The 144179-nt window shown below is 39.4% G+C and overlaps 2 protein-coding genes and 1 long non-coding RNA gene across 5 annotated transcripts; 2 read left to right on the top strand and 1 right to left on the bottom strand.

Moving 5' to 3' along the window:
- Positions 1-468: 468 nt before the first annotated feature.
- Positions 469-17689, top strand: CENPJ (centromere protein J). Of its 3 annotated transcripts, XM_068181350.1 has the most exons (17): positions 469-570; positions 2007-2517; positions 3554-3677; positions 4477-4710; positions 5379-5523; positions 6651-6756; positions 7054-8677; positions 10922-11054; positions 11885-12050; positions 13116-13355; positions 13965-14064; positions 15238-15332; positions 16016-16114; positions 16224-16364; positions 16472-16556; positions 16646-16766; positions 17354-17689. In XM_068181350.1, exons 2-17 carry the CDS (start codon positions 2140-2142, stop codon positions 17544-17546), a joined length of 3984 nt encoding a protein of 1327 aa, XP_068037451.1. In that variant the 5' UTR covers positions 469-570; positions 2007-2139; the 3' UTR covers positions 17547-17689. The 3 variants fall into 3 exon arrangements, with proteins under 3 accessions (XP_068037451.1, XP_068037449.1, XP_068037450.1); XM_068181348.1 differs by lacking the exons at positions 16224-16364; positions 16472-16556; positions 16646-16766; positions 17354-17689 and having other exon boundaries at positions 15235-16046; XM_068181349.1 differs by lacking the exons at positions 469-570; positions 16224-16364; positions 16472-16556; positions 16646-16766; positions 17354-17689 and adding an exon at positions 598-700 and having other exon boundaries at positions 15235-16046.
- Positions 17690-19991: 2302 nt separating this feature from the next.
- RNF17 (ring finger protein 17) lies at positions 19992-58953 on the bottom strand. Its single transcript, XM_068181351.1, has 35 exons — positions 58864-58953; positions 58151-58242; positions 57461-57519; positions 56434-56489; positions 55067-55166; positions 53895-53975; positions 52380-52477; positions 51411-51582; positions 50012-50088; positions 47575-47649; positions 46318-46409; positions 44643-44804; positions 43856-44045; positions 43255-43420; positions 41762-41952; positions 41108-41246; positions 40487-40640; positions 39667-39782; positions 38614-38734; positions 37759-37876; positions 35942-36163; positions 34819-34969; positions 33632-33750; positions 32938-33028; positions 31962-32077; positions 31330-31637; positions 30162-30325; positions 29254-29373; positions 26797-26877; positions 26017-26142; positions 23734-23838; positions 23007-23157; positions 21969-22104; positions 20450-20639; positions 19992-20113 (listed from the first exon to the last, which is right to left on the bottom strand). Exons 1-35 carry the CDS (start codon positions 58950-58952, stop codon positions 20015-20017), a joined length of 4527 nt encoding a protein of 1508 aa, XP_068037452.1. The 5' UTR covers position 58953; the 3' UTR covers positions 19992-20014.
- Positions 58954-71914: 12961 nt separating this feature from the next.
- LOC137466563 (uncharacterized) lies at positions 71915-73421 on the top strand. Its single transcript, XR_010995218.1, has 2 exons — positions 71915-72449; positions 72919-73421. It is a non-coding gene; the product is annotated as an uncharacterized lncRNA (long non-coding RNA).
- Positions 73422-144179: the final 70758 nt, after the last annotated feature.

Genomic DNA, 144179 nt, shown 5'->3' on the forward strand with positions numbered 1-144179 from the left:
GCTCCCCAAGACCGGAGCGTGCTGCTCTATCGCTTTCTGGAGCCTAGAGGAAAACACTAATTTCGCTCCGTTAGACAGAGCGTGCCTAAAGCACAAAATGTCAGAAAGCCTGGAGGTGCATTTCGCCCATTTATCTTTGCGTTCCTTCGTCCCGCTGCTGTTTAAAGTTTAAAAGGCTGTGTGTAGCTACAGCCTCGCCCCAGCTGCAGAGCGACGCTGCCCCAAGAGACCTCTGCAAAGGGCCACCACAGGGAGCACCCGGGAGGCACCTCGAGCTGCGGGGCACCTTCAGGAGCCGGGACAACCCCAGCCCGGGGCCGGGCCCCGGCCTCGAACCCGGAGCGAGTCCCGCCGCCGCTTCCCGCCCGGACAGCCCCGGCACGAACCGGGGCACGGCCGCCGCTGTGGGTGCCCATCAACCGCTTTCCCGCCGCGGAGGCTCTTGGGAGCTGTAGTCCCAATCCGGCCAGCTGCGAGGCGGCCCTGCGGCGCTCGAACTACAGCTCCCAGCATGCAGGGCGGCGGGGCGGTGCCCGCCTGTGGCGCCGGGAGGCTGTGCGATGGCGGCAGGTTTGTAATAGAAGGAGAAGGCTGTGGCAGTCGGAGCTGGGCGCGGTTGAGGTGGCGGCCTGAGGAGCGGGGCCGGGGCAGCTGCCTCGCTATATGCGAGGGACCGCGGGTCGGAGCTGTCGTGAAGCGGGTGCTTCGGGGCTGGGGGTGCGCTTGGGGTGTGCTCTGTGGGGGCGGCGTCAGTGAGAGAAGGAGGGCGCTGGGCCCGACGCTTCGGCTCGGCTGAGGAGTGGGGCTGCGCTCATCTCCCCACTGTCGACCTATATGGGGATCCCTTTGTCCCTCCTCCCCTTCGCGGGACGAATCAGCCTGATCCCTGCCGGCTGTTCCGATTGGCACGAAGGTGCTGCTGCTGTAAATTTCATGGGGAGGTTTAGACTGGCAGGCGGCGTCCAGAGGGTCTCCCAAAGGGGACGGGGAAAACAGACCGTGGACCTTGCAGACTTCAATTTGCCACTGCGGGAATCTGCACCTCGCTGGGAAACAGAAAGCAATCGTTTCTATACAAAACATTTCTATAATGGTTCCCCCAGTCGCGGTTTCAAACTCTTGTTGGAAGGATAAGTATTTCGACTGCGGGAAAGCCAAGTGAGAGCTGGCATGGGCTGATCTCTTGGGAATGAGGAAGCTTTAAGAAGTTATTTCCTCATTAGCAGGACTCTTGAACGTGGGCTGCTGTGGTTGTTTGTCCTTGGTGCCCTGGCCCCTTTTCTCCTCTGTATTCCCCGGACACACCACAGAGGCAGAGAATTATTTGCCCTGGGATTACTTTGAGGAAGCACGTCTGAGCAGCCCGGCTCCTGTTGCCGCACTGTCACCAGCAGCAGTTTTGTCTTTTTCTTCCTAAGTGAGGAAATCACTTCCTTCCTACATTAATTTATTCATGTTTTATGGCACTTGTAGGATTTGTTGCTGTATTTAAACTTTCCTTTGGATGGATTTTAAAGAAGCTTTTTGGGTGAAGGAAGATAACAGGCAGCGTAGTTGCAGCGTTTCCTTGAGAAACTAAGGAAGATATGAAAATGATAAGTATTGCATTGAAATATGTGCAGTAAAGTGTTTGTATTTAGATGGACATATCTGAAACTGTATTAATATGGAGGTCACGTGGTGGACATCTCTCAGCTCATCAAATCACTTCTTTTGTTGCAAGTGTTTAAAAAAAATTCTGAATCCCTCCCAGTACTACTGAAGAAAATATTACATATGGTTTTATGGTATTTGAGATTATATTGGCTGCCTCAAATAATACAATTAAGAGTTGGATTATGTTGATTTTCTGCACCAAAAGTGCTTGTTACTTATTATCCAAATTGTTTCTATTGACTATGACTTATTTTTATAAATACACTAGGTTGGTTGTAAGAGAGTAACTTTCTTTTTCTGGGAATCTGTTATTGTAAATATCTGATTTTGTTTATCTGCCTAATTTCTAGGTGCTAGAAGTAGATAGATAACTGTCCATACCAACTACCTGGAACTTTGAAAGTTATATTGTTTTAAACCTACAGAACATAATATTATTGTGTTAATGCTGATCAGCAAAGAAATTGGAATATAATTTGCAAGATGCCAACTGTTGAAAATCTGAGTGGTGAGCAAAACTTCAGTGCACACTGGATGCTTAATAGTGCCCGTGCTGGAGTCTTACTAGGTCCTAGTTTTGCTGGTTTGAACTTTAAGAAAGAAAATTTGTTACCTGGACCTGAAGACATCACAGCTTTACCTGAAGAAGTGCTGCATCTTTCAGACAGCTGTTCTGTAAGTGATGACTCTCTGTGTGAAGAGTCTGCCAGCTCCCTGGCACTTCAGCAATGTACCACTGGAACACCTTTTCCAGCAGCAGCTGGAAACATAGAAAGCTCTAAACCAGACTTAGTCCATGGTAAAGTGGATGGTCAGAAGAAATCCAGTCACAGTGATCCACTCTTACAAAAGCTTGAACAGGTAATAAATATACCTAGAATTCCTTGACATACTTACAGTAAGATTTGTTTTGTTCCTGCATGTGATGCCTGCAAGTAAGCAAACCCCTTGCAACGAATGTATAGGCCACAGCAAGCTTAAAGAGTAAATGCTAAGTTCCAGTTATGCTCACATGAAAGTTGGTGTCCTCCTCATGACGTGCATTTACTGAGAGTGTAACTACAGTTGTTTCCAGATGGCACAAGTTCCAGTTTAAAATGAAATCGTTCTTAAAATCTTTTTTCCTGGAAAGGTGCACACAGTTCTACAGTGTTTCTTCACTTGAGGCTGTGGAAATGGGGTGCTGGTCATTACCGTAGTAGTGCTTGACTACAGGTATTCACAACACAGTGGAGTTGAGTGTTCTTGTATCTATAACAACATCTTTTGTTAGTTCTCAAAGCAGATGTGACATACCTGGTTCTATTTAGATGAGGAGATATGTTAGTGTTGAATGTGATAAAGTATCCAAGACATCAGGATAAAAAAGGCCTGGAACTGTAATGCTGTTATGTTACTTATGTTTTTTTTTTTTTTTTTTTCCTAATGCAAATGTGTCAGTCAATCCAGTGTAAGTGGCTGTTCACTTAAAGCTCTTCCCAAATACTGGATACAAATTGTGTTGACTGGAAGTTTTCAGCAGCACTTTAGTACGCCTTGCAGTTAAGGACTAAGAAGTCTTTGTCCACTCTGCCAGCAGCTACATCAGTATAAATCCCTATGTCTGTTCACTGGAGTGGAGAGAGGGAGAGTGTGTCTCCAGAGTAGAATTCCACGAATTACCAGGTGTTTTAAAAGTTTTCTCCTGTATTTTACATGACAGGAGAATGCTTCCCACTTTTTAAATATTGTCAGTAGTAACAATCAGTGGCTAAATAAATATTAGCTGATTTATTGGTATCTTAAGAGGAATTATTAAGTGTCCTTAGAAAGTAATTGATAATCTATAACAAAATAATTCTATGGCACATTCTAAATAAATCTAGCCTCTAATAAATTTGTTTATTTATTTGAAAAGCTGAAGGAATTGCAACAGCAGAAACAGGAGCAGTTAAAGAAACAACAGATGGAACAACTTCAAAGGTTAATGGAAGAGCAGCAGAAGCTACTTAGCATGGTATCTGGCCAGCCAGCAGCTCTTGGTAAGTGGAGAAAGAAAGCACATGATGTACTTTGTACAAACTGAAAAATTTAATCTCATTTTCCAGTTAAAATCTGAAAGTGTCTTCTGGGTTCTTCACCTTCAGATTACTTGATTAGTCAAAGATAAATGCTGCATTGCTTCAGTGCCTGAAAGTTGAGTGCTACTGAAGAAGGAGTACTGTCCTATTTTTATAAAATGCCAGCTGTAATTGTGGCTTGATCAATATGTGCTATGATGGTGGCCCTTGCTTCAAAGTACATGTATTGAAGTGTAAAACAATTATTTTCCTTTCTGATTAGCTGCTTCTCACAGTACCTTTGATTGCTTTAAGTTTTCAGTGTAGCCAAATGAAGTGGTCCTTCCTTGTTTCTGCTAACACATATCACATTCAGGCGATGAACTGAACCAGAATAGAGAGCTGATCTGTATTTAAAAACAGAGACTTGTAACCTGTATCAGTTTTCCAGTCTTGTTTGCTGGGTGCAAGGAGAGGGGTACAGCTCTAGCCTGGGAAAAGCTTTAAGAGCTGAGGAGGGGTACTTTATGCTCTTGGCAGTGCCAGTCCAACCTGACTTAAATGATTGTCTTTCACTCTGCCTACCTGAGAAGATTAAATTAGGGCTTATTGTAGGAGAAGAAAATCAAGATTGCCTAATCACTTATTCTTGGTCAGTGACATAAGGATGGAGGCTGGGTGATCAATCCTGCCCTTCAGTGCCATTTCTTTTCTCCTGTGGAGCAGTAGTTTTGTGATATAAATGGAATGACACAGCCATTTTGTTCCTTCTTCTTTCAAGGTTATACTGTAATGGCTGAAAGTCAAAAGCAGAGACCTAGGCATTCCACAGGCTTAGCACCTTCACCTCAGTTGCCATTGTCTGAGTATCAGAATATCTTTGAAGACAGAGCTCGTGCTCTCGTTGTTTCTTCCCATACACAAGACAACAGTTCTTTACAAAAGCTGAATAACAGAGAATGCACCTCATCTTTGAAGACCAATCTTTCAGAAGTGTCTGCCGGTGAAAAGCAAGGTCTGTGTGTGCCTCTGAAAAGGCCAAATTGTTTAAAAAACAAAGAGGACAAATACATTACTGCTTAGTCATTTACAGAAAGATAACGTGATGTGTGGTGCTTTTTTCTCCTTGTCACTGGGAGTAATTTTCTGCTACTTATTTTGAAGGTTTTATGATTTTAGTTTACTTGGTATGTTGGTTTGTTTACTGACAACTTACAGACCTCAGAATGTTCCTGTTGTTGTCCATTCGAGTTTGGCTAAAAGCAGCATAAGCCAAAAATCAAATTCTTCTCAATTTATGCATATATATGTGGGAAACAAGAAGCTTGATAAGAGAGCTCACCAGTACAGCAGACATCAACATTTGTTTAGTTATGTTTTGAAGCCATGTATTAACAATAGCAAAGCAGATGAACAATCAGAATGGATTATTTAAGGTCTGTGGAAATTTTTAATGCATAATTGCTTATTCCATTAAAAAGAAAGTGCAAATTCAAATAAGAATTAATTTGGGGAAATCTTAGAACTGTTTTATGTAGGAATTCAGATCACATGGCCATGAAGCTCACTTCTGGTTTTCATCTGACCTGAATGCTTTTTAAAGTATTTGCTGAAAACTGATTTGTTGTTGGGATGAAAAAAAAAAAAAAAAAAACCAAAAAAACAACTCTGTTGCTTTCACAGGAAAAAACATGTGGTGTCCAGAAAAAAAGATGGGATTATTAATGGAGAGTGAAGATAATCACATCGATCCTTTAGGTGTGGGAAGTGCAGCTGTCTCTGAAAATTCCCGTGGAGGTGATCAATTGTTGACTAATACAGAGGAAAGGTAATTCAGACTATGATTATGCATTTTTTATCAAATTGCACAAGTTTGGTTGAATTCTGAGTCCTGAATGAAAGAGTGATACTCTGAATTTGTGCAATTTCTTAACAAAGGATTTGATTTTTCTAGGTACTGTGGAGATGTGTGGTAAGAGAGGCTCTTGCTTGGAATTGCTTGTGCTGTAAAAGATTAAATGTTGGATGAAGAGCTGTGTGTGCAGCCTGGGGTAATGACAGCTTAGAAACACCTTTCAGTACAGCTGGGTATATAAGCAGTTATGATTGCTGTTCCCAGTTTGATTTATTACAACCTCCTATCCACTGTTATGTTCTGAAAGTAGTAATGTGAAGGGGGAGGGTGAGGCTGTGACTTTTTGGTTGATTATGGGGAGTTATGATTGTTTGAAATGTCCAAGGCCAGGCTGGACAGGGCTCTGAGCAACCTGGTCGAGTGGAAGGTGTTGCTGCCCACTTTTGGAGGCTGGAACAAGATGATCTTTAAAGTCCTTTCCAACCCAAACCATTCAGTGATTATATGATTCTATGAAATGTGGCTATGTCTCCCCTGGGGTAGATCTTGCCCACCCCCAGTCTGCTTCCTGGGGTGGGCAGCAGCATGAAAAAGCAGAGAAAGCCCTGATGCTGTACAAGCAGGGTTCAGTAATAGCTAAAATATTATGTTATCAGTACTGTTAGCTATAAAAAAAGCTCACTCCATGCCAGTCAGACACAGCACTCCTGTGAAGGAGGAGGAATATCAAAGAGGGAGACGGGGAACGTTATCTCAGTAGCATTCCTGAGTGGAAAGGTGATACTGTAGGAATTGGCACTGTGACTAAATTATGAGTGGAAGTTTGGTGATTTGTCTGAAGGAAAGGGTAATTAAGAAAAGCAGTGAAAGAAAAAGCAACAAAACCTGCATACAGTGTCTTTTAGATATGTATATTAACTATTGCAGGGATTGGATAAACATGTAGTGTTGAAATGCATTTCTCAGATTAACTTAATGCCTAAAGCGCCTCAGAATTTGTCAGCTTTTATGCAATTACACCATTGGTCTTTGACTACTAGTGATGTTAAACATAGTAATTTTATACAGAATTATAAGAGTTGTTTTTGTAATTACTCTAGACCTATTAAAGCTGCAATACATGAGAAGAAACAAACTTTTGAAGAATTCTTGGAAGAACAGATACAACTAGAAGAACAGCGTCTGAAGCAAAACCAGAAGTTACAGGTTATTTATAATTACTTTAAAAACCTTCATTCTTTTTTATATATTGTGTCGAGATGTGATAGGTGCTTTAAAAGTGTACAAGGAAGATGCTGGCAAGGAAAGCTAATACTGAATGCAACATTCACAGTCTGAAAAATAATAAACCCCAAATATTTCACTTGCTTAAGTCTTCAGAAATCCAGCAGAAATGTACCATGTAAATTTCTACTGATATCTGGGATTTATTTGAAGAAATCTTCAAACTGTGTAAGGAGCTTTTTAACATTTTATTGTTTGCTTTTCTTTACTCATTTTCAGGAGACAAATGGATCAGCTGTCCAAAAACCAGCGATCAAGAGACCCTTCCTGAAAAGAGGGGAAGGTTTAACAAGATTCACTAATGCCAAGTCTAAAATGACAAAACTTGTAGAAAACACCTCAAAACTTCAACAAAGGGCTTTAGATGATAGAAATGTTATTAAAGTGGACAAATTACAAATACAGAAGAAAACTGTGCTTCCTGGCAAAGAACTGGTTTCTGAAAATCCTTTTGCACCATGTAAAAAAATCAATCACCCCAATAAAGTAAAACGTTGTCCTATTGAGAAGACAGTGGTACTCAGGAATCACAATGGAGAAAATATCTTGCCATTAGAAACAAGAATGCCATCAGGAAAAAATCATGATGGACAGATGAGAGATTCTTACCCATCAGAAATTAATAAGAGAATAGAAAATACAGAGAACAGAGTAGAATTTGCTAAGTCTAACACTGGCAAAACCAAAAACAAATTACCAGGTGCTGAAAAGTCTCAGTTGTCTCAGGAATTGACCAGTGCCTTTTCTAATTCTAAATGTCCCATAGGTCACCCTGTAAAAGATTCAGAACTGTCTTTTGAACTTTCATTTCAGAATAAACTGGAGAACTGGGAAAAGGAAAAAGAAAAAGAGAATCTAGAATTAGATGAATTTTTGTTTCTAGAACAAGCTGCAGATGAAATATCTTTCTCAAGTAATTCCTCATTTGTGCAAAGGATCTTGGAACGAGACCAGCAAACTTCAAAAGGCCGTAGGATGTCTTCTACTCCTATCAAGGCAAAGCAGCAGCAAGTCAAGGTGCTGGCTGTCGAACTTACAAATGAGAGAAATAAAAAGGCAGACTGCATGGCACAGGAAAATATAAATGATAGCCCAGTTATGCATACAGCTTTAAATTCAGGAACAGATTTTAGAATGAAGGATCCACTGAGTAAAACAGATGGTGTAATAGTCTCAGCTTCTTCCATGAAAGCAGCTCCTGCTTTAAAAAGTAATCGCTGGATTGTAAATGAAGATAAAAGTGTGTGCAACAGTGATACTGCTACAGATTCCGAGAGTGAATTTGGGGCCACATTGAAGCGTGACAGCAAAGACGCTAAGACAGCCCTTGTGAACCAGAGAGAAAGTGATCCAGAATTTTTTGATTGTGGAAGTTCTGTTACAGACATTAGCAAAGAGAGCAAAAGTGGAGATGCTGACCTTGGGTTGTCAGACAAAGATTGTGGTGCACTGTCCAAGCAAAAGGTTAGAAAAGCTACAGAGGAACACAGAAGCATGTCTTGTATAAGTAGGAATAAGTTTGAGTTTGATGATGAAAGAACATGGAGTGATCTTGATGAAAATTATGTTAGCATTGATTTACCTGAAAAATATACTAAAACGCTTTTGCAGATGGACTTTTCTTTTAAGAATGATACAGCTGTCCCAGACAAAGCAATAAAGAGAAAAGTTGCCTCAAAGAAAGGAGATGAAATGTCCAAAGAGTCTGCAGTGGACAATGATACAAATGGACCTCCTGTATCAAACCTGATGATGAAACTGTTTCCTTCACTGAAGCCAAAGCAGAAGGCAGGCTGCCATCCAGAGCATGAAACCAAATCAAATGTGGAACCAGAGCTGGGAGGTGAGAGAACAGCAACTGGTAGGAAGTGGCGAGGAAGGCGTATTGTACAAGTCTTCCCTACTAGTGCTTAAACTCCAAACTGAAATTACACCAGAGGGTTTAAGTACAGACTTCTACTGCGAGAAATGGCCCTGTTCTCCCCCTACATTTCTGGTTGCATGTCTGATGCCAGATCTAACAATTATACAGCTTGCAGTATGACTCTGATTGGTGAAAACTTATTTTTAAAATTTTATTTATTTAATTGGTGGGTTGTTCTTTTTTTTTTTTTTTCCTCTGGAGGCTTCAGGTCATTGAAACAACTTGATCTGAAGCTGCTTGATCACTGTTTCTGAATGGAGGAAAATATCAAGAGCAAGCTGAAAATGAAGTGGTACCTTCCTTTCCACCACAGTGGATTTACACCACAGTAGGGTAACGCTATTCACTGCTAGGGTAACTTTTTACTCTCATGGAATATAGGGGAGTGGCAGATTTTCTGGGTTTTCTGAGAGTAGTATAGTATCTACAGAGTTCATGTGGAATATGGGAAATGTGGATTAATTTTTTGGCTTTGCCCAAATTCCATTTTGTCTATATGGTTACAGTCTGTGCAGAACTGCCTCTAAAATCCCCTGTTGCAGCTGTTGCATTTCTGCTATCATTAAAAATAGAGTTGTTCAGTGAAAGCATGATGGCACAGCCTCATATTTAAATCTTTTGTCACTGAAGTTGTGATTTTGGTTTCAGACTCTGCTCCAGTGAATGTTTAGGATTTTGTTTAGGTTTTTATGGTAAGCGAGTTGATGTAATCTTTTTGGATTTCAGTAAAGCCTTTGATTTCATATCTGTCAGTGCCCTTCTGAACCAAATGTCCAGCATTCAGCTGGATAAACACATTGTGTGATGGGTGAGCAACTGGCTCACAGGTCAGGCACAAAGGGTTACAGGGAATGGGGTGACATCGACTGGTGACTTGTCACTACTGGGGTTCCACAGGGCTCCATCCTCTGTCCTGTGCTCTTCAACATCTTCATAAATGACTTGGACACAGAACTGGAAGGAATACTAAGTTTGCCAACCATACTAAATGGGGAGGAGAGGCTGTGCAGAGAGACCTGGACAAATCAGAGGGCTAGGCAATCACCAACCAGATGAAATTCAACATGGGAAAGTTCTGGATTCTACACCTGGGATGGGGCAACCCTGGATGTACAGACAGACTGGGAAATGAGATGCTGGAGAGCAGTGCCACACAAAGGGACCTGGGGGTCCTGGTCTGTGGGTACTGGAACAGGCTCCCCAGGGAAGTGGTCACAACACCAGAGTTCAAAAAGTGTTTGGACAATGCGCTCATGTACATGGTGTGACTCTTGGGGATGTACTGTGCAAGGCCAGGAGGTGGGCGTGATGATCCTTTTGGGTCCCTTCCAACTCAGGATATTCTGTGATTCATATGAAAGCTGCTACTTCTGCTTATTGTTTTCTGGAGAATTGATTGTATAGGCTTGTCTAAAGATGGTTGCTAAAAGTTTGCAGGAAGAGGGGTTCAGGTTTCTTTACAGCATTTTAGAGTATTTAAGGGTGAGCAAGGAAACCACCTACACAGCAACATCACTATTTTGTCTATTCTGTTGCATACTCAGACTCTGAAACCTCAGGGATTCTGAAGTAGTGACAGAACAGCAAACTGGGATGGGAAAAAAGCCCACAAAAACCCCTCCCTTTTATCAGCCTCTGCAACATATTCCCCATCCGGGATGGGTGTGAACAGACTTTGTAGTGACTAAAACTTGAAAAAAATTACAACTATAGACTTTCCTGTTTGTTGTACTTTATACCATCATACTGTATACATGCACCTGGCACATATATGTGGTATGTACCTACACATAGGCCGTATACACTCCTTACACCTTCATTTTATTTATCTGGTTTGATGTGAAGCTCTTCAAATTCCAATTCCAAATACAGCTTTAGTTCTACCAAGATGAAAGATACATTCCATACTTAAAAGTGCTACAAAAGTGATGGACCTACTCCATATTTGAGGTACTTGAGTAAATAGTGCAGAGTATTGTAAAACAAAACTTATGTGTTATTTGGATAGTAGAAGCTTTTTTGCAAAATTACTGCTGTCTCTAAAATAGTATTTACTTGGTTTTTCTTTTTTTTTTAATAATTTTTAAGCTGGTGTATGATAATTGTTCACTTCAGTCTTATGAATGCCATTTGGATAATGTGCATGTGGCTGTCTTTTGACAGGAAACACTGTTCCATCCCAGCTACTGAGAGAGAGACTTGCTGAGTTGGAAAATGAAATTGAGAGATTCCGAGCTGAAAACACAACTCTGAGTAAACTCCGTGAAGAAAGAGAGCACGCCCTGGCAAGTATCAGGTAAGTTTTACTCGAAACTTTTTGGTGAGTTCAATTGCATAGCGTGTTGCAGACTCCTCTAATGCCCAGTTACCCACAGCACAGGTAAACAATTCACATGCTTCAGATACAGTGGAGATAGGGCTAGACACAAGTTGTTGCTCTATGGGTATGTTAAACTGTAATTATTATACACAATTTAATAGTGTTAAGAACCCCTGCTCAATTAATATGATGTCCCTAAAGGGTGTATTTTGGAGAATGTATACTTTTGTTCTGAAGGATAATACAATCCTGAATTAGCCTTGCAGTACTGGTCTTAATGCTTTTGCTTTGGATTTGATATTTGTGTGTAAACACTGAGAACCTTTTAGTTTGAACAGGGACATTTATAAGTGGCATATAGAAGAGAATAATTACCTCTGATGACATAAATGGGGCACATCTGTTCCTACCACAGCCACTTTTGTTTTGTTTGGGAACAGCATTGTGTCTTTGGCTAACGTTTAATTTTTGACCACCTATAAGCAGATTCTTTTCTCTGGTGCTTTTGGGGGACGGTGTTCTAATGTTTTGAAGAATGTAGCAAGATTTTAGCCGAAACTTTTCTAAATTCAGGATAATGTTTGTGACTAGAAGATATAAAAATATATATTGTTGGACTTCAAACACCCACTGTGTGACAATTCTTACTCCTTAAATAAGTAATACCATTTATAAGTAAGTCTTCCTGGGGGTAATGGATGCTGAATTTCAATCTGTGACCACAAGACACTGAGTCTTCACTTTCTCTAAAATCCTGATATAAAGGAAATTTGGGCTAAAACAACAACTTTGTTTCATAATTATAGGAAAGAAATTGCAGACTTTGAACAGAAGAAAGCCCAAGAACTGGCTGAAATAGAAGAATATAAAAAAAAGGAAATAAAAAAATTGCAAAAGGAGCGTAAAGTTTTTGAAAAATACACCACAGAAGCTAGAGCAATTCCAGATAAAAAAGAACGGGATGAAATTCAGGTATAAAAATATATTATTATTCTAGTCCATGCAGGAACATGTAAGTTCACTCAAAGGCAGTCAAGAACTAAATTCTAACTTAGTTCAAAGATTACAAGTGATTGCAAGATGGGAACTGCTAGCAGATGTGGGTTAGTGGTGAACTTGGCAGTGCTGGATTAACAGTTAGACTCCATGATCTTAAAGGTTTTTTTTCCAATCTAAATTATTCTGATTGAGGAAGGGAACTACAGTCTTTACAATGCTGTTTGCTGGTTTTAAGGCAAAAACTCCTCATGAGCAAATTTTTTTTGTCACATTTACATACTAAGAACTGCTGGTGACTGATAGAATGATCTTCAGCTTTGAAACAAAATTACCAAAGTTGAAATACTAAGTTGGAAGTTTTTATTTGTGCTAGTAGATCAAAGTGCAAACTAGAACTCCACAAGGGTTTTATTCTGTCTACAGCTCTTTTACAGTCTATGTAATAACCTTCTACAATTTTCAAAGTTACATTTTATTATCACTTATAGATCTTTAGGTTATCAATGATATAAGAACAAGATCTGTTTCTTCCTTCATTGTCAGGATGTATGGTATATGAGATGCATAAGCAAGCCATATTAAACATCACACAGGGATTTCCCTCTTCCTTCCTTCCTTCCAAATTTCCCTTCAGAAAACTGAATTGACATTTGCTAAACTAGGCAGATTTGCATGTGTGTTTGTGTCCTCCCTCTGTTTTCCTGTGCCAAGATTTTTGAAGGGCTCTCCAAGGGTAGCATTAAGGATTTTGTGTTTCTGTCTCAAGTGTATTTGTACTGGCCAATCTAGGAAGTGTAAAGGATGCCAAGAAAGCAATAAAAACAATTCCTGTGATTGGAGTAGAGCTTATAAAGTTGGTAGTTTGAAGTCAATAATCACTCTTTCAAGGAAAGAAAACTCTTCCTTACCTTTCACCCCAGCACTATTAAGCTGATTTGACTTTTTTGCCACTTATGCCTTTTTGCTTATGTTTGTATTTCTATTAGAAACTAAAATATATTTTATTATATTAAAAACAAAAACATGCATTTTTCTAAGGCTTTAAAACAGCAGATTGCAGAGTTACAGGAAGATCTAAAACGAAAAGAGGCAAAATGGTCGACCACCCATCGACGCCTGAAAGATCAAATAGAAGCTTTAGTAAATGAGAATTTTGAGCTAAAAGAGGAAATCAAAATTATGGAGAAGTTTCGTCTAGAAGCCTGGAAGAAAGTAGAAGCTGCTGGAAGCAAGAAAAAAATAGAAAATCCTGGGATGAGTCTAAATAGAGCAGAATCTGTAAGTTACTAATCTTGGTGATGTAAATACCTTTGTGTGAATACTGGTGAGATTTCTGTTATGAACTTGGACTCTTAATAGCTACAACTTAGCTGTTTACTTTTAATTTACTGATGTGGGGACTACACTAGTGGTGACAGACACAGAATTTTGTTAATGTCATATTCTCTGCAAATGTCAATGCTCACAATGTGCAGCATCCCTTTTGTTGAGGAACTCATCTTGGAAATTAAAAATTATGCAAGTATGAAAGAAAAATAATTGATGGAGTCTAAGTTGTGAACCTCTGCCCCTTTGGGATCAACCAGGCAAACCAAGGAGTTCACAATTGTCTAAAGCATTTATATTAAGTTTTGAAACTATAACTATTATTCTGGATTGCTTGCATCAAATTAACATTCTGGAGTTGTTGATAGTGAGGGAGCTGATGGAGGAAGAGCTCCAAAGCACACCTTGGGCTATATTACACAAGCCCTTCTTCTGATCAATTCTCAAAACTTTTAAAGCTTGCAGTAAATTTCATGTCATATGGTCTATAAATTTTATTGACTCTGTATGAACAGTTATGATTACATGTAACATAAACCACAAATACTTCCTTTCTTTTAGTGTCTACCAAACAGAGGCCTAAAAAGTCGAACTGCATCTCCGCTTCTTCCAGCACAGAAGTGCAGCAAGATAAATGGCAAAACTTATTCACAAACAAAAGGTAAAAATATTTGTCTATGCAGAAAATTCTCTGAAGTCTTTAAAATAAAATGAATCTGAAGTTTTGCTTTGTGGAGTGTATTACCACCTCAAAAGAAGACAGAGTGGGAGCTGTCATGGCCTTGAGCATATGGATACATACCTCATATGGTGGGATTCTGGAGAAAGCTGTGATTTCACTCCAGTTTTGGAGTGAAAAATGCTTCTGGTCTTACTTGATGGTCTGGAGCACTGCAGAAGCTGCTTTCTGTAATCAAAAATGACATTCATCACTGGTGTTCTCCAAGATGCAGATGTTGGTTAGATCAGAGTCACCAAATGGTTTGGGTTGGAAGGGACCTCAAAGATCATCCAGTTCCAACCCCTTGCCATGTGCAGGGACACCTCCCACTAGACCAGGGTGCTCAGGGCCCCATCCAACCTGGCCTTGGACCATTCCAGGAGAGGAGCAAACTCAGCTTCTCTGGGCAACCTGTTCAGTGCCTCACTGCCCTGACAGTGAAGAATTTCTTCCTAATGTCTAGTTGAGTGTGCTGATAGCATCAGAACTGCTGCGTCTCTTCAGAAACTTCTGTTAGCAGGATCTGTAATCATATGGGCAATGCTGTGGCAGGTGTTCCTTCTTCACAGTTAGTTAGTGTTTGCCTTCCTAAGGGATAATCATATATGGAAAGTAACTGCAGGGTACTTCTTTGACACCTCTGACAGCTCATCCAACCATCATGTTATCTGTTACAGGAGTATGTTCCAGAATTGAAGGTAGTTTTATTTTGGTAATTTGATGGGAGAGACATGGAAAAAATATGCTGATCAGTTCATGTTAAAAGTTGATATTAATCTTCCTTTGTTCATTATAAGGCATCACTAATAATATTGTCTAAATTTCTAGGAGGGGCAAATCCTTTGTAAATCTAGAGAGATGAAATAGGAGAGAAAGTGCATTAAATGTCCATTGTAATGATTCTTCAGTTCTAGCATCTTCCTGACAAACAATGTCAGGGATTGATTCTTTTCTGGGCATGTGCCTATCCATTTAATACATACCCTGCTTTCAGTTTCTACTGCAGTTAAGAAATGTGGGTGTCCTGAACAGCTTGACCTCCTATATAATTGTAACTCATAAACCACACTTAAATTTCTGCGTCAAATTTAACTATTACATGTATCCCAGTAGGAAAACTTTCTAGAACACCTACATCAGGACCTGCTAATGAAAGAAACAACTCTGAGGCAATGACAGCACTAGAAGATTCTTCTCAGACTTTAATGGTAATAAGTCCTGTGTCTTGATTTGATTTTCAAAGCAGAGAAGAAAAAGCCTAAAATAGAAAAGTTAAGGAGTATCTGGAGGGTGACTGATGAGGCTGTTGACTCATCTTTTTGTGATCTTCAGCTTTTATTGTCATAACAGAAATGGCTATGTACCAGTCAATGAGGAGTGTTTTACCTTTGTCTAGTAGTTGCATTATTCATTGGCTCAGGAAAAATACAAAGTCATAATCTCCTGCTCTTTTGAATTTTTTACCTTTTGGGAGGGCTAAAGAAGGATGGATGTTCGTATGCTCCGTGTAGGGCAAGTGTGCAAAATTCTTTGAAATAGTTTAATTCATTCTTAAATTAATTGCTGTAGGTTACACTTAGGCTTTAGAGAACTTGACTGTTTCATACCATGATGTGGATTTCTTAAGAAAATTGAGCACCATGTTACAGCACATCACTGAATTCCACTTTAGTCCAGACTACAACTGACCACAGATATCTTATGATTGCTCAGTCTCCATCTCTTGTACCATTTGAATTATATTTGGAGTTGCTTAAACCCCATATTGTGTTTATGCCTCCCCATATTCATCTTCCTTCTGTGATGCTCCTTGTTTCCTAAAATACCTGTCAGCCTAGGAAAAAAATATATAAAGACAAAGCTTGATTTGAGTTTTTGCTTGTCATCTCAGGACACTTCTCCTAATGAAGCATATGTGTCACCACCATCTGCTCCTGCATTTACAGGCAGTGAAGAGATACAGACAGAAACTGCTTATCGTGATGGAAAGGTAAAACGAGAGCTTGGCACTTGGAGATTCTGGAAGACAGCCATTGGGAAAGATAAGTGAGAATCTGAGTGTGAGGGCTTAATACTGACCTCACTCATGTTTTCATTAGGTTGAGAAGGTTTTGAAAAATGGCTGTCACCTTATATTTTTCCCAAATGGAACATGGAAAAAAGTGAGCTCTGATGGGAAGACCATAACTATAACCTTCTTCAATGGGGATGTCAAACAGATTATGCCTGATCAAACAGTGGTAGGTATCCTGTATCTGCATTTTTAAATAAATGCTTATTTATCTGCATGTGTACACTCATTTAAAACTTCTCGTTAGTTACACTAAATCTGAACTGTTGTCTGCAGATTTATTACTATGCTGATGCTAAGACTACTCACACTACATACTCTGATGGCTTAGAGGTCTTGCAGTTTTCAAATGGACAAATAGGTAAAGAAATCATCCAACCTGTCAGAGTTATTGCCCAGATATAGATATGTATTTATGTAATGAGCATATTGTCTCAAAATACGTTTCAGAGAAGCATTATCCTGATGGCAAGAAGGAAATAACCTTCCCTGATCAGACAATTAAGAGTCTATTTACAGATGGCCAAGAAGAAAGTATCTTTCCTGATGGTACCATTGTTCGTGTGCAGCGGTGAGCTTTTCCTTCTGGGGTCCCCTGGGCTGGGAGCACTTGGGGCTCAATGACAGGGGCCCTATATGGTGACAGGTGTGTTTCTAGATCTGAAGGTTTACATTTCAATGGACTATACTGTGAACACATAGTTACTGCTTGAGTTTTGGGTTTGGGTTTTTTTTCCTTTTTTTTTGGTAGCATGGAAGAGGCATAAAGACAGTGTATTGTCTCATACTCTAACCTAAGAGACTTCTCTATTAGTACATAATTCTAGAAAAAAAATATCTAGGAAGCTGGCTGGTGTGGGAAGCAGGTGTGAGACAGCAGATAACTGATAGTGCTCAAAATACCAAGTTTTAAACTTCCCTTGGACTTTAGCAATGATGAATTTGATGCAGATAAAGTGCAGTGGAGGCTCTCAAGTATCAAAAAGTCATACCAGTTTTGCAGAAACAGGTTTTTGAGTGTGAGCCAGCTGAGATATTTAACAAGATTTCACCACAAATACTGTCTTCCTTCATTTAGGCTTACATATCCAATGCTGGTTCTGAGACTGATCTTACACCAATGCATAATCCTTGGGATTTTTTTCCCCTTTAATGCAGAGATGGAACCAAAACTATAGAGTTCAATAATGGCCAGCGAGAACTGCACACACCACAGTTTAAGAGACGGGAATATCCAGATGGGACTGTCAAGACTGTCTACATGAATGGACAGCAGGAAACCAAGTATGTCTCTGGGAGAGTCAGAATAAAGGACAAGGATGGTAATATTATCATGGACACTAAGTTGTAGACCATGTCAAAACTGCTGAAGTGTTAGCACATCAACAAAAATAATGTAGATTTCTGTAAAAAAGTGAAGAAGCTTAAAGCTTGTTGTGTATATATTATTTACAATCTTTTCTAAATAAACTTATTTTTCAGTGGGTGCTACTACATCAGAGCTTTTGCTAATTCTTTATTCCCCATTTCTATATTTAAGAAACCGTTTACTGATTTGGTATTCAGCCATGTGGCATTGAAAGTGTGTTTTTTAAATCAGCTATCAGTGAACACTCAAAACAACTGCAGACCACACCTTATTTTGGACATCTGTTTACTTACTGCTTGACTTGAAAGACCAAAGGAATGGCAGTCTTGGGCTATTCTTTTTCCTTCATCTTGCTTTTTTACCTTGGAGTAGACTGCAGTGTCTGTTCTATAAACTGCTCTTCTATACTCACAGGGCTAACACAGGTGAAACTGTGGGACAGGTTCTTTCTCCAAGCTACTCAGGAACACCAGAAAATTAACAAAAGTCATCTCATCCAGTTTTCCCACCTAACAGATATTTTTAAGCTGACTTGTCTTTCAAAGTTCTGCAGTACCTACTATCAAAAGGTTGCTGCTGGGCTGGCTGCTTTAAGTCTCCATTCTTGTGCATGCTGAAAAATTTGTTTCCTTCTCTCACATGGCAGAAGATACTTTCTTCTCCTTGTCTCCTCTGCCCCCTCCCCTTTTTTCTCCTCAGTGAAGGCAAGCTCTGTCCTTACCCTGTCTATGCCCTTTATTTCTCAGAGGGTGGCAATGAGAACTGTGCTCGCTCACACCCAGAAGTTCCCTGGCTGGGTGGAGAAACAGGTCCTGGCCTTTTGGGTCAAACTGCTCTAACAGTGGCTGTTACATAATTCAGGGCTGAGTTGCTTTCAAGACGGATGATAAACAGTGGGGTTTTGGTCTTCTTTAAATGAAAACATTTTGAAAATGAGCATGAGATCTCTGGGGTATTTGCAACAGCACCTAGGACATGTCTGGTTAGTACCAGAATATGTACTGGAAGTATGACAGGATCTTTCCACTGCTTGTCCCATTGTGCCTGGGCATGGAGGTCAGCTTTGGACTCTTGCTTTCATGGGAGCTTGAAGAAGAGATGTGTGCAAAGCTCTGTGTGTATGAGCACAGACTGAAGCACAGCAGGTTCCCCCTGAACAGCAGGAGGCTGCTTTACTGGGCAGGTGACTGAGCCCTGGAACTGGCTGCCTGGAGAGGTTGTGCAGTCATCACACAAGTGTTTTCCTTGATAATCTAGACAAAGCTCTCCCTGGAGAGACTGAGAGGGGCTGAGCTTTACAGGTAAAGGATTTAGTACAATAAAGAGACATCTGAAGAAACCTGACATACTACATCAGTAAAGGAAAACAAGCTTTCAGGTGCATGCTGACCAAACTGTTTATTCCCAAACTCTGAAGTGAAAGAGGTGTAACACCACCTGAAAGTGGAAACAGAAACCAGCAACAAATCAAACATGTTCCAGAACAAAGACAGTAATGCAGCCCCAGCTGTTTGCTCCCTATCTGGTGCTGGATGGAGATGTCTGTCACCAAATAAACCTGAAACACAAGAAAGAGCTATGTCACGATAATAAAACTATCCTCTTCCCTTCCAAGTCTTTTAACAAGATACTAGAACAAGCGTCCCCGCATCAGCTCTTGATATAATTCTTCACCACTGCATTAGTTCCATCTACTCCTATGTGAAGGGTATCACAGAACAATACTTAAGGCTCCAAGGCCAGAAAAGACTGAGATGTGGATACATAGTTTCACTATTCCAATATTAGAAAGTGTTAGGAACATCATCTGTTCGCATCTGCTAGAAGAGTGTTTATTAAATGGGAAGGAAATGGGAATAAATAAATGGGAAGGGAAAATGACATAACAAGGTTGGCCAAGAAATCTGAAAATCTAAGTCTCAGGTATTCCCCATGGATAACACATATCCCCATGGATAACACATAACCCAAATGAAGAGCTTTATACACATAGTATAAAGCCCTTCATTAAAACTATTCCATGTTTGTCTAGACATGTGGACACCAGAATGTTATCACAGATGTTTGCCTGAGCAACCATTGAGAACCACCAGCACCTGACACAGATTAAAAGCAAAAAAAAAAAAATTACTTATGATGGTTTGGGCAGAGAACACTCTGCCACATCTGCAAATTGCCGTTTTCAGTTACTGGCAGCAGAAGCTCTTTATGTTATACCACCAAGTGTTCTTTGTTTCAGTGCCTGTAAATTCTTAAAACTGGGGGTTTCAGTAATGGTATATAATAAAGTTAACTTTTAACAACTTTTTGTTTTATGTTTAATACTTTACTAATAGAATGGATGTGTGGACAGAAGGGATTTTTTCTGAAATAAACTTAAGTTGTCCACATTACTGGCAGTTTATACTTCACCTAGAACTTCTGAAATCATGGTCACTGTACTTACATGTTCACTGATCCAACTCTGCAAGACCCATTTCTATGAGCTTCAGATGAACCAGATTTTTGTCATCTCCATACAAAGCAATGGTAACCTCTGGTGAAACAGTCTGAAAGTTTACAGTGTTGAGAGTTACAGATTTATATCTCAAGCAGATACTGAAATATTTTACTGGCTGTACTCACTGTCTAAATGGAACTGTGAATATAAAAAGAATACCTCTGTTTTTAAGTAAACTGGTTTTAAAATAACAGGAACGCTCAGAAACTTTGTGATTGCAGAATTTGAGAACACCATACCATTTTCTCTTAGCTTTCCTTCATGGTAAATGGTTTTCAATTTTAAACTATGAGGATTCACAGTAAAAGACAGACTTAGAAATTAGAGTGCTAGTAAGAATTTTAGGCTCAGCAAGAACCAGGGAAAACAAAAAAGCATTTCTTACAAGTATGGAAGCAGAGAGACGCTTTCCTTCAACACAGTCCACCATGGTCCACAACGCTTTCAGGCTCCATTCTGGGGAATAAGGAATTCTTTCCACGTTTTTGTCATCTGAAGCAGGTCTAAATCCAGCCAACAGAACTCGTACTGCTTGAACTGGATACTTCAGCAGATGACAAGGTATGTGGCGCAATCTGAAAGCAAAATGAGAAGCGCTCACCCACAGCAATCCACCGGTCAGTAAGGACATCAGGATGGCTGAGTGGCTGATGCAGTACTTTTATGGTGAGGGAACCAGGACTGCAGTCCCTGCTCTACAGAAACATGCCAACATCAGACCAAACAATTCTCAGGCAGGGCTAGGCCCTCTGAAGGACTTAGCACAGGAGCTGTCAAAAAGCAGCCCAGCATCACAGACCCCTCCCCAGTACCCTGCTCAGGGAAGAGTCTCAAGAGCCAAAGACTGCAGCACAGGAATCTAAGTGTGAATCACACCAATGCAGCTCCACAAAACTTTGTGGTCCAAATGCTCCACACCTGAATGTGCTCTAGACACATTACTGGAAATAGGTACCTGGAGTTTACATTATCATCTCTCCATTCTTTATCTTTCTATCCCAAAAGCAAGGGAAATGGGAAGCAGAGAAATGCAACTCAAACAGAAGAGACAGTCTCCCAAGACCCTAACAGACTGTAAAGCACAGAATCTGTTCAAATCCCTGCTTCTGCATCATCTTCAGCAAGAAAGTGTACATTCCACAATAAGCTTGAGAGCAAGTCACTGTCATTAAGCAGTACGTGTGTGTGTATGTATATATGTACTATATATACAGGTTCTATATATGCACTGTAGTACTATGTATTATCCACATATATATAAACGTATATGTATGAGAAATTCAGACAGGCTTATGGAACCCTAAAAGCCTGGGATGTTTGAGACGCTCAGCTGACATCTGTGTCAGCACAGAAGCAGTCCAGAGCATCTCAGAACTGCACAGAACAGGGATTTGAACTTCCATTTTCCACACAGGCAGAGCAGGGTGTGTCCCACTCAGATACTCCCTTATCCCTAAGTTTATTCACCACCTATCTTCTGTGTAAACAACAGTCACACAGGATTGGGATTTGTTTGTACATCTGGAGGGCTCAGCCCTTGTTTTTAGTAAGGTCCTCAGGTGCAGAAGCAGATTAACCTGAGCCCACTCACAGGTTAAGTAAGTGGAGATAATGGAGAAATCTGATATTATAATAATGTGCTTCTCAGAACAACCTGAAACAGAGAAGCAGGTGCACAAAAACCCCACACCCTGCAGACACAAATTATTTAACCAGCCAAAGCGCTTTCTGTCTAACTGAAATCCAATAGTAAATGATGGGAAAAATGTTTATGTAGTTCTAGAAAAATTATAAATAAATATGTATGTTACATTTATTATTAAGTACTTATTTGTAAGATTTAAGTGTATACATACATACATACACACAGACATTTTGCATGCAGTTGTTTCTTACTTATTTACCTGCTTGTTGGGGCAACTAAGTAAGTACCATAGTCAACAAACTGAACCAGAATCTGAACAGGGACAAGCTGTGTAATAGAGAGGAGCTTTGCTCTATACCATAAACCATCCACGTACTCTGCAAGGCAAGGCAGTTCTGTAAAAGAAAGAAAAAACCACAACCATCACATAAGACCCCACAGTACTCAGTGCAGTACAAAATGACCATGAAAATCCACTTTACTTTGTGACCAAAATTAAGTCTCCTCTTCCTTATCAAAGCTGTACTACGATTCTGTTCCATGCATCCTCTAATTCTCTTTGAACTCCAATCAGTACTACGCAATATAAGTCAAGTTTCTCTACCTCACATGGCAATGGTGAGAGATAACAGCAAATTGCTTGGTTAAAAGATAGTGATCCAAACAGTTTAATGCTCCAGCTTTTCAACTTGGACTCATCTGCACAATCCAGCGAGTAAACAGATTGATCTCCAAGTGAAAATAGACAGGTCTGGAAGACAGGAGGCAGATAATGCCTAAAACCTCGCCTAGAGTTTTATGAGTTGACAGAATCAAGTACGAGTGAGAACTGCTTTCTTTACCAGGTTTTAGACAGCCATACTTGTTGTAGTTTAGACCCAACAGCTGTGGACATTAAAGTGATGCTCCTTAGGTGTGGTGCTCCTCTAAACATTTATAACATGATTTTCTGTACATAACTTTTGTCTTTGAATATTTAACAAAATTGTCACAGTTCAGTGACAGGGGCCTTTAGGGTAAAGTTTTATTACTGCCAAATGGGATCTAAAGTCAGTTCATAACTCTTAAAAGGCATCAGGAATCTGACTTTTGTCCATCATTTTCCAGTGGAAGAGAAAGACACAAAAGCCTCAATTTAATGAAAAATAAAAACGTACATAATAGTGTATTATGTAATTATAGTGTGATCTTACTTCTTACTCTACAAAACTTTTATTTAAAGATACATAGAAACACAACAGGAAACTCAGGCTTTCTGAATATCCACATGAAACAACAGCAAAAAACCACAACGTACCTTTTTTGAAGTTTGTTAGATGAGGAAGTGTCTTTACAATTTTATTGCACCACTTCAGGGCTTTACTAAGGCTCTCTGAGTCACAGCTGGCAGATCTCTCTGTGGCAGAGCACTTTTTAAGGTTCTCAGAAGAATCAAGACAAATATAAACCTAGTTAAAGAAAAGGTTCTGATGTTACTATTTTTTTGAAGTTAATTTAGTAATGAGGAATTCCAACCATCATGAAAAGATTACTTTTAATCCAGATTCCATCTTTGAAAGGTTCAGCATCTCCTTGCTCTCCTTTCTTCTCTATTTCACCATTCAACATTCAAAGTCCACATAGGAATAATTTATTCCATCAATGCACATGACATTCTGCCTTTTGCCTGGGAGACTGAGCAGAACACTCCAGGAAGTTGTGTGGGCTTACACAAAATTTGCTGTTGTTCTGACACAATAAATTCCAACTACCTATTTTCTTCTTAAAAAAGCTAAGTACCAGACTGCAGTAGTGTAATTCTTTCAATTTGTTTTTCTAGAGAAATGATTAGTGTTTCACTGGCCCCACGTGTGAGATTATTTCAACTAAGTCTTTATCCAGAGAGCTGCCCCACACAACCCCCTGCACCAATAGCTCAGGACCATTTTGCAGCCTCTAAAATGCTCTAAGACTGCCAGCTGTGATCTCCTTTCCACCAGCTCGATGGGAGTACAGCATGTGAGATGCTGACCAAACACACTCACCTCCTTGGGGGACACCAAGTGGGTAACTGTGACAGGAAAGGTTTCTCCTGGAACAGGCAGTGGTTGCAGCAGGTACGAAGGCGAAAGGTCTCCTTCAAATTCCCCCTAGACCAAGACAGACTTTAGCTGAGCATCATATTGAATAAAAAAAATAGAAACTAACTTGGGTATGACTTCTGCTTCAAAGGATATACCTAGGAAGGCGTGTAATAACAATAAGCAGTGTGTCCTTGATGAAAAAAACCAACATTGCAATGTACAGATACAGATTTTTCTTTGCAGCATGGCATTATCCAGTGTGTCCTTTAGAACCATGTATTTGAATTCTACATGTCATTTCTGCATCTGGTTCACCACAAAATAAACCCTGGTGCATTAAATTATATTTTTAGAAGGATACATGGCACACAGCTCAGCTAGATTATAGGTTGTGAAAAGAGCTCATATTATCTCTTGTAATTAAAACATGATGTGTAACAAAATGTACAATTTCTCCAAAATACATTTTTACACATTGACTCGATGAACACTTTTCATTATGCACAGAGAAAAAGAGAAAAGTAGAAGCAACATATGTAACTGGAAAATGAGACAAATTATGACCCTTTTTTCCCCTGCAGTATCTGACAGAGGATGCAGTACAAAAAAATCATTATGTTCCTCAAACTTAACTAGGAAAAAAAGAATTTTTTCCATTCAAAGTACATACTCCTAGAAGTAAAGAAAGGATGTCTAACTAAATCATAGATACACAAACTGAATGCTGCCCTACCAGGAATCTTTCAGGCTGATGCCTAAGCTAGGATGGTCATAAGGTCACAAAGAACAGCTCCTAAGCTCATCAGTGCAGCACAACACAAGCGCATCTCAAAGACACACACTGCAGCAATGGGTGCAGTGAGCTCTGCATAAGCCACCATGTTAGCAGCTGCAAGGCTCAAAAAATAGAATGAAGTCCTCATCAGCTTAACTTACCCCAAATCACAGATGTGAAGCTGTGAAATAGAGTTACAAAACTATAGAATAATAGGCAATGGTTAAACCTTACATAAAAATAATGCACTTCAGCTGTCTTGTGAGCACGGCTGCTGAGTCTCTGCAACTAAAACCAGAGCTGATTATATTTGAACGTGTTCAGAGCTGCTTGCTTCCCACTTCTGCTGTTCCTGAGATTCAGCTGAAGTTCTGGATGCCTTGCTTCATTTCTGGTCTACAGCTGAACACTTCTGATGTCTGTTTTCTTACAAATTGTTCTGAGTCACTTATTCCTGGAATGGATATGCTTAATGCTATTATTCCTTGAGGAAAGTATTTCAGGTTTTTTCAAATGCTTCTTGCTTGCCACCTTCTTACATGGCTTTATTTTTGTTTTCCAAATTTGATTTTTGTGTTAAAGGTACAAATCTCATTTCCAGATCCATATTTAGTTTGCTAAAAGCTGTGTGTTGTACTGACTTTATGAAAATGCAACAAGAGATTGATTTACAATTAGGTTTTCCATGGTTACTCAGTTCTAATATACACTGGGGGATTTTTCTAACTGCATCATGAGCCCAGTGGCAGAAAACTCAAGCTTTGCACCAGCAGTGACAGCAGCAGACTCTACTGGAAAATTACTTTATGAAGCAAAGATGTTTGTTGGAAAGAAAAGTATGTTGGCAGACAAACAGAATTAAGAGAAAAATGCAATAACAAAGTCTTAGCAATTTAAATAAACCTGATCCTAAAATTTCAAGGAACAAAAAATGAAAACAAATACAGAGAAATTACATATGTATGGGTTTTTTGTGTAAAGACAATGAAGTTAGGTGAAAACTTCAATCCTTCCTTTAAGATCATCAGGTTAAGTGTCCCACACTCTTGGAATAAAGAACCTAGGTAACTCCCCTACAAATCACTGAGTTTATGATGAAATACTCGATTTAATTTACTCCATCCTTGGATATATTTCTAGGAATAACTAATCCCTTCAAGTGATATTCCTAGTGTTCTAGAGGAACACAAAAACTAGCTGGACTTCAAACAGAAGTGCAAAAATCTCTTTTCATTACAGAATCCACAAACAAACTCGTGGCAATTCACTGTTCCACAGAGTCTTATCAGCACATTGTAGCTCCTCACGCTGTGCTGCAGATCTGTGTGCTCAGTCCTACTGCTGCTTACAGCACAAAACCACAGAAATATTAAAAAAAGTAACAAATCCTCCTAGGTCACAACAAGCAACTGAAAGTCTTTCCAATGTTAGAACAGCAACAGCAAAAGGGACACACACACTGGTCTCACCAGCTTTTGTATGTCCTGGCAATCTTCAGCAACACAGTACCTCTGGTATGCCATGAAGGACGAAAGCGACATTCCCCCAAAATAGAGGCTGATGGACAACTTGCCCCATGGGTTATCTGGTAATTCCTATTTACACAGGACAAAACAGGATTGTAATAGTAAAACTGGGACTGAAGTTTTAGAAACAGTGACCAAGAAATTCAAACCTCTCTTGTTAATGTGTATAACAGTCGAAGACAAGACCAAGATACCTATTAACACCAGCTGTAACACAAATGGGAATATCTTTCTTTCTGATATGGAAGCACCAATTGCTCACCCTAACACTGAAATATTATCCCATGTTTGCTCACTTAAACCCTTCCCCTTCACAATTTATCATTAAGCTGTCTGAAATGGCTTGTTTTCAGATAATACAGAGAATGTACTTCCCTATAATTTTAATAAATCAATTTAAGCATATCCATACTGAACTATGTCAGAATTTTATCACTTAAAATAGAATTTAGAACAATTTATGCTGCCGATAGGTAGGTGACTTGTCAGAAAGATAACGCAACAGGGTGAAAAAAGAGCACTAACTCCAATGAACATATTTATGGCCTGAAAACTATAGTAAGGGTAAAGTCACAGGAGAAGTAAGTTTAGTTGTGGTTTTTCTTTTGTCTAAGAAATACATTTACTGCTATACTCCCTCATGTACCAGTCTTTATGCCAGTTAAAAAGACAAAGACAACAAAAACTTCACTTCATTTCACATCTATGAATAAATTAGGCTACCTTAACATGAATTTCAACCTCTTCATTTTTGAGAAGTTCTTGAAGGTATTCTACTGCCTCCTGCTGCCAAAAACTTCCAATCTATTTGGAGAAAAGCAAGAAACCAACACATTAAGATGCTAACAAGTAATATTCTTAGGGTAGATGGAAATACACAACTACCATTAAAATAGAAAACACACATCATTAGTTTATCTACAATAATTTAAATATCTGCTATTTGGTGCATTAAAATTTATGTGACAATGCAACCCACAATTTTGAGATCCTGAAATGGCTTAGAAAGAGATGCTGCTTGCCACATCTAACCAATACTATGTACACAATAATGTATGTGTACAAAATTGTCCAAAGCATAATCCAACTCGTTACAGAAACTAAGATAACACTCAACAAAACACAGAATACCTTAAATACTTCTATTCTCTGCTGTATCTGTTTGCTTTCCAACCTGGATGCTTACAAGCCTGTCTTTCATAGAATCATGGACTGGTTTGGGTTGGAAAGGAATTTAAAGATCGAGTTTCAACCTCTTGCTATGGGGACAGAGGCACCTTCCACTCGATCAAGTTGCTCCAAGCCCCCTCCAACCTGGCCTTGAACACTTTAGGAATGGGGCATCATCCCTGGGCAGCCTGTTCCCATGTCTTGCTGTCCTTGTAGTGAAGATTTTCTTCCTAGTACCACATCTAAACCTGCCCTCTGTTATTCTGAACAGAGAATAACAGAGGGCAGGTTGTCCTATCACTCCATGACCTTGTAAGGAGTCCCTCCCCAGCTCTCTTGTAGCCCCCTTTAGGTACTGGAAGATCCTGGAAGGTACTGAAGCTATCCCTGGAGCCTTCTTCTTTCCAGGACAAAGAGCCTGAACTCTCTCAGCCTATCATCATAGGAGAGGTGCTTCAGCCCTATGATCTTCATCATCCTTCCCTGGACTTGCTCCCACAGGTGCTGCTCTTCAGGTGCTCTCCTGACCTGCCATCCCTCTCCAGGCTTGGCACGCCTATGGAACAAAGATGCTCTTCCTCTTCCCTGACAGACAGCCCCCACAGGACCCCACCAGACCAGGCTCCTCCAAGTGAGTGCCATCATCCAAGCAGCCCCACCACTGGCTGTGGCAAGAGTCCTGTAATGATTTCTTAACTCACCAGCCTGGAGCGAACCTTTCAAACCCCTTCCCCCTGCCAGACAGGAGTCATGAAAAAGCTACTGGCAGGCCACTGATCCTTATGAACACTCTTGGGATCTGCAACCCCTGCAAATACAGCCAGAAGCAGTCTGAGGGGTATCACCAGGAGTAGATAACTGACTCATGGCAATGGGTAACAGTGAGAGGAATGTTTGAGGCCTGGCAGCCTCTCAGTGATGCTCCCGATACAAACAGGCAGGAGCACCATCCCTCTCTAGAGTGTTGGGTCAGCACGTGGGTTCCTCTGAGCTCTCTGAAGGGAGCACCCACTCCTATCTCCTGTCACTCACTGCCTTTTGTCAGCTGCACTGGGGGTAGCACTCCTCCGCCCTGGCCTCTCTCCTGATGTGACAGCTCTGCCCTCATCAGCCCGCAGAGTGACGAAGCAGTGCTGCAAGAGCACCCCACACTCTGGGGAAAATCTCCTCTTCTTGCAGGTCCTTGACATTGCAAGCTCCCATTCTGCATTACTGCCCCTTCTCTCTCCTACTTCTCTGCTGCTGGAAGGGTTTCTGGCTGTTTGGCTGCGGGTCCATGCAGACTGCACCTGGAATCAGCTATCCAACCCCTCCTCAGCCTCCCTGATGCTACACAGCCCCCTCACCACCTGCTGCAGGAGGTTTCCTACCTAGGCATGCTACCTTTTGCTGGCAGGTCTGCTGCCTATCCCTCCCCCACCACCCCTGCAGCCTTCCTTACTCTATCAGTTCAACTATTTCCAGCAATAAAAGTAAGCTGGTAATTTCAGTATTTCACTTATACTAAATGCACCATTCAGAGTAAGCAAAGTGTGACAGTGTGTGAAGATGTTATTTACATACCAATTACTTACTGACAAAAAACCCTAAAACAATTCACCTGTATTAGTTTACATTGTTTCCTACACAGCCAAGTTCATAATGTTATAAACACAGTTTTGTGGGACTTGACAATTTCAGATTGTCTGGCCATTCTGCATTAAGAAATCCAGGACTTACTTTTTGTTGCTGCTATTGCAAAATGAATTATCATTTCAGAGTATCCCCCTGCCAACCCCACAGTGTCCCATCTCACAAAGGTTTAACTCCACTGACAGCTACCTTTCAAGCATGGTCCCCTCATAGAGCAAACCAGTTGGGTCCTGATAACAACCTGCTGAAACAATCCTCATCACCTCTTCTCTGAATCCTTGCAGGCAACAGAAGATACCAGCAACTACTCTCAGCCTGACTAAGCAGGGTACAGACTGGAGTAACCACCTAGCAACACACAGATGTGCCATTACTCACCGGCAGAGTCTTGTACAGCTGGCAGGGGATGCAAAATGGAGGAATGCCAGTGTAAAATGTAGTTGGATACAGGTGACACTGAGGAATGCTCTCTATGTAACCACGATCTATGTACTGTACCTACAGGAAATGCAAAGATTTCCTGAAATAATTCCTGAAATACTTAAGTTTAGTAAGGGAATGCGTTCGTTTACAGCATTACTTTTACAGAGGAAAAAAAAATTATTTGATGGTTAAGTAGGTGATGTGACAAAGTGGAAAAGCAAGAAAGGATTAAAAAAAGTGGTATGGCAGATTAGAAATTCAGTTTATAAACTTCTCTTGCAAGAATTCCTACCTTTTGTGAAATAACCAACATCAGTTTAAAACTGAAAGGAAAAAAATTGTGAACTAGGATAGATTTTTGCAAATCTGCATTCAAAAAACATGAGCAGACTCAAGAGCTTACGTAAGACGAACTGCTAATGAGAAGAAGGCTCTATACCTGTGTAGCAGAAAGAATGCAAAATAGACAGCCCATACTTTTTGGATGGGGATTAGGGCAGGTGTGGGATTCTAAACCTAATTGCTTTCAAAGCATTCTACATATGGTAAGAACAATAATAAACCTAAAAGGGATTACTTACAGGAGATCAAGAGCAGCTTTTTACTTAAGAAAATTAATAATTACAGGGGAAACTACAGGAGAAATTATGACAACTGAAATAGGTAGACAGATTTGATCTTTAAAATAAACGTAAAAATGAGGGCAGTAATCCACACTTTTAAGCAGAATGAACAACTGCACAGGCCAGCTGAATGAAAAAATGTTAAATCCATTATTTATTTTAGAGGATTGGATTATATGCCTTTTTTAAACCCACATATACAGATATACATACACCCTCCCCCCTTACAATCAAACTTACCTGGAGAGTACTGCCACTGACTTCTACAATTTTAGCTCGATACCACACAGTATCTGATCCTCTTACAACACAGGCTTCTCCCTTCTTCCAGCAGTAGGGTATCAGGAGACCAAGGCCTTTGAAGGTATTTTGTATTTCAGCCATCAATTTGTTTAGTGCAGTTTCTTGGGAGAGGGGATGAAATAAAAAAAATAGTCTCTAACATTCATGCAAAATATCTCCATCACTAAACATGTATAAACAAACACATGTGCAGCTCTGAAATATATTTTCCAACACTGATATAATATGTATGTTCAATATCTAGTATATGCAGAAGAGTTACTAACAGTAAACTGCATTTCCAGTTTTGAAGCCATTAGAAATTCTGAATTCTAATCTCAGAAGAACTTGTAGAAGAGTCTATAAATTTTTTAAGTGACATCAAGGCAGCACTATATCAGAGCAAAACAAAGCATGAACAAGACAATAACTCCTAAACCACTGTTTCACTGGTAGGACACCATAAAACAACACAGAAGAGGTGTCCAGAAGAACCCCTCCTGCTATGGGTACAGCAAGAACTACAGGAAGAAAACACAGTCTTGTGCAAGTGGGGTTACTGTTTCAAAGTTTTAGGAATAAAAATTTTTATATAATCTAGCAATTAAATGCACTTGCGGAGCAAAAGAGGTAGAATTAATGTTCTCATATGTAAGTATTTCTCTAAAGCCCAATATACTAACATGGAACTGATGAGTGACACTGCATCAGTCAGAAGAAAAATGGACCTCTTTCAAACAATACAAACGGGAAACATTGTGAGATAGGCTAACTTCCAAGAATCTTTATGACTGTATCTTCATCACTTTGAAGAAAGTTACATTTACTTTATCAGTAAGCACTACAAAATAAAGCAATTGCTGCTTTACCCATTACAGTCTAGAGAAGAAAGGCAAGTAACCTGCCCATCCAAGTGTTTTGGTTTTTTGGATTTCTTGAGAGGGTGGGAGGACAGAAAAGCTGATTTAAGGACAGAGAGAATCCTTGTCCCTCACACCAAAGGACATCACCTCCCAAGAGGAATCTTTCAGAACAGTGAACATGTACCAGATAGGTGTTCTAGTATACATTCTGATACCCAAGGGCACTCAGATTCATAAATGTATTTTCTTCTACGTAAACTCACCAAATGATTTCGGTATTATATAAATAGTTCCATCACCTCCAATACAACTCACTATAGCCTGGAAAATTTTTGCTTCAGGAAGAATGGGAGATTTATATACTTCATTCATTTCTGAACGAGGCAATGGCTCATGTATTTTGAGTGTTTTTTCTTTACTCTCTGAAATAGTGGCATTTTCCTCTGCAACAGTCCTGTTTCTTGCAGATGAAATTTTGGAATTACAACGATCCAGCTGTGTGTTCTCCTGGTCGAAACGTACTTCAAGATGTTCCTTGGAGACTAAATAAGCCCCATCAGCTTTACCAGTTCTAGAAGATTCAATCAAATATCAATAACTGACAAAGAACTTCTAAAGTGCAAAACTACAACATAATACAAGTAACACACAGAAGTGGCAAAGGTATCTCAAAATACTGTCAAGCATCTGATCTACAAACTTAAGAGAACTGACATGTGCCATGGCTACCATAAATAACATTATACTCATTATGTAACTTTATAAGGAAGTTCACTGAAGATGGCGATCTGTTGCTAGAAATGTAGAACACAATCCAAATTTTCTGATTTACTTAATAGTTTGGTCAAAATATGAACATCAGAGTCTGAGAGAATATAAAGAAAAATACCCAAACCTTCTGTTTCTAAGAGCCAAACCCTGTTCAATAAGGTATTCAGAAGTATCAGTCATTTTTCCTGTTTCATCTTTACAAAGAATTTTCACAGGCAATGCACAACCCACATCATTTTCCTGGAAAAAAATGGGAGAGCTGGACAACATACTACAAATACTCATTTCCTCTAAGCTACAGGCATATTTCTCATGTTATTGGTACTGACTGTCAATCAGACATCCTTGAACAATTGGTGCCCACATGAGAAGACACAAATTTATTTAATCCATATGACAGTTCCAATCATTTTACCAACTGTTCTATGCTACACATGACATTAAAAAAAATTGTAAAAACTTGCTTTTTCCCTCAGCTCTTTTAATGGAATCAAGTGCCAAACACTTGTTTTCCAGCAGGACATTTAAACCTAACATAATAACAAAAATAGGACATAAATAACTTCACTCATCACTGCTTTTATTTCCACACAAACTGTAAAATACCACTGGCAGCTGCCAACAGATACTGAACAAATCAAACCCTTCTAATAATACTTTTTTTTTTTTTTAAACATGGAAGAGATCAATTACTAATGATATTCATACAGCACTGGATTAATTCTTTCAGCCTCTGAGGCTTGAAAACTAATATAGTAGCTGCTGAAATAATTCTCATCAAGAACTTGAGCAGCTTGCTTGTCTGTCCATAAAGGCTGTCAGCAACCAGTGATCCCAAAGATACACCTACTATTCTTCAGTAACCAAATATATCAAAGATGAAGTTCTCTCCACACTGGGTAGTCAACTGCTCCAATGCTCCAGTGAATAACAAAAGTAAAGCAGAAAGAAGAAAAGGCACCTTTTTCTCTAGAGCAAACAGCTATACAATCAAGTTCTATTAAAGACTTTTTGAAAGGTAAACTATTCAGAAAAAAAAGCCCAAATTAGCAGACAGCCTGACAGAAATTTTATAAATACCACTGTTTTTTATTACAAACCTGTATGACTATTTTCACTTGTGCTCCAGTTAGGTAATAGGACAAGCATTCACACACTGTTGCTGTCCACTGTGTGCTTCCACCTGTGGGTCTAACATAGAACAAATAATAATCTCTAGGTACAAAAGAAGCTGACATCTTCTGAGTATAACCACCAACTCTTCCCTGTATTAACAACTTGGCTTTTTTTCTACACTGCCTAAACTGTTACAGAAAAAAAAAGAATCTCTACTACAGACATGAGTAACATGAAATCATTATAAATTTCTGCATCTCTACAACTGGAAAAATTAGAAAATACAAGCCCAGAATTTCAAAATGAGGAGGATCATGAGTTCTAGAAGTTATGACACATGTCATGACAGTCTAGAAGAGACCTTCTGTACAGTTTCATGAGATCCAATTAATCTCAAATTCTAAGCCAAGGGAAAAAAGTATTCAATGACATAAATCTGTTCATTATTTTGTAACTTGACCTATAAATATTATTTATTTCTACAGCATAGTTTCTGCTTTACTACTATACAGTGTAACCCTTAGAAAAAACTCCAAACATTTATTAAATAAATCACAGCCACCACCCCATTTCTTTATTCAAAAAGCACATCACATCCAAATCTTACATAATCAGGGCTAACAAAGGTATGTCATTATTAGTTTCTAATGCTGCCACTCAGTATAACGGAAAGGCTACCTTATTTCTGTCAGTGAACATTCTACTGCTAATGTCCTGATGGTCTTCATGTTTTCCTCAAGTTTTCTTAGACAGCTGACCTCCACTGTTTTTTCAGCTCCAGAATCATAAAGTAGTACCTGTTACAGGCAAGAAACCACAAAACAGAAAAAAAACCCCTCTCTTGCTGTTATCTGTAAGAAATGATAATTCAAAGTATCCCTGAGGAGGTTAAAAAATTTTCAAACATTACTGGGATTTAACAAATGCCTTTTGCACTGAAATAATTCATCACAACTCAAGCAACTATCACAGCATAGCATAAGGACAAACCATACAAATGTGCTCAAGGAGGGTTAAACAACTTTATTGACTTTTTGGTAAACCAAGAAACACTGAAATAGCTCTCCTCCACCCCTTGCTTTTTATTCTGATGGGTTAAATAGCTGTTTGAAGGCTCTTGGGCTCAGAAAGCAGATGATGCAAACCTGAAGCACACAAAGTCCCATTTCTGCTTCCTACTAAAGAGATCCCTGGGCACAACCTCATGATGGTGGGGAAAAAAAAAAAAAATCAACAGCAGTCCAGTCCTGAATTGCCTGTATGATCAAAAAGCCATTCTTACTTTGGAGACACATAAGTTCCTAGTCACAAAATGCCTTTTCTGATGCTCATTATTTTCAAATTGGTACAACAAACACATGTTTCAAGCAGTGCTGTGTGAAGTTACTGTGGAAAATGTTATAGCTACATGGCACAGGGCATCACCATCAGTTTAGGTTTCATGCAACTGCCTGACTACATGTGCTCCTGTGGTGTTGGTTCAACTGACTCCATCTTTTAACAAGGATCATTAAGTTTGAATTACTGTGACCCTCAGTTTCACACACCTTCTGGAATCTAAAATGAATTGTTAGACTATAGCTTGGGAATCTCTGCCATGTTCCAAAGGGCAGTGTAAATAAAGAAAAAGTCAACCTCATGAGTCTTCCTCAACTACCAGATTCCCTGCTAAAGGCACCTGAGCTTTGACAAGACAGTCAACTGATTTGCAGCAATGTACAGCATTACTTGAACTCTCAACAAAAGAAAAATGCTGGGAGAAAATATTAACACAGAAGAAAGAAACAAAGATTTAATCTTATTTTAATCAGTGAATGCTTTCAAGTTTAGAAATAAAATTATGAACCCTGTTATAAGAGCTATACCTCTGCACTTGTTTCAGAGACAATCCTGCGGATCTGACCTCTCTGCCACTGTCCCACATCGCATATGTAAACAGCACAGTGCATTTCGCTCTCCCACTTCACAGACTGTGGCTGGGATTCTTTGTAGATGGAAGCCATCTCCTCCTGTAAACTGACATTAAAAAAACTGCTTTTCTAGTGATAAAATGTAATGCAGTAAATAAAAGGCTTATTCAGTCATTGTTTAACTACCATACAATGAAGCTGTACTGTTTTAACAGATGTACAGTGCTGCAGTTTTTCTTCATGACATGTTAGAAATACATTAAATGGGAGTTACAAACCATGCATTCTCATTAAAAGTCTGTACACCTATCATGTTAACTTAAGACACTGGAATTAATCTGAGCAAACCTGAGTGCTTTGTATGGCACTATTTGAAAATGACACCATTTTCTCTTGACAGTTTGAGAGTGTGGTCCCCAACGTCATGACTACATAAATGGAACTCTAGGCAGTTACAGCCAAGAAGATTAAAAGATAAATAAATACATAAGCAACTTGCACTAAACCATGACATACTCTTTTAACTATTCCCAAAGAGTAGGCATGACTACATAAATGTTACCTAAATATCTACCGAAGGCAGGCATCACCCTGTATCTAGAAACTGTGTTCAAACTTCCTAACAGGGTACTGGAAACCCTTTGGGGAAAAAAAAAAAAAACAAAAAAAACAAAACCCTGCTACTACCACTAATAATAAGTTCTAAGACTTGGGATACAGACTTTATTTAACCAGATTTCTAATGAGGGAATGGGAAGGAGAGAAGAAAGAGCAGGAAGATTTAATCTTTTTGGACAGTGTTGTATTCATCAGGCTCCAATACTTACTCCATAAAACTGATTTGAAATAAGAGTGAGATCATATATTTAATTTGGAATCAGAACTATTTAATAAGCCACAATATAGTGCCAACCTCTCTTCTGCTCCTATACTTTCCTCAAGAAAGGCAAGTAAGTCAGCAGCCTTCAAGAAGTACACAGTATCAAATGCAACTCTCATTGGAGTTTGTTCTAACTATACTTCACCACTTTGTAATAAGAACACTTTAACTAAAGGAAAGTTCTTTGAATTTCAGTACCTTTTCAGTATACTTTCTGATGCCAGCAACTGTACAAAAATTTTACTGGGAGACACAACATGACTAATTCTCCCATGTAACTCCTTGTTACAAAGTGATCTGAAATCTCCTTCATCCACAGATTCCATGTCTATAGGAATAAAAGCTTCTGAGGTTTTAGAAATTTCTTCTAGAGGATCATCCCATATTTCATTAGGCTTTACTTCAGTTCTTTCAGTGTACCTATAAAGAACACAAAATACTTAGAATGGAAAGTTTAAACAGATTTTAAATGGAGTGAAAAAGGCTCAATAACAAAATAACAGGAATTATTCAACATGAAAAAAGTGAGCCGTAGCTTACACAAAAACATTCATAAGAGCTACTTCTGAAACACTAATGATAGTAACATTTTTGTCCTCCTTCAGAAGGTATCCTTGCACATTCAGGTAACAGAAGAGATAGCACAGGGAACACCAAGATCATAACAACAGAAGATCTGGAGTGGGCCTCTTGCCCCACAAAATAAGGGACAAAGGCCTGTGGGGGGTCCATTCAAAAGCACAGGAAGAAAAGAAGGAAGGAGCAGCATGGATAAACTGCTGTGTCCTGACCCCAACTCCCTGCACTGTTCACTGCCTCCCTGAATGGACTGAGTGTAACTCAAGTGCAGGAGAGTAATGAGAGTTGCTTGGAATAAACTTGACCCTGGGAAAGGGTGAGAGTAGGTGCTATAAATCTTTTTCTTCTGTGTAACAATGCCAGAATTCGTAATTGTTTATGCTAATTAGTAATAACTAAGTAAAATCAAGTCTAGTTTGCCTGCAACAATATTTGGTAAGTGATTTCTCTGTTTTGACCCACGAGTTTTCTTGCTCAAATTTCTTTGATTTTCTCCCCAGTCCAGCTAAAGAAGGGCTGTGAGCAAGGGATCATAAAATCCACCTTATTCAAGGGATCAGTGTTACACAACAACTTAGGGTAAAGGACTATACCCTCTTGACTGAATGCTGGAAGCAGGCATCCAAATACAGATGGGACACAATAAAATACCTTTGTGACAGGGAAAAAACTCAGCTGTTCAGGCTGTATAGCTTATAAAAATCTTACTAAAAATTCTGACTATGACAGTATTACAGTGTTACTAAGATTTAGTTACATTTGTGAGCTAGGAGAGAAAATCCACTTACATGCATCCTCCTAAAAAAGCAAATTCAGGAATTTCCTTTTGGAATGAAAACTTCCTATGTAATGATATATTTCCATCAGTATTCAAAAAATTATTAATGAAAGAGTAACTACAGATTTTCATTAATACAGCCCATGGATTATCTTGGTAAAAAGCCAGCAAATTAAATGCAGCAGTGTTATATCCTCATCAGCCTCATCCCTCCCACCACATTTCCCAACTCTGCTGTCTTCCCAATCCTTCTGTTGCTGTCATAGCTGGTTACCCAAATGTTTTCTAGTAACTGACCTCCCAAAGAGATGACTCACCTTAGGTACAGGTTTAAGACAGAAATTCTTTTTCTTACTACATGGGAATGGGAACCTTAACAGTAAACACTTTGGGAAGATTTGGCACTTAGGCACACTACAAGTACAGTGCAAACATTTGATTTCAATTTTTTTCACAGGTACAACTTCAATATATTAGTCAAGATTTAGTTTGAGAATTTAACTATCAAACTGCAATTACTCTAAATTACACCAGCTGATGGATGTTACATTAAAATTAATCGATCATAGATGTGGTAAATTCCAGCCACTGGAGGTGACACGCCAACACCAAATTCTGTATTTCCAAATACTTTAAAAGTAATGCACAGTGTATTTACCCAGGTATGTAGGATGCTAAGTCTTCCTCAACTAGCTGGCAGTTAATACTAAATTTTCTCCCATTATCAGCAGAGGCATTGAAGAGCTCAATAGATAAGATGTTATTATCTAAAATTTCTGTGAATGCATAATATCAACACAATTAGTGGCAATCAATGACAGTATGAAGACTATGGTTTTAGAGAAGTGACAAATAGTGCTAAATGACAGAATTCTCCAAAATTACATTTGATGTACAAAATAATTGATTCTGAACATCAACAATATGCAGATGCTTAGCTTTGCACATATCCATAACATTAACTTAAAATACACCAATAATCACAAAATGCTTTTGTACAAAAACTCCAACTGCTACGCATAATTCCACTTATTAAATGGGTTCCAAATCATCATTCCACAAGGGCTGAAAAGTAAGTAGCTACACATGAACAATGTACAGTATTGAGAAAAATTCTACTAAGGTATGTATGTGTTATCTGAAATTATTTTTCTTTTTTGGCAATATTTTAGAGCAGCAGCAATCACACTCCCAGCTACCAATAAAGTCAGGAAACATCAAGGACAGTACTTTTGGAAACAAGCCCACCTGAATAATCAGAATGCTTATATCATGTAACACTGGTATGGTCTGAGAGACAACACATGAACAGAACTTTTGTTGCAAGTTTTATCTGTTATGCCTCCTCCTATCAGAGGAGAGAATTTAGATACTCTCACTCCAGGCTATCTCTAGCAGGTATGAACACAAGCATTTCAAATAAATACTATTTTAAATATCAGAGAGATTGTTTCTACATTTGAGTCGACTTAATAATATGTAAATAGAAATTAATATACTCCTGATAACTTACCAATAACTGAGCACAACATAAGTTTATCTTCAGTCATTTCTTCAAATCTTTCTTTGGCTTCTCTGTTCCACTCATGTGCCCCTTTGAATGGCTCAATGCAAGCCAGCCTACACCTGATTGCCTGAAGAGTAACTCAAGATTATGCAACTAACATCACATACAGATCAAGATCATCTCATTATGACTGAATCACAGGCTTTGCTTTGCACTCATGCAAGACACCAAGACCTTGGCTTCTGGTTCCATATTACCACAATCTGATTTAGTTCAAAATGATCCCTCCCTTCCCATGGCTGAGCATGAACCTCACATTCAGAGACCTTCCTGCCAAAATACAAAGAGCCTAAAACTCTTTTTTCTCCCTTTATGGTAAGGCATAGAACTGGTGCAGAGATAAGTAAAGATTATTGCACAGAAGTGACAAAAAAGCCTACTGGTGGCCTTCAAGACTTAAAAAAAACCCCTATCAAACTCTGAAGTTTCAAAGTTCAGCATAATTGCGATCGGTAACCAAAATTATCAAATGAATAGCAAAGAAAAAATAATTTCCATTTACTGGCTTTTTTTTATTTGACAGAAATACTTTGCCATTTTCTTTCCCAGTCAGTTTTCCTCCTTGTCAAAAGGGGGATACTGCAACCATTCCTCAAGTTAGAAAACCACCAAATTTAAAATGTAAACAAAAATATATTAAAAAAAATCCCCTCTTATTATGAGATTATCACTTAAAAAGGAAAGAATGCAAAAATTAATTTAGCTTATTATGGAAATAAACTTAAGTGAATTAAATACACACATATATACAAATTGTATATATATTTCTTCTGCAGTATGTATACTGCAGGGCAACATTAGATTTAATTTACACCTGAAAGATACAAAATAATTTAAGAGCTTTCATTATGCACCCAAAACATTAAGTGAAGCACTTCATAATGGTGGGCAAAAACAAAGTTCCTTTGTTTAATGTATTTCAGAAAGTGAACAATTATCTCTTTCCACTCTCATTCACCGAAACGTTGTTAATTTTGAGTGTTTAATCCAGGCATTTACCTTTTCTGGAAAGCTCAGAAACTCCTGTTTCACTCTGCGTATGTCTTTAGGAGTTAAGTTAGCAATGTTGCCGTAGTCAACATATTTTACCAGAACTTCCTGACAACTTGGCAGTCCTCCAAGGAAAACAACCCAAGATATTTTAACAAAAAATTAGTATCTGATACAGATTAAAGCACCAGAATGTCAGAGCAGACCCCACATTCATGCCGTATTATCACCTAGTATCAATTTTTTTTTTTTTTTAAATTTTTATACCCCAATCAATAAGAGCATTCTTTAGGAGTCAGCTCTTTCAGGTCCCTGAAATGACAGCTCTGGCATTTTGGGCTCCTTTGTGAGACACTGGCACACTGAACACATGCCAAGTAAACATGTAAGCAGATGTGCTACATTGCCCACATACAGGCAACACAGACTCAGAACAAGCACAACCCCCACTCCCTTTGGAATTACTACGGAGAATTATGAACCAACACCAGATACACTCACAGGCTGGCTGGAATAGCCAAAGCTGTGGTTCACACCGTAATAGCAAGAGAAATACTACTTAAAATAATTACATAACAGAATTTCAATAATCTCTAGAGAATGGAATATGTTGCATCTCTGTTCAGAAAGAACAGGTGTATAAACCAGTCTATTAATAGCAAAAGAAAATGTATTAGTACTACTGATTTTATGAAGCTACCTGGTAGCACCATAAATCCCAGTAAAAATACTGGCTGGATGCTACTGCTCATATCCAGCGTGTGACTCTGACCTACCAACACATCTGATTTTGCAACCTAGCATTAGAGCAAAAGAATCAATACTTCACCTATAATCTGTGCTCTATACCAATTCCCATCCTCCTGCTTTGCAACGCATGCTTGGCCTTCAACTGGGCAGAAAATTTCCAAGTTTTTGCCATTCTCTTGTTTATATATCTCCTGAATTTTCTCTGGAAGAGCTAAAGATTCCACACTCTCTCTCTGAAATAAAAAACAACAAACCACACACACAGAGCAGATGTTCTTCTTTAATGGCATTTTTTCTCTTTTAAGGGATAATTTTTTTCCTAGTACTGTACTTTCCAGTCTTCCCTCCAAAATTAAAGTGGTCATGAATACATAAAGTGAATTAGAGAGCCTAACAGTTATTGAATAGTGCCCTGTTCAATCAATTCTAACCAGTAAAATATTGCACACCCACAAAGGAATTAATCATATTACATAACTGATAAAAACTTTCTGGGATTTTAAGAATTCCTGAATTTTAACTAGGCTGAATCAATGACTGTTAGAATTAATCTCACCTACTAATTCTAGGAATCCTACCACTGATAACAAGTGACAGAACTTAGTAGACGTTGTAACTTATTTAGTGTGGACTACAAATAGCTCAACATTAAAATGTTTATTCACAGTTTCACCTAAAGAGGCCTTATTTTTAAACTTACCAAGCGAAGATAGAAATCACTTGGACTATTAATGTGACAAACCACAACAAAGACCTCTTCTCCTTCCTGTGGAATATTTGGTGGACTGTACTGCGAGACCGTGCAATTTTCCAACTGACTAGGAAGTTGTAATTTAAACCTAAGGTAAACAAAATGAAATTTTCAATAAAGTCAGTCAAAATGAACTGCAAACGAGCCCTTTTATATTCAAACATCAAATTTCCCATTAAAAAAACCACAAAATGATCTTACAAAAATTACAGGTGGTGCAGCCAATTATCTGTAATGCTTCTCCCACTGCCTACCAGCCAAATCAAGCAGGCTCATTTCTGTGTGGTTTTCTGTCTGTGATAGACACCAAGGCTTCTCATTTAGAGAGCCTCCCCTGTTATTTAAAATTTGTACAAAAATATGTATTTTGCCATTTTCCAAAATTAAGTTCCCTATCTAAATGAAGCCTGACTAGTGCAAATGAGTATAGCATGGTACTCATTGGTGAAGGTGAAAAAAGGAAATGAGCAGACTGCTGAAGGTTAATACATCACACATTAATATATGGAACATTGCAAAAGCAACCAGCTTAGTAAACTTCACTTGGTAACCATTATTATCAGTTATGGCATAGAGGAGCAGGAACCAAAGGAAGACACATACCTTGCCAAATCTAAGAAAACCAATGCATCCTTGAGAGACAGTGGTGTATTACTGCTTACTTCATTAAATGGAGGTTTTCTCAGATCCACAATGAGAACACCATCCTCTTCTCTAAACACCATCATTGAAACAACTTTATTGTTTACCATTTCTAAAAATTTTGTCTTTGCCTCCTTTCCCCAACCTTCATCCTGTATTAGAAAGAAAAAGTTACTGAGGATGTCAGAGAATGTTAAAATAAAAAATACAAACTGTAATTAAAAGTAAGATAAAGTAAATGCAAGGAAGAAAGCACAGATACATCTGAACAGATTAAATACTGAACATGGTCCAACTTGTCTAGCCCATAGCGAGGACAGCACTGAATGGAATTGTTTTATTATGGATTAGTATGTGTCTTAAACTGTATAAAACTGAGTCAGGTCAAAGGATTGCAGTTTCTATTATGTTTCTTTTGAAGATCCCCTCAGATAGTTTTGATACATTAACCAGAATTATCTTACTTGTTTCATTTCATGGTTTTCCCATGAATTGAGAGAGCAGAAATTAAAGTTTGTCTTCTTGTCTTTCACAAATGTACAATATGATTTGATAAATTTACACACTGCCACTCTCCACAGCATCCTGTGTAACATTTTATCTACCTTGAAAAAGCCTGTCTGAATTTATTTCTCTGGGATCAAGTTAATGCATTTCTCATTTGATACTGCCAATCTGTGTCTTTTAGGCACAGAAAAAACTGAAAGCACATATAAGGAAGGCGTTTTATCTACACTTGTGAAAATTGTTCCAGAACTTTCCTATTTAAAGTTATTTCAGTCAACATCAGACTGGTAAAAACCCCTCAAAATGGACCAACAGCTAATACTGTCAGAAATGCACAGCTGCATTGGACTTAGTTCATTTCCATGTGAACGTGGCAAGAATAAAGAAAGCCTAATTAAAAATGAATACTGAAGAAAATAATACTGCAATAGATATGCCTTTTTTGTAATGGAATAAAGGTTGACAGCACTTTATTTGTGGTTATACTGAAAGAGAATAAACAACACTTTACAATAGTGGAAAAATTTTTTAAGTAACAAGTACAATCCCTGAAGAGATTCTCTTAAAATTTTTAAGAAGCCATTTATTTTTTGTTTGGATGAAAGTTACTACTTGCATAGTTATCAGACAGACACAAAATAAGAGGATCAATTTTGTAATTACTTTCTAAACTTCATAAAAGAACATGTCTAAAGTATGAGCAGTGAGATTTAAGCCTGAAATATGCATTTGTAGTCTCACAGGCTTTTTAAGACAGACTGTTTCTTTTCCAATGAAAGCAATGCAACACATCTTTTTACAAGACAATTTAACTTAAAATACACTCTGTACTCTTGAGTTTCCTTCTGTTTATACTGGAATAAGATAAAGTAAAATTCCATATTTAAATTCTTGAATAGAAATCTTATGAAGAAGTTCCTGAAATACTTCAAGTAGCTTGTACTTACTTCATTTTTGGGAACAACATCCTTCAGTGAACACCGTACTGCTAAAGGAGGAATGGCTGCAAGCTCTGCCTCAATGTGCTCATCAGGCTTCCTCACAAACAGACAAATGTCATGGGTTTCAATAGTTTGCAGAGTAGCAGGATCAGGCCTTTCAGTGGGATCACATCTAATGCCAATGGGAATAAATGCAGTGTAAAAGCAGAAAACCCCAAACCCTATGCCTAAAACCCCTCAAACCAAATCCCAGACTTTTATTGTAAGTTATTATTGCAGTAATTGGCATAATGTCATGTCAATAGACCAGAATTTTAAATTCTCAGTGAAATGCATTTGTTTAAAGCATTTAGTACTTATATGCTGCCTTTTGCATTTCATGTCTCAGCTAAATATTTTAATGTATGCAGGCTTGTCCACTTGTGCACTTAAATATAGTGCCACCTTTTCTGAGGGGAATATGTATGAAGAGAATACCAGAGCCATTTGGGTATCTGGTTATCCGCCTGCGTGAAGGTGGGGAAGGACTTGTTTCTCAGAAAAGACCTTGAATAACAACAGTAAAGACAACAACTACAGACAAAAACCCCTCTCTCCATGAACATACCCTGAGAAAATCAGAACTACAGAGCTTCCAAAATCAATCAGGAATACTTTCAGTAATGCAACATCACACACTTTGTATCTTATTGGATCACAAGGCTTCCTCCGACTTTTACTTTCTACAGGAATTAGTTCAGTGATAGTTCCACGGCACCACATTCCAGTTTCCTCACTCTTAATGAAAGTTCTAGCACCTACATGGAAGCAAATACAGGACAGCAAAAAAAGGACTAAATTCAGTATTTTAAAGTCTTTCACACTGAAACTATTATTACAGTTCTGCATAATGCTCCCCTCTTCCCATCCTCCACACAGGTAATAAAAGTGCTACTACTACAATAAAGACACAAAGACAGTAAATCTTGTCTCCATAGCCACCAGAAGTTCCCCCCACATTCATTTATACAATGTCTTTAAGGCTGGAAGGTGTTTGGCTTGTATCAAGAAGTCATTTCTGGTAAACTTTCTATAGTTCGAGTAGAATGGCAAAACCCCCACAGACATATCAAGTTATTATATACTTTTCATCAGTTTTCTGAACACATTATGGAAGTGGGTAACATTATCAACATGTGGGTTAGGAAATAATGTTAATGATTTAAGAATGTACTACTGTCTTTAATTTTCATTTCTAAAATGGTTTCTATTCAGTCAGTGAACTTTGTAAGGACTGCTTTACTACATAAAGGAGTTGGGGGGAAGAGAGAAAAAAGAAAGAGTATGATACTAAGAAAGGTATATTGCAAAGTAGTATTTTAAGCTGTGTAGATCTTTAGGAATTAACCATTTACCTAGTTCCAAAATGTCTGAAGGCAAGAGATAGGAACTCTTACTACAGCAGAAATTTTCCAATTTCGTCTGCAAAGCAAATGCTTCCTTCTTCTGTGAGTATCTCCGAATATAGAAATGGCATGGATTTATAACATGGCTTACCAAAACCAATTCTGTCAAACCTGAGTAAGACATAACAAATTATCAAACACCCTCCAAGTGACTCCAACAGATTGAGGCATATGATTGAGTTTATGTCGTATTAATCATGATATTACCACAAACAGATTTTAATCTGACAATTCTGTTCATACTTGTTTCAAACTATTACCATGTTTGCTTCCTGATGAAGTTGTTCTTTTGAACTACCTCCCTTATGCTACCCTCCAAACCAAACGGCTGTCTCACAAATTGCTAGCTTGAATTTAAGTGGGTAATTCAGAGTTTTCATTCCCTCTAACAAAGACATAGAAAGCAAATCAGATATTAAGACTCCTACCTTTAAGAACAGGTATGCCAAGCACTTTACTACAGTTACTCAGTGTTAGTGCATGAAGATCAAGGAACTAGCCAAGAGATGATCCTATGTAAGACAGGACTTGTGACTAAGCATCCAAAGCCTTTGTACTGCAGGTACCTCCCTCCATTAGGGATATAAAAGACAAGGCTGTTCATGGGTCAGAGGGTTTTAGAAACCCCACAAACCAATTGTTACAAGAGTATTTTATACCACAAAGGTTCTTCCAAAGAGTGGACAACATCATCTAGGCTGAATGTCACCTGCATGACTGATCAGGGCACACCAACCAGACAGACTTGCAACATCCTGGAGCACTGCCACCTCTGGACTGCAACACATAATGGGTGAAAGACTACACAGACTCTGGCATCTGAAACAATCTGCGCAGGTATTCAGGACTGTGCTTCCAAGTTTAGGAAATGCTGCACCCAGAATGGATGCAAGATTTCTCTTGGCCATTCCCAGTGCAAAAGATAGCATCTGAACAAAAAGTCTGAATGACTTGAAAGATTTCCCCTATAGGAACACAGCCTCTTTTGGATCATCCCTGGTCACCATCTCCAAAGACTGATGAGTCAGCTATCTTATCTTACATACAAAATCATGGAATTATTAAGGCCAGAAAAGATCTCTAAGACCCTGAGCACCTCCTGCACACCAGCCTGGCAGGTCCTGCTGGGCTCCCTCCTGTGTGACAGTGACTTTCAGTATCTCAGGGTCCAATGCTGGACACAGTACTCCAGATTCAGTCTTCTAACAGAGGGGAAGGATCCCTTCATGGACTTGTCAGCTACACTCTTACTAGTGCAATCCAGGGAAAACCTGACAAGCTGAGGAACCTAATTGTTCCTGCCAAATATCATAGGACAATGGCCTGGGAGAAGATTCAAGAAGCTGAGGTAACTGTCCAGGAGTTAATGACAGAAACTCCTAGGAGACTGCAATAACCACAAGTCAAAGCAAACCATCATATAGCAGATAGTGCTTCTGACCCTCTTTGAGATAGCTTGTGATAAAGTTTTCAATAAACTAAACAGGAGAACAAAAAAAAAAAAAAATTGAAACAGACACCATTAAAGAACTTGCATGAGCCAAATACATAGCATAATACAAGACTCAAAAATAGGATCACACTCAACAATGGAACACTGAAAGCAAGAGGTATTACGACTTGCCTTCCAAGTCATCTTCAAGTATTTCTTCTATTATGACATCAGGCGTTTCTTCCTGGCCATCAAGGATAAGAGTGTCTTGTCCATTATCTTCACTGTATTTGGGAAAAATTTTACTTGGAAACAACATAATTCAGTCTGTTTCCAGAAAAGCATGACTCAAAGCAGAGCTTTTATCAAGAATGCATCACTATATTAAAAAAACACCTCATAAGACCTGCTAGAAATAAACTAAATTACATTTTTTAATACCAAGACAATAAAAAAACATTACTATAACTCTGAATCCTAGAAAGAATTGTCACAGACACTGTACATATGCCTGGGCACAGCTTACTGCAAGAGCTACCCCACATCTAGATGATCAGAGATCACAAGTACAAACTATTGGAAAAAAATGTTCATAATGTGATGAGATAGCTCATGTCAAAACAAAAAGGCATATCAGATGCTTTTGTACTAACAGATACTACTCAGTCTCATATGTAGGATTTTCAAATATTACAGTATGTAATAAGCCTTTTTTAGCATATTCAGTGTTAATTACAACAGCCCTAAGAGCAACTCCATTCCGTTTTTTCAAGTATTAGTAAAAGACCACAGAAATAAACCAATACCAAAAAAACAACAAACAAAAAACCTCTAATAAAATAAAAGCAATTATAATTTTAAAAATAAAAGGTTTTTCTTTGTTGATCTTAGGAAATTTCTTTTGGCATTTGACACAATTAGTATTTAGACTGTGAACTGGAAATACTACCAATTTCAGTACTTGCTGTTCATTAGAGATCCATTTACACTTACATGCACTTTCATGTGCTGAAATGATTAACATCTCTATTACAGGTACTACAAACATAGCACACACAGAACCCAGAGACATGGTTTAGTGGTTGCCTTGGTAGTGTTAGGTGTACAGTTGGACTTCAATGACCTTTTCCAGCTTAACCGGTTCCATGGTCAAATCATTAAGTGCCAATTGAAGGTGAAAAGTACACAGCGTAAATAAAATCTGGATAACTGAAGTGATTCACCAAAATATACTAGAGCAAAACACAAGTAAAACCAAAATGTCAGAACTGAAAAACAAACTGGACTGACCGGAAAGCTGATTGAAATACCAGTATATAAAAATTTGCTTTGCTTCAATAAACTCTTAGAATTCCATAAGCACCTACAGTTTTTTTTATTTGATCTCAAATAAAACCACTAGAGCAGGTCAATTACTGTACCTATTCTCTTTCACTAAAAAATACTTACTTCATTGTCATTTCCCATTTAATCTCGTCCAAATTTTCTAATGAAGAGGTAATCTCAGAAGTGTTCAGGAACAATCTCAAGAGAAGAGAACAAATATTATAGAAGGTGACAAAAACACCTAAAATCACTTTTGACAGTTTGAGCTCTAGAGTGTTTTTCAGCACAATATTCATGGAGGGGCAAAGCAGGTGATTCATTACCTACTCCAGTTTATTTCTTCCTACAAAAACCAGATTTGGCTGCTCATTTATCTTCACATTCATACTTAAAAATTCTTGTCCTATGCTTTCTCCCTCATGCACAGAGTACTGCAACATTCACTCAGTTTTCACATCTATGCTCAGTTTAGTTCAATATATTATTCTGCACAAAGAATTTTCTTTTCTTTGTAAAGAACAAAACCGTAACTCCAGTCCAAAATATATGCTTCTGTTTATTGTTACACTATTAACTATTTCTTTGCCAATGAAAACCAGCAAAATCTTTTAAGCACTTTTACATTTAGACTAAGGGAACTGTGAATATAACTTAACTAAATGCCTTAGCTTTTCTATCCAGTTCTAATTAATGAAAAAATGAAATGTAAATAGTACTGAACAGCTGTCTGGGGTTCTCTCCCACTGCCCAGGAACATATCCACTCTTTCTTCTACAACATTTTATGCCTACAGCATGTGCCTCAACTTCTATGCACCTCCTACTTGTGTTTTTTTTTCACTTTGGGTGTAATTTTGGAGTGGCACAAGGTATGTATGCCTTTATATTTATCCTTCATCAGGTCTCCTTCGCCCTCTGTTCAGCTGAAGTTCTTGAAAAGTTTTCCAGTGCAAAAACAAAAACAAAACAAAAAAACCAAAAAAAAACCCCCCAAAAAAAAAACCAACAAAAAAACCCAACCAAAACAGGATTTTGTTATGTTTCAGCTTTGTTTTAAGCTGGGAGAGTTTACCATTGTGCATTTAAACAAGCTTCTCTGAAACTGCCATTCATTACTGACAATATCTTCAAAACAGTGACTTGACAGGTAGGGCCTAAGTTTTCTAAAAGAGGATTTTATAGATTGCTTTATTCCTATTTTAACTCCAAAACTCAACTAACATGACAGGAGGGGTCCTAACTTTTGTCTAGTGTTGGAACAACCCACCCAGGGATTGGCTGAGCCACCATCCCGGGAGGCATGGCTAACAGAGCTGGGGCTGTTCTGCCTGGAGAAGGCAAGGCACTAGGGAGACCTTACAGTGTATTCCAGAAAGACAGGCACAAATTTTCTGCTAGAGCCTCCTGCAAACAGTTTAAAACCATTACCCCTTGACCTAAGGGAAAGGTGATTAAGAGTAGATAAAAGGAATTTCTTACAGTAGGAGTGGTGAAACAGAAGAACAAGTGGCCTGGAGAGGCGTAAAGTGCCCCATCCCTGAAAAGATTTAAGACCAGACTGGATGGGGCTCTGAGCAACCTGATCTAGCTGAGGATCCCTTTGCTCACTGGAAGACACTTAGACTACACAGCCTTTGAAGGTCTCTCTCAAACAAAACCATTCTATGACTTTGTGATTTAAGACATGCAGACACTACACTTAACACATGGTAAAGGTGGAGTTGGTAGTGTTAATAGCTGGACTCAGCGATCCTAATAGTCTTTTCCAACCTAAATGATTCTGTGATCATACAAAAATTGTTTGCATTTAGCATGTAAATAATCAACTTGCTAAGCTTATTTTCTCTGTGCCAGTCAGAATCACATCCCTCCACTCTATTCCCAGAGTGGTTCCACATCCTGAAATATAACGGGGGTCCCAAGATGCTCCAAAGTAGCACCATCACCTTTGTTCTGTCCCTCCATTGTTTTTGAGTGTGGCCTTTATACACTAGAAACTACAGCACTCTTGACCAGCCTTATGACCAAGCTGCACAGGGTCAGGTGTACCTCAGCTGTGACCTACTTTCTTGCTCACTTCTGCTATAGAATCATCAGCTGCTTCCAGTGAGGCCAGCATGGCAACTGGGATTTTCCACAACTTTCTTTAGACATCAGCACCCCAAAAAACATTTAATGTTTCCTGAAGGTCAGAAACTGATTCACAAAAAAAGTAATTAAGCCCCTATTCTCCCAATTTATTTCTATTTGTAAGGAAAGGAGGATTTCAGAAGTTGCAGAAGTCTGTCAAGGATTTTTAAAATGCCTATGTATTTGCCTGCATTTCAGCAAATTTTATGTGCTTTCTCCGCCATGCCTCACATGAAGGCTATTGCCTACTTGTGAATAGTTTATACTTAAGTGAATAGTTTATACTTAAGCCTGAAGTAGTAGTTTTTCAGTCAACTGCAAGTGAAGAAGCTCAACTTCTGCTGTTTAACTGTCTCATGAACAGTTTTTGTAATTATGATAACCCGTGCCTCTTTTTACCTCCCTGTATATCTCCCACTCCAGTCATTTACCTTGAAAGTATTTTGTCCTTTAAATTCTTCACTCTTGAGAGCTCAGCCTGCACTGGCAACTTCAAGTCATAAATAATCTGAAATTAAGAAGTACAATCTTAGCATCTATTAAACAGGAAGTTATACAAACATCTATTATCTATAGCATGACACCTTAAATTTTAAGGTAAAAACCTCAGGAGTTCAGCCAACAGCCAATTCTCAAATATGTCTTCTTGCCTAATTATGACTTAATGGTTGGGATTCTGTAATCTAAGCATATAAACAGAAGCAAGACTCAGATACTCTTTTTGTTTCAACATCTAATGAGAAAGTGATCTCTAAGTAAAAAGGCAGGCCTATGAAAGGAGAGTGGTGGCTGCCAGTTCCCAAAAAATCACAGTGGTAAGATGGAAGTAAATGACAGAAAAAAAAGAAGTATTAGACTTCTTTTCTGGGTCAGAAGACCCAGTTTCTTCACCTGGAAAGTAACAAATGGATGTAGGGTAGATGATTCTGAAAAGCACATTTTTTCAAAGAATGACAAGACCAATTATTCATTCCTTTTCTCAACACAAGGACTACAAAGGCTCCAAACGAAATAATTGAATGACAAATTTTGAAATAACAGAGGAAGCTTTTTTACATAAAACTCATTTTAAATAGTAAAAGGTGGAACTCACTGACACAACCTATGCCTATGTGCGTACAATGCACATATGTACACAACCGTGCACATTGCCACAAGCTTTACAATGACATTAAAGATGATGTTCCACAACCTTATGACAGAATAAGGTAATGTTTATTCAGTGTAATGAGCCTGATGTATCCTATTCATACTAAAATCCTTAACGTTCAACTTTCCCAGTTTCTTGGATGCTTCCTCCAAGCATCTTTTCTCTCTGCTGCCAGAGACAGGAGACGTCACAGGATGGGCCTCTGCTCTGATACAGCATGGGAGGTAGCATAGGTTTCTGTGAACGGCAGATATGATGGGGAGAAAGAACAGAAGTAAAGGCCTGGGACCAAGAGGATCAAGTGACTGTGGCTATGAATTCTGGAGTAGTTCACTGAGAAGGCTGGAGAGCTCTGGAATGGAAAAGGTTTGAGAAACTGAACTGATGAAAACATCAGCTTTTCACTGATCAGCACTGTGACAGTTTTCCTATCCTGCCTCTCCATTTCCTGCCAAAATCTTCAAGGCAAGAACCACCTTTTTTTGCTTCACATCAGTCAGCACACTGTAACTTGAGATTAAGCCAAATAGAAATTCTGTGTCTGTGAAGAGGCAGGGTAAGAATATAATACCCCAAAAATGTCAGTATTGAAGTCAGCAAACTGGGACCACAAACTTTCATTCTAAATTTGAATATATTCCTTAAAAGTAAATTATTTCACAGTGCAAGAATGTTACTACCTGAGCAAGATCGCAACAGTCTCTTAGAGAATGTGAAAATTTTAATTCTTTTGCCGTCCTAATGGCACAAATCAAGTTCTTCTTCTTCTCTTCGATGACTTTCTTAGTTTTTGCAATACTAGAACTGTAGTTGTTGATGTTCTCCTTCAATTCTGCAAATGATTTCCTTTTTCTGTGTTAAAAACATTACTTTTCAGAATAGGCACTCAGCTGCACAGACTCAAATCTGAACTGTAACACACAGCTGCTGCCAGCCACACAATATGAAGTGCATACATCTCACACACAAGGATCATCTTCCCCAAACAGTGCGAAATAGAGGCATGGGAAATGTACTCTGTAACTGGGGGAACCACAAAAGTTAAAGAGTACACACTGAAAAGACATTTATTAATTAAATATTAGGAGTACTCTTCCATTTCAGCCTCCTGATATTTCCAAACACATGCAACTGAAAAATAAACAGTTGGATCTTACAATTCATTCCACTAAGGTAAGACTGAAGACCATCCCCCTCAGAGGCGCTTCTGGAAACCTGAGCTTTAACACCTCTCTCCCTTCAATATGAAGACATAAATATTTATGAAAATCTAGAAATGAAGTGTCCCTGTGCTTCCAGCAGCTTGAAAATGTGCAGGGAGTAAATCTAAAAAACCCTGCTACACTGCTGTTAAAATTTATCACCCACTAATAAAAGTATTACAAAACCTCAAAATTGAGCTTTTTCAGAAAATTAACATAATGAGTAGTTGTTTTTATTTTAAGAGCAGAGGCAGCATAAGTTAGTGTTTTCCAACCATGCAAACCAGCTCCAAGATGCCACAATGAAAAGGTAAAAATAAAAGACAGGTACTATAAAATACTGCTATGAGAAAATTCTAAACACATTTTTAGTCTTTCACCTGAATTAGGAAGAGGTTTGTGGTAAAAATAACTCACCCATGCCATACTACAAAACTAGATTACTACCTTGACAGAAGAGTAATAAGTTCATCAAGTGTTCTATCTGCAGCTTCTGTAACTTTGTCTTTTTTATGCTTTACTTTCAACTCCAAGTATTCCAGCACCTATTTTGTTCAGTACGAATAAACATGCATTATTTAATTATTATTTTATTATTCACACAATACTACTACTATTTTTAAAATTCAGAACAGAAGCAATGAGACAAGACAGCGTAAGAGCAATGAGAGTAAGACAGCGATGGATACCCCAGCAGATAAGAGTTACATTAAACCACTTATAGATCATTACAACCCTCTGTTTTCTCTAACTTGGAATCAGTTGGCACTGTTTGAATCCTCAACTGAAGCTTTTAGGTCTAAGAAGAAAAAGACAGATCTTAGGTCCAACGTCTCACTTTCCTTACCTGACATTCAAACACTGCACCATACATAGATAACAGCATGCTGAGATTTCCACTTTTTTAAAACTCATTATGAGCATAAAGGGAAAATTAAAAAAAAAAAATCTTCCTCTGGCTAAGCATCAGTTTTGTCACTACAGTTACATTTGATGAAGAGACTACAGGGAAAGAAATCTCAATAGTGGAATACTGCTTTGGCAATTTCTCAGTCTCTGCTGAAAACCTGTTGCAAGACCACAGTCTTGGTATTATAATAGAATACCCATGGGTTATTACATTATGGCTGCTGAAATGGGTAGTTCCTACAATATGCTATTAGTGTATGAATTAGGAATTCAACATAGTTTTGCTTAACAGAAAGACTGGCCATTAGAAAGGGAATGGAGAACAGGACTCACTGACACTTCCCCCCACATTTAACAGAACAAAGTTTTTAAAATACTGAATACTTCTATACTGTGTATCTTATAAGCAAAATGCAAATAGATGGCGAAGACAGAACTACAAGCTTTTCTACAGCACATTTAAGAAGAGCTAAAGTTTAAATAAATTATTTATCATTGATAAAGTTAATTAATAAAACCTATTAACAGCATTAGCTGGTATTTTAGGATTCTTCCTATGTTTTATACTGTGCATAAAATATATTACTTGATTTACATTTTTCTGCACATTCTGTTGCATTTTTTATTCTACTGGCCTCATAACATCTTTTCCACCTTTAAATACAGAAAGGGGCACACTAGAATAAAAAAGTTAAAGTAGCTGCTAGAGTAAAAACCAAAGCTGAATTTTACCCTAATCCAAGTAAACACAAACTTAGTACTTGAAGACTGGCTTGCATATGGTTCTGTTAAATGTATGAATTGACCTATTAACTTTAAATTATGCACAAGCTTGTGTACTCCTCTGCAGACTACTTTTCAAGCAGTAGCCTGGACTTTAAAGCTGTGTACTCACAGAAATAACATGAACAGCTGAAAGACAAAACAGGTAACAAAACAAAGGCAAGAAAAGCAAATTTAAATAGCGTGTTAATGTGTGACTACTACAACAAAAATCTTCAGTCTAGGAGAGGATTGATTATTTCATTATTTATTTAACTAAATTTTACCCACCTTGCTTGCATCATGGAAGTGGCCAAGATTACTAACAGCTATGCTCAAAGCTTCATCAATATCTTGCCCAGTGTTGTTCTCCTGAGGAAACGTTTGCCAATGAATATAGAAGTTGCTTGCACAACTAAAAGATAAGGTGGTCTACAGCTGTTTGCCATTTTGACAGAGGGCATTTGATGTGGATGACTGCTGAGCTATGTGAAGACTCTGAGCAGCTCCATAATGGCCAGGCACAAAATACTTGGCTCACCTGAATTTCACTGAGAACATTTCCACTGTAGTATTTCTGAAACAGAGTCTAAATTTGTTTTTAAACCAATTTAATTGCATACTCACGTACAAAAACCAAATTAAAACAGTACATAAAAGGCAAAATAAAGTTACTAATACATATAAAAGAAAACATGGAAGATTGAAGAACAGGAATACTGCAGCCTAGAACAAAAGTAAAATATTTAGAAATATCACTTGGGGAAAAACCCCCCAAAATGTAGCTAGCTCCCAGCAGTTTGCCAATACAAGGAAACCATTTTCATACTTTAAGAGGCACTGTAACAGAACTACCTAAGAAATCACATTAGACATTTGCAAGGTCAGTGTACAGGACAGAGAAAACTCTGTCTTCTCCACAGAAGAAAACATGACTGGCACTGGATATACAGTTCCTTTACAGCCACTTTAAAATATCCTCAACTTATATTTTCTGATCTAGAACTTCACAAACCTATTCAGAAAGATGATGTTAGGAAATTTAATAGAATGTTTAAAGAGGTCCATTTGTCCACCAAACTTATTGCCCTGAATTATTGTTTTAAGGATGTAAACATGAGCCTTGCTGATGCCCCAAATTTAAAAACAAATAAAGAAGTCCCCAACTCAAATGTTGTGAAGTCTGGGTTATCTTTTAAGAAAACCTAAATTCAAAATACATTGTTTCACAGTAGCTGGATAGAACTAACAGTCTTCAGCTATGATCTCATTAAGGGGTCTGAGCTGCACTCATTTTGTCAAGTTATTTTAAGAACACTGTAGCTGCACATCCATTCTATGGTAAGAGAGAACACTAGCACGTAACTGTTAAGGCTGCAGGGTTTTTTGTTTTACAAAGTGCACTATTGACTATGCATATACCAAAGCAAGTGAAAATATAAGGAAACTCCATGTTAACACACCATGTCAGATGATGGAGCTAGAGGTGATCCATCACTCAGCCCACCATCAGAAAGAAATGGGTACTGGACATTTTTCTCTTTGGTATTGTGACTGAAGGGCCTGCAAACAAAAAAAAACTGTAAAGAAAAGACCCATGCCATTTAAATAAAGTACGAAACCTCCTACAAATACTTTACATGAAAAATCTATCATTAAATACATATACACACACCTATTTATCTTACAGATGAATTCACACATATAGCAGATATGCCATTTAAAAAAAAAATCTCCTTCTTACTATAATCCCCTTAAATGTAGCTATTTTTCATTTGACAATTTTGGCAAGGCTGAACAAAACCTTAGTAGCTGGTCGTGATTCTTATCCTCAGTGAGAGCAAATGCATGACTATGAACATTCCAGGATTCATTTTTCATTTGTTACTGTTAAAATCTTTAGAATAAATGATCAGTGACACCAAAACCTTTTACTGGCAACCTGTTAGGAAGGCTCTTAAATTCTATTGTATGATGACCCCCAGCTGCTCTACTGCAACAGCTGACATGACTCCCACAAAAGCAGTCTGCATAAACCAGCCTTATTCCAGGAAGGAAACCTCATGTTGTTCTTCCTGGGCTCAGTTTGTTGCATCTGATCAACAGCGAGAGCATCTGGAGAACACTGCCACAGAGACTTGACAGCCACACATGAAATCTTTCACCGTGGGCAAGGTTAGCAGTGCATGTTACATGCACCAAACTCAGAAGATAAATTTCCTACAACTTCCTTTCAGAACAGCTTCCTTATGCAACAGACCTGAAAGAGTTTTATGGGACTATCCTTATTTGCATGAACATCAATCTCCACAGCAATAACACTGTGGGGGGAAGACACCTGCTTTAAGACTTCCTTGAGGTTCATACTGACTGGGAAAATAAACAAGTGAATGTACTTTAGATTTGACAATACCACAGAATATTGCTGGCATCCAATCTTCATAAAATCGTGACTAGTTATTGAAACAGAAGGAGCAATGGATCAGCAGGTGTTGGAGGGAAGGAGGCAGAGTCCTTCTACCACAGCTTGGCATTTCAGCAGATCTCTCTTCCTCTGAACCCTAATCAGCCATCTACCACAGTACTTAAAATTTTCAGTTTCACACATTTTCAAGCCAAACCAATGTGTTTTTCGCTGCCTCTCAATGAAATGATACTCGTACTCAATGTGTTCTCACAGTATCAGACACTCATACCAACAACACATTAGTGAAGTTTAAAGAACACATTAAAAATATCAGCCCAAGGAAAACGTCTGGAATCACTTACTTGGTCTAGTCTTTCCCCAGGCTGGCATTTAAAGACATGAAAAGATTTAATAAAGGTTTACCTTGCTTGTCTTTCCGAGCTGCTGCCACACAGCCCAAATTTAAAGTCTGTTCTGTTCTAAATTCAGAGGGGGAAAGGAAAACAAGTTCAACCACGGGCTTACAGCCAAATCCCAGGAAAAGGTATTCTATAAAGCTGTTTTAGCCTTCATTATCCACCCCTGCCCACCATTTCAATTAGACCAAGCTTCAAAGTAAATGTTGTTGAATTCAAGGGGAGGTCTAAGGAAAGAGCCCAAAGTAGAACATCTGTAGCCACCAGTGCACCTTTGTGATAAATAAAAAGCATTCCTAGTAAAAACATTCCTAGTAAAAGGAATCCTGACTTCCTGTTTGCACTTAGTATTTTCCCCATTATTATGCAAAACTTTTAACATACTGGATTCGAGATTCTACAATGTACCTTTTAAATAAGGCTTAATCACAGGTCTTAAATGCCAAAGATCTGACTCATTCGTATTTTGCAATAAAAGCTAAATCTGAATTTCGTAAGAGGAAAAAAAGGCATTTCATGTTTGTCCAAAATATAAATTTTGATTAAACAATGGCATTAACATGTCATAACACACAAGAGTCATGCACAAGGAATTTTTTTAGATGTGGAAACAGAAAATCTCAGAACTTACATGCTACTGGGCAAAGTGAAGATTTTTTTTAGTATCTTTTAAATCTTTATGTACAGAAGAAGCACTCATTAATGAGTCGCTTTCTTGCGCACTGTGTGCACACAAAAGGGTGCAACAGATCTGGCAACAAGGGGCACTAATGAGAATTGTAAAAATTGTAAAAATACACCTTTCTAAACCCAGGTTCTGGACATCTGACACACGCTACACAGCAACACTGTGTCATGAGAAATGGTAGCAAGCACTTGCTGGGGATGTAGGTGGTCATAAAGCACAGACCCTGAGCTCAGAGGGGACCAGAGCCTGCTTTTTAAACTCTCAATGAAAATTCACATGCTCCTGTAAAATTGCTACTTCACACCCCCACAGTGACTACTGAACTGAAAGCTTTAGATCAACTTACTTCTGGAGAAGAGAAACAAAACGAATCAGTGCCTTCATCCTTCCCATCACCATGCAACACTGTAAAAGCAAACAGAAAACCCCACTCCTGTAGGGCAGCCTAATCCGTAAGACAATGCACCGTCACCGGTGTAGTCTTCTAAATAGTATTCACCAAGTCAACAGGAATTAGAACCCTGACTTTTTTTAATAAGAGAATTTAAGAGCTAGGAATAGAAATCCAGATGGATAGATATAAAAGCCAGGAATTACAAAGACTGACTTGCATGTACTGATTAGGGTATTACCTGTTATCATTAGCTATATATGTTGTTACTACATTCAGTACAGCATAACCATATGAAAGGAAAAAAGGCAAAAAACCCCACACATTCAAAAAGCATAGTTAAGTACAGGAAAAAATTGCTTCATGAACACCCATAAATACTACGCATCCCATACAATTTTTCTACTCTAGGAAAAAAGTTACTCATGCAGAAAAACCCCAAAAATGAGATTTCTTTTAGAACAAACTTGACAAACACTTCATCAAGAAAAGGAGCTGGTTGTTAACAATCAATTAGTAGCAAATAAACAATGTGTTAATCAAATCTAGCAGCCCATCTATTGTCCTTATCATATAAAATAAAAATTAACAGTGAGTAATGCACACAATAAAACTGCTGGAAATAAAAAGATCCCAAAACCTTACCTTCCGCACTGAGAGCTTTTGATATATGACACAAATCACCATTTCTCTGATGTGTCTCTGTAAAATCCTCTTCCAGTAGCTTAGGACATTGCCTTCAGAGGTAAAAGTAAAGATTTAGGTTCATCAGGAATGTTAGTAAGAAACTACTTCTGACTTCCAGCTCTTTCAGAGCTAAGCTGAAGCTTAGCTTACTCACTTTTGCCAAATAACTTTATAAAGAAGCTGCAGTTAACAAAACACACCACAAGAAATCTGTTCCCTTCTCTTAACTGGGGAAGTACTTTAGCTCTGTGACACTGAATTCATCATACATAAAGGTGATACAACAGCTGCTAGGCATGCGGTATTTCAGGTAACTAGAACCAGCACAAATAAACTGTTATGTAATCAGCTTTAATCACATTCATTCTAGTTATTTAAAATGTACTAAAAAAATCAACAGAGCTTATTTGTAAAAAAGACATACAGACCAGTGTGATACAGAATCTAACAGCATATCAAATTGCATTTAAAATGTCCTTTTCCATGAACCTACTCCAAATACAGAAACTTTTCACAAATTGAGTATTTTACTCACATACATATAACAGAAAAACGGATTCACAACACTGCAAAACGCAAACATTACTGTCTACGTTTTCTCAATTCTATTTCCCGGTAATTGCATGTCAGAGCTTAAAAATATTAAAGCCACCATCTCAAAATTCACATACCTCACACCTTTCATTCTACTTCTGGGAAGCTCTTTATTACTATCATCTGCCAAGGAGAACTCGCCCCTTCCACTCATGGTGCCTGACATAAAAAAAAAAAAAAAAAAAAAAGGCAACAAATTATTTTCAACAGAGTCCAGTTCATCACTTGAGCCAACACTACAGGTTCACATCATTTTGCGAACAGAAAAGCAGAAGCGATAACACACAGAAATCATACGTAGCATACACGCACGTCTTCCCCGAAAAGCAAATGTGAGTGGAACAGAGCAGCAGCCCGCCCTGCCCTGCTCAGCTGCTCCGCCCGGACCCACTGCTGCACTGCTGCTTTCCCCACCTCCCACTGCTGCACTGCTGCTCCCCCCACCTCCCACTGCTGCACTGCTGCTCCCCCCACCTCCCACTGCTGCACTGCTGCTCCCCCCACCTCCCACTGCTGCACTGCTGCTCTCCCCACCTCCCACTGCTGCACTGCTGCTCTCCCCACCTCCCACTGCTGCACTGCTGCTCTCCCCACCTCCCACTGCTGCACTGCTGCTCTCCCCACCTCCCACTGCTGCACTGCTGCTCTCCCCACTTCCCCTCCCCCGGGGCGCCTATCCTCAAAGGATCACTGCTCCCTGCTGCAATTACCTCCGTATTCGCTCCCTGTCCGCAACCCACCCCACGCACAGACCCCGACTCCCGTCCCTGGGGACTGCCACGGCCGCCCGCACCTTCCGCGGTGTCCCTGGTGGTTGTTTTTGGCTGCGGCCGAGAGGAGCCCTCTCCCCGCGGCGCTGCGGGCGGCCTCAGGGACGCGCGGCTGCGGCCCGCGCCACCGCACCCAGCCCCTCGCGCGCCAAGATGGCGGCCGGCTCGGGGCGCCTCTCGAGGCGGCCGCAGCCAATCGCGGGCAGGCGCGAGGGGCGGGGCGGGGCGGGGCGGGGCGGGGCGGCCGCGCGCGGCCGGGTCCCGCCGCCGTGAGGCAGGATGGGGGAGGCCCAGCTCCGGAGGGAGCGCGTTCCCCGCGGGCCGGGCGGGGACGCCGCCGGCTGCTCCCTCGCTGCCCCAGCAGCGGGATCGGGGAGAAAATCGGCAGAGCGAAACGTAAAAAACCCGTGGGGTTAAGCAGGTTTAATAGAGAAAGCGCAAGCCACGCGCGTAAGCAAAGCAGAACGAGAGATTAATTCACGGCTTCCCATGGGCAGGCAGCGTTCAGCCATCCTCAGGAGAGCAGGGGCCCATCACGTACAATGATAACTTGGGAAGACAAAAGCCATCACGCCAAACATCCCGCCTTCCTTTCTTTCTCCTCTTTGTACACGGAGCACGATGTCAGATGGTCTGGAACGTCCCTTTGGTCAGTCGGGGTCACCTGTCCTGGCTGTGTCCCCTCCCGGCCTCTAATGCACCTGCAGCTTCCCCGCCAGCACGGCAGGTGGAAAACTGACACGACAAAACCAGAAAAGGCCTTGGCTCTGTGCGAGCCCTGCTCAGCAATAACAAAACCATCTATACTTTATCAGTGCTCTGCTCAGCACAAATCCAAAACACAGCCCCATACCAGACACTGTTAAGGAAATTAACACTACCCCAGCCCAAACCAGAACACTGGGATTAGAAGCCCTTATGTCCATGCTTTGGGGGTTACCTTATTCTAAATGCATTCCCTTTACTTGCAGAAGAAGCAAGAGATGTTTTGCAGTGTTTTACCACTCGTGTTTTGGCTGTCACAAATGTAGCGTGATACTCTCCAGCTATCTGTTTAATCACCTCTAGTGCAATACAGTTAAGTTTTAAAATTATAGATACATTGATTTTCCTCTGCTGATGTCCAGGCGTTAAAAAGATAAGTTTCTTGTTAGAATTGCCCTGTTAAGGTTTTGGGCTTGATGTGCTCAGAGGAAGGTTACCAAAAGCTTATCAAGGTTCCCTCCTTATCAAGAAGGACATACCACTGATAACGGACACAGGGAATGCTAAAACACAAACCTTACTCAAAGCTTTTTTAATAACAGGGTGTACTGCAGTTGGTGTGGCCAAGGCAAACAGTATTTGTGTGGAAAAGAGCCAAAGGTGGAGAGACTGCAGACTGCAGTCCTGTGTGCTGAAAGGATGGGAGAAGGATTTCAGGAGTAATGAGAAAGAAAGCATGAAGAAAGGAGCAGTGAAGTTCAAAAATTATGCAAGTCTATGGAGTAGGGCCTCACCCACTTTTTGGTAAAATACCCAAATCAAACAAGTTTGCTTTCTTTTTTTTTTTTTTTTTTTTTTTTTTTAATCTACACTTGAATGAGCCTGATCTGTGTGTGAGGGGTGGAACTTTCCAGAAGTTATCCTCAAATTGATTTCGCTTGTAAATGATTTGCCTCAGATGGGAAGAAATTAATCCTCTCCCTCTATGTGACCCATAAGAACTAAACCCTCTTCTCCTGCTCTGTGAATATGTCTTTCAGATTCTCCCATCACTTTTTGCCATGAAGCTAAAATCTCAGGTGTTTTCTCAACATTTATTTAGATTTGGAAATTACTTCCTCTGCTTCCAAAGTGAGGGCAGGCTTGCACACCCAAAATTTTGTCATCTTCCTTATTATGTGTTAATTCCCATTTAAAATCTAGCTCATAAACAGTTTCTTAAGATCATAATGAGTAACAGCTGAGGAGTAAAATGTAGGATCAGTGATGGCAGACCTGCTGTGGATGTAGCATAGAAAAGGTAATGATAGGAAGGCTTGCCTTGATTAGAGGTCTGAATGCAATTTTAAACCAGCAGAACATGATTGTCTGAAAAGCATTGTAACCAGCTATAAGAAGCCTAATTAGGCCTAATTAGCTCTTTGGTGGGAAGACAGCTCATTCTTGCTTATATTTTTGTTAAGCGAACAATAGCAACACATTCTGAAGTCATAGTTTTCTTATTATTAAATGTGTAAAAATTTAAAAAATACAGCTTCCCATTCTGCTTTCCATGTCTTTACAGAGATTGATAAAGACATGCATACAGGTTGTGTTATGTATCATGTATATATTGTGGGTTTTTATAGTTCTATCAGCCTGTATCTGAAAGAATAAACGAACATACACATCATCCCTTCAGTTTTGCTCTCACACCACTCTGAAAATCCGAAGAGAAAACGAGCGGTTCGGTTAATCATTCCTACAAAAGCGGTAATTTTCCTGGAAGGAAGGAACACCTTGTGCCTGTGCACAGAGGGCACTACTGCTGTTCCTTAGTTTTAGGAGGGGGTGCTGAAGCAGGAGGGCCGGTGTGCCCCGGCTGGGTCCCCACGAGGTGGCAGCATGGGCTAACGCTGGCCGCGCTCGCTCGCCCGCCGGCGGCAGCGGCACCTCGGCTGCGGTGCGGTGAGAAGTGCGCTGCGATTGAAGGATGCTGCTGAACAGACTGACGGCTTGGGGGTTAACTCTGCAGTTGTATTCTAAAGTTATAGTCAAATGCGCTTTGAAAACATGTATTAGGTCACGACGACCCTATATAGCACTACAGGCTCGGGGAAGACTGTCTGGGAAGCTGCCCGGTAGAAAAGGACCTGGGGGTGCTGGTCGAGAGCAGCTGAACGTGGTCCAGTGTATGCTCAGGTAGCCAAGAAGGCCGATGGCATCCTGGCCTGGATCAGCACTGCTGTGGCCAGCAGGAGCAGGGCAGTGACCGTCCCCCTGTACTCAGCACTGGTGAGGCCACACCTCAACCACTACTCAATGTGCAACATTTCTGCTTTAACAGTACAGTTGGTATTTTCTTCTGGGCTGTTTATATGATGACAAATAGTTAATTTTTACAGCTCTAGTATCTGGTAGCAGTCACTCAAATAAAATTTAAGAGTTATGACTTACTTATGTTCATTTACTTCGTTGCTATTATCACTGTGCCTAAAATTACTTTTTATAACAAGTTAGTGTTGATCTAAACCTGTGCTGTTGCTGCAAGGGTTGGTCTTTCATTTTTCTTGTCCCAGTTGTGTGTTCACCCTTTCCTAGTGTTACCACTACTGTTTCCGGCACCATACTGGATGGATTACTGAGCTGGTTGTACAGGTTGTTGTTGAGTAACCATTTAGTTCCCTCATAATTCCATAACCATTTAGTTCCCTCATAATTCATCCCTCAAGAACCTTGGAGCCTTGCACTTAACAGTGCAGTCAGTGGCTGCTCTTACTTGGGCTTAGTAGTACCACTATCCAGTAGCCACCTAGTAGTGGTGGTTATATTCAGTAGCTATTTTTTATCTAATTTTCTGTGAATGAAATTAATTTCAGGGTATGCCAGATACATTTTTCTCATCCACCCTATTGGTTAAAATTAACAAACTATCTGTAAGTGTAATGGTGGACAGTTTGGTCCTAGGTACTTCTGTGGCATTGGTGCTGAAATCACACTGCTTCTTTTCTCTAGAGAATCTTGCTTTCTGTCTGAAACACAGTGTAGGAAATCTGCTGAATCTGTCTTCATTATTGATAGTAAAAATATGAAAAAATTCCGAGGGATAAGAGTGTTTAATTTAAAATGTTCCTGTGATTTTTACCACACTATTAGCGCTTGAATCAAGCAGCCAGACATGGAATAGTGAACTAGCCTGGTTCATTCTACTCAGCTGCTGGGTCTTGTAGCCTGACAGAACTGAGGCTGTTAAAGCTCCATCTCTGTAGGTCCAGTCAGTAGTGAGGTTTGAGTGTGTATTCCCAATTTTGATTTATTATTGAAAAGACTACAATGCACCTTGACCACACAGTATAAGTAGGGACATCTGGAAATAAAGACTTGTTAAACAAGCAAAAAGTCTTTTTCTGACCTCAGCTTTGCATTTCTGAAACTCAGTATGTCTGTAGCAAGGCACAAATTTGGGTCCCATTACACTAATGAATATCAAATAGAGAGATTGTTGTATCCTGTGCGATCTGACTGAAACCTCTGTGTGGGCACTGAAGTTCATTTGGGGGTCTTTAATTTGTTTGTACGGAGAGGTATGTATAAAAGATGTTCAAATCTTTCTGCAGATCAGCCATTGTTAGGCTCATTGAAGATGAAATTCTGTCTCTAGGCAAACTAAACTTTATTGTTTGTAAAATCTTTAAGAAACTTGGTTTCACAGCAAAAATGCCATCTGGTCCTATGATAAAATGTACTCTAACAAATTATGTTCTCTTGTTAAGAAACACATTTATTAGAAGATCTTTTGGAATCACCTATGCAAAATCAAGGTGAAAAGATCAGCAGTATTTTTTCAGTGCCTGTACACAAGGCATCAGCAGTTCAAGGTGTAAATATGCAATGATATTCCCCTCACAGCAGACTGTTGCAAATATTTACCACGTGCATCTGTATAAATTTCTCAGCATCCCCCTAAGCTGCTCATGTGTGGTGTCCCTTACTGGACTCCCCATAAGACAAAACATTAGTTTTTTTGTCTTTTATAGTCAACACATAGAAAATTGTTGATGTCTTAAGAAGGCCTTTAGAGGGTTTACTAGTTAGAATTCTTCATAATGCACTGAAAATGGGTAGTGATGAGGGAAGAGCAGGGATTTTTTCTATGGTTAAGGCTTTATCTGATCGTCCAAGAGCTTGACTACTGAAACCACTGAAATGATGGTTTAATACCATATTCCTACACTAACTCCGTGCTGCACCTTGAGCTAGTTAGTTAGTTAGTTAGTTGATCATCATTTCCCCTTTATTTTGGTTTCTTTGTGATGTGGCTCCAAAAGTATAGACAAAGGAGTTGGATGGTTGTTATGATGACAAATACCACATACCATTAGTTCTGGATTCTATTGCTTTACTGGTGCAAGTGATGTTGTTTAGAAAGAACGGGATTACCTACCTGTGGCACATCCATTCCAATCCCTATCATTGTAATTAATTCTATCAAATTAATTCTGGCTATTCTATGAAAGATAAAATATTTTATTAGAAGGTACTCTGTCTCTTAAGTTTTTTGTGTTATTCATGCATAAAAAAAAGGGAATTAAATCAATGGCAAATGGAGAATCTGAATTTAAAATGACTGCTAAGCAAATGGAACACATTCTCAGGACTGTGAGTGTTTTACTTTTCAGTCTACACAAGGCATAATCTTAAAAATCCAAGAAACAATATGTTTGTGGTCCGAGATAAACAGGATTAGATGCCTCTTGTGCCTAGTGTTCCCGGAAATTATCTTTGTATTGTTAATTTTTTGGGGTCCACATCTGCTGTTTGAAACAGTGTAAAGCGTTGCTGTTATTTATGGAGCATTGAGAATTAATATGCCCAGAGCTTTTGTGGAATAAAAAAAAAAAAAAAAAAAAGAAGAGATGTATTTTAAATTTCACTTCTTTTAAAAATACAAGAAGATATCAGGAACAGAAAGGCTTTTTTGTTTATTTTGGCTGGTGTAGCTGTCTATTTCATCTTTCATTATTTTTTTCTGGAATAATAATTGAAATGTGTGGTTAATAACTTCAATTGATGTAAAAGCTATCTTTTAGTACATTCATATGATGCTGAGCATAAAATTTAACTTGATAATTATACATGAGGAAAAATTACTCCAAATCACAGGAGTGTTCACTTTTATCCTTTGTATTTGAAGGTAAGAATTACTGTGAATGATTAGAAATACAGAGAGATTTCTGTAGAAAAAAAGCTTCCTTGGGCTATAACTCTTGGGATAGCTGTTGCTGAAGAATGGAGTATAGGATAGAGTATGCTGTAAGAACTCGGGCAGGCACGGTTGTTCATTCCTTCTCAGTAATGCAAGAACTAGAAGGCACCTGATGAAATGATAAAATGACAGTCCTTAAGCAAAAATCACTTTTGAAAACAATCCGTAATGAAACATTAAATTTATTAAGATATGATCAGTCAATTTTATGATCCATGAATTAGAACTGTTAGAAAGGATGGTGCACACACGATAGATTGTAATTCTGTTAGTCTTTCAGTGCTCACAGCAAAAGAGTTTACTAAGGGAAGCACCATTCCATAAAGGTCTATTTGTCTGTGTTTGCCCTAAACACCCACTTATGGCCACAGTCAGAGATAAGGCCACTTTTCTTTACTTTTCTCTTTGTATGCACCAATTTGCTTGTATTTCCATGCTAATAAATTCTAAGCCCAAGAATCTAATAAAGCTCTAATACAAAAAGTTGATATTACAGAGTGGTACTTTGATTTAGGAGAACTAAATTCAGTCATAGCACAAGATTATTAAGTATAGATACAATAAAATTTTAAAACACTTATACTTATTTCAGGTGTGTGATTAGTGGTTTATACATGGTCTAAATGCAGTCTTAACAAGTACATTTGTTCATTTGTATTAGCAGTAATAAAGTAGTTACATCATCTCTTTGTTATCATTATGAAATACATTTTTAGCTTTAGTGTATTCCATGGTTGGATAAACATTCCAATTAACATATTGGCTAATACATTGACTTTAGCAAAAATGGCACTTCACATGAAGATATAAGTCCTTCAATATAGACTGACCACTTGCTGTTGGAATGCAGCAGGGAATCATTAAGAGCAGTTAAAGCCCAGGATTACTTTTCTTATGGCAGTTGTTCTAGCACCTTATTTCATTTAGATAAGATCTTTTTTCTTTGTGAATACTTATAATGTGCCTCAGGTTTGTAGTATTTTAGAGAATATACAGAGAAAATTTATGACATATCCTTAATCAAAAACTTGAGTATTTTCCAATGTCTGTTTTCTGTGAAGGAAACGCTTTGCTGGATTTTCTTTCTATGTTATTTTCTCAATTTTTTCAGTCACACTTGTCAGGCTGAAACAATGCGTGGAAGCTCTTCGCTGTAACTCATCTATGTTCCAGGAATCACTGGAGTTCTAAATGGAAAATGTGAAACCTGTTCTTCTAAACTGAACAACATACACAGGCAGATTGGAGTGGTAGAGCAGTGGCTGGAATGAGAAGAATAAATCCAAAGTTTTCAAGCAGACCTCAATTAAAAGAATGGGAAATACTAGAATATAAGCAGAAATGCTAGAAATTTTTCAGAGTATGTTTCCATGTATTTACAAAGCACTGCTCAGTTACATTCCAGGCAAAGTTGGTCAGTCCATCCCTGGTCAGTTTTTTTCAGTCCTTCCAAGCAGGGCATAAGTCTAAGAGTTCTGGACACATGTTTAGAAATTCAAATCAAGTTGTTTTCCTGGAGTTGCTGATGAGTCCAGGAAAGGGCCTATACATTGGTTTGAAAGTGCAGTTTTGTGTGTGGGTTTGTTGGGGTTTTTTTCCAGGTGCTTTTGAAAACCATCCATCTCAGATGTGGTTCTGCATGGAGTTTGCAGTTGAGGAATGCCATTAGGTAAGACAGGTTGTTTCAGTAGCTTCTGGATGTGGGCTTGAGGGAGATTACTTGAGAATGTAGAAAAGAGATATGGTGTTTGTGAAAGTGTAGGTGGGAAGAAGGAACTTAAAGAGAGAAAGCTTGACAAAAAGTGTATTAATCCCTGCCCAAAATCATCTTCTGAAAATATTACATGGTTTTACTTACCTTGTTTTTTGTGTTTTGCTGATGTAGCCATAGAAGCTCTTCCTAGGACTGATTAAACCCCCTAAGTTGCAAGAGTTCCCGAGGCTAATAACAGCATGGTGATTTTCAGGCTTCCTGTGGTATTACTTAAAGGTACAGCTTCAAAAGGAGTTCCAAAGCATATACAGAATGCTCTCCATTACAGGTTGCTCTCCATTACAATAGTTATTTTGGTAAGGCTGAGAAGAATTGAAGTTGGCAAAATGTCAGTATGACTTCACAGAGGTAACTTAGAGAGACCAGCTGAGATTGAGACATCTGTCTTACAACCTGTCACTGACATGAATTCCTCCCAGATGATTTAGCTATTTAATAATGTGTCTGGAAGAGTTTTATCTTCTCTCCAATCTGTACAAGTTCTTCTGCATTCTGTCTGTGCACATTAGCCATGTCCTGGGTTTGGAAATTATTGGTGCTTTCAAACGTGACTGAGAAAAGACCAAAGTGCAATTGGTTACTACAAAAGAAATTTTGAAGGAGTATGCAGAAGGTGCTGAACATACCTGAAATCTCAGGAAAAAAAGCAAAGATTCCATTTTATGCCTATCCACAACTGACTTTTCAAAGTCAAATTAATTCAACCCAAATGGTAAAATAATCTGACCACAGGGAGCACACTTCTAGGGTTTCTTTCTTTTAGCAGATAAAAGAGCATTTCTCATGCTGCGGTATTAAAGAGACCATCTTTATGCTTCACAAGTCATGTAATTTTATCCACCCTTATGGCAGATTTCAGAATTATCCTTCTGGTATGAAAATTTACAGAACATTTTTCATATATTCACATTATAGCGTTATTAAAAAAAAAGATGGGATTGTGATGGTATTACTGATTTCTATCCTTTGAGTCTAAAATCCTATACTGTAAATTTATTTGCAATTTCCTGTAAATTGGATTAATATAACCACCATTCTAGAATCATTCAATTAAATTAATAATATTATCTGAAATTACATGTTAACTTTTTGCCAGGTTTATCAAAGATAAAGTAAAAATTAATTCAGTCAGCTTGGCTTTTCCTTATTTTCTTTGTTTCTTTGTGTAATTGTGTTTTCTGTTTGTGATTATTATTCTAATTAGTTGATAAAGATATATGGCAAAAAATTAATTAAAAGCCATGCACAAGAAAGGCTTGTTTGTGGTTTTTTCTAATAAGATATAGCATTTGCTTTCTCATGATTCAAGTGGCAGGTTATGCAAACATTTCTATTTCTGATCCTTCTAAGGCTTTTGTCTCTTGTCTGTTAAGTATTTTCTGGGGGAAAACATGGTCATCAAGTCGGCAATCTGCCTAGGATTTCAAAAAGGCATGGAAATAAATAATTACACACGATGAAAACATTTAGAATATTACATTGTGATCATGTCACTGGCAGACCCATTTCAGAAAGAAAAACAACATTACATAAAGTCTAGTGGTACAATAAACAAGGGGATTTAAAGACTGATGGATATCACTGTCTGTTCTCTCCCTAGGGTAAAGTATCAACTGTAATACTTTAAAATCCCTTCCCTTCCCTTCCCTTCCCTTCCCTTCCCTTCCCTTCCCTTCCCTTCCCTTCCCTTCCCTTCCCTTCCCTTCCCTTCCCTTCCCTTCCCTTCCCTTCCCTTCCCTTCCCTTCCCTTCCCTTCCCTTCCCTTCCCTTCCCTTCCCTTCCCTTCCCTTCCCTTCCCTTCCCTTCCCTTCCCTTCCCTTCCCTTCCCTTCCCTTCCCTTCCCTTCCCTTCCCTTCCCTTCCCTTCCCTTCCCTTCCCTTCCCTTCCCTTCCCTTCCCTTCCCTTCCCTTCCCTCCTTGACAGAGAAATCTGCAGGTGTCTGATAAATACCATGGCTTTGGCAATCTGTAATAGCTGTTATTGGAACAGAGGACCTAATTACATAGAAGGATTTCCCTTCAAGATAACCTCAATTTGTAAACATCTTACCTTGCTCATCTACCTAATCATCAGAAGGAACAGAACTGTTCAGTTCCAGAATCAAGGCCTGAATAGTAGAATATCTTTCTACTATTTCATCATTCCCTTCAGAATCTTAATATATCTGTTATTCCCCTTTATGTCTTTTATGCTTGCTCTGACTATAATTCTAATACACATCTGAGCTGCTGCTCAGCAGGAAAGTTTTACTTCCATGTCGCATCAAAGGAGAAAGTGAAAATGATCATTAAAAGACAAGGTGACCTAATTGAATGTAATTAATCTACTGTGCTTAAAATAGCTTAGATACGTCTGGCTTTCAGAAGTATTACATTTCCTGAAGACTAGTAGAAGACAGTGGCATTACCATGCTCATTAAACAATTCCTTTGCCCATATACATAGGAAAACATAAGTTTTTAGCAACTCCTATTGAGTTATATATTTATCTATAATTTTAAATATTTATCTTGACTTCTGATCTTACAAACTCCATCTACTTAATAAAAAGCGCAACTTGAAAACACTTTTAAACATTGTTCAAGAAATGTTGTTACATCCTTGGCTTTTATCAACCTTTGTGCTTGGAAACCCTTGAAGTCTCTTCAAGAAGAAGAGCCACTTCTATCCATTTTCAAGTGTGAACCTGTTTTGATATAACCGGAGTCAGCTTGGCTTTTCCCATTTGGGAACTGCCTACTACTGTATGAGTGATACAGGATCTCTGCTTCACATTGCTCTTACACTGAATTAGTGAGAGTCCAGGCCAGTGAAAGTAGACTGAACACATTTTCTCTTTGAAAGAAACAGAGGAACTGTAAATTCTGTCAGTAACAAGTTATGGAAAAAACACAGGTTATCCATAACGAAAAATTGCTTGCTCTAATTTGCAACATACAGATTTTATTTATGGGGTGGATCTTGTGGGCTTTATCTTCAACAATAGCATGGAAGATAAATAGGTATTGTACACTATGTTCATGCAAGATGATACTGTTAGATTCACTTCAGAGAAAGGCAGGAATTCTTTGGGGTGGAGTGCTTCATGGTGCAATAGGATTTAGGGAAAGAGAAGTGTTTTGCTGTGTAGAAAGAACATGTCCTCTCCTGCGTGTGTCATATCTCCTCTGTGAGCCACCTGTTTTCTGAGTGACAGCCTTTTTGAGATGTTTTTCTCTTCCAAGACAATTAGTACCACTTTCTTCCATCAGACATTGCATTGTGGATGTCTTCAAATAAGATGTAAACTGGGCCTGTAAATATTCTATGAAAGATTTTACAATCATGTAGTTTAGAAGTCACAGAGAAAATGGGAGTACATAATGGTATGTTACTGTGAACAGGGCAAGTGACAGCTGAAAGATCCTTAATGTACTTTCTGTGTTTGGCAGGCCTCGCTGCTCTATTATGTCAGTTTTTGGGGAAGCACATGAAGAAAAAGATGGCCTGGCTGGATAGAGTCCCAGGAAAAGCAGCCAGACTTGTCAGGGGACAGGAAAGCACAGCTAATGAAAAGAAAATTAAAGGAATGAGAGTAATAGTAAGAATTTGTACTTTAGCTGAAGCAAAGACTAATTATGTTAAATACTATGGAGAAGTTCAAATGTTAAGGAGAGATAAACACTTAGTGGGATAATCGATATTTGAAACTACTGCGCACCTTAATATATTAAAAAAAGGCTCTCGGGAGCAATATTTGACCCTTGTTGAGAGCAAGGCATTGGACCATGACCTTATAACGTTTGTTCTCTACCTATTGGCAATGATTTTTGGTAACTACTTGCAACATTTACCTGGAAAAGGCAAAAACGCAGAGTGCTAGTTTATAAGAGTAGCTGTGCTGATCTTGGCTGGGATAGAGTTAAATTTCTTCACAGTATCTGGTATGGGGCTGTGTTTTGGATTTATGCTGGACACAGTGTTGCTAACACAGGGATGTTTTTGTTATTGCTAGCAGGGCTTACACAGAGGCAAAGCCTTTTCTGTTCTTCACCCCACCCTACCAGTGAGTGGGCTAGGGGTGTGCAAGGAGTTGAGACAGGGCACAGCCAGGACAATTGACTCCAACTGACCAAAAGGATGTCCCAGACCATGTGGTGTCGTGCTCTGCAATAAAGTTAGGGAGCAAGGCTGGCCAGGGGGCAACTGCTTCTCAGGGACTGGCAGGACTATGATCAGTTGGTGGTAAGCATCTCTTTTCATTTGCATCAATTTTCTCTCTTGGGATTCACTTTTTAATTTGTTATATTTTCCTCACAGTTAGGATTACTGTTATTATTATTATTATTATTATTATTATTATTATATCTTAACTATTAAAGTGTCTTAACTCACACATTTTCACACTTTTACTCTTCTGATTCTCACCCCTATTCCACCTGCAGGGCAGAATGAGAGAGCATCTGGGTTAATCCACATCAGCATCCTTACTGATCCTGGAGGATCAGACCAAAGATTGATCTAAGCCACTAAATCAGCATGACCAAATATCTCTCTGGAGTGCCTCTATGTGGCTGCATGCTCCATGGGGAGCAAAAAGGAGTTATAGCATTGCATCTACCTGCAGGGTTAAATCTCGTGGTGGGACCGACATGGTGGGATAGCTTCATGGGAAGAGCAAGCCAGGAAGACAAGAAGGAGGAGTGTAAGAATATGATGCACAAACCAGAACAAGTCCACAAAGGGCCATGTAGATGATTAAGCACTTGAAGCATCTTCCTTATGAGGAAAGGCTTAGAGAGTTAAAACTCTATCCTGGAGAAGACTCAGGGGTCCTAATCAGTGTTTGTACCTCATGGGAGGGAATAAAGAAGATGGAGCCAGAGTCTTCTCAGTGGTATCCAGTGAGAGGACAAGAGGCAGTGGCACAAGTAGAAAATTGGGGAATTCTGTTTAAACATAAAAAAAAGCTTTCTATCTGTAAAAGGTGGTCAAACATTGGAAAAGGTTGCCCAGAGACTTTAGAGTCACCTTTCTTGAAGATATTCAAAACCCACTTGAGAACAAACTCTTCACCCTGCTTGGAGCAGATATGTTGGAGTAGATTATCTCCACAAGTCCCTTCTAACCTTACAGAATCTGGGACTCTATCAAGTAGTGGTAAATACTGGTGCATGGAGAAACATTAGAGGTACACATTGCTCCTTTTCCTGGTTTGTCCTTTTAGTTTCTGCAGTCAGTAGATCAAGTATTAGTCATGTTTAATAGTCATTGATAAATCCTCTCAGCATAGATTTGTTTAATTATTTTGAATCTATTTATGCATATGATGTCTGTGGCATGTTTTGATAATGAATGCCTCAATTTGATTATGCAAAACATAATTCATGCAGCCAGAACTATAAAATCAGGGCAGTGAATTCCCCAAAACACAAAGTTCTTAGCCATTGATATGGGTAGGAAGGTTACATGGGAGTCAGAGTGTGACTTTCCGTACTAACTAAACATTTACATCCCTATAATATTCAGTGCCTTTTGTTTACAGTTGCAGACCACTGAGAATATATAGCCTGCTGCTGTGTTTTCTGCACTTTGATCTCTCTGCTCCTTCTTTCCCTTCACTGTCTTTGAAAGGCTTCTCTCATTTGTGTAACTCACAGCGGCTAATGGAGCCATTTTCATTCAGTGCCCACCCTGTCTGAACTACTAACAAGACTGTTTCTTGATGGAGTTTTGACTCCAGATTACTTTCATGTACTTTAAAGAAGATAGTCCAGCAAAGGAGGAGTTAGGACTGTGGGAAAATAATGTTAGATGAACTTGCATCTCTGCAACCATGATAAAGGCTTACATCTAAAGTTAATAAATAGGTGGATTTCTAGAGATCTTTATATATACACTTATCTATGGCTACCTAAATGTATTGTGCCATCTCACATGTTTGAAAGCCTTTCTGTAAAGCCATGTGAGTATAAAAGAATAGAGTGCAAAGTCTAGTATTAGAGTATGTTTATACTTGGACAACACCATCTAATTCATATATTGAGTTACAGTCTTAGAAGACTACTCTTACAGCTTTCCTCAAGCAATACTAAATGAATAACTAATGAATTTTCAATAATGTAAAAAATAAACTCTGCTTTTAAAAATGCTTGAAATGCCATTTAAATTACTAAAGCTGTTTTTTTTCTGCTACAGTTACTACAATCACTACCAAAAATAACAAAGCTTTGTAACTGGTCCTGATCCAGTTGAAGTAAAGATTGTTTTTGTGTGAAAGAACCTGGTTAAGGATTAACTGGAGTTATATTGGATGAAATCCATATTGATTTTAAAACTAGCTATCATTATGGACTTTAATTTCTTGCATTTTTCCTCTCTAGTTTGGAACATTATTGTTTTGTTTTAACTTAACATACAAGAGAGTATTACAGCTCTTTTCAAGCAATTTTTAAAAATTACTTGAATTTTAGGAAAAAAACTAGAAAAATAAGAAACGAAAGTGTGAAATAGAACAAGACAGGAAAATTGTATTAGAGAGGCTGGATTTTTAGTAAGTTCCATGCATTATGTGGGAGAAGATATGGAAAGTAAATTTACTCATTTGGCCTTTAGCTTGTGCATGGCTTTATAGCCACAGCTATAAAGCTCTTGTGGGCCAAAGTAGTTCAAGCAATTTTGCTCTGTATCAAATGGTAGGTTTCCCTGCCTGTCCCCACTGCCTGTCCCCTGCCTGTCCCCAGCTATGATTGTCATAGCTGGCTGTCTATGGTGACACAAGCTGGGCTGCAGGTGTGCTGCTCAATCTGGTTCACTCCCATCCTTGCTGCACCCAGGTCTGCTCGTTCTGCTCACACTGGGGCCAATGGAGAGAAAGGCAGAAGGGCCTGTGTGTGAGAATCCACATGCAAGGGCCTGTGATGGAGCATGTGTTTCAAAGACTGCATTTCAACATTAATATAGTCCATTCAATGAAACTAAAATGTCCACGGAAACAGCTTTGGAGAAAGAAGTTTAACTAGGATAAACTACAAAATAAGAGAGACTGGGATTAGGAATATTTTCTGTGAAAATCTTCCCCTGCATTGCACTGACAAGGGCAAGGCACGCGCACAGCAGCCAAAACCAGACACAGAGGTGGTATAACCCAGCATCCTGCAGAGCCACAGAGCATTACCAGCCTTACCTTCACACACCTTTCTGCTTCCCCTGGCCCTCTGTGCGTCTGCTGATCTGTAAATGACAAGATGACAAGCGTGCAGGGACACAGCTTTCCCATGTGTGACAGAGTCCAAGCAGATGGATATTTTCAGCCTAAGAGATACGGGAGGGCTGGAGTCTGCTGTGTCTATATGGAGAAGGTCAAAAAGCATCTCTCAGCATCTCCACCAGGACAGCCTTCCCAACTGAGCATGAGGGCTGGCCTGCTGTGCTCGAGGGGCAGGGGGAGAATGCACAGGTCCAACAACACTCTAGCACTGGCTGCCAGAGCTGCTAGGGCTTGCATAGGAGCTACAGGGAATGCTCTTATAGTTCAGACCAGTGCCCTGCATACCTCAAGAATATTACTGTGCACAAGGCCCTGGAGAAGACCTTTGTGAAGAAACAGGGATGTATAGTATGTTAGTGAGGACAAACATTGATAATTAACACACTTTTTAATTGAATAGCTTTATTTTTAAAAACTATGAAGAAAAGGCATTTCACTACATCTCTATGGAGAAACAAAAGTCAGAATCTTTTGAAATGATTGTTTTTTGACAGCCTTTCCTCTCAGTTTAAAGTCTGTTGTGTTGCTGTACACTGTGGCAGAAGGCTTCCAGCACTCAGCTCATTGCAGGAGAGGGAGCCAATACAGAAGTGGATGGATTTTCATAAATGTATTCTCCCACTTACAAATACACATAAAAATTTAGCAGCTAGCAAAATCAAATAACATATAATAATAATGTTTAGCATGGATTTTTCATTAAAAAAATAAGATGAAAATTACCTTTAATTTGACATTGAAATTTGACATTTGCAAGCATGCAAATTTGAACTGGATAAGGAGAATATCACCATTACTGCCCAAAAATTTTGGATTATTTTATCTTGTTCTGCTAAGAGATTTCCTATATTTTTATCTCTCTGATACCTTTTTTCATCTTACATAACTCTTCTGAAACTGTGTTGTTCATGGTGAAAAATGAATACAAGGATGGGAAAGCAGGTTCTGGAAGAAAAGTAAATAAATAAAAGATTCAGTATAAATCCTTGTAATATCAGGCTGGCCACATTAAGTAGTAACTATAGAAGCATAAAGAAATCAATTCCAAATGGAGTAGCATACTTCTTGCTGCATGAAGGTGAAAAAGTTCCCGAAATATTGAGTCTGCCAGAGGCTACCAGCCAGTCAGGAACTAACAACTGCCATTTAGAAATGTGAGCAATGCAGAATGATACACAAAATGTTGTCAGATCAAGCCTGTAGCACAGACAATCCATTGGAAGCAGATTCTTGTCCTATTGATACAGAATTGCAGTCTGTAAGCCAGCAGGGGATTTGCCTCCAGCAGTTTAGCTATAGCTGTCCCCAGCAGATGTGTGAAGAGCACTGGATTCATGTGTGTGGTTGCATATCTTATAGCAGCCTTCTCAGTAAGCTACTTCTGTGGTCTCACTACTCCTACAGTCTTAATATGTAGCATCTTGAAAGTGTTCCCCATACACTTGAGAATTTAAAACAAAATCTTTGATCAAAGTGGTAAGTTTGGTAATCAGCAGGTTGAGTGTCAGCATCAACAATGAAGACAGTTTAACAAGTGAGTCTTACTGAATACATACACAATTATACATAGTCAAGAGTTTATTGTTAGCTGTGTGATGGTCAGACACTAAACTGGATCTGCAGTTTTGCCAGTCAGTATAAATGATGGCTCCTCCCAGGCTGCTGGAACAGATGTCTTAAAAACTATGAGAGAAATGAAAAGTGTGGGAAATAGAAAATGCATGGGAAAAAGAAAATCTTCATGCAGAGCTGTTCACTTTATAATTTAAAATGTTTTAAAAGCTGTGCTTGGAAGGCATTTTATGTTCCTGTCTCCTTTTTACTAACAAGAGATGAAGAAGGGGTTTCTGAAGAGAATGCTGGAACTGTATGAGGGTACTTACTTGCAGTTATCCAAACACTTCAAAATAATGCCATTAAGATGTAACAGCTATATTAGAAAATATATATTAAAGCATTTTAATAAATATTGTACTTATCTGGTCTTGGTATTTTTATTCCTGTGTCCATCCCTGTTGAATTGCAGATATGAGTAACTTAATATTTATAAACAAAAAAACTTGAAGGTCAAAGATTATGACATTTTACAAGATAAAGAACAGGTAATGCTTGTATCTTGATTCTATGCTAGCATAAGGCATCATCTATCAGAACTACAATTTGTTCCAAGCAGAACTAAATTAAGCAGGTAAAACTCGCTGTACAAGAAAAATGCACATTATTCAAGGAAGCAAGGAGATGTTACTGCTCACAGGTTTTACAGTTCTGGTAGTGAGATCTCAATGTGCCTGAACCCTGATATCCTTGCATCCTGCTGGGCTGTGTCTAGCTGTTGGATAGGTAAAGTTGTGTACTGGACCAGGATTAACTTGGTTAGAGTTTCTTCCTCTTCTACTTTGCTCCGTTTGTCTCATCTGAAAATGGACATTTTCTTGTTACTTGTTCTCTGTACATAATGTGACTACTTATATTCTACTGCTAGTGATTAATATCAACAGAAAAACCATGTTTGAGCAGCGGCGTGTGGGAAATACACTTGCAATGTGTGATTTTCTTTAAGTGGTAAGAATCCACTGGCTTTGGAAGAGTAGTCAGCTGGAAGTTAAGCTGTCCCAAATATGTTCTAGGTCGACACATTTAGCTCTAATGCTATAGTTTTGAAAGTCCTTGCAATAATTTTTACTTGTAACTTTTGTTATCAGTTATGGTAGGGCATGATTTAAGTGTGCTGAATTAAATAGAAGTTATTAAAAAAAAAAGCTCTTACTAGTCCTCACTGTCTTTTGTGCTAGTTGCTAATGGCTAATAACCTTTAGAACTGCATTTAGGTTTGCTTTTAATACTGTAAATTTAAAATAAAATAAATCACATTTATAAGAAAGGTTTTTAATTCCTTGTTAACAGTTTTCACCTATTTTTAGGCCAAAGTCTTTACTTTCCATATCTAGATATTGAATCTCATCATGTCTTTGCTAACTTAAAGATTAATCTACTTTCAGAAATATCCCTTGCTGTTTAGATATCTAGAGACTGATCATGCTCTGTTTGCCTTCCACTAGAGAAACTGCTTTTAATTCTTTGATAGCAAAGCTGTATCTGGATGTGCCACTGTAATTTGAACAGCTTTCTGAATGTTTGTCTGACATGAGTACCAGAAAAAATGCTATGTACTGAATTATTACCACTTCACCACTTCAGCTGTGTAGTGTCTGTTAATGCACTGTGAGGTTGCCATTTCGCTCTCAGCTAAAATTAAGTTGCCCTCAACTAAAATGAAATAACTCTCAGCTCATACTCAGTTGGTTACTCTGTCACATCCATGCCATTTTCTCTGCTTTCTGAAGCCTTCATCTGCCAAATTAAACAAATTTGTTTTCCCACTCAAGTTTCCAGACACAAGTTTGTCCAATTTATTTATTTGTTTAGTTAGGTATACCTTTTTAAAGGTACTTAAAAATATCATTATGAGTGTATGAAGATTTTCATGACAATATGTGGGGGAAACAAGCAGAGATCTAAAATTCAAGTGCTCCCTTCTTATTCCTTGTTCTTGTACTACAGGTTCTGAATCAGATAAATAGAGATAAGGAGCCAGAGATTGTGTCAGCTTCACTAAGAGGTTTTGCATGTGTACCAAGAAGTGTAATGACAAATGGTCTTAGCAATATAGTTCCTCTAACTGTCCATGTACCCACAGCTGCCTGATATTTTCAAGCAAGCATTCTGAGCAAAAAGCTAAAGTTTCTGAATTGATTGTGCAGAAGGGAGCTGAATCAATATTTGGGGGTTGATTCCTTTTTTTTTTGGTTTGCTCTTTTCATTTTCTGCTTACCTGTTTGTAACTGTCCTTCTGCAAGTCTAGTTCAAATTTTCAGGGTCACTTATGGAGGCACCAGGCACCAGGGAAAGTGTCAGTTTTGGTTTACATCTGAGAACAGCTCCAGATATTGTACTGTCTGAAATATTAGAGAACGGCTGAGTTGATTTCTTCCTCAAGCATAATCGACTTTACAACTGTTACAAATTCTAAGATATCTTATGTAGGGAAATGTTCCCTGCAGAATTTCAGAAATCATTATTGGCTTCATCCTTGTGCTGTATTCCTCTTTTAAACATTTTTTAAAATTTACAATTCTGTGAATGTAAGTGAAGTCAAACAGGTACAAAACTGATGTGAAGGAATGGAAGACCAGATCCTCTCTGAGTGCACTGATTTATTGTGACTGGAGTACAGTGTTCTGACATTTAGAGAAGATAATGTAACTGTGAAAATGTCATGTTCATTATCAAGATCCAAATGTCATCATCCTTTGGCCTCAGAGTTCTGTAAAGTTTGTTAACTACAAAAAAAAAAAAGCTGTTGTGTTTTCCTTTCCTATTTGTCATCTGAGTAGAGTTTCTGCTGTTTTGGGAACAGCAGTGACATTTGCTTGAGAACTTAGTGGCAGGCACAAAATCACATCCTGAAAACAAACTGAAATTTGTTGAAACATGCTGACAGCTAGATACTTTCAGTTGTGCTACTTTTAAGATCTCTGTAGACAGATGTTTTGTAGAAAATTGATGTTAGAGACAAGATGTGAACAATATGGATAATACTGACTTCTTGATGCTCATGAATGTCTTGATTTCTCATAGATTCTGCTCTGAGTCTGGGCAGGAGTGAATGTGAGAAAGATGATGGGTTCTGTACATGGTAGCAAGTGACTGACTTGCACAGCCTCTAGAAAAAAACTGGTGTATTGCAAATGCTAATGCAGTCTGTGACCTTTGCATAATAAGAACATTGATAACAGATTTTCCAATGGTGCACTCATTAATAAAGTGTAGGAAATGGGACTGGTGTGACAGGTGTGAGGCAGATAGAATTAGCCAGGATCTTTAATCATCTCTTCTTGATGACTGAACTCTTTTACACATGTTAATCTTGGAGGCATGGGCCAGAATTATATATCAGATCTCTACAACGTTACTGATATCCCAGAAGGCTAATACATTTTTCAGGATGATGCTAAGCACCTTTCTACCTGGCCTGATATCTGAGAGAGCAAATGTAGTGAATTCTAACACACATGAAGACTAACACAGATAGGATATATGTATTAAGAGATCCAGTTTCCAGTGAGGATGAAGGATTTTCATTGCAGAGTATTTTCTAGAGTTGTCCAGATTTAGAAGTCACATTGGCAACAATGTCCACTTAGAGCAGGACATGAATTAATTAATTTTTGTTGAACTGCTCTGCCAATGATCTCTAATGATCTGCTACCTTGTGTTGAGTTTTCCTAACAAGAAGCAGAATACTGACTCTGTTCACCTGGTGAGGAAGTCACTGCTGCTGGGAACAGTGCTTTCTAGGAAAAAGGCAATACTTGAACGTGGTAGATGGAATGTGTTTAGGCAGTACTTAGAGGCATTAGGGGTGCATTAGTACTGTATGTACTGTGCACAACAAAATCCTTCTGTGGCAGAGTTGACCTGGAGGAGAGCATTAGGCCATGCAAGGATTCAGCAGAATCAAAAAAATAAGGCAGTAAATGAAGGAAACGCAATCTATGATCAGCACATGGAATTTATCCTTCATTTAGATGAGAATGAGGTCATTGTTAGAGGCATTGCAAATCCAACTGGTATAGAAATAGCCTGAGAAGGTAAATATTAACCTGTAAAGCACTGGACTTTATTGCAACTGTATAAATATGTGAGAAGGCTGAATGCAGGCCCACTACTTTTGTTAAAAGTAATTTGATGTTCTTTTTGAAATGTGGATCTGAGATCCTTGGTAGAGTCCTCTGGTCTCATAGACGCTTCATTCTTTACTTCACTACAGACTTATTTTGGTGCCTCTTTAGTGGTACAAGGCTTTACATTCACTCAAATGTTTCCTGGCAGAGGTTAGTTTTAGACCAGCATTTAGTTCAGGAGTGGCCTGAGTAATTAGCTTAGCTGAGGCTGGGGATGTCAATAGTGATCTCTTTGTTGCCAATGTGGAAAGGTGTAATTATTGTTTCTGGAATTAGTTTAGATACTGTCAATTTGTTGCCAAATGTGTGTGGTATATACAGTATTTTAAAAAAATAAATGTTGCCATGGACACATATTAAAAATACATATTACCTGTCAACCCTCTAAAGACTGAAATCCAATCTGTAATGAGAATAAAAAGGTCCAAAGTAAAGAACAAAGAACTGCACAAGGGATTTCAAATAGTGTGGAGTCTTCTCTGAATTTCTCCAAGTAATACCTATTACTTCAACTTCAACTCAATTCAATTACCGACAAGAGAGATTGAGAATTGAGATTACTGTAAATGTGTCTTTTTTGGAAATAAAGCTGTAAAGAAGCAAGAAAAGCAAAGTGATGAACAAGAGGCCTGTTTTCAACAAACCATATTACTTATGTGCTCACGCGGTCCCGCTCCTCGAGTGCCCATAGTGTCTGGCTCTCCTCTCCCAGTGTACTTGACAACAGCTTTGTCAAGTGCGGGCAAGCAAGCTCTGGAACAGATTGCCCAGAGAGGTTGTGGAGAGATTAAAGAACTGTCTGGACACAATCCTATATCATGTGCTCTGGGAAGACTCTTTTTGAGCAGGGAGGTTGGACCAGATGACCCTACCAGTGCCCCTTCCAGCCTGACCCAGTCTGTGATTCTGTGAGCATGAGCTGTTTACTATAATCAACAGATCTGAAACACCCAGAACTGCCCTTCAGCCTGTGTACACAACCTTCATCCAGTATGTATATATGTATGTATGTATGTATGTATGTATGTGTGTATGACATATTCCCCTGCTCTGAGATCATAGTGGGATATCTGAGCCATGCTGGAGCCCAGAGTGGTACCAGGATGTTTGGATAGCCTTTGCCAGTACTGTGCATATTTAGATGAAGTAGTTTCTTTCAGCTTCTACTGTGTGTACTTGCAGCCAGTGTGTGTGCTTAGGTCTTTCTGTCCCTTTCTCATCAGACAGCAAAACTTGTCCACAGCTGCTGAGTTGCAAAGAGACACCAGCGCTATCCTTTGCTCCATGGACATGTAGAGATATGCAGAGAGCATACAAGGAAGAGGAGCCAGAGGAGCTATTTTCCTCTGGGCACAGGTTGTTCTCATTCTTCCCTATTGCTGCAGCCCTGCCTCTTCTTCTGCTACCTGAGCTGCATTTCCAGATGCTGTTGAAGGCAAGGACAGTGCACGGCCCTGTGTCACCCACCCAGGCCAATGGGAGGTCCTAGCCTTTGGTCTGGCAGCAGGTGTTGTGGGGTCTAAGTACAGTGTACCCTTGATGACCAGGAGTTATTTTTGGGAATGGACACCACGGGAGTCAGAACTCCCATGGTCGGTTCAGCTCCTCTCATCATCAGTAACAATATGGAACCCTAAAGGCCCTATCCTGGGTCCATTTACATTCACACTTGGGTTTCTGTGTTGCAGTGAGAAAAAAAAGCCCAGTGTGGGCATTCTTCAGGGCAAAACCTTAAAGGGATGGGAAATTACATTACTCCTGCCATTGCGTTCTTGAGGAGAAGGAACTAATAAGGTTTGTGGGGCATCTAGTCAGATTGAAGAAAAAAATTACCAATTCCCTCTCAAACAAAGACCATATCTACAAAGCCATCTTCCCACTAGTGCAGCTCTGAGAGGGCTTTAGGACTGACTCTAGCAAGCAGCTTTTTGGTCATATCTGTTCTTTATGAAGTCTGTCAAAGGATTCTGGAGGGTCTGAGATGCAGGGTGGCGGCCTTCCCTCCATGAGGCAGCCTTTTCAAGGGGACAGACAGATGTGTCTAAAAGCTGGAATAGATCATGAAATCAAGAAAAAAAGATGTCAATTTAAAACTTTTATATGCTTACTGCTGGCCTCCCTAGCATGACTGTCAGGGGATAAACCACTTCCCTTCTCTAGTGCAAATTACATGCAGCAACATGTCTCACAGATATCTTCTAATCTGTATGTAGCATCCCCTGCTTCTTCAGCAGATATCATACGAAGACTTTCCTGAGGTGTCCTGGGAAATAAAAGCTGGAAGGCTCTCTTCACTCTATCAGCAGACTCCCTTCTCAATTGCTGTTACATCACCTGAAAGCACTGGCCTCTGCAGCAGCTCTGTGGTGCTCTAGTGGTCCTTTCTGTCCTTCATCAAGATCTGGTGTTAGGAGGATCTTCTCTAGTCAGGGTTCTGGCAGCCTCTACAGTAAATCTATATAAAGTCAGATTTTTGTGTGCCTATTTGGTAGCAAAGGGAAAATGTATTCAGTTTCCATTACAGAGACACAAGAGAAAATAATACAGTTCATTATGAAACATGCAAAGAGTATTTTGGAGAAATCACATGGTTAGAATGACATGACCTGATTATTTGTGAAGTCATAATATATACTGTGTTCCAGGGGACTGAGTGGATATAATGATCGGATTGCAGCTCTGGTACATAGTATGCTGGAAAACGCTTGCTCTTGCTTCATTATTTTCTAAATTAATTCAAGTTCTTCCTCTATTTGCATCTACAGGCCTCTGTCTTATTTTCAAAAGTGTCATTCCCATTTATCCAAAAGGTAATTTTGCTTGATTTCAGATTGCCATTTCATGGCTGGTGTTTATAATTATAACAGATGTTTTCACCACACACAGCGGTTGGAAATTACAGTGACACAACCTCTGGGAAATTACATGAGCTGCATTAACCATAGAAAAAATATTTCTTAGGAATTAGACAGTTATTATTTCCCTCCTTTCTTTAATTTTAGGTTTACCTGTACTGAACTTGATCTTTCATTTTCTCCCTTGATCACTTAGTGATAAAACTCTTCTGCATTTCTGTAGTCAGCTGGCATCTGTATTACCTTGCACACCTTGGTATTCTTAACAAACATTGACAACCCTTATGCATATTATCTATCTCTATAAAGATATGGTGAAGCCCCAGGCAGGGTTTCATAGCAACTTCCCAGTAATAAAAACAAAGTAAATATTCTTACCCTTTGTTTTCTAGTCATGTAGCTGTGCGAAGACCTTTTCTCTTGTCCATTTTAGCTTGTTTCTATAAAGTGTCTCATAGTAAGCCCTGCCAAATGTGTTTTGGAAATTAAAGTAGATTATATTAAATGCATCTTCTTTGTCCACATGTTTATTAAAGTATAATCAGAGAATTCTGGCAGACTTCTGGTGCCTGATCGCTGTAAAGACTGTGTTGATCTTCCCCACTTTGTACCTGCTAATTCTATTTCTGGGAAGGGTTGCTACCAATTTCCTCATTGAAATGTTGAGGTATTTGCTTAGAGTCCCTCAGATCTCTTTTGAAAACCTTTGTAAAAAAACCATTGCCACTCTTCTGCACATGAAGCAGCTTTAAAGGATTTAGTGATTTGTTTTTTTTATCCTTGAGAGTACTTTTAGCAATTGCAAGTTCCTATTGTCTTGTCCCATCCAGTTGTTGCTGCTCTTTCTTTTTCTTCACTTCATAACTACTGCTACTGACACCTTGGGTTGAGACACATCTTCCACATGCTTACCATAAAAAAGTTTTCTGAGGCGTGCAAGCATATCCTCTCCTTAGCCCCACCCTTTCCCCAACATGTGCAGTTACAAAATACACTTAGTTTTTGGCTGTGGTTTCATTATGCTTCTGTGTCTTTTTGTTGTAGCTTCATCATCTATTGTCTCTGCAGAGTCTCTGATATATTTTTGCTCTTATTATTGTGTTTGAAAATTTATGATGTTTTTGTTTCTTGCCACGTTTCAGTTCCAGTTGACTTCTTCTCTCTATGTACCTGAACTCTACAAAATATTGGAGCTATCATCACAAGAATTGTTGCTTGTGTAAATGCCTGCTTTTCATTCTTTTCTTGTTTACAGCAGGGCAAGCTAAGAACAACACTAAAATCAGTAGAGTTGTTCAGTGATCTCTTCAAAGGAAAAGAAGATTTAGAAACCTTGAATTTGCCAAAGAGTTCCTGTGACCTCTAGATACAAGAATCTCACATCTGTTGGCCTAGCAACCCCAGGATGTTGTCGTACCTCAATCTCTGATAAATAAATAATTATACATAACATTTCAGCCTCATGCTCTTTTTTATCCCCTTTTTGATTCAGAACATCACAAAAGCCTGACGCATGTTCAAAGACACACTACAAGACTTGGCATCTCTAAGACTTTGTATCTAAATGCTTTCTTGCCCCTCCCCACCACCCCTGAAGCCAAGTGAGAGGACCATGAATCCTTTGGCAGGGAAACTCTGATCCAAGTAATTACTTGTACCAACTACAGTGCAATCAGTTCTGTTATTCTAGACCCACAATTTTATGAAAAAACCTGCTTTTCAGTTTTGAGTGTGTTGATTTTTGCTAAGGTCATCCAGATGACTTCCAAAATATAGGGTCCAAAATCAGCAGGAGCATTTGCAATTTTGGGCTTGTCATTCTTGCTTTCAGCTAGAGGAATACTGTAAAGAATAACATTACTGAAAATAACACAAACATATCCCAATACATCACATGATGTACATAGTGAAATATCTTCAGGCAAAACTGGCATTTCAGGATTTCCCTTTCTAAGGCTCATTCATGAGCATGATATTGAGCTGGCTAATCAAGTTTGAAAGGCTGAAACACCCATTCTTTGCTTATGAGCTTTTACTGGAAGCCCAGCAGTCGAACAGCATATGTTAAGCTTAAAATATCAAAATGGAAATATATGAGGAGTCTTTTTGTTCCCTGCCTCACCTTTCAGACCTCTGGCACTATCCCATATATTCTGGATTACAGATGAAATCATTTAATGAGGAAAATGTGAGAATATAAGATGTGTGGATAAATGGTTCAGAAATTAAGTTTATGAAATTTTTCAGGCCCTATCACTGGCAAATTTTACAATTAGTGAAGCAGAGCAAGCAAAATCTTACCCTTTTTGCAAGGAGTAAAAGCAAGTCAGTTTTGAGCAGACTGGTTTCACAGATTGTCTCAGATGAGTGACAGGGAGTTCTGAAGTCTGAACTATAGTGAAAACAAACAGAAATAAAAAAGGTGTTCCTCTCTCTCCTCCAGTTAAAATTAATTTGGGAAAATTTACTGCCTTTGCACCATAGGAGGAAAGTCACTTGAGCTAGAGGTAAGAAGAGGATACCTGACATATGGCTTTATTAAAATGTAATATCATAATATCAATTTGTAGGAACAGTAATTGCCATACATTTTACTAATACACCATCTGCTTATAGGACATATTGCCTTTGATTAAGTTCTTCTGAATTACATACCTGTAAAAGATGCAGAAGGCGATATATTTAATTTTGGCCTTGAGAAGAGACATCTTTACTGGTTTGCATGGGTGTTTTGGAGATACATTACCTCATCTGTATATCTGGCTTTGTTCCCACTTTCTCTTCTGACTCTTCTTCAACAAAACACAATGGAGACCTTTCCTATTTCCTTTATTTAGCAGAGAAGTACAGGAATATCTCCTTCCCTGAAGGAAACTCATTGTGGCCTTGGGTTGTGTGGCTTGCTGTAGTCGCCTCTTTATGCAGCAGAAGTCTCATGGCTTTTCTTCACTAAGCAGAAGAACCATTCAATTAAGAGTACTCAGAACAATCGGGATGCTGTTCATGATGGGTGAGACATTCCCACTATGAGAAAGATTCCAATTTTCAGTGTAGCTCCACACTGGAACCTTGTATAGAAATGCTACAGAGGCAACTGCAGAGCCCGGCATCTTAATAACTTTGGCAATGAGGGAGAAGTACAGCTTTCCTTCCTCTGAGAGCCAGAATAGTCAAAACTTCCCTGAAGTAAGCAATAACTGAGACATGTATGTCAAGGGTCATCCTAAATGCTCACATGACATGAAGAAATACTTTGTGGGAATAAGAACTGCTAAGTTACAGGATCACTTCTGAACAGAAGCAGGAGGAACACTGAGACTTGCAACACTGACAACTGGCAGGCTATAAAATGTACTTTAATTAAGAAAATGTGTATGCAATCATGTTGTTATAAGGAGGTAGATTTTGTTGTCCACTTGGTGTTCTTTCTCCCTGACTTCATAGAACCATTTAGTCCAACCATTTACCTAGCTCTGCCAAATCCAAATATTCTTGCCTGATATTCATGACCTCAGGATTTGTTCAGAAACTGAAAACTGGTTGCATCAAGACAGAGGATGAGGATAAATTGATAGCAATATGAAGACAAGATTTTTTTTTTTAAATGTGGGTCTCTTTCGACTGTTAGCAGATGGCAATGCACTCCACTTCTCAGCAAATTCTTTTAGCAGGCTCTCTGAGCAAATGCATGAGGGGGTGGAAGTTATGATGCATTTCTAAAATAGGAAAATAACTTATAACTCCAGCTTTATATATTTTAAGCTATTATGAGCAGCTGTGAAAACACTTGTTTATTTTGACTATTTGCCTTAGCTTCAAAATTTGTAATTGGAATGAGAAATCACAGGGTGTTCCCTTTCTATTTCCTTTCTTAAGGATTTGTGTTCAAGGCTTCTTTACTCCTGTAGATTCCAGAGCTATAAGTAATGCAATAAAAACTTGATCTAAATCTCACTGAAATTGGCAAGTGGCTATCCATGGGCTTTATGGGGCTTTCTCGTGGACTTTCTCTAGCTTTGGACCAAGGCAGATGCTTTCCTGTTTTCACATCCACATGAAAAGCTTTGCGTATTTTGAAGTCTTGTTAGGAAGCTGGGGCAAGGCATGCCTCAGTTTCAGGCTCTGACATGCCTGCAAAAGTTGCACATTTGCGACCTTCCAGTTACAACTCTGTCTACCAGAGTTTAAACTGTAGAAATGGCAGCATGAGGGGCATAATGTCAGATCTGAAATAGGTTTTAGGAAGATACTGAACTCTTGGACTGTGCTACTCTGAGTATGCTCCAAAGCACAGAAAAAAGCAAAGAGGACTTGTGGTTCCACCCATCCAACTGGGAAGTTTTGGCAGTGATGAGGTAGAGACTTCTGACTTGGTTGCTGGATTTGGAGACAAATTTCCTTCACAATCCCAGTGTGAACACTTCTGCATCCTGCTATTTTAGTATCTTCCTCATATAGTCTGCCATCTGCTTCACCCACTTCATTTAGCAATGGAATGAAAAAGTTGTTTTAAAATCCAAATTGGGTCTGTAGAGTGACTCATGACCAGGTATAACAGGAATAGTTCAAACAAAACTCATTTGAGAGTTTTGTTTAAATTTTGGGAGTAGCTTTCCAGAAAGTATAGGAACCTGTAAATTCAGATCACCATAAGAAATTCATTCTATAAATATGAAGGAACTATAGACTGAAATGTAGTGATGAGCAGTTCCATGAAACTGACTTCATTATCTACTCAGGAAAAAGGAAAGATGTTCTTCTGTGGGCCTACATAATCCTGTAACTGAGTGCGGCTGCTTTGGGAGTTACAGGTGTCCCACTATTACTCTCTAAGATATTTACTTGTATTAAATGAAAGCAGCTCCTCAGAGAAATACATTGATTCAAAAAATGTCATGTTGCCAGTGGTAAAAAGTTCTAAGAACTTCTAGGCTCTTAGGATTTAATTTCTGATGTTGCCACTTGGTGTTTCACAATGAAGAATTTTTCATTGTTCTCCCATATCAATCCTGTAAAATTGTTACAAAATGAATTCAGCTAACAATTCATCTTCTCCACCTGTACATTTTTTAGTAGACAAATTGATAAAATTCTGTATTTGTAATACTTTCAATTCAGTTTTTTTGGGGTTCAGGAACTGGATCATTCAAATGTTTTTCTCATTTTGTGTTTGTTTGGTTTGGTTTTTTTTTTTTTTTTCCAAATAAAATTATGGTTAAACTTCTTATTAAATAATTAAATTGAAAAAAAATTGCTTAGTACCTACATGTTCCAGAATTACTGTCAGCACTGTTGGGAAAATTCTCTGTTCTTTTAAAAGCATCTTCAGCAGCAGGAAACATTTTAACTTTTCAAATGTAATCCTTGAAAACAGTTTCTCTTGAAGCGTGAGCATACTTTGCACATTTTTTTTCATGATTTTGAAATAGTTTAATATTTTGAGATCAAGATTAAAAATAGCAGAACACATGAAGCCCATTGGTTACTGTTGATAACACAGTTATGGATAATTCTGGCCAGTGACGGTTTGCCATGGTGTTACCTTTTCCAAAATCTGAATAAATGTGTGCATACGACTAAGTTGTCTCATACTTTTATTTGCCAACGGCACTGAATACTATGAACTCCCTTTTCCAGAAGTATATTAAACTAATGATTTTCAGTGCTTGTAAGACATTTCACCTTTACATTTTCTTTACAATTTTCAGTCATTTTTTTTAATATAATTTTTGTTTTTAAGTGTTTTTTTTTACTCTGAACTGTTTAATGTGTGGCAGTGAAATGCCACTTGAATGCCCAGTTACTTTTCCATAGGCATAAAAGTCCACAAATATCTCAGACTTGGTTCACCATTTTTAAGGAAAAATGTGGGGTTTGATAAAATAATTTTCAGGCATGGAGTTGACAAACATACTTAATTTTGTTGTTTGTGGAGCTTAGGTACACTTTTCATACAGTGTCACAGGGATATTATTTGTAATTGTCAGTATTGTTTCAGAACTCTGTCATCTGTAAACTAAAAAGTATTTTTCTTTGCCCAAATTATCTTTCACTGGATTTTAATATCATATCTAAATGGGCTCATTAATCTTTAGCTGTATCCTGCACCATATTTTAATGCATTAATACTCTTAGATCTGTATTTCAAGAATGACATTGCAGAAAGCAATATAGTTTCTATTATGCCATCCTTGTCAGATAGGAGCTTTCCATATTGAACAATGGAACATGGGATCTGGTAATTTATTAAATAGTAAAGTCATTCTAGTTCTTGTTGTGCATCACATTAAAGTGAATTAGCTTTGGAAAGAATTGTGAGTTCACTACAAAAATGAACTTGTCCTTCTCAAAATACTGTAATATCACATTACTTCAGGCAAACAAGTAATTTCCTAGGCATGCTGCTGAAGTAATAAAAATTCTTCTTTCTTCCATTTTGAAAATAATTTTTTTCTGACACCTTTCAAAATGACATTTAACAATAAGCACTCAACATTTTTAAATAATGGTTTGTTCTTTCATTCAATCACTATGTGCTTGAGTATTTATCATTGAAAATTTCTACCAGCATGTGGTTTTCCTTTTTTAGCTCTAGGCTTCACCATTATGAAGCCAAGCAAAGTTCATGGTGTATGTACATGTTATGCCATTCTAGCAGATTCTTCATTCCTTATTTTCAAAAGTTTGTGGTTAGGAAAGCTTTGTACGGATGTGTCATGAAATAAATATTTTTATAATCAGACATGCTGTAAGCATTGTTACTGGTGCCCACCCAAATCTCTTGCAGGGCCAGTGGTGCTTGTGTTTAATTACTTCTGGCTTCAATGGCATCTGCAGGGGAGACACTCCTTGGGCTTTTATACTCTGGAGTGAGGTATCTGAAGGAGATGAACAGAAGCTCCCCTGTCCTCTCCAGTTTATTTCCGTTCCATCTGCCTCATTTTCTTTATAGCCTTTGTGATTTTCCATTTAATTTCTGGTGATGTTCATTCCACCTTTTGAACATTTCTCACCTCTATGCCACCTTAGACCTCATCCTAGGTCTACAGTGCTCTTGCCCAACCATCTACCCTATTCTCAAATAAACTTTTCAGGTCATTTGAGTAAAACATTGATAACCATTTTCTTTTTATTTGTTCATCTTTACAAAACTAAAATCTTTAGGTAAGTGTAAAGACATAAATCAGAATGCAAATGAATACAGACTGAGCAAAGTTCCTGGAATTAAATATATGGTACGGAGCATGCAAATAATTATGCTGTAAGTTTTTGGCTTGTTATACTGGTGTAATGCTAGCTAAATTCTTCAACTTTAAATAGTGAATGATGTAAATCCAACTAACAAGCATAAGGAATTCCTCAGAGCTGATGTCAGCAAGAGACTTTCAGTAATTTCAGAGGGGAAATATTTGTAAGCTGAAAAAGTGTTTTTATTGTGTTTATTATTAGGGTTGAGAGAAATAGACCTATTATTCCAAAGCCTTTTTTAAAATGTAGCTGCACAGTATTAAGACAAAATTGAAGTGAGCTTCTGTGAGGTAACAGAAACTCAAAAATTATTCTTATCCAAAGACATATTTTACTGTAATAACTAAATCACAACTCCCTTGGACTGTTTTGTACAGTGGCAGCAGAACATTTTTCATTCTTACACCTTCCAGTATACAGATGGCCTGTGTCAATGCAATCACCTTTCTCACTCAGCAGAGAAGAGAACAGATGATAGAATTTAAATTAGAAATGTGAAAGTGCCAAGTAAGAAAGTGCAAGAGGGAGATCTGCTCATTTCTCTCACCTCCAAGTCTGCAGCAACCTCCGTGCACAAAAGCTGGAGCTCTGTGGTCTGCAGGACCCTGAGGGGTGGCTGTCACAGTGGCTGGAAGCCACGAAAAGGCAAGTTGGTGGGCACTGGCTTCAAACAGACCTTGACATGCCACACAGGAAAAAGAGGACAGTCTTTAAAAGTGCAGTAATAGCAAAGGGGAAAAAATCCAAAGGGAAACAGTACAAAGTGTAAGTAATAGAAAAGTATCTTGTGCAGTAATGTAGGAATTCAACACTAAGAAAGACCTAACTAGAGAGAAAGAGATGCATTGTTAAGAGCTGGATGAAATTAGTAGCCACCAGGGGATCAGTGTGAGGAACAACAATATTACAGCTGTGAAACAGACAATTTTGTTCAAACAATGAGCAAGGCAAGGTATTTCCACTGGATATAATCTCACCAACAAGTGTGCCCATGGAGTGTAACTCTCTGCTTTAGCTGGGAATGCTCAAGGAGGAGTTAATTGCAGAGGAGTAGACACTGTTTAAAAAGGGCTGTTTGCCTGATGGAAGAAACAGAGGGGATCTTCTTTGAAAGAATTAAAATAGAACTTAGTTTCTTCTACTGAACTGAATCTAAAAAGTGGACATTATTGTTTTCTACAATTTAACTGGAAGTGGCAGAAAGGAGAGGAGGACATGAAAGAGAAACATAATACCGGAGAAGAAATAGGATTATTTAAGCAGTATACAATTTTGGCACGAAACCAAGTCTTGTCTTGAAAATTCCCAGTCACACAGATGAAATTATTTTGCTGGAAATTTGGCCCTTGAGGCAGTAATTCAATTTTACAGTAAGGGAAGAGTAGATGCTAAAAAAGAGCAGGAAAGGATGGGCACCAGGAGTCTTCCTAGGTGGCTCTGGGGTTTTGTGGGTGCATCAGGGAGAGGTTGGGAAGGGCTGGCCAGTTCCTGTGGGGCTGTGGGGGGTAGGGCTAAAAAAGTTTAAGGGAAAGCTTTCAGTCAGACAATAGGCCAGTATCTTTCTAGGAATTTAAGTTGGTCAGCTGGGAGGGTTGGTCATAGTTTGGTGGGAAACTTTGGATGTGGGTAAGGTGATGGGAAACACCAATTTCTGCGTGCTGGGGAAGGCTCTCTTTGTGGGGAGTTTTTCATTGTTTTCCTCCTGTGCTTTTCAGGAGAATGGAAAGCCTTAGCCCACCTCCTTACCAAGGTTTAACAGACAGCCCCCACCTCTTCAGTTGCCAGCCTACTCCTTATCCTGCTGAAAGAATACGTTTACTTGGGAAATGAGAAGAATATTTTTTGCCATCATGGAAAGGAGACTCTGAAACAAGAACAGTGGAACCAAAATAAATAGCAAATTTTGAGGTGAAACGAATTCACTTCACAAAGGTCTTTATGGAACATTACTGCAGAACAAAGTGACCCTGGACATCCTTTTCAGTGATGTACTTCTATGGAAAAAATACTCTTAAATTTTATATTCTGTTGCCTTAAATAAATGATTTATGCTCAAAGAAACAAGACAATGAAAGCACTACTAATGTCCATACACATCAGTGGTTTCTACAGAAAAGTCATAAGGCTTGGACAGCCAAAGGGGTGCCCTAGAAATTAAAGCACTTTTATGAGAATATCTGACCCATTCAGTGACCCTCTCTTCTATCTTGCTTTACTACAGATCTGACTTCTACCATACTGGACCCTCTCTCTCTAAGTTTAAGCAGGAATAGAGGGCCAAAACAATGAAGTGATGCTTCCTTGAGCTAGGTTTTCTGTTCACATTGTAGCCTTCAACAAATCACTTCCAAATATCATAGATTTTATTCCTTTTAAGATGAGGAGATAGTGAAAAAAATAGTCTTTAAATTCAAATCACTGTAATTTTCCAAAGCTATGAAGTGCTGCAAATGCAGGATTATTTTGTAAAATGCAGGTAAATATTAACAGCATGAAACTGAACAATGATCAGTCAAGCCTGTCGTCTTTATCTGCAGCAATAAAGAAAATCTTTTTGTCAGAAAGGAGGCTTTGGCTGAGTGGTCATGCCCAAAGCTTTTGACATCTATTCTGATGAATAGCTACCCTGAATTTTCAAGAGACAGCTCTTCTGTCAGACATAATTCTTCCAGAAACAACAAATATGCTTTGAGTATATATTGTGGAGAGAGGTCAGCTGTGATGTGAACTAGAAAAGTCTGCTAATGCTGGACTTGACTTCCCTCTGTCATGCCAAAATTAGTGGTTTATCGTCTGCAGCCTTCAGGAAAGGCTCTTAGGGGCTTTAAGGTTATTTTTCACAAGGAGGTCTTCTCCCATTTCCCAGCAAGGCTTCCCACTCCATTTAAAGTACCTGCCCAAATGTAGATTAAACATCTTTTAAGAAAGGAGAGGAAAAGCTATGATGGATGTTGAAGCATTCAGTGCTTCCTAAGCCAGAAAGCTTTCCACGAGGCAATTGGTGTTGGAAAGGAATGCAGGCTCCACCCCAAAGCAATTCCTTGAACAGTTAAACAAGGTGCTGGACTGTTTTTGAGGCAAAATATGAGGTTTCACTTGGAAGGAGAAAATCAAGATCAATCCATCAATATCATTAGCAATCAATAGTAGATTTTGCAGAAGGAAGATGGGCTGGATGGTTACAGTCATTACCCCAACCCACAAACGTTGCCCTGCTGAGGTCAACAGAATTGTTAATTTTTTTTTTTTTTAGTATGAAGAGGGAGGAAAAAGATTATGCAGACATCCCAGCTCTTCCTTCTTCCTCATGAATGCAATCAATAGAGCTGCTTTAAATTAAGGAACCAGTCCTTCTTTTCTGCTGTCAAGGATTAATTAACATCAGTGTTAATGAGGCCAGCTTCTCTTTGGAAGAGAAAGTTTCTCCCAAATCAACTGAGATGTGAATCAAAACAATGATACTTTGAACTCCAGTGACATTCTTTACCTTTCTTTTTGTGAACACTGGAAAAAACTATTTTATTACATGCTACACATGGAGGAACACATATTTAGATGGAAATAGAAATGTTGTATGGCCAGTATGGGACTAGTTTTCAGAAAACTGAAGCATCCCTAGAAGGCACTCAGGTCAATATGAAACAGTAATGCTCAGCACCTCTAAAGAAACCAAGGCCAAGTTATTTTAAACTTAGTGTCTCTTTGCATGAATGAAGTTCATGAAAAGTAGTGTTTAGTCTGAAAATGTGCATGCCAGTGATTTCCCCATATACACATTGAACCTCATAAAGTATTTGAAATGGCAGTAGCAATTTAGTTCATCTAGTATTGTAGTGGTTCTTTCTCCCTTTCTCTCTTCTTTATTTTCTCTCTGTTTCTCATGGGCACAAATTTTAATCATTACTCATGAGAAAAATTTAAACACAAAGGCAGTGCCAGAAAGGTATTTTGCTATCAAGGCATCTTTGTACATATTAGCAGGGGACATACTGAGTAGCTGTTTAAGTATACAGAACAGCATAGCATGTATATACACTCACATGACCATTGCCAGCTGTGCACAGGATTTTTCTGTCCAGATTAAATTGATATTGCTAAGGGGAAAATTACACAAGGGGCATCCAGCATCAAGGCATGACACATCATGATTAGCCTTTAAAAGAAAAACCAGCCACCTTCTGTTTTCTTGCATTGCAAGGAGCACAGCAAGAGGATGGACATAGGTGCTCCTCTTCTGTCTTGCAAAAAGTGTTCAGGTTAAGTGGGAAAAAGTAAGCAAAACTGGGAGAACAGCTTGTGCTCCTATGTGACAAGGCTCACTGTTGTCTGTGGGTGGAACAAAAAGATAACTTTTTGTGTGCATAGCTGCAGAAATGCTGAAGTAGAGCCATGAAAAAATCCTTACGTTTCTGGACAGGAAAAACTATTGCAAAGGTCTTCCTATTATGTGGCACCAGATCTTCTCATAAACCTTGCTCTCTGTCTGCTCTTCATTGTGGTCTGTACTACAGCAGTCACAGCAGCAGGTCAGGGATGCGTACTGATTTTTCATCCTCTGGCAACTGAACTGCACCTGGAGTTCAGACTTTCCTGGTGCAAAGTCTTGGTGCAGACCCAGCCTGCCGTACTGCTGTACGTGAACCATGCTCACCTGACAGAACTGCACCAGCACAGCTGCACCAGTGGCAAATGTGCCTGCAGACAAGAAGTGGGTTACAGACACGAATGACCTCAACTGGAGGGGCTGCCAGCTTTCAAAACATGGCTTTTGTTCAGGCTGGGACATCTGCAGCATGTGCTTCCTGCACATTGAACATTAATACCCCATCAGACAGCATTAGCTTCTTTCATCTTAACAAATGTAGGTATCTGTGGTTATGATTAAGCAATCACATGGCAGAGCCTGTGTTGTGTTCTCTCCTTCCCCCTGCTGAATTTTCAACCCCCACTGAACTGTGCCCCCATCTCTGCAGACAGCCTTCCAGGATGCTCTGCTTCTTGGGGCCACGGCTGCTCTGATGTAATTCTGTGTAGGCATCTTTATCTGGCACAGTGAGATGTGAAGCTCATTTTGCATTAACTTGCACCATGCTCCCTCAATCAGCAGCATGTGAGACAAAGAAACATATGGGGCTTTATTGTTGCCATTACTGTGATGATGATTACCCAGGGAAAAAGGGAAGATAGTTAAGAGCAAAATCTAAAAGGCAAGATTCTTATATTAACATGCCATTCTAATCAAGTAATCCGGTTTAAGTAATTGCATTATGAATACTCATAAGGCATTAATTTTAAGATCCAGAAATCTAAATGTATGTAAGGCCAAAACCCTGTAGCATCTGTATTATTGCTGCAATGCAAGTCATTTTATCGAGTAGATACGGGAAGAGTTTTTCCTAGAACATTTGCTTTGCAGTGGAAGCAGGTATCTTTACAATGTGTCAATAAATTAAAGTAATCTCTTTTCTAAAATAAGAATTTTCCTTTCTTCTTTTGAGATTTTAAACACAGGTACATTCAAACATCTATGCTAAATTGCTCTAATTTCTTTTGTGTTAAAAGGAAGATAAGAACAACTTCTATATAAATGTGCAGTAGTTAAGAGTAGCCAATATTTTGCATAATGTACCAAAATCATAAAGATTAACTAAGGAATTATCCTTTTATGCTTAAAATATACGTAACACTGCACAATGGCTGAATATAGCTATTTAGTGTTGCTCTGCTATTTTTGAAATACCTGTTTACTAGCAGTTTGTCAGGCATTTCTAATGGCAGCAATATAAAATGGCAGTAAATATAAACTGTTTTTTTCTCTTAGTATCTCATCTAATTAGTTTAAGCATATGGCAGAGAACAGAACCCGCAGTTAATACTAGACTCAAAATGCAGTTCTGGCTTCACAGCTGCATAATTAATTTCTTTGTTGCTGAAAAAATGTGTGTATGGTTTATCTGCCTCTATTCATTTATATTAGATTGATTGCTTTATTTCCCTTAAATTTTACTCTGCTTCATATGAAACCTTGTCCTCAAGGATGTCCTGCTAGCTTGATCTGCTGAGAGCTTCAGGCCAGCTCTCGTTCCCTGTGAAGCACCCTCGAGAAGTGATTGGTATGATGTAAGGTCAGATTTAGTGTTCCTGCTAAACTTCCATGAACCTTTTCCTCCACTTCTATGCAGAGGCTCTTCCCTAGCCTTGCCTTTCTGACTGTCATCCTCTGCAGTGACTGCCTCCAAGAATACCTGTATCTATTTGCCTTTTCAGTCTCCAGTTCTGTGCTCTTCTTTTTCACTTCTCTCAGACTCTGCTATTTTCCCCTGTAGCTGAGTTTTTACTTGTGTAAAGCATTTTGGACACAATTTACATATAAAATCTTAGACAAAAGAGACCATATTGCATGAAGCTTGGGTTTGCTCTGCATCCACAGCTGTTAGTAATAGAAAAACTGAAACATTATCAAGTTGATTGTGATACTGCTTGAATAAAGAGCTGTGATTTCATCTAAAGCCTCTTTTTTTTTTTTTTTTTTTTATTAGAAAGCTCTAACATGTCTTTCTATGCAATTTCATTAAAAAGGCACATACTTCAGTTTTGTTTGGCAGGAAACAATGGGCACTAACAGCCTAGTGACCAGCATTTGGCAAGTACGCTGTCCAGAACACGTATTTGCTGGGTCAACAAGTTATATGGAGTTAGGAAACTGCTGATTTGATGGTGCAAAAACTGTGAATATCTTCTCATGTAGAAAGCATGCAGTCCCTTTCTCATAAACCCTACAGGTAGAGTATGTGTCATTCTTTAACGCTGCTATGGGGAAAATTGCAAAATGGAAAAAATACTAATAAGCTTTTCCAGACGGCAGTATAAAAACATTATTGCTTCTGCTACCATGTCTGTTATTTATTATATCTCCTGTTACCCAAGCATGGCTTAACTCTGTCATAAGTTCTCAGTTCAGTTCTGTTGGAAATGCTTAGGACAGAAATATGAAGACTGTTTTCTGCTGTAGGTAGCTTAATTTTATTTAATTTATTTAAATTTTATTTTGAGACAATTTATTTAGTTCTGAGATTTGCAGCTTTTTTTTCTTAGTTTGATTCTAATTTTTGTATTAGCTATTCCATCAGTTTTCACATCATTTAGGGAAGGACACAAAATACCAGTACATGGAGATACTTTTAATGTTATGGTTTAGCTAAACTGTTAGGCTCATGTCTTTTCTTGATGTGACAAGAGGTGATGCTGTGAGGCAGCAGTGCATTTGCAGGGCAGTTTCTCAATGCTCAAGGTAAAGTCAGGGAAAAGGCACTTTCCCTGGGAAGTCACACTGCACACCATTGCAGAAGAAGGACTGATGGCCCAGAGCTGCCCAATGAGGGAGGGGTTCAAGAGGAAGCAGAGGCCCCCAGGAAATTAGAGGCTGGATCCAGCCTGCAGGAGGCATCATCCCTACCTCCAAAAACCAGCAACCTCCTGTCAACTTTCCCACTAGTCAAGGTTGAAGTCAGAGCTGACATTTTTGCCAAGCAAGAGATTTATAAGGTGAGCAGCCTAAAAGACTAGATAGAATTTTCCATTGTGGACTCTTCCTCCAGGAGAAGGTCTTGGGAACATTCTGAACAGTCAAAGACTGGTGCCATGTAGCTCCCCAGGATGGGTGAAGTTGTTGCTCATATTGCAAAGAGTAAACCCAAGCATGCCATCTGAAATTAATAGGATCAGTAAGGATGGATTTCTGGACATCAAAAAGACATTTTCCTGTAGGTGTTTAAGTCCTGTAATCTGTGAGATCAATGCTTGATCCACTTATTTTAGAAGAACTCTGTTACACACTAGTAGAAACAATATCTTGAGCAAGGTTTGTAAATTTTTCTCTCCGGTATTAGCAAACATTGCCATTAAAAATCCTGCTTGGAATCCTTTTCCCCAGATTAATGGGGATTTGATTTTCCTGAGGATATGCTGATGTTATTTGTATTTGGCATAAATAATTTTGAATTGAGTTGTTACTGAGTCTGAGAGATGGCTCAGCTGCATGTGCTGGCTCACTTGCTCCTTAGTTTAATTGATTGCTGGGTCAGATCCTGAGAGTGTTTCTGGGAGAACAGCTTCTAGGAAATCTAGTCCTTGATTTGTCTCAGGGCAGATGAATGTCTGTAATTTCTAGCAATCTTTCTCCCTTAGTGGCTTGAAGTATGTGTGCTCCTAGGCCAGTCAATTGCTTCCCTTTGTCTCCTGCTTGCAGCAGTGCCTTAATCGCCTGAGACAGAAGTCAGCTGGTGTAGTAATGGTGTGTCTAGTACGGAGGAGTTAGATACTGATATCTAGAAATCTATTAATTAATTTAATTTTTTAGAAATCTATTAATTAAAGAGTTAAGAGTGAAAAGAAAGATAGCTTTTATTTGATGAGGAAGATGGGAATTATTCTGTGAACAGTGTGTGTCCATATGCATAAAGGAAGCTGGAAGAAACTGAAGACCACTGAGCTGTCTGAATTAGTCTTACTTTAGCTGAAATGGCAAAAAAGCTTTAAAGAGACATTGCTAAGATTGAAGATGACCCACTTCATCCTACTTCTCAGCAGAAATACCTGGATTAGAGAAGGAGCTAAGTGAGACTGGCTGTGGAGACAATTTTCTTACACACCCGTTAAAGATGCCAGTTACAAGCTGCTTTGGATTAGGACCTGGCAATGTTGGATCTGCCATTTTCTTGGCTTCTTTGCACAGAAAAGCAAGCTGATTTAAATAACTTTTTCTTCCTACATTATGCAACCTGTCTGAGTAAAATGCTGCAGGACTTCTCTTAACCTGAATGTGGATTGTCATAAAAACAAAGCATTTAAAGAAACAAACAAACAAACAAAAAACCCCAACAAACAAACAAACAAAAAACCCAAAAAACCCCCCCAAAACTCTGAGAGTCTGTTTAGCTTGTCTTTTGTCACTCAACCAGGATTAATTTGTGTCTATATAATTAATGCTTTCTGATTATTCAACATTTTCTTAAAAGCTCTCATTGTAGACTGCACAGTCTTCTCAGCCATCTTCTTCCAGTGCCTCACTGTGCCCATAAGTATGGAGTTTATTCCAGCCTGCTCTTGTCTAGATTTCCAGTGATGACTATTTCTTCATGTACAGTGCCCAAACCTGGACCTGGTGCTCTAATCAAAGTTTCACCAAACTTTTTGATATATCACAAGTTGTATTTCACAGAATCACAGAATCATTTAGGTTGGAAAAGACCTCCAGGGTCATTGAATTTAACCTTTGACTGATCACCACGTTGACAACTTGAACATCTTCGGGAATTCTGAGTTCACCTTTCTGGGCAGCCAATGTTGCCTGTTTGAAAAAATGATATGTTTATATGTTTTCTTTGCACTTCAGATTGAAAATAACATTTCGTCCTTCTGTAGGTTGCTAATACTCAGTCAAACACTGGGGTTATATTTTGAATATTCTGAGAAATGTTCAGCACATGATGCCTCCAACTGACTAACCCCCAAGGGATATTTTCAAAGCTGGGAACTTTTGATAGTAGCATCATGGCAAGCAGGTTGAAAAATCTTTCCTGAATTGAAGATTAAGAAATCCTTGTGAAGGGAAGGATTTGAATCCAAATAACTCTTTTAGTTTGGCCTGGGTTCTAAAAGCTGGCTCTTCCTCTGTGGAAGCAATCTAAGAACATAATAGAAATAAGTTATCCATTCATTTGATTGGAAACCCTATGAAAAACACTAAAGAGAATATGGAAGAAACACACTGAGCTGTCTGTCAAAACTGCTCTGTGTGTATTTCCATGTGATGCTTCTGTAAATGTGATGATACTAAATTTCTCCTGTTGCAAAAGTTTCCTTCTTTCTCTTTGAGAATCAGAACTCATGTGGTCCCTAAGCAGATTAATGACTTTGCAATAATGTAGATACCAAGAGTCTCATTTGCATTCCTGATAGTATTGCAGAGCAGTAGGAGCTGGGACAGGATTGGCAAAGAAGACATGAAGGATGTGTACTTTTTTAGGACCTTCTCTGAGTTGCATTACATGGGATTTTATGGGAAATGTACTGATTTTTACTCTTCAAAAATGTTAAAAATAATAAAAGAAATAAATAATGGGGGAGAAACTTTTGTATGGGGAAAGACTACAGACAAATTATTGATTTCTGCATCATTTTGCCATGTATAACTTCATTTTATATCAAAGAAGTGTCATTCCATGCAAAATAGAATTTGCTTTGGCCCAATATTTGAAGTGTTAGGAAAATATTAAGAGAAGATACGAGAATGACAGACTAAAGGGCAGCAGTGGCTGTGCACTACCAAACTGCAGGCTGATGGAAGAGATTTGGTACACCCTGCCATGTGATGTGCAGATGTATAAGGCTGTCCTACACACTGCCCCCAGCACTGAGGTGGGAAGCTAAAAAGTCCTGGCACCCCTTGCCCCACGCTGAGGATGTGGGGTGCTCTGTGGGGGTTTAATGTTCTTTGGCCTTGCCAGTAGTGTTTCATCACCTTGGCAGGCAGAGGCTGGAGATGGTCATCAGGTGGCTTGGGCTGCTCTGACTTCTGCATTTCTAAAACTGGAGACCATGTCTTGCCCAGCAGGTCGGTTTTCTGCCTGACCTGCTTCAATGTTGTGACTCCTCATGACACATCAGTGTGGTAGGAATAGCAGGAAAAGGTAGGTGAGGTCAAAGATGAGGAGGAAGAAATACAAGGGTCCTCTTCTCTAACAGTCTTTCTGGTCCCGTGCCATGGGTCTAAATGAACACAACTGCTGTGAACCTGACTGGGTTTGCCCTCTGTGCCTTCAAAAATATTGGGAAGTTGCTTAGACTGCTTCTGCCAGTGAGCTGATGTGTTTGCTCTGGTAAAAGCTTTTATAAAAAACTTACACTTGGAGTACATAAAACATTGATATGTGTTGTTCCCAAAGGAATGAGTTTAAAGACTGTTACTGTGTTGGAGCCAAATGCTTTGGTTGAAGCTGTATACTAAGTTCTTCAAAGAGAGTCAGTCTGAGTACAGCTTTGTTTGCAGGAAGGTTGGTGTTCTGCCATAGTCTTGGGTACAGGGAGGCTCAGTCATGAGCATAAAGCGATTTACCTCTTCCTATAATCCTTCTTCCTTGTTTAGTTGTTGAGGTCATTGCAGATGTGTAACTCTGCTATGTCCCTCCTTTGCAAGAAATACTTCTGAGACAGGGTATCCAAAAATAGATAAAAGGTGAAAATAATAGGAAATAAAAGTATTTATAGGGAATAACACAATACAATGTTTTATCCAGATTTAATTTCCCACCAACATCAAATCAGCTATTTCTTTTGCTTTCTACCATATTTATGGCTTAAAGCAGGCAAAATGTTTAGAATAATCAAAACAAAGAATGTTGGGAAGCTCAAAACTGGAAAACAAACTGCTTTTGACTTGCTTTTCCCCCACGGACTTCATGGGCTTCAGAGTTGCAAATATCAAGTGTGTTTGTTTCTTTTGATGTGATTAATGGCTCATTCTTTCAATGTGCTCCATGAACTGGTCAAGAATTGGCAAGCGATAAAATGTTATTCCGTGGCTTATCAGAGCCACTGCCAAAACATATGACTGGCAGCTCTTGAGGTAAATAACTAAGTGTCTGTCCCTGCAGCCTGGGGAGGACTGGGGCATTCCTTCCTCATCAGCTTTGACTTTTCAGAATAAGCTGTCGGCGTGGTTCTCACTGAGTCCTCACTGAGACTAGGACTCTGCAGGATGATCTCTGCTTCTTTCCAGACACTTTATTGGAATAATCTGAGACAAGGAAACTGCCTGAGCACTGGCTGTCATTGCTACTGCCCTGCTGGCTTTGCTAGATGCTGGTCTGTACCATGGCAACAATAATGTTGTCTCTATTGCTTTTAACCTTTTCATATTCTTGCTGTGCTTTCTTTTGATTTTCTGACACATGCTGTCACTTAGTAATAATAAAGCTGTCAATGGTATCAACAGCTGATCTTTTAAGATGGGATCAAAAAGACTGACAAGAGCAAAGGAAAAGGCAGATTTCTTGTGGCAGGTTAATTTATTCAAAGTACTCTGAAAATTATTTCCATTCATGTTATGTGCAAGTGATGCCCAGCAAGACCAAGGCCTGCAAGGTGAGGTCCAGGCTGCAGAAGGATTCAGTGTGTAGGAATTCTGTCAAGTAAATGATTTAGCTACAAACCAAGCTAATAACTAAAAGCTGTTTGCTAAATATCCTGAGGCAGAGCCTGTAGGAATAAGTTGGAATTGCTATTTATTTGAATAGGCTATGAATCAAATTTTCAATTCCCCATCCATATTCCTAGGTGGTCTCAGCAAATAGATAAGCTGTTTCAGAAGAGCCCAGCACAGCAGCAGGCTTTCCTGGGAAGAATCATTTCCAGAGGATGCTGGGTGCTGCTTTGTGCTGAAGCATATGACACGACTTGTTTTAAGGGGTATTTTTCAGATCTCCTACAAGCAGATCTGTTAGTAAGTGACACCCAGGAAACACTGGAGAGAAATTATTTGCTCCAGTACATTAGAATTATAGTGGTAAATGTTGTTGTGTGGGTTTTTTAAATTTTATTTTTATTTTAAAGTTCTCAGTAATTTTAAGTCTGTCTTTTGAATTTAGACAGCACCTAGTTTATAAAGGGGAGAGGTCATTGCTTTCTGAAAAGAAGGCAACATCAGATATCTCTGAAATGAGGCATTAATTGTGTCCATTTAAATCAACTCTTAAAATATCTGGAAAAGCATGCTTATGGGATGCCACACATTTTGGAAACATTTTATATATCATTTGAAGATTAACAGGGAATTTTTTTTGATACTGGATTCCAGTCATCAGAAAGGTAAATAGTTATCTGTAATTTGCAGAGAAAGACATGAGTAGCTCTCACTGATATTCTAGCATCCCTTTGCTGAGTTTTCTGTCACCAAGGAGGGCAAACAATAGGCAATGGTTTTGAACTGAAGTGAAAGGCAAAACATGGATTAGATTTTGAAACAGAGTGAATTTTGTTTATTTCTTTGAATTCTTTTAGAGCCAAGAGGGAACAAGAGCTCAAGAATAATATGGAAAATTAGGCCATCCACTAGCAAACTGAATGAGTAAAAAAAATAGCCAGTAATCTTTATGCTTCAATGCGTAGGCCAGTGACAGGGCATGAGAAGACTATTTCATCATTCTGTTTTCTATGAAGCATCAAGTAATTAATTAAATTGGGCTGATTTGTTTCATTGTGTCAATCTCCATGTTCATGTGTCAGATAAAGACTATGCACAGCAAGTCATGCATTTCAATGCATAAATTATTTTCACCTTTTAGTCTGTTCCACCCTCTCATGATTCTCTTAATACAGGCCTCCTTAACAATGTCAAGCAGTGCCCAGGATTTTCCCCATGACCTAGTCCCTCCAAGATGTGTTTCAGTGTTTTGGCTCAGGGATGTGCCGTGTCTCAGGAGCACAGCTGGAGTTCAGGTGCTGTGGCTTCACTGGTGCGCCTGGCTCCAGCTCCACTCATTCTGACCTTTCTTTGTTCTCTGCCTTGCCAGGCAGAATGACTGCTTCTTTCTGGTCCCTCCTAGTGCCCTGCGGCATTCAGAGGGCACGGGCAGGGTTTGCAACAGCAAAGCTCAGGCTGTGCTGTCTGACCCTGTACATTTCTCAGTTTGCTTTTCCCATCTCCCCACCAGACTGTTCCACGTGCCCTAGCTCTTATCCTACCAAATCCTAGCTGACATTGGCTTGCATACCTGCTTGCACAGACATGCTTATTTTTGTTCTGTTTACAACAGTGAACAATTCTGCATTTGATTACATTATTTTTTGAGGATATTCACTGTTAACTTCTCTTTTCACTTTGGGCTGAAAGCTGAGTTAAAACATTAGTAATAGGAGAAGATGCAGATCCATGCTCTTGTCTCCTTTTCTGCCAAAGGAAATACTCCAGCTGGTAACACACCTTCTCCCAGAAATCTGCTATCAGTTTACTTCTCTGAGCATACTTATGAGAGGACCAGCATGCCTCCTGGTGTGATAAAAGTTTTTTTTCATAAATACTGTAACTTTGGACTGGTCACAACAGGATATTTTGAGCTTCTTCTCTGCACCCTTTCTGCTTCCTCTATCAAAAAATCACCATGTGCAATCCACAGGTCTGTATGTTACAGAGGAGTTAAAAATACTCCAAACCCTACCCAGAAAAGATGAGGTTTTCCAAGGTGGTCAAGGGTATATGTCACATTTGACTGATACTTTTGAAAATTATGTTGATCACAACTATAAGGGAACATGAGTCAATGGATGTTTTGCTGTGAGCAATATTTTTTTGGTTTGTGCTTAGCTTATTTTTTGCTGTTTAAGAACTGGCAGATGGCAGTACCTTACCTTCGGACAAACATGAAGATCACAGAAGACCCATAGTCAAATAGTCATAGAAGGCAATAATATTGGTCAGTTAAATAAGGTTTTAAATGGTTTTAACTGGTAGATATTTCAAGCTTTACACCAGTATTTGTGTTATTCAAATCACACATATTAAAATCTACTAAATTCAACAATATTTACCAAGGCTATAGTGTGACAGGCAGGAATTTTTAATGAAGTTTTGATGACCTATATGGTTTTTTCTGATGATATGCAGAGACTATGACAGAAAAAGTCTTTCAGAAGAGTAGCATACAGAGGTGGGGCTTCTGGGAACTGGTATTTGTTTATTCAAGATCAGACTTTCATGCTGTGTATGAGCAAAGTGTTACTCTAATTACAGAGTGTAATTAGAGTAACTTATTAAACTTTAGTGAAACATCATGCTTTATTTACTGCTCCTAATAAGTTTATATTGCATTCATTCAAGGTATTTTTCCTGTCATCTCCACAATCCAGTAAAAAATCTCTCCAAAACAGGAGGATAGTTTATCTGAAAGAGAAGTGATCAAGGCATTCCTTTTATTGCTTTAAATTTATATGTGAAACCATCTATATCCATCCCTCCTCCTTAATTTTTTAAATATACCTTAATTTTTTAAATCTGTCATTTTAAGAGTTTTTGTACACTGTTTTCCAGCTGATATGAGCCTGAAAATCCAGTTCAGAATTACATTAATAGCTGGCGATCATGAGGAGAATAGACTTCTGTATTGGACAGATCCTGTTGGGTACATCTCTGCTGCCATCCAGCCATTCAAAAGGTGTGATATGGTTTAAGCAAGTCATCAAGGCTTCCTCGTTCCCTGTTTTGGAGAGAGGTAGGGTCCTCCAAGGCATGAATCCTCCCATTTTAAGGGAGGTCTGTGATTTTACTTGCTCTCATTTTTCCTTTAGTTTTCCACAGAAGGTAATGGCTTCAGCAGAGGTATCAGGTCAGTGGTCTTAGAAAAGCTCCTACCTCAAAATGCTGTGTTAGGGTCATGGACCCCAGTTTTTTTTGGGATCCTAAATCAGAGTCTGCCTTTGGAGCAAGACAAATGAACTGTGGCAAATTTAAATAGGTATCTAACTTGGAACAGAACAGAAATCCAGCCATCCTTGGGGTTGTTTTTAGTTCAACACACTGAAAAAATCTGAAGGAAAATTTTCCACCAAGTTTTTTTTAATGCCTAGCTTCAAAGACATGAGTACATTGGAATTTGGGAGATTTGGATTGAGCTTCCAGTTTTGTGGCTGTGTGACTGGATAAGTAACATTGCCTCTGTTTCGTTGATCCTTCGGTTCTTTATCTGTTGTCCTTCTCTCTGGTGACCTCCTTCACTGTAAAACCAGTAATAATATGCATTTAATAAGCCAGTCTGCTTCTACATTGTATCATTTGTTATGCATTCCCACTTAACGAAGTATTCATTTAAAATAAACTTCAGTGTACTTCAACACATTATTTCTTCATTAAAGAAAATCTATCCTTTTTGTCTGATCAGTGTTGATGATGTCTGAATACTTAATCTAGTCTTGCTTTTCCTGCAGTAGATGTGCATTTGCATTAGCAATATTTACAATACCTAGAGATGATTATGCATCCTCTCTAAATTAAAAATGTAGCCAAACTCTAAAGCACTGTAGGTGCCAGTCAGGTGAGTGGAACTGTGTTTCTCCATTAACAGCAGACAAAGAATTAACTTGGTGGCCCGCTGGCTGGAAAGCAACTTGGCAGGGAACTCAGACTGGCCATGGACCTGAGCAACGTGCTGTAGGTGACCCTGCTCTGAGCAGGGGCTTGAACTAAGTGATCTACATGTGTCCTTTCCATCCTCAGCTATTCTGTGAGTTTTAGCAACTCATCCACTATAAATACAGCTGAAAAATGGTGTGCAAGCATTATTCTATGGTTGCTATGTTCATCTCGGGGTATTTTACCTAAACCTAAGAATTTTAAGAATAAGAATTTTAAAGTATCTGCCCACATTGGTTTTAGTTCAGTAAGTAACAGAATATTCTTCAGAGGAAGATTTTATTTTGAGGTTTTTCCCCAGGCTAAGGCTCAGTAACAACCTAAAATGGACAGGCAGAAGAAATTAAATCTAATTATTTATTTGTAGTTAATATTGCCTGCTCCCATTAAGTCTGTGAAGCAAATACAAACCAAACTAGAGATGGAATTCCCTTACTACAGGAGAAGCCATGAAACATAACCTCTAGCTGTAAGAACAGATGTCAGAGTTAGCACAGTGCCTTGGAGATAATAATTGTTATTAATTCTTTTTCTCATCTTTCATTTGTCTTGTACATGATTACTTCAGGCTAATTCATGATTAAAACAGGCTAAGTCTGTCTTCTCACATGCAGGTCTCACTGCTTTCCACTGCTACTTCACACTTGGAATAATTCCACTGCCAATATGGATTCATAAAGACAAAAGGAAGGATAGGCCCCCCTTCTGAACATCAGACAATACTCATGAAACTGTTCTTCCCTTCAGCTTTAAGAGATATTTAATTTCTCTTCAGGAGTCAAAAACCTGTGCTTTGTTTCATTGCAGCTCTCACTGCAATGACAGGGTTTTCAGTCACATATAATTCAGCTCAAGGTGTGTTCTGCTACCAGGAGATTACAAGTCTTTTCTTTTTCACAGTAACATGCCACCTGCTGCAAGAGGAAATACTTCTGAGAATTTTTTTTTAATGAAGCAAGGATATATTTTGAATTAATTTTAGCACTGGTCTTAGCATTTCTTATATCCCATTTGGGGTTCAAATAAAGAAAGAATAGATTTTGCATAACTTTGGGCACAAGAGTAAATTTAATGTGGTCTGTCTTTCAAATCAGCTTTGTTCCTGTATGATTCCTTTATTCAAGTACAAGTCATTTCTCTTCATGCCTTTCTGAGAATCCTCTCAGTTAATATCATTACCTGCTTCATAAGTGAGGATGTGCCCTTTTGACACTGACTTTGTTCATGCTCATGTTAAGCTTTGTTCAAGCTTAATGCTCTGTTTGTGTAAAAATGCATGTATTTATCTGCATATACATTTCATAACTTCAAAATTGCAAGCCAGTCCCATAGCTGTATTGCAAATGAAAGAAAGATAAAACTAACATTCATAGAATCATAGGATGGTTTGGGTTGGAAGGGACCTTAAAGATCATCTAGTTTCACCCCCCTGCCACAGGCAGACACAGCTCTCACTAGATCAGGTTGCTTGCCATCCAACCTGGCCTTGAACACTTCCAGGGATGGGGCATCCACAGCTTCCCTGGGCAGCCTGTTCTAGTAATTGCTAGTAATTTCTCCTGTCTGAGCCAAACTATTTCTCTGTGAAAGGGTCTCTGGCCTCTCAGAGAGCCCAGCGAACACCAGGGACTCTGTGCCAATGCATGAAGCTGATGAGTCCACCACACCTTTGCTTGCTGGAACTAATGTCAGTGCAGCAAACTTGGCAGCCAGAGCAGATAGATTCTCAGTTGCTTAATCTTGCTTCTGAAGGCAGACGCACAATTCATACAGATACAAACTGTTTTTCCCTTTTCTGTGCTGCTGCCTGAGAATCCACACAGGCTGTTCTGGTTTACCCAGGCACATTTTCTGATATCAACAATGTGTAAATTAAGGCCAGATGGGGTCATCCTTTAGGTCAACCTCTTCATACCACAAGTCATAGGATTTTGCTGACTTCATGTATGTCTGATCGAGAGCAACATTTTTGAATTTTCAAATATACATAGAGGAGGAGTTGACTGTGACCCCCAGGAAGCCTTTCCTATGGGTAATTGCTCACTCATTTAACTTCAGCTTCCACCCAGTGGATCCGTATTACTTGTGTTTTTTCAACATAATGAAAAAAAAATAGAAGTAACTGTCGAAAGAACCCCATTATGACATTATCTGAGATATTAAAAAGTGATGATCAAATCTCTCCAAAACATCCTTCTTGGAAAATTGAGAGATTTTATCAGTTTGACAACTTTTAGTCCACATAATACATGCCATGTTGATAGTGCGTGGTTATATTTTGTTTAAAATGTCATGCAGTCTTAAGCAAACTTGCTTACTTAAGTCTGCTGTTATTATATCAACACTAGTCATTTTATCATCCAAATATATAAAGCCATGAAAAAAAGTTCATCCAGCTGCTTCACCAAATCTGTTTTCTATAAATCCACATTGATATTCAAAGATTGCACTAACTTCTGTTGTTCTGTGTTAACTGAGTGTATGTCACATGCATTCTTACTTTCCTGGGATCAGTGCCAAGCTAACAAGCTTGTAAGTGCACAAGTCACAGTAGCCAAACACTATTCCTCTTAATGCCAAGACATTTTAAAAGGCCCTAGGTGTTTTAAGATCCACATTCCTTAAGGACTAAACAAATAAGCTCAGCATGAATAAGCCAGAAAAGTCCTGGGCTGGCTCCTTCAAACTCTCACATGCCATTTAGACAGACATGCTTAAATGCTTAACTTTATTTACTTATTACATAATTAATTAACTAATTAAAACGAATTAAAATGAACTAATTAAAAGAAATTGATAATTAATTTATTCACTTGTTAAATAAATAAGCAACCTATTATTTAGTTATTAACTTTATTTACTTATAACTGATTGACATTGTTACTTGTTGCTCTATTGATATAAAAGTATTTTGACATAAACTTGATAGCAATATTTTTTTTAACCAAAGAAGAATCATAACATTTCTTGAACATTTCTGCTTACTTTTCATAATCGCCCAAGACTAAAGTTTATCTACAGCACAGGAATTTAATTGTTATTAAAGTTGGTATTATAGCTGAGATGCTTAAAATCCAGCATGTTATTCATAAGTCTGAAGGTCATGGAAGTGTATTTGTGGCTTTGTTTCCCTTTTCATTCTTCTTAAATTTCTGGGGGTTAATCTGAGTATGCTTATTTGCATAAACATTATCTCTGTGTAACTTTCTCTTTTCTTTCTTTTTCTTTCTCCAGCTGATTTGTTAATTAGCCCTATTTTTCATTAGGCCATTTGGGCACCTTGGGACGTGTTCTAATCTTCTGTCAATGATAATTTATGTCTTTTTACTTCATTGTCATAACTGATTTAGTGAATAACTATCTTTGGCTTTGTGCCACATTTAGGGGTCAAGACATTTGCCACATTACCTGTAATCAATGCACAAGCACATCTTCTGGAGCAGTCACTACAATTGAAGCAACGCCTTCTATAATCAGCTATATTTTCTATGTCAAGATGAAGCCTAATATTGATTTTTATTCCACAAGTTGGGAAAGTGAGAGACATACTTTAAAACATTTTAGGCATCACTTAGTACTGACAGCATAAAAAAATTGAGTACATGTCACTTAAATCAAAGGGTCTATCAGAACGCTTCTCTTCCTACTATATGAATGGTAATATTTTTAAGGAGCTGCTATGTAGCAAGATATCAGCTATTGTTCTTGACAGCAATAGTTGAATCCTGAGCCCCTACCCTAATTTCTGGGAAACGTTTTTAACTAGAATTAATTTACTAGCTCTATCAGAAATTCCTGTGCAGAGAAGTAATTTTGCAGTTTTTCTCTGTTAACCAAGTTGAGACAAGGAGTTTGCCTCTTCTGATTGTGTTCTGTGGTAAAGGTAATTACTTCATTAGGCAGGGTCCCTGTGTGCAGCTAGCTGGTTTGCAGAGCAGAGAGCTGGGTGGGAGGTGCCTGTTTTCTCCATCAAAAAATAGCAACAGGGAGATGTCACTATCATCAGGAACAAAAAGGCCTGCTCTGGATATAAGGTGTCAGTATGATGCCTTAGAGTGGCTACCTAAAAGAGAGGTTAGACAACATTAAGAGAATAAAAGTGGATATTTTTGGAAGGCCTTCAATAAGTACACCTTGGGCAGTCAAAAGCCTCTGAGGGGCTGCACCCAAGATGGACGACAGTCATGAGTTTTTCACACAGTTATAAGTTTGGTCCATTTACATATCAGGGGTTAATCCTCCAATTACAGCTTCGGCTAATGAAGTAATTTACTCCAAGTTTGCCCTCCCCAATTCACTGTTTTTACTTCTCTTGGGTAGACAGTGAGGTGTCCTTGAGTTTCAGGCCCAGAGAGGAATTGTTTGTCTGAATAAAATGGGAGAACCGAAGAGAACACTCTGTATGGAGTTTATACATTAAAGAATTGCAGGATTACAAATATATGAAAAATATAAAAGTTAAAATCCTAAGGCAATAAAATTGTAAAATTGACAGAGGACCCTTTCATCTGATAAGCATTTTTGGGTTTGAAAGGCCCCCAAAATCTGTATCTTGGCTTCCTATTATTGAGAGGTTTTGAGTGATTTTCTGTTCTCTGTATCGGAGTAAATCTACTAAATTTACTCTCCAGAGACACACAGTACCTTTTACACAATGCTGCATTTGGTGGGGTTAAAATCTGTACTTGTTTTCATACCCATTACTTTCCTTCTGCTGAATTGGCTATCCATTAGTACAAGGCTGTGATTTTGCTTCCCAAGTAACTACTGAGCCTTTCCTTTGCTCAAAGGGTATTTTCTTTCCCAAATTCTTTTGCGTGTTGTTCTTTTCAATGTATTGTGTTTCTATCTGTAGTGCTCTTGCTTCAAAGCACAGAAGCCATACAAGTGAAAAAGCCCTGCTGTTAATTGTTAAAGCCAAAGTTAATCTTAATATTTCGACTTCCCATATTGGTTTTTACCAGACAATAAAATCCCTCTTGTTCCTTTCACCTACTCTGACAAAGCAGGCTTTCATGTAACACCCAGAGTGGGTTACTCTTGTCTTCCAAAATCCGCAGCTCTGTAGGTGGATTCTTTCTAAAGAGTTTGATCTCTGTGGAGCACCACTGTGAGATGGTACAGTCTGTTCCTTACAGACTATTAGAGACAATAAATAACCCAAGGAGAACTCAGGGCCTACAGCTAGACCAACTTTATATATCCCATTTAAATTAGTGGGGCTGCTGACTGGAGGAAAGTTTGCTTCCTTTGGTCAACCAAACCAAAGTTTTGGTGACTTTAAATTGATCAAGTGTTGCTTCGTCTGGAATAAATGTCTGCCCTGCCATGTTCCTAGTCTCCATTTCCAGCTGGCTTCTTCTGATACAGATCCTTGCAATATGTTCCTCATGCCCTGTGCTGTACTTGCTGCCTTATTTATTTTCCAACCTTTCCTCTATGCCCCCTAATTTGAATTTTCCTGCTGGAGTCCTTGCTCTGATGGTCAGACAGATATCTGCTTCTCCTTGCCTTGTGCAGGGAGCCTGACCTTTAATGGAGCTGGGAGAGCCACATTACATAACTGGGATGCAGAGACGAGGCCAAAGGGGACAAGAACAACTGAAGGAAAATGACACATCTAAGATGTGAGCATGTAACTCTTAAAATTGGGCCTAGCAGGTAAATGTTTCACTCAGCAGCTGTGTATGCTCCAAAGAAAGATGTGACAATGTGCAGTGCAGTAAGAGCTGAAGAGTGCAAAACCTACATCTCTCATCTACTAAATTGTGCTGGTGGGAAAAAGAGAGCTTCAGAGCAGGAATCAGTCATTAGGATGTTCCTGGGAACAGTTTTACATGCCAATCCAGCCTATTTTTTTGATAAAGAAAACTGATTTTTTTTTTTTTTTGCTTGCTTTCATGGTCAGCTTGGCAGCAACTGCCAGTATTGTCGCAAGAAACACACGGAGATTGAATCACAAATTTGCTGTGGATGAGTAATAACTTACTAATGTCTAGTTCTTACATAATTTTGTTTTGTATTGGGTTTAAAATGTTTTACAGAAATGGTCACTTAAATCCATTTACAGAGAAGAGGTCCATGACCCAGGGGATTAAAGTGACTTTTTGAGTCCACAAGCTGTCCAAGAGGAAAGCCACATCTTTACGCTCTCAGCCCAGCATCCTACTCATGTTTCCCTCTCCCCTGCAGCTCATCTTTATTTCTGTGGCAATCTTAGCAAACATTTTTATGTTTTCCTGTACATTACCATAAATTACAAAAATAACCTGGGTTTTTTTTTTTCATGCCTTTTCTTTATTGCTGCCCATGATGTCCAATTAAATCAGAGTTGAAAGCAACTTCTTGTAGCTTTCTGGATTATTGTTATCACTTCCCTGCCTTCCCAAATGGGGAACTGGAGGAAATGGCTTTAGATCTCCTATTCTTAGCAGCTATTGAAAAATGTCAGGAGCACCACCGAGCTGTCTATGGTAACAGACTTCTTACACCAGCCCACATACAGGGAAATGTTCAGTGCTGTGATTTCTCTAAGAGTATAGCTGTTAAAAGCAAATATCTCAGATGGCATGAAACTAACCTGGCCTGTGAAAAATGACATTTTACAAATGTAGTAGCTGCAGTGATAACTGGTTTCAGATTTCATCTGAAAGCCTTAATTTTCCTAGAACTCAAGGTTGATGCAGTTGGACAGATAAAATAAAAACCTTCCCTCATATAAACAAGGAATATTTTCTTAATGTAGGTGTATTTGTATTTTACTAGCACTTGGATTTTAAAAAATGGTCAGTACTTCACTAATAAAGCATTAAACTCATGCCATTGCCCCTGACATAGGCAAGGCATAGTAAGAAAAGCATGCTCTTTCTTTAATGAAGTCTCTTTTCAGGTATAACTCTCCTTTTGTAACTAGTGAATCCCAGTTTAAGATAAGAAGTGAAAATAAGGAGATTGTAGGTATATGTAGGGAGGGTTTGAGCTGGATAATTTCCCTGATTTGAGTGGAAATTGGCCAAACTAACTTGCCTTTCCTTCTTTGCTATGCTATGCAATGCTTTGCTATGCCTATTTCTCAACATCACAGAACTTCATGGCAGTGAAATCTCTAATGTGACTAATATGCTGTATGCTTTTTCTGTTCCTTTCTGTTGCAGATATTCCAGGTGGTTGTTTAATTTTGAATGCCTAAAGAAGATGTATCAATATGCATAGGTATGGCTCTTTTTAGAGGAGACAGGGTCAAAGAAATGTGCTTTGCCCTGGGAGCAGCAGGCAGGGAGGCTGGGGACTGTCTTTGGTTTCAATGCAAGTGTCCTTCAGTGTTCAGTGCTGCCTTCCCAGAAAGTCTGGGAGCTTTTCTCCCCTGTACAGAGAAGTTTTTATTATTGCCTTAGTGAGTTTTATGGTGCTGAAGACATGAATTGCCAGCTGAGGACTTCATGTAGAAGTAGGTGCAGCCTGCAGTGTGCCTTCATGACCCGTGTGGGATCTTGATTTATGATTTATTGCTGGGGAGGGAACACTGGGAGAGGTACTGTGTGAGAATGAAAGTAATTTGGATTTGTTTCTTAGAGCTAGCATGGCTGAGGATATCTTGGATGTGTAGATTGTGTGCTAACTGGAATCTTCCAAGCCCTGAAAGAGTCACATCAAGTGCATTATTTATTTAACCTGCTTATTAGCAATATTGCTGACATTATTTGTATTATCTCACAGTGCAACAAGGAGATAACAAAGCTGTTGGAGGCAATGACCAAACCACAGATTTCAGGGAATGGAATCTTCTAACCAACCACAGAAAGTTAAGTGATTTGGGGCCTTGGACACGTTCTTGTTTTCAGAAAGTCAATTTTTCATTTCTTGAAGTACAGTGTGATCATATTGAGTTCCTGGAAAATTGAGAATGGAATATGTTTTAACTTTAGCAAGTAATTTACTATGGATATCACATGGTTTTCATCCCAGAAACTGGAAAAAATGAACTGGATGGAACAAAACAATGAATAATTATCCCTAAAATTTCATTGTGAAAATACTTCATGTGTATCAAATTACTTTGCTACTTGGATGGAAGTAAACAACTGCTTAAAGAAGTGTTAGAAACCAAAAATCCAGAAAAACAGTCATGCCATTCCTGCTGGTACAAGTGCTACATTTCCAGTGCATAGGAGTGTAGCAGGCAGAGGCCCTGCAAGGCCTCCCTGGCGGTCACTCGCCTAAGATAGAAATGTATAGTCATGGTGAGTGGACCAAAGCAGCCCCTCTTCTGCCCTCGGACCCTTGTTATCTCTCTGCAAGGCTATAGGTCGTATTCTCCTCAACCCTGGCCATTGGACAATTTCCAACACCCCAGTATCCTACATAAACCCCCATCTCTGCCCAGTTTGGCAGAAGAGCTGTCACTGGAACCCTTCCCAGGAGCTGCCAATAAAGACACCGCTGTGGAACTCCATACAGGCTTCTCCTCTCTCTATCCCTGTGTCTGCCGAGGCCCTTGCGAGCACAGAGCGAAATCACTAAGAGCTGAACTCACAGAGCTGAAATCACTCCAGAGCTGCTCGCTAAGTTGCCTGTGGCTGGGAGCTAGCCCGGGGAACCCAGAAAGGCTGAGCTGATCAGCACAGCTCTGTCTGGGACACCCAGGGCAGCAGCTGTCTGGGGGGCCGGACGGACCCCTGGGACCCCAGGCTGCATTATAGGAGGACTGGACAATTTGGAACACACTGTGTCTATGAAGAAGATATATGGAAACATGCCTCAGAGAATAAAGTTTCAAGGAGCAAACTTAGCATACTTAAAAAATTTTGCATTTCCAATTACTACAGTGAGTTCAAATCTCAGAGATGAAAATACTCATGCAGCACTCAGAATAATTTCCTCTGAAAGATGAAAGGCAATGTTCAGGTTTGAGAAATTTCTTGAATTAGCTTTAGTATTTTTGAAAGCTGAAATGATAAAATTCCAAATGGCTCAGCAGCAGTTAGATCAAACTCAGTCTTCTTGATAAAACTCAGCATCTACTGTTCACTGACAGGGACAGATAGTAGTGATGGAAATGTTTTGCTGGGATGGATTAATCTATCAGGTTCTTTTCTTGTCCATAGCAGAGCTTTCTAAGTGTTTTTGTCCGTGTGTGTATTCAGTGCTACAAGAGAAAGATCTTCCATGAATTCCTCCAACATGCTGTTCTAGTGTAATGAGCTTTCTAATTAGTTAATAGTTGCTAATTTTCAGGCTCCGTTTTTCTTTCAAACTCCATATGAAGATAATCCTAATTTTATGGCCTGCAGCCCAAATTTAATCAGAATTTCAGGGCTGGCTATTAACAGAGCTGGTCAAAACACACAATTACCTCCCATGGGGCTTTTTCTCACTGTAGTACTTGTTTTTGTTCTCAGCTTGGAACTGCTGAAATTTTGAACATCCCTTATTATACAGAACATAATATATTAAAATAATTCTGCATCATTTTGAAACATCTTTTTTTTTTTTTCTATAAACCACATGATTTTCCCTTCATGTTTTAATGAAAAGGTGCTATATTCTGAATGAAAAAAAAGACAAGGACTGTGTCATATCAAGAGGTGCAACTGTTTACAGTAACAATTTTTTCCAGCATTTTCCTTTATGTTGAAAACATTAGATCCTAGCACAGAATATGGTGCTAAATGAATGTGATTGCCAACAAATTTTGTTGCTTCAAAACATTTTTTTTCTGAGAGAAGCTTGTCCCATGAGGTTTTGATCAGAACTTACCACCGTCAGAATTAGGATTCCGATCTCTCCACTAAGCAAAGTGAGTGTAACCTGGGAGGTCAAAGAACCATTTTCCATCTTTCTTTACCAGAAATTGTGAATTTGAAGACACTTCAGAAGCACTTATTCTGCACATATTTTTCTGTCTGTATCTCTGAATCTGCCAGTAGTCATAGCAGAAAATTGAAACTGGCTCTCTGACTAACTCCTCTCTGACTTATGCTGCTGGTGATGAGTAATAACTTAAATTGATACAATTTTAAAGAGAAGTCATCGGTGAAGTGAGGTCTGGGTTCCGAAAGCCAGAAGCCACGTTAAGGACACATAGGTCTGATGTTTACATCTGTGAAAGACTGCTGGGGGTGATGAAAGTGTAAAAGTCAATTTCAGCTGAAAGGAAAACTCTGTCACCCTGAAATTCTGTATTTATATATTCTAGTGTGTATATAAAGATATACTTTTTTTCCTCAAGTATCTTCTGATATGATGAAAGCACATAGTTCATACCTTTTCACTAAATTCCAGTAGGTTAAACTATCTGCTAACATTGTCTCTAGAGTGTCTGATTACAGTAAAAGCCTGATTGGTCCAAATGGGTGACCAAAGGGAGAATAATTTCCAGTTCAGCACCTAGCATATTAGTCAGCATTTTAAAATCCAGGAAGAAATATGGCATGAACAGAATGACTACCACCTATCTCACACCATTGCTTTTCTGCTGTCTGAGAGCTCCCCACTGATGGTTGATGTAGCAGCTCAGGAGCTGTATAATCTGTCTATGAAGTCAGAGAAACAGCATCAGAGTTCAAGTACTGATACACTATTTTAAAAGATTGTTAAAATCTCAAAGAAAATTATCAGTGTCTAGTCATAACCTCACTGGCCTAATAATATTTCTGTAGTTATGCTCATGTTGAAGGGAAAAGGGAATACTCACAGTCATTCCTTTGAGGAGAGAACCAAGTCTGTCTCCCACTGCATTCAGTGACATTTTCACAATGGATGTTAGTAAGACCAGGATTGACACCCATAGTCATTTGTATGGAAAACATCTACCTGCAAGGCCAGGCTGACGTAGTGTGCAATAAATTCTCCAAGTCCCCTTTTAATTAATGGGTCCAACATTCATATGGAGGTAATTGCATGTAACACATTATTTGTGTTCCATCAAATTAGACAGAGCCACTTTCATCTGAGAACAGGTTCCAAACATCTGCTTCTAGAGAGCATTATTTATTGTTTGTTTGTACAGAACTAACCACGTGCCAGTTGCTTTACCAGAAGACAGGAGCGAGATCCTGGCTTCAAAAAGTTTGCAAACTAAATAGACTGCTTGAGCACTAAGGGGGAGGAAGGGGAATGAAAGAGAGCAGTGCTCTCTGTTGAGACGAAGAGTTTCCCTTGATCCCATCAGATCTCTGACTTTTGCAGTGCTAGTAAAAGACCTCATTCATTGAATATATGCTACCCCTTCACAGGCTGAAGAATTCTGATCCTCATCCAAATTTAGTCACTTGAAGGAGAACCTAAGGATGTTTGGTCTCCTCTAGATACTGGAGAGAGACAGGCACTTGCAAGGGATGATCCATCCAATCCTGAAGAAGGGCAGGAAGGGTAAGTTCAGGTTCCTCCTGTGGTCTTCTCTCCCCATTAGCATAGCAGGATCCTAATGGCTTAAATTAAACTCACAACTTTCATATGGCTGACACTGGATGAAACAAGCCCTACCCTGAAACATCATCCTGTGAGCAGTCCTCTTGCTCAGTCCAGTTGCTGCTGTGTGTGTTTAAATGACTCTGAAACAGAGGCTAGAAGTGATCCTGTTGGGAATGGCCAGCAGATCACATCCCAGCACACACCCCTTGTATTGTTGATACTCTATTCACTGTCTGCACACACGCTCTACGTGGTGCTCCTACGCTCAGCCTGGCTGGAGAGGGTCGTCCTGGAGACAGGTTCCATTTGCATTCACTTCCAGCAGTATGGATCTCTGGCACCTCCTATGTCGCTGGGGGCAGCTGCCTCTGACACTTGTGGTGTGTGAGCTTCTCCTCAGGCATGAAAGTGGAAGTGTGGAAGTGTGCCTCTGGCACCCACTGGCATCCACAGAGGAGGCATGGCTCACACTACAGCAACATATGGCAGAAAACAACACATGGAAAGAACATCAGAATAAACACATTTGGGACAAAACAGATATGAAATCAACATGTCAGAGTGCAGCCGTACTCCAGTGGGAAAGAGGATTTTGGATGGAACACAGAAGAGGCTCCTAAATAAAAAACATTTATGAAATAATATGTATCACTTGAGAAGGCTGGTAGCCATGCCTGCAGGATGGATGTGTGTTTTGTGCAGATGACAACAAATTGGGGGACTTGTTGGTTCACTGGTAGGTAAGGGTGTAGCTCAGATGGACCTAGGCAGGCTGGAGGAATGGACTGACAGATACTTCATGAAGTTCAGCAAGGATTAGTGCCGAGTCCTGCCTCATGGATGGATGAGCCCTGCACAACAACACAGGTTGGGGCCAAGTGCCTGGGAGCAGCTTGTGGGGAAGGTCCTGGATGTTCTGATAGTCAATAAGAGGGATATGGGTCAGCAGCAAGTCCCAACAACACCACTGGACAAGAGCAGCCTGGGCTGTATGAACTGGGACAGAGTCAGAGGTCGAGGGGAGTTATTATCCCCCTCCACTCACTAGTTGTTAGACCATATCTGCATATCCAGTATGGGACAGACACCATTAAACCACTTGTTGTTCAGGAAAGGCCCCTAAGGTGGTGGGGCTGGACCCCATGAGGAGAGGCTGGGAAAGCCAGGCTTGTTTGGTCTGAGGTAGAGATGGCTTTGGGGAGGGGATAGACCTTAGAGGACACCTCTGGGGAGGAGCATCATTGAGGGGATGCGGCAGAGTGGAAGGATGTGACCCCATGAGGACAGTCAGTCTTGTCTCTGTCTCTGTCCTTGAATGACTTCAAGACTCAGCTGGTTGAAGCCCTGAGCAGACAGATCTGACTTCAGAGCTGACCAGCTGGAGGTCAGCAGGAGGCTGGACTAGAGGCTGGTCAGCTGGAGCGGTGACCGTGCTATGTCTGACTTGATGGCCTCAAGTGACTGCTGCACAGAGCCATGATCTGTCTCCATGAGACACCAGCACACTGGGCAGGCTGCCCACCCTGGCCCATGATGGCTACGTGTGTCTGACTGAGACTGAGGTTTGTGGGACACCAGGGGACTGAAATCCATGTGCACTGTGCGGGTATTGTCTGGTAAAGGACAGCTTCGCAACTGGAGGTTGACCTTGGTTGGGACAATTAAATTTTTGAATAGTTCAGGTAAAACTGAATGATACCAAATTTCATTATGGGAACCTTTAGTTCTGCCACCCCAGCTTTCTCCCCAAGAAACTGCAGTGACATTCAAGGTTTATTCCTGGGTAACACCACAGCTGGTGAGAAGGAAATTAAACCTTTCAAAGTTTGATAATTCTGTTTGTCCAAATATGCTGACCACCACACTAGGGAAGTTTAGAGACATGAGATGTCCCAGGTTGAGGTTGATTACAAAAGTCTGCTGTTACCAGCCCATCACCACATGCCCTGCATTGACTGTGACTGCCTGTAACATCTCTTCTACAGATTGTCATGAGACATGCTGGCCAGGGCGGTGCTTTTGTGCTTGATTCACTGCATCATGCACCTTTCTATCAGAGCACCTTTCTGCTAAGAGGCCAATTTCCTCCTTATACCCTCAGCTTCTATATTCATGTCTGTAGGAAGCCTGAGGAAGGAGATTTGACCTTTAAGGATCCTTGCTGTGCAAGGAATATATACAGTCTTTCTAAAGTGGGGAAAGCCAAGAGAGTTGGGATTTTCTTTCCAGGAACAGCTCAATAACAATTTGCTGCATTTATTGAAATAAAAAAAAAAACATTTTCCTCACATCTTGGCTATACCTTGGCAGTTTTCTGGAGTCTGTTACGACTGCACATGCCAAATACTAAACTGGTATTTGCAGGACAGGAGGAGCGAAGGACCAGCACATTGTGTTTTGAAGTCCATTTTTTTTCCCAAGGACTGATGATGCTCCTGTCTGAAGTCAAATCATGGGGTTGCTTGTAGAGGTATCCATACATTAGCGACAAAAGGCATATTTGAATTGGAGTTTAAAGCCATTTTGAAGTTCAGTGTAACATCCAGAGGGAGCCTGCAGATCTGCCTGAGAAAGACCTTTAATTCCTGGGTCCATTATTCTATGTAGGCAGTACTGGGAGGTGGGCATTTTCCTGGCTCATGTGAAGAGGGCTCAGCAGTGGCACATTGCCACCATGTCAGATACCAGGACACGTAAGCCAGGCCGGGTACTGCTAATGGAGGAAGGGAAAGTTACATAGTCTACAGGGAAGAAATGTAGTTATTTAAAAATCCTTTATTCTGAAAACTGAACATGTAATGGAAATCAGTGCTGCTGCTTTGGTATGAAAAGATGCAAACCCGGCTTGTTATGAAGAGTAGCTGTGACAACTGAGTGATGAGTTAAGGTGGTGGTGAGTAAAGGCAATTTTTGTATGAGACTGTCCAATCACTTTTTTGGTGTACCCTTTCCCCATCAATTGTGGGTTTTTTACACTAATAGATATCTTAGGCTCTTTGCTTTGTTTGTTTTCTATGGAGCCCAGCTGAGCACATTTTGCTCCAATGTCCTAAACTGGTGATTACTGTTTATGTTGCTCTTACTCAGAATATAATCTCATATCTGTACACATTTTAGGACAAGAGGAAATAGCCTCAAGTTTCATCAGGGAGGGTTTAGATTGGATATTAGGAAAAAATTCTTCGCTGGGAGGTTGGTCAAGCATTGGAACAGGCTGCTCAGGGAAGTGGTGGAATCACTGTCCTTGGAAGCATTCAAAAGATGTGTGGATGTGGTTCTTAGGGACATAGTTTAGTGGTGGACATGGAAGTGTAAGGTTAATGGTTGAACTTGATGGTCTTAGAGGTCTCTTCCAACATTAATGATTCTATGATGCTATGGTTTGACCTTACTTTTGCTTTTCAATATTAAACACAGTGCAGCTTATTTAGCATTAAGCACCATTTACTGTACAACCCACTGTTAGCTCACTGATATATTACAAAAAAATAATCAAACTCAAATACTGAAATGTATCAAAACTCATGTGGCAGAAAAATCCTGCAACCTTTGTCTAAACAAAACCTGCAGCCATTTTTCTGTTGAAAGGTCTCATGGGAATAGATATTCCCATGAGAATAAAATAGATATTTTATTTAAATCCCTCACTTCCAGGCACCACTCTCAGAAGAGCACAAACTAAAACCAATCAAAAATGTTTTGAGCAGGTTCTCATGAAATATTAGAGGTCCTTGCTGACATGTACAGTGGAACCTGGGTTAAAAACCCAGGTGCTAGCCACCATTGAAAAGGTCTGGCCTTATACAGAACTGAAATAAGAGACCACTTACATTGTCCTAACAGAGATAGATTTGTTTTAATTCCATGATGGGAAATGGCCTTCCAAGTCAGGCAGTGAAATGGAGGCAAAGTGCTGTGCACAGTGACAAACAATGGCTTTGTTTGTCCTGCTGTGTCCCAGAAGCCCTCCATGGACTGACTGAAATTAAGTGAGAAGAGATTTCAGATTTTAAGAGATTCCAGTCTATACTTAAATAAAATGTAAGGCAACAAGAGAAATGAAGAGTGCTGGAGAAATTGAACTGGACTCCTACTTGAAGGCAAAATGCATTTGCCAGCTCAAGCTGGGGCTGAGATTTTCTCACTGTGACACAGCTTGCCACAGAAGTCCAGGTGCATTATGAGGTGTGTTTTTACACCTTCTGATGCCAGAGGAAGGCAGCTGAACCAGATGAACCCCTGGTCCTTTTTGGCACAGCAATTTACATGTAAGCATGTGAGTTTAAAAACAATGTGTCTTTAAGGCTCCTTAGTAAATGAAATAATTTGCTGTTCATGATGTATTTCTGTATTTTGTTGGAAGAGTGTTTTTTTGCCAAATTATAAGTGTATAAATGCTAACAATTCTGGTTTTGTGTCTCTGATATAATAGATCTATGATTAAGAAGTTGCTGAATTATTTTAATGTTTAGTTATGCTTTCTATCAATCATCTCTCGTCTGTATTTCCAGTCCATTCTTTCTTATGTTCAAACCAATCCTAGATTACACAATTGGCAGACACAACTTTAGTTATTACCTCTTTTTTCGGTGACTCGCAATATCCTTTCAATGGCCATATAAATTGAATTCTGTTCACTTGTAAATAATTGTTCCCAGTGGAAGTTGTTTGTTGAAATTCTGAATGACTATAAATTTATTTCAGACCTTAAAATCAATGAGGCACCTCACATCTAGCTGGCATTTCATCAGCTATTGCTGACCTTCTGTCCTCTGTGCAGGCTCTTGTAGCTCAAACTCTGCTTGAGCTGTTCTGGATTTCTACTGCCACTCAAAAGTAGGCTTAAAATAGAATGACTGTGGCTCTCTCTCAGTACTCTTCACCATCTCTGATGGTAGCTTCAGGCAAAGCTTTGAAGTGAATTTGTGTAGGCATTTCCTTAAGGTGAGCCCTGCATGAAAACCAGTCAGGGCTTACCAACTAAAATGAGTGACTGATACCCCTTATGCAGGTTTCCTTTCATTTTGTTACACTTAGGCATTCTTTTTTCAGTGTTTCTTCCTCAAAGGATAGTGCTAATAAGACCAAGGCTGTGTGTTTTATCCCAGTATGGGCCATTCACTCAAGACCTGGACTCAATGACCCTTGTGGGTACCTTCCAACTCAGAGTATTGTCTGATTCTGTAACTCTGTAATTTGACCAGATGCTAAAAGCCTAGGCCTCTCTTTCTCCTCACCTTCCACCTGCAGCTGAGCTACAGCCAAGCTATCCACAGCTGCTGTCTTACTTATCTGGGGAAAATGCATGGGGACCCTGGTTACCTACTCACTCACATGAAGGTTTTCAGGGCAGTATTGTGTCAAACACAATAAAACGCTATGACGTTGCAATAAAAATTTGCAATGATTTAATCATAGTGAATTTAAATTCAGCAGCCTATTCTACCTATTAGTTTTGATTCATTTATATTCTTGGGGCCAGTTCCAGAGATCTTTCAAAATAGCTGGAGCTTTTGATGGAATATAGGTTACAGTTTAAGAGCTGGCATTCCAAATGACATTAAGAAGGTGCTAATTGTCAATCTTTTTCTTGTCTGAGTGGAACAGAAGAAACATGTCACTATCTTTGTCAGATCTGCTATTTTTTGTAGGTCCCTGAAAATGTTTTTATACTACCACTATGAAGTCTACCAGCACTTACTAAAAACTTGCATGATGAGAGGTAGAAATATATTTTGTATTTTTTTTTGTTTCCTTAGTAATTTTGGAACAAAACTCTTAAGCTTTCCTTCTGCCCAACTTCTAGATGCCGTAAAATTTATTACAAAGCCAACTGATGCTGACACCTTTTTCATTCAGCTCTTACAAGTAGAAAGGTTACATTTGCATGAAAGTATATATGAAGCAGAAATAGAAATGCCTTGTTGATTATTAACCACTTCTATAGGTGATATTTGAGGCTTTACTAAACATTGTGTTGTATTTGATATAGCTCTTAGAATTAAAGCTATGTGGAATGCTTTAAAAACACAAAGGTAGAATGCAGAAACAGGGGTGGAAGCATAGCTAATAGCAGAGTAAGAGTAGAAAAACACTTGTTTTTCATGTTTTGTAAAGCATTATTTGCCTTTCTGTCTGCAGAATTCTGTATCTGACCCTTAAATCTCAGCAGTGGAGCTTTAGCATGGAATTCAGTTGATTATATTTGTGTGCCTATTGCTGATTTAGGTGCTGTGAGGTATCCAAGAGAGTTTCATGGGCCCGGTAGATATTACATAGGACCTGTGAAAGACACTTCTCTGCTGGGATTGCTGCTGGAGATGGGATAATTAAGAGCAGCTCAAGATGCTTTTCTGTGGAGTCATGCCCTGACAATGGTCAGTGCAGTCCAAATAGCCATACATGTCCCTCTCTGTTTTATGGTGATTTGAGTATCTCTCTAGGTTCTGTGAGTGACTTGATTGTATCTCCACTGACAACAAAGGGAGCAGAGATACTGAGTGCGCATGTACGCTTCTAAATTTAGCCATGTTAGTCTTTGAGCTGAATCCTACCTGAAGAGTTCAAAACAGTTGTGCCAGAGCTGGTATACCAAAATTTCTGTTGTCAGTTTTCATCAGCCAGCACTCGAATGTCTTTCCTTGATGTATGATTTTATCCAGAGCAGCAGCTGAAAAACATACTGTGGGTGTCTACTAACTGCTGTCAACTCCTCATTTGTTCTCAGCAGGGATATGGCTGCTGCTGTTTGCTCTTTATTCTGGGGATCCACAGATAACAGTTTTTCTTCTTTCTCTCTCTCTTCCCCCTGGCCCTATCTCCAAACACAGAATCACAGAATCATTAAAACACATTGGTTAGAAAAGACCAATGCAGAGAGTGATGAGGTCCCCCCGAGCCTCCTTTTCTCCAGGCTGAACACCCCCAGCTCCCTCAGCTGCTCCTCACAGGACTTGTGCTCCAGGCCCTTCCCCAGCTCCGCTGCCCTTCTCTGGACACGCTCCAGCCCCTCAATGTCTTTCTTGCAGTGAGGGGCCCAGAACTGCACACAGGATTGGAGCTGTGGCCTCACCAGTGCTGAGTACAGGGGCACGGTCACTGCCCTGCTCCTGCTGGCCACACCAGTGCTGATCCAGGCCAGGATGCCATCGGCCTTCTTGGCCACCTGGGCACACCCTGGCTCATGTTCAGCTGCTGTTTGCCAGCACCCCCAGGTCCTTTTCCACCAGGCAGCTTCCCAGCCACTGTCCCCAGCCTGCAGCGCTGCCTGGGGTTGTTGTGACCCCAGTGCAGGACCTGGCACTTGGCCTTGCTGAACCTCATACAATTGGCCCTGGCCCTTTGATCCAGCCTGTCCAGGTCCCTCTGCAGGGCTTTCCTGCCATCCAGCAGATCAACACTCCCACCCAACTTAGTGTCATCTGCAAACTGACTGAGGGGCTCTTGATCCCCTTGTCCAGATCACTGGTGGACAAAACCAGAAACTCTTCTATTCAGCAGCTTGTTTCATGGAGCTTTTTGTTTGCAAGGTCTGAAGATACTCTTGACATCCTGGGAAGCATTTCAAGATGCTAAACAGAACTGCTCTAGTACTGAGCCTGGGAAAGACCACTTGTGATACATCCTTCTCTTCTTTGTTATACCCTCTTTATCATACACATATATGAATAGTATTTTTTAAGATTGCAATATATGTTAATCAGGTGCTCTTATTGATGTAGACTATTGTTTACCACCTCAAGCAGAGTGGAATACAGGGTCTTAAAACACCATTGGGCTGCCAGGGAAAGATGCTTGCTGAAAAAGACCAGGTTTGCTAAAGAAAAGTGCATTGCAACATCTGACAGAGACCTGTGGGGACCATTATTCCACCTCCATTTTGCTATAAGACTCCTATTTCAAAAGATGCACTGTTCAGAGGACCACTAGGAGAGATGGAGAAGAAAGGTTAGAAAAGCCTTGGGTATTTATTGTAGTGCTGTAAACACAGCCTCCTACCTGGTAGAGCATAGAGCATATTGCTCTTGCTCTAAATATATATTTCAGCTTAGTGGCTCTTTTATTTAGCAGCTTGTTCCATGGAGCTTTTTTTCTGAAGGTCTAAGGATGCTGCTGATGTCCTGGGAAGCATTTTCTGTGCTTCAGAGGCTCTAATGTAAAAGGTGTGGTACAAGCCATTCCAGAGATTGTAACAGCTGTTGTGTTGGCTCACACAGGCACAGCACTGTCTCTTTAATAGTCCTGAAAACTGCTTAATTGGTAAAGGCATCCAAACTCAAATTTGTTAGACCTCCCTGCATTACCATTACAGAACATAAAAGTATTGATTGCAACAAGTGAGAATAGAATCAAATACTGTGCTTTATGCATCTATTCTCTGACAGATTTTTTTTGCCTTTGTGCAAAATAGTTTCCCTTGTATGTCATCCTGGCAGATAAATATTGTGTATTTCATGCAGATTAATGAAGGTTTGATTTTTTTCTATATAATTCAGTTTCTTCCCAGCTGCTAATGAGAGGAGGGAACTGTGTTTGTGTGCATAGACTGTGCTCAGCATATGGTCCATAGCTAGCAGCAGATCACATCACCCAGCTGTTGTATCCTCCAGGACAGCTCCAACAGATTCTTCAGACTCTTCAGAGTCAATTTTCTATAAAGCTTACCCATAAGGGGTGAAAAACTTGTCCATTTGCAAGGGACTAAGCAGTATGTAACAAGATTAAAATAAATTAAATCTTTGTAATAGAACATACAAGTAGTTGCATGTCAGGACCGTCTGTTTACCCTGGTATGAATGTGGAGAAACTCTGTTGATTCAGTAGCATCTATTTTTACCTTTCTCCTGATTATGGATGGCAGGAAGAATTGTGTGTTTATTGCTGGATCTGGGACTTGGAAAACAGGATCCTTAGTCCACTGTGAGCAGCAGGAATAGGTTATCCCCTCCTTGTCCAGTGTAATCCAATTTTGACCTTAGTGAGAGGTGAGAGCACAGATCAGTTTTCCTGTGTCATCCCCTTTTCCCAGTTCACAAGAACAGCTACCACTAACCAGGATGGCTGGTTCTTTTCTGCATGCCTGTAGCAGCTGAAAAACAAAGTGAAGACAGTTACTCCTGTGTTACTGCCTGGGCACTACATCATGACCAGGCAGTAACACAAGTTGCAGTCGCTACAGATCAGATTCAAAGTGGTGATGTGATCATCTTCCTTCCATGTTCCAGCATATGATTTTATATGTCATTTATAAGTTCAGCAAAACAAGTTTGCCCTTCTTATTTACAGCACTTTTAATGGTCACTAGGGGTTGGGTAAATCTTCGGGCATCTCGTGTTCTGCAGCTGCCTATTATGACTAACACAAGTTTGGTATGGCTCTTGCTGGCTTCCTTTGTGCATTACTTTGTTTAAATTGGAGAGTTATGTTACTTCTTATTGGCATATGTTTACATCTTCAGAACACCGTATGCTGTCTGAGACTAATCCAATTTATTCCTTGTTGACAGGAATATAGGAGGGACTGTTTCTTGCTAGGCTCAGTATGAAATGTGATTTCATGCTGACTCTCCCCCGAAAATGAAAAGCCAAACAAGTGTTACAGAATGGAGATATTTTAAAGATCGTGACAGCTGGGAAAGTTTTGCATTTTGCTCAGCCTTTTCCCGATCTTGATGGTTTTGTTGTCTTTACAGTCTTAGTACAGCCTTGTTAGCCTATGAATCTTGTTGGATTTAACTTTCTAGGATCCAACGTCTGCAAGCTTGGAGAGCTCATATGCTTCAGTAATTGTTTTAATTGAAGGAGATTCAGCATGTTGTGACACTGAAGTAGACTTTTTGTGAATCAGAAGTTTGTCAGTATGTAAGTGGAAATTTAACTTGAAATCTTCTCCCTTATTACCAGAGTATGTTTGTCTACCTGCTAGACACAGTGACACCCTCCCTAAGAAGGGGAATTTCTAGATGAACATGTCTTGCATGGTCCTTGCTTCCTTCTGGAGTTCAAAGCTGCTCTGTGGGACAAACCTGCATGAAGGCTGAAAGCTGTGGTGGGAATGCCTAGGCAGGAACTTACTAGAGGAGAGGTCCCAGGTTACTGTCAGTACTGCTGAAGTTCATCTGTGCAGACCCCTCCAGTGTGGGCACCTCTATCAGAGCTGGTCATTCTCTGCTCTCAGGATAGTCAGTGTAGACACACAGACTTTTCTGAGGACTTCCTAAGGGGGTGAACTTCCCTGGAGATCAGATGGGAATAAGGTGCCTCTGCCTTGCATCTGATTTGTAGAGGAGCTTTGGTGGGAGATAATGCTCTCCTAGTACATGCCAGGAAATTGCATTTGAGCATAGAGGGTGTGCTGCTCTTCAAAATAAAAAATTAAATGCCTCCTTATAAATATATTTATTCCTAATTCCTTTGCAGTCTAAGGTGCAGAGATCAATGTGCTGGGCTTTGTTGGACTGTGTCCTATGTTTTATATGGATTTAAATTATGGTACGTGTACACCATCAGTAGACTCACTTTGTGGTTTTGTCCAGAGCTTTGCTCTTCTGTTTTTCCAAAAACATGTTGAGTTGTGCCTGAGAATATTGTCTGGAGTCATGGATTTGTACTCTCTGGGAGGAAATCAACATACAGGTGAATCACAGGGTGGCTGAGCCTGGAAGGCACCTTAGGAGATTGCCTAGTCCAGTCTGTTGCTGAAAGCAAGTTCCCTAGGACTGTGTCCAATCCAGAGACTAAATAAACTTCTTGGGCAACCTATGCCATCTTCCGTTTCCCATCTTCATGGTAAAAAAAAAATGCTTTTGTAAGTGCAGTGTCGAGTATTTCAGTTAGGGCCTATTGCCTCCTGTCCTCTCACTGGGCACTACTGAGAAAATGCTGTCTCCATCTTCATTACATCCTCTCATTTCTTTTCATTTCCTGGGTATTTTTGGAATAGATACAAGAAAGCTCAATGTTTTCTCCTGTGGCATATTACCAAGACAGCTGAAGTTCTGTATAAGGAGTTTTAGTAGAGAAGTAGAACAGATTTCCCCCCCCTCTATTTTCAGTCCAAGAGCAGAAATTACAAGAAAGCTCATGAAAATAGCAGTTTGGTGGGGTTTCTGTGACAACACTGAGAATGAATAAAACCAGAGGTGTTTAGGAGAGAATTTGTAGCTTTTGAAGATCTTTTCTCATATCTGAACCCAGCCTAAATTATCTTCCTGTTTTTTCATAATACCTAAGTATAGGCAAGAGATTATTTTCTACCAGGAGTTCGATGTTAGGATAGAAAAGGATGTATGATTCCTTTTATTTTCTAGCATCTTACAGGACTGTAAAATCACATCTAAATTGAGAAAATAGCTCTCAAAGAGGAAACTGGTGCTACTGCCAATTTTTAATGCACCAGTGCAACAAGCCAACAAAAGCTTTGCATAAAAATTCTTTTCATATTTACATTTATTGAATTGGGTATATTCAACCACTGAGATACCAGATCCTTTCCTAGAAGCCTTTATAAAAGGAAGTAAATTTAATTGTATTAGAACAAAGCTGGATTTATTTGCAATCTGAAGAGTTTGGGTAACCGTAGACTAATTTTTCTTTAAACAGTTGATTTCACAATAATTTCTGATATTCCATTTTGCACGTGGTTGGAGAGAGTGTGTTAGAGTGCTTTGGACCTTAGAGAGCAACAACTTTCGACATACAACAGAATGAAAAGTGTGCCCATTGGATTATAAAATCATTCTCTGTGTGGAATCATACTTGGCTCATAATTTGTGGAAATACCAGTATGTGTTGTGTGAGGTTATATTACCCCTACCATTTAAGGAATATTTCTTGCTTTTCAAGTACAAATATGAATTACAGAGCTTTGAAACAATGATTGTACTAATCTTGACAGTGGCCTAACAAAGGCACAGAGACAAAAAGTAAGAGTCCCTTGACCTTTATAAACATTTCAGACTGTGACGCAGCCAGTGTGGTTTGTTTTGTTTCAGAAGACCATAGTTCACCAGCTTCCCTCTGACTGTGGATTCACTCTGTGTACAAGAAAAATGTGGCTTTCCAGTGTTTTCAGGTTAAAGCCTGTCCTGCATATTGCTGTAGAATGATCAAAACTGTTTCATACATCAAAAATCTCAGTTACGATTCTGTGAAGTGCATAATCTACTTCCATTTACTGATAATTGTTTCCTGAATTATTGCCAAAGGTCACTTAAAAATGGACCAAATCCCAATATGTACCCTCAGTCTGAAGTCACCCCATAACAGATTCTACTTCAATGAATTTAGACATTTTGTTTCCTGTAACAGGGTTTGAAAATCAGGTGGGAATTTGACCAACATCATGAAATAGAGTGTATCCTATCCTACAAAGGGTTTATGGGTGAAATCAGACATATATTTTGAAGAAATGAAGAAGTTAGAATTTAAATAGTTTGATCTGCCAAAAAGGGAAGATTTTATAATAAAATACTTGAAAAACCAATGGAAGAGGACTAAGCTGAACGTACTGTTTTTATAAGCCCTGGAGTTTTTCTGGTGTGTGCTTGGAATTGACAGAGTAAAAGAGTGAAGCAAAAAAATCTAAGTAGCTCAAGATCTTACATGTGGATTTGCAAAAACATGAGGCTGGATAAACACACATTATAAAGACTATTTACAGCATTGGGTACAGTAGTGACAGTCTCAGATAACAACTTGTAGTGTCCAAAACTTGTCACTTCTGAAGTCCTGGAATCAAGTTTGTCTGGGAATTGTCCCAGTTTGTGCTGCCAGAGGACCTTGTCCCTGTAGTAGTCATTGTTGGAAGTCAGCAGGATTTTTTAACAATGTTTTTAGTAAGGAGACATCAAATATCATTCATCAGACATTTAAAGATTGTACATAGGACACTGAGAATTTAATCTGCTGCAGCCATCTGCTTGCACTTCCATTGTAATGCTGGTAGTGAGCTCCAGTTACCTGAGTTCACTCTTGGCATCCGTGCACATCCCAGCCAGCAGGAATTTGAAGCAGCCTCCTTCTACCACAAGCCCCTAACCCGGGAGGTGAAGGGGCAGTGCCATTGTCTGCTGGATAGAGAAAGCCTGGACACAAAGCTGTGCAGCCCTGGCCTCATCCTGTGGACAATGATGGCACCAGACCACTGCAAGACACACCAGACCATTGCAAGGCAGTTTACCATTCCTGGGAGGAGCTCAAAGAGGGAAGGTGGCTCTTGCTGCTCTGCTTCAGGCTGCAGAGCCATGCTGTGAAAGGGAATGAATTAATGAACAGGTGGTCTCAAAGTGTGTCCCTCAGCTATTCACCTTCCCTGGAGAACTCAGGGGTTGGATTTGAAAAAGCATCGCTTAATTAGCTCATCAAACTCTTTGAACCTGGAAGCAATTGGGCTTTAATTCACTTTTCATAATATGGTTTGTTTTTATGAACCTTGTGTGGAACTTTCACTATGTAAATAAATTATATTTTCACTTTTTCCTCTTCTCTCTGCACTGGGCTTATTTAATACTCACTTGGCTTGTATCTTAGAAGAAAACAATCACAAACCGGAAAGACCAGAGTTCTTTAATTTAAACAAATCCATTATCCTGGAGCTGAAAATTTAGTTTAGTCTCAGCAAAATAACAAGCATATGCAGTCTTTGGAATAATTTTTATTTATATATTTAAAATCTTATTTAACTGTTACTGCCTGGCTGCCTTAGTGTCTAAAGGCTGCCTAAAGATTTAAGGTGAACTCAGTAATAAAGCAGTCAGGAATCTACAGTTGGACTTAAATGAAATTCAAGGTATATCTCCAGGGATCAGCAAAATACTGTGCAGCAAAATAATGATTGAGATGGTTTGCTTGTTGAAGGCAAGGCAGAAACAAAGGCATGGCCATTTCATTACATGATGGAGCTCTCTAGTAGCAGTAGTATTTGACAGGTCCTGGTGAACGACTGTGCCCAACAGGGAATCTTGTGATGCTGAAGTGCCTTGACCAAACCATCTGTCACTGTCAGCATAACTCTCCCACAGTTTAAGTCACTGGCCCGGTAAGATTTACCTTTGCATCTAAAGTTAGATGCTTCATACTCTCTACCCTGCTCTTTTGCTGGTGTTTCCAGCACCTCTTGTGGAAATGGCACTTGCTCCCTGTGTCTACACCTCTGGCATGACATGGTAGCCCAACCCCTTCAGGACCAGCATGCCAAGCTGAGGACAGCAGTGTCCCAGCTAGGAGCACAAGCTGTTTCTTCCCTCCTTACTGTGAGCAGCAATGTCCTGGTGACTACGGAGAGTGTTGTACCTTCAGCCAATAACGACCCATGTCCAGAGGTCAGAAGGCTTCCCTGCAGGATCCAGAGTCTTTGGGGGCTTCGAGAGCCTGGAGAGCCTGCCTTGTGGGACAGGTATCCAATACTCTGTTTTGACCCTGCACGTAGCCTTTGTATCTCATTCACTCTGGTGTTATTTCAGTTTTATGGGATATGAGTCCATCCAGACCTTTACTGGTAGGAAGAGGGATTTAGAGCCTTTTATTGCCTTACCTATCTCTGTAGGGGATGCCCAGACAAGTACTGCTAAATTCTCTGCAGGAGTAGGTTCAGCTAATGCAGGTCTTGTAAAGACATCCAGCCTCTGTGTACAAACCACTCAGGAGGTTCTGCTCATTAGCCTTCAGCTACACTTGGGCCTTTTACACATTGCAACATCCTTTCCTGCCCCTTTTGGAACTAGAGTTTCAACCAACGATTCCAGCATTTCAAAAAGTATTTTAGTGCCTCAGCTACTGCAGAAAGCTATGCTATCCTGAGAGTTTAGTCAATATTGTACTAGACTATTGAATATCCACTGTGAGAGAGACAGTTTCATGTTCAGAGTACCCACTTGGCTAATCCAACAAATGGACTATTTTATATACAAAGTGGAAGACTTGCAATAGTAGAAGGAGAAAACACCCTTGCAAAGTTTCTCAAGGTTCCCAGGGAAAGTGGTAGGCAGTAAGACAGACTCACCTCAGAACACAGCACTAGGGAGGAGGTTTGATTTGAGGCTAATGCTACACCCAGGCCTCTCCATCTCCTCACTGCCCTACAGGGTCTGTACCTCTACATTCATAAAAAATTACTCAAACTAAGCCAGAGAAATATATTTCAGGTTGAACAAAATACATCATTCAAATCAAATGGATTTGTGCTTCTTTTTCCAATGTCACCTGAGTGGTGCAGTGTCTGGCAGTTTACCAGTGAGTTTACCTCCAAGGTAAGGTTGGAAGTAGAAATCTGCTGTTGACCTTCCTGCAGGAGAAGCCCTGCCCTGGAAGGAGAGGAGTCCCAGGTGTCACCCCAGGTTTGACATCAGGACCCCAGTGTGGGGAGCTGGGTGCCCAAGCTGCACTCCAGCTGTGGTAGAAAGGCTGTATTTCATTCCCTGTTTTTGAGTAGCTGCCATGGCAGACTGGCCTGTGGTGGGTGCTGGGGTGTCCAGAGGTCCTGTTCTGGCAACATCATGTACAGTTATAGCAAATCTGGAGCTTTGGGGTATTTAGCTGTCAAACTGTGCTGGAGTGGACGGTGTTTTTCTGAGGCCCCTGACTCCATCAGCTATGGGAGGTTTTTTAGTCACAGCACAGGGTGACCACCTTTCTAAACATCAGGGGTATGCTGCAGCATGGGAGACTGCTAAATCTGCAATGTGAAATATATTAATATTTAACCTCAGCCTCTTTTTGAACATCATGTTTTGGATGGAAGTTTCCAATGAAAATCAATGAAGGATAGAAAGATTCAAGGGTGAAAAAAAGTCGTACAGTTGGACAAAATCATCAGCAACTGAAAATAAAACCTTGAAGCAGCAAATCTCAGGGTATTTTAAACTGCATCTGTTGCTATCTGTGCTGCCTGTCAAAACAAGAGCCTGTTTCGTACCCTCTGTGTTTCTGACAAGCTCTGTTTGAGGTGTTCTTGGACCAGCTTTGCAGTCCGATGGAAATGCAGCTGCCTTCAAGATGGTTGCAGCATGGGGGAAAAACAGATCAGGAAGGGAAGATGGATACATTCATCAAGTCTGTCTTTAGGGTAAATTTTAAGTAGACAGAAGTTAAATATTTAATTGGAATGTAGTCAGGATTTCAGCCCTCTATGTAAAACAAATACAATCAACTTTAAAAGGTAAAAGAGACCTGTATTTCTTTTTGCATATTTTGTTCAAAATTATTAAAACATATTAGAGAAAATAATTCAAACTTGTAAAAATCTTTATAGTAAGAAAGGTAAATCTCATAGCAGCTGTTGCTGAGAAAATACTTTTGACTTATCACTTTTCTGAGATAGTTAAGCTAAATAATCAGACTGTATATCTGTCTCCAGGCAAATACTTAATAATCTACTTTGGTTGTTGTTGCTGTGAGGGTAGTTTTTTATGGTAATTTGCAAGTGATGAGTGGAAAGCAATACTTGTAATGTTCATCTTCCTTCAGTGCTCTGCTGAGCGTGCTGAACTGCAGATAGCACAATGTGGTGTATTAATCACGTGAAGGGATTTATGGTCACTGTTCCCATTGGAACTTGTGGAGATAATGTGCACTCATAAATTCTGCAAGCTTGCAGATGTCAGCATGCTTACTAACTGGCAGACCTGGCTAGAATATATATATATATATATATATATATATATATATATATATATATATATATGAGAGATATAAATTTTTTTCCTAATTTGCTTGGGGATTGAGGTTCCCTGGAGAAACTTGTCTGAGCTGAAAATGCTTTGGTGAGTCTAACCAAACTATAACGTATGGATGGCAAGTGGTTTGTGTGAATGGTTGATGTTCCAGATTTCTAGCCCTCTCCAAAGAGAAGCTGAAATCCCAACCTGACATCTCATCCCAAATGTATTCTTTGGGAGACAGTCATAGGACGAGCAATGAAGACAGTCCTATCTCTGTGGCAGCCAAGCCAGGAACTGCCAGGAGGTAGCAGCAGATCCTTACCATGAATTTACCCATATGTAAACTCATGCAGACCTTTCCTATGCTGCCAAAGACACTCACAGGAGGTAAAGATTGCTAGTCTCAGGAGTGATTGGAGTGGTGGCCCTTGCAAGCCAAAGAGGCTTAAATCGGGGATGGAGGCAGCCCCAGGTGTGAGCAGAGCATTGATATTCTGCAGCCTTGACCCTAAGCCCCTAGGCTGAAAGATCTACCAGCATCACCCAGGCTGTGCAGTTTATTTCATAGACAGACTGATGGGAAGGGACTGCAGGAGGTTTCCACTCCAAGCCTCCTACTCAAAGTGGTGCTATCAACAACACTAGATGAACTTGCCTGTGGCTTTGTTTAGCAAAGACTGATACAACTCCAAAGATGGGGATCCTCTGTCTCCTGTTATCTGGTTCCAGTTTTGCACTACCCTCAAGGTGGATGATTTTTTCCTAATGTTCAGTCTGAGCTTGCTAAGCCACAATCTGGGCTCTTATCTCTTTTAGTCATTTGCCACTACCAAAAATTGTTTGCTCTCTGCACCTGCCTTTTCAAAGGGGGCTATTAGACCCCTCTTAGCCTCCCCTTTACCAGAAAAAGCCAGCCCAAAGTCCTCAATTTTTCTGTATCTCATAAGTTCTGGCTCCTTGATCATCTTGGCAGCAGTTTTGCAATATCCTTCTTTAACTGGGGCTCCAAAATTGGTCCAAAAGTGCAACAAGTCTAATCTTGTTTAATGCAGAGGATACTGGATTCTGGTATGAGTTCTCAGGCATGACAAACACCACAAAATTTTGAGGTGTTTGCAATGTAGAAGCATTCTCTGCACGTGCGCATTGACTGTGCTTCAGGCAGATACTGCTTAGGGCCTTGAAGGTTAGGATGGTGCTGAAGCACAGTCTCAGCAGATGCCTCTAGAACATCCTAGAGAATGGGAATGGAGCCCAATTAAAGAAATGCATTGGTTGTAGATTACAGCTGACATACATGAGCTGGCTGCATTACTGTGAACTCCACTGATGAGCAAAAGTTTTAAGATTGCCTTTTCTCCAAAAAGAGGCAGACCAACAGATTTCTTTCATTCAAGCACTAAATAATATTTTTATAGCAGTCCTTTTAAAAGTCTGTAAGTTTTGTGCAGTTAAGCCTGATTAGTTTCTTAAATGTATAGCTTATTTATGCTTTATATTATAGCAAAAAAATTTGTGACCCTGTCACAAAAGAGCTGTCTTTGGAAAGAATATAATTCTGCTGCAATTTCAAAGAGGACTGAAAAGAATTGTTTAAAATGTGTGTGTTAATTAGCAGTTCTGTATCACTCATCCTTGAACATTGAAACTTTTGGAGCCCTGAAATGATTTGCTAGAACTTGGACAGATGTAGTAAGAATAAGAAGAAAGTATTTCCATCATTTGGTCCCAAGGTCAAGTTCTTCAGTGCTGTTGAAAATACAGTTTTCTTGGCACAAATGAAGACATTTTCTTTTAACAGAATTAAGATTTTTATGGCATACTCTAGCTGGTAGTTCTGAGAAACTACAACATCCGAGGAAAAAAACTGAAATGGGAAAGGAAAACTGAGGCATCTGACACCATGTCTGGCCTTTGCTTATGGGCTTTATTTGGAGGATGCTGACTTCTCCCTCAGCTCTGTTGCACACTCTATGTGCTATTTATACCAATTCCTGTGGTTATGGCCAGATGTGGCCAGGGTCAGCTCTGTACTTTTCCAGCAGCCCACCTGCATATATCCTTCTCTCCACCTGCAAAGACACTACTGTGGGGTACAAAATCCCAGTCCTGCACTACACCATGTGATTCGTGGGGTCTGGGTAGTTGTGTCATTTCTGCAGCATAAGATTCTTTCCTCATGATGCAAACTGTGCCAGTGTGTATATGTGCCCTGCAGATAACTTCTGGGGGGGAATCCATTTCAAGCTGGAAGTCTGAGAGCTGGCTGGATCTGAAGTTCATTATGTGAGCTCCCTTTCATAGTCCTGGGACAGAAATGGGCACCTTTGGAGGGTGAAGCACCCACCCTGTTTTGCCTGTTGCTCCTGACTGACTCATGTGGAGCTCTCTAGCTCTCTAAGGCTGACAGCTGAATGACAGAGCTCAAGTTTTGTAATCACAGAACCATCAAGGTTGGAAGAGACCTTCAGGATCATTTAGTCCAACCATCAACCCAGCACCACCATGACTGTGCCCAAGCTGTATCCAGACACCCCTTGGACACTTCCAGAGACCACCCTCCCTCCACCCCACCATCTCCCAAAGCAACTTATTCCAATTCCTAATCACCCTTGCAGTGAAAATGTTTCATCTAAACCTGAACCTATTTGTTGGGGTACTTTGAGGTGCTTTTTAAAAATCTTTCAATGTCTAATTGAAGTTAGGCCCACTAGACCTCACTTCTGGGATTTGAATTGAAAAAACATTCTCTTAAAATTCTGTCCAGGTAAAAAGTCATGGCTGTTTCTTTGTACAACTTTTCACTAGGTGGTCTGGCTTATTCCCTTTATTCTTCTCACATCCAGGCACAGGCTTAGGTTTGACAGGTTAGAGACTGGAGCCAAACAATTGTGGGTAACAATCGATAGAGATCCTTGTTGAGGTCACAATCATAAAACTGTATCACTAGGAAATAAAAACAGAGGATGTAGACATTAAAATTAATGTTTGTGAAATATATGCCAAAAATTAATTTATTAGGCAGCTAATGCTGGTTCAGTTTTACTGATAATTTGTTTATATTATGCAGCATTCCTTCACTTACAGTTGTGACATATCACTTATTTCTTTATGACCATTCCAGCAAGTAGAAGACCATATTAAGTCCTAACAGGACCTCTGGGACACAAAACACTCTCTAAATACTTTGAATTCATTTGCCTTTAAAAGCATAAAATAAAGCACGAACTAATCAGACTCTTCATTGAATTTTGCCTGTAAAACCATAGGTGTTTTTTGAGTTCAGTTTCCTTAACATACCAACCCTTTACAGCAATTCTTTTCTAATTGTACAGATGCAGAAACAAATCAAGCACCATAACTGTGTTTCTAAAATGCAGTAAAAAAAATCCTTAGAATGTTAAAACTATAAGCATATATCATCACACCTCTTTTAATACCTGGGTATATTTGCAATAGGAAAAGTCACACAGCCAGAGAATATTAATAAGAGAAAAAAAAAGTCCTCACTATCATTCACACATATGGAGAATCAATTTTTCTTTCAACCGATGATGTCACCTTCCTAGAACACAGTGCTGAGGAGGGCCAAGGAAAAATGGAATAACTCATCTTGTAGTCTTCCTAATTTCTCAGTGGTATGCTTTGTAAGATTTGTAATTGTTTTTATTGTACATGTACCTGAAACAGACACAAAAGCTCATTTTAGGAAAGAAAACCATCAAAAATGGTCAGGATTTCACAGGTTTCAGATTGAGGTGTTCAAGCCAGTGTGCCTGTCTTAGTTTTCTGTGCAGCAACACTCCCAGGTGAGTGTGTTCCTCTGCAAAAGCTCCAGTGAGTCAAGGAGTAGAACTGAAGATGTGGAGTTGTAACACACTGTTCAGTGAGGATACAGCACAACAATATAAAAGGTGTGAGGCCTCAAGAAAGTAACATGATTATTAAAAAACAAATGGCCAGCCCATCCTGCATGTGGTCTGTACTCCTAAACCTACTAGCAAATACATAAGAAAGTCATGCAATGAAAACTGTGTGTGGCCCCACAGAATCAGAAAGGGAAAAGACTAGAAAAGATTACCCAAAAGAGGGAACAGAGCACCCATAAAACATGGCAGTTCACATGTGAACAGGAAAATAAGAGAGCTAGAGAAGAAATAAGTATGCCTGGAAAAGGGGGATAACAAAAAGCTGAAAAGCAAGAATACAGTCAGGAAACTAGTAGGAGCACTTGATGACCAACATGTCAAAAGGTCATTTACAGATGATGAAGCCAGAGTGGCAAAGATCAGTGAATTTTTTGCATCAGTCTTAACACAGAAGACCATGAGCAGATTCTTTGCCAATAGGTGAGCAAAGCTGGATCAGGTTGAGATGAAGAGACATGGTATAGCAGTCTAAACAAGAAAACCACATCCTATCAAGTAGTGACATTGGGATAACACTGATTTGGGGGTGCTGAACAGCTCCTATGCACAATTAGGGGCCTGTGGGCCAAGGTGTACGAGTTGTCATTACAAACAACTGCTTGCCAGAGACCTCGTGGATTTTCAGTGGAACTTCTATCCACAAAAGGGCTCCAAAAAGGCACTATAAGTCAGTGCCTCTGACTTCCAGCCCTGGTAAGGTGGCAAGCCCTTACAGGATCGTTTCACCACATGGGTTAGCATTATTTTGCTGGGGAAACTCAATAGAGCCTCTGTGAAGAGAGGAGCACCCATTGGTGCTCTGGGAGGGTGGTAAAGGGAGCATGCTGATAAAGGGTGCATTCTTATTTGTATATAGCAAGTGTAGATTTGCAAAAAGCCTGTGATAAAGTTCCATACTGAAGGTTGTGAAAGAAGTTATGTTGCTATGGGACTGGAAATAGCTCCTTTTTGGACTGAGAGCTGGTTGAAGGATTGGAAACAAACTATAATTCCTAATGGTAACTTTCCAAATTCTAAATATCGAGATTTTTTAAAACAGAAAGTATTTCTTTACAAGGCAGGAAAAATTTCTTCATGGAAAGGGTTGTCAAGCCCTGGAAAAGGCTGCCCAGGGAAGTGGTAGATTCACCAACCCTGGAGGTATTTAAAACGCATGTAAGTGTGGCACCTGGGAACGTGGTTTAGTGGCAGTGCTGGGTTAATGGCCAGATACAATGATCTTGAATGTCTTATCCAACTTAAATGATTTTATGATTCTAAGTGAGTAGTAATTTTTTTTTTTATTACTCAGTTGTCTCAGGAGGTTGCAGAGCTGCTTAACTAGAGGAGATTCAAATAGAAATGAAACAGATTTATAGACAATGGTTCAAAACAAGTACTAAAGGGGAAAGACAGGTATTTACCCTTTGACATCCCTCATCTAGATTAGGAATTGATAGCAGATGATGGGGAAGTAGGATGGGAAAGGACCATAGAAAGTGGTCAGGTGTCAGTGCTCTTGAAATAGCTTCTCCTATTGCTGTTGTCGTGGTCTTTTTCCCTAGAAAAAGTCCGAATTCTGAAAAAGAAGTACAGCTTGTTAAAAATACTTGTGTTTCTAATCTCACCCAAGAACTGAGGGCTATGAGGAGGGGAGCTTATGTTTGTAATGAAAGGAGGCATGCCAATCACATGTAAATGAACACAAGCTAAAATGGGGGAAATCTGGAGTAAATATAACTACTCCTCAGGTACAAGTCTGACACCTGAAGCCCTCAATGAAAACGGCAGTGTAGACCCCATGCTGGCATCATAAAACATCAGCTGGGATTACGGGTGGCCCACAGCCAACAGAGTGAAGTATCCTTAGGTATTTTTATGTTGAACAAAACTTTTCTCTACCAGGACTTTGTCTTGACAAGAAAAGGAAATCCAGCTGAAGAGGATGTTTGGCTTTATCCCACTATGTCCCTTCTTTCCCTCTCTTAGCTTCAGCTCTGCTGTGTCCTGTGAAGCCTGTGCTGTAATCCATCCTGGTACTCCTCTTTCCCAGGAATCCCCTGGGGCAGATTGCTTCCAGGCAGCATGTGGGAGTACCTGTGGAGATCAGGCTTGTGAGTGGAAACCATATTGTCCAAGTGTAACACAGAGAAATTGCTTTCACCACCTGGAACTCCTCCCTTAGCAACCTGTTTGACTCCCTCTCCCTCCTTCCATCCTATCCACCTCAATGGGTACTCTTCAAGGCATCATTTGTCTTCATCTGTACAAATCCCAAAGCTGACCTGGCACTCACCTCCCACAAACTTACCTGCTGAGTGTTTTAAATTTCATGGTTGGTACTTTCTTCTGACATTAGGTACATTTGAAAATCTTGCCTTAAAACACATTTTGAAGTTAAAACTGTTTTTCCAATTTGTCGCTCCCAAAGGATTTCTCCCATTCCAGGTGTTCTCTGATTTCTACTGGAAGAAGGAATAACACCTGGACTAATGGCTGGGTGATGCCCCTTGATGTAACAGTGTTGAGAAGCAGATGTTATTTGCACTTTCACTGCTGTATGTGCAACACTAATGTATGAAAGTTGTTCACAGAGACACTTTCCAGTCTTACCAACTCAGCATGGATTGTGTAATTCAGCTCTGCTGGAAACCTCTGACTGGAGGCTTTAAATGATTTTCTTCTAGAGAAAAATGCAGGCACTAGTGGCTTGATCTAAGTTCTTCCACTGTGTCTTCTGTGTCTGTTTCTGAGTGTGAATTGTTGCACATATATATTTGCTGGGCAGTGTAGGGTCAGATGGATTTACAGCAGATAAACGTGTGCCTTTGAATCTGCTAAATTTCTTTATATGTTATATTTTTTTTCATATCTTGATCTGAGGATTATTAAATTGATATTAGAAAACACTACATTGCAAATGTTACCTTTATGGCTCTTTGTCCAGGATGCCTTAATGATTGAGAAGAATAAAGAAAATGGAATGAAGGCATTCTGTCAAAATTGGGTGTTTACTTGCCATAAACCTCCATATACTGTTGGGAGACCTGGTAAAAAATTTTAGAAAACTAGTAGGAACTTAAAAAATGTTGGAATGTGTTTAGGAGACACTCTTCTTGTCCAGAAGACTCCTAAAATCTTGACAGAACAGAAAACTGTTTGACAGCTCCTATTTTGGAAGCTGAGAGAGCTGGAGGTGGTTTGCTGGATTAGAATGTGCAGCAACAGCATTAATGCAGAGCCTGGCTTATCTTCACAGCAACAGAGGCCATTTGTAAAATCACACTATCAGCACTAGCATAAAGACAACTGAGAAGGTCTTCAAATATTCTGTGGGAAAAAAACCCCACCATTAATTCATATTCAAAAGCAGTTGTTCCACTGCTGATATAAAGGATGGAATCTGTCTTTGGGATGGGAATTTTGATGAAGAACCTTCTGGGACCATGTCTTCATCTTCATGAAGATTTTATGAGAGCCTGCTGATCCTTATAGACGCTCCAGAAATACTAACTGAAGAAGATCTCTGCATCCTGCTTTGTTCTGTATCATTTCAGAGCAACTCAGGGGACCATGACAAGTCCCTGATGGTTCAAACTCTCTTCTTAGATGTCTGGAGGCAGACTTTAACCTTGGGTTGCTGAGATACTTGTGATGAGTGTGTAGAGCTGATCTTGCCAGGCATTGAACATTCTGGAGGGAGTCAGAAATGAGTGGTTGTGGTTACTCCAGCAGTGTGGAGTAAGCACAGAACTGGTTCCTTTAGCAAAATTACTCAACTGTTCAAACCCACAATCTGACCCCTTTCTGGACTAAGACAGTGTACCCTATTTTGGGCATCCCCCAACCCAAACATCTCACAAGAAGGATCTTATACGTGCCCCTGAAATAATTGTGCTTTTGCTGGTGCAGCATAAACAGGGGGGAAGATTTTGTAAGAGATGGGGGGCAGGACCTGGGGAATCAGGACAGCAAGAGGAAAGGGATGTGAATTCTAGGTCCTCCTAAGCTTATGGGGAAAGTGAATTGAGAATTCTTCTCAAGAGAGATCAGATTGCTGGGCAGTAATCACCTTAGTGGGCCATCCTCCACAGCCAGGGGCCCATGAGAAATGAGGTTGTCATTAGGGCACCTGGCAGATGGGCAGGTCCCAGGGACATAGGCCAGGTTTTTCTGATCACTCTTTACAGCTTTGCTTAAGGAGAAGGTACTAAAGCACTTTCCTGAATCTCATCCTTTATCCTCCTGCATCTCATCCTTTATCCTCCTGCATGTCCAGGATGAGCAAGATGAATATTCTGAACAGGTTTCACCTGGTCCTTTTCTGAGACCAGCAGTAGTAGCAACTCTCACAGTACATTCTTCTTCATCAAAGTGATAATTAACCCCAGCTGGGAGAATTACCTCTCTGAGAGCAGCATGTCCAGGTACATGCCATGCCATGGGAGGATCAACATCCACCAGCTTCCCTTACATCTTCCAGTGGTAGAAGTGCTGCCCAAGTGGCCTTTCCCAGCCCTTCCTCCCCTCCTCTGCCAAGGGAGGGGGAATGCCACATCCCCTCCCAGTGTTGTGTCAACCCCCCTCAAGCCACCACACACCTCACTTGAACTCCTTTCAGTCTGCTGCCCTAGGGGTTTAATAAAGGTAATGACACTTGTCTGCCCCAGGCCATCCCTGTAAGTCAGCAAAGAGTGCTCAGATCTTGTAAAGCACGCTGCAAATTGCTTACATATCTCTCAGATTTTGTTAGTTTATTTGTTTCAGTTTTCCTCTGCAGCTCTCAGCTGGTGCTGGACAAGAGAGACTGGATCAGACCAGCCCAACCATGGATTTCAGTCAGCATGGCAAATCTGGAATAATTTATCTTTTTTCTTTTTTCTTTTTTTCCCCCAAGTAGTGCAGCAGCAAGTTTGCTTTTGAGCCAGCACCTCACAGTCCCTTGTGACAGTCACAGATACAAAAATCATGTGAGGTTGCTTGGTAACACTCAAATGTAAGTACTGTACATGTCCCAAGGACTGCACTGTATTTAATCAAAAGTTACAAATACTATATAAACACACCAAATTCAGGGGAATCTGCTAATAATTCAACAGAGCAAGGGTAATATGCTGCACATAAATTTAAAACTCTCTACATATTAAACAGGAACTGCTGACAACATAGCACTTACCATAAAATCTGTAAAAATTGAGAAAAATATGATTCACTGGCCATTGATAAATCAAAGACATGAAACCTATGGAGTAAACCCAAGAAACAGTGAAGGAAGTCTGCCAGAATCTAAGAAAACAGCATCCAAATTAACCCAAGCAAGATCCAGACTCAAGCTATAGCCACAGATCAAAACATTCCTCTGTATATAAACATCCTGCCATGGGGTCTGATCAACATCTCACATTAGTAATACTGTATTCCCTGAGAAAGGCTTTCAAGGCACACATCAGCACAAAAGATGTGAAGTTCAAAGCCAACAATAAGAAAACAATTAGAAACAGAAATCTGATCAACGACTCCACCAAGAATGGCAGTCTCTTTTATTAGTACAATAATCCCTGCAGTGGCAAAGAAGAATACTTAGAGAAGTCAGAGAAGAGACAAAATAGCCTGCAAAAATTAGAATAACATTATGCTAGTGTAC

Source organism: Anomalospiza imberbis, chromosome 2 (assembly GCF_031753505.1).
Source record: "Anomalospiza imberbis isolate Cuckoo-Finch-1a 21T00152 chromosome 2, ASM3175350v1, whole genome shotgun sequence".
NCBI lineage: Eukaryota > Metazoa > Chordata > Aves > Passeriformes > Viduidae > Anomalospiza > Anomalospiza imberbis.

Bases quoted from the DNA above. Each gene is read 5' to 3' on its own strand.
- CENPJ (XM_068181350.1), top strand. From the start codon at position 2,140: ATGCCAACTGTTGAAAATCTGAGTGGTGAGCAAAACTTCAGTGCACAC. The intron at 3,678-4,476 runs GTAAGTGGAGAA...TCTTCTTTCAAG, and splicing joins TGGCCAGCCAGCAGCTCTTG to GTTATACTGTAATGGCTGAA. The intron at 15,333-16,015 runs GTAATAAGTCCT...TTGTCATCTCAG, and splicing joins ATTCTTCTCAGACTTTAATG to GACACTTCTCCTAATGAAGC.
- RNF17 (XM_068181351.1), bottom strand. From the start codon at position 58,952: ATGTCAGGCACCATGAGTGGAAGGGGCGAGTTCTCCTTGGCAGATGAT. The intron at 43,421-43,855 runs GTATGTTCATGG...CATTGGCATTAG, and splicing joins GTAGTTCTGATTTTCTCAGG to ATGTGATCCCACTGAAAGGC. The intron at 37,877-38,613 runs GTAAGTTATCAG...ATGCATTCACAG, and splicing joins TATGTTGTGCTCAGTTATTG to AAATTTTAGATAATAACATC.